The sequence below is a fragment of the Scatophagus argus genome, chromosome 16 (assembly GCF_020382885.2).
Source record: "Scatophagus argus isolate fScaArg1 chromosome 16, fScaArg1.pri, whole genome shotgun sequence".
Classification (NCBI taxonomy): Eukaryota; Metazoa; Chordata; class Actinopteri; family Scatophagidae; genus Scatophagus; species Scatophagus argus.
In genome coordinates, this window is record NC_058508.1 from 778,180 (window position 1) to 922,358 (window position 144,179).

Genomic DNA, 144,179 nt, shown 5'->3' on the forward strand with positions numbered 1-144,179 from the left:
TGGTGGAGTGATGTCCCCGCCCCTCCATTAGCTGGCTGATGTGCCCTTGAGCAAGGCACTTAACCCCCAATATGCTCCCTGGGTGCTTGATGCAGCCCACTGCTCCTGTGTGTTTCACTGCATGTTGCATGTGTGTGTGTTTCAATCAGTGATGGGTCAAATGCAGAGAAGTAATTTCCCAGCTTGGGATTAATAAAGTAACTTAAATTAAAATTCAATGAAATTTATGATAATATCCAGAACGCTGGATTATACTAAAAATAATGATATAGTAATATGTTTTTTCATACTAACAGTTGGCATCAAGCAAGGTTACAGCTGAAGGTCCAACCTTTGGAACCTGTGAGATGTGACAGCACAAACTGTCTGGGGAAGATGCCAAGTTGGTAACTTAATTAATTAATTAAGCATTAATTAATGGGACATGGCCATGCACAGGAAAGGGAGAGGAGGGGTGAGAAGCTCAATGCACTGTATAATGGGAAGCCTCCCAGCAGTCTAAGCCTATAGCAGCATAACAGGGGCTAGCCATTAGCAGTTCTAACTATGAGCTTTATCTTAGGCTCTAGGAACTGCAGGTAAATCTGCATTCTGGAAGTGTAGAGTTCTAGTCAGATAACAGTGTACTATGAGTCACCAGCTGTGCCTCAGGAGGAGGCAGGAGGAGCAGAGTGAGTCGTCCACTAATCAGAAAGTTGGTTGGCATTTCCAGGATGTTCGGAGCCCAGCACAATGACATAAGTTTTGTCTGAGTTTAGGAGCAGAAAATTGCACATGCCTGTTTACCAGGAAACATACAATATTCACTGAATAGTACTGGACCAAGAAAGATGCAGGACCAGACGGGATCAGACTGCCCCAGACTGCTTAGGGACCATGCTGACCAGGTATGTGAGGTGGTCATGTACATCTTCAACCTGAGCCTCAGTCTGAAAAAGGTCCCTGTGCTGTGGAAGACCTCCTGTGTGGTTCCAGTTCCTAAGACTGCACATCCCAAGGAGCCAAACCACTACAGGCCTGCCACCTTGACCTCTCACCTGATGAAGACCATGGAGAGGCTCATCCTCAGTCACCTTTGCTCTGTGGCGAGTACAGTGATGGACATGCTGCAGTTTGCCTACAGGCCAAACATTGGGGTGGATGGACGCTGTCTACCTGCTCCCCCGAGTGCTGACTCACCTGGAGAATGCTGGGAGCGCTGTGAGAATCATGTTTTTTGACTTCTCAAGTACATTCAACACAATTCAACCAGTGCTGTTGAGAGGGAAGCTGGACAGAGCAGAAGTGGATGGACATTTGGCTGCTTGGATCATCGACTACCTCACCAACAGGCCACAGTATGTGAGACTGCGTAACTGTGTGTGTGAGGTGGTGATCTGCAGCATGGGGGCCTCCCAGGGAACAGTACTCTCACCTTTCCTCTTCACCTTCTACACTTCAGACTTCACCTACAACACCAGCAGATGTCACCTTCAGAAGTTCTCTGACGACTCAGGCATTGTTGGCTGTGTGTCTGAGGGGAATGAGACGGAGTACAGGTCAGTCATCGTGGACTTTGTGGACTGCTGTGAGCACAACCACCTGTGCTTAAACAGGTATTTTGCAAAACACACAATGCAGAAGCAGATAGTGGCAGTAAAAGTACTACTCAGCAAGGAAGTGGAAATGCCTGCGTTTCAGACTTGCATAACAAAGCGGGGAGAGAATAAAAATGTAGATTCTCAAGTTAAACACAAGAAATTGACACCCCCTCGCCCCAAACCATATTTACACATGTACAAAGTTGCTCATGAAAATTTTAAATTTTTTAATCATGAAAGTTTTTTAATTTTTTTCCCCCCTCAAATCCCCCAAAAGACTCTTTACTGTGGTGTTTGCCCTCTTTTCTCTTGCCATGGCATTCTTCTTCTCTCCTTCCAGATTTCAGATTTTGTGTGTGTGTATGTGCCAGGAATGCATGTTCAACATGTCTTCACTTGTGTGTGAATAGGTTTATTTGTGAGTGTGTTTAATATGAGTGGCAGCAGATAAGTGAGATTTTAATATGTCCAGGATCATTAAGATGTTTAAAATAGAAATACTCACATCATTAGGCTGAGGTTGTGGGTGTGAGGTTGCAGTTTTTGGGGCCTCTTGAGAGGCTCTTCTGGAGGAAGCCCTGCCCTTTTCCAATTAAAATGAAGAAGAATAATACTAAGTGATATGATTGATAATAGAATATTTACATTTATGAATGCTAATAGTCTTATGATGATACACCTACTCTTTGGAGATGAATTGGGAAGCTGAAGATGGATGGAATAACACCATCTCTGAGTCGGACAATCTGACCTGTCCTATCAAAACACCCCTGTTTAAAATGTTCACTGCAAAGTACGGGTGAATCACTAGCAGTGAATCTTTCCCTCCTCAAAACCACTTCCCACTTGCGAAACCTTCAAAATGAAAACGGGAGAAACATTTTACAAAGGAAGTCAAGCTTATTTTCTACCTTCTTCTTCCTATTCTTCTATATCCTCTCTTACTATTTCCTATTATTCCTATTTACTTCTTCTTCATATTTCCTTCCTTCAAATGTCTTAGAACCTTTCTTCAACAAAACCCCTGTTTTGATGTTGATAATGAACCAAAGCTGCTGAAATTGTGAGTAAGATAATTTGCAAACTATTCTACAATCATTTGTTCTGTTGTCTGATTTTGCTGGTGGACATAAATACAGTACAGTAATGTTCTGTTCACAAAGTACAACCAATAATAATGTTCAATCTTACTTGTGAAAAGTAATCCCCCGAGCCCTGTTTTCAATAGTCAGCAATACGCCGCGCAGTGCTCAGACATCTTGCTGCTTTGGTAGTTTGAATGAATGACCGGTTCAAGATGGCGGCCGCATTTCTCGTGCCCCAGCAGCCAATGCGGCGTCTGCTCTTTATTATGTCTAGGAGGATGTTAGCCAAGCTGACATCCATCATGGACAACACCTCTCACCCTCTGCATCAGACAGTGGAGGCTCTGAGCAGCTCCTTCAGCAGCAGACTGCTACACCCTCAGTGGAGGAAGGAGCTACAGCAGGTCCTTCATTCCCACTGCGGTTAGACTATAAAACTCAACAGTGTAGTTCTGTTTTCCTCCCTTATGCAGACTTGTATATAGCTGTATACTGTACTGTTTACTTGTAAATTGTTAATTTATTATATTTTTTTTGTAACTAATTTTGCACTCTTTTTCTGTTCTTGTGAGCTGCTACGACAAGTGAATTTCCCCACTGCGGGATCAATAAAGTTCATCTTATCGTATAACCTTGTGAAACTCGATGCCTGACTTTTGCGTGTATGGAGGCCCCAATCATTAACAATGAGCAAACTGATAAATCTGATAAAGTAGGACTTAAACCAGCTCCTTTAATGCCAATTAAATGTTCCAGTCTATGTAGTAAGGTTTTCCAAACTAAGATCTTAACCTGTGATGAGGTGAGATGATGTTGGTTCATTTTAAACCACTCATGTTTCTGAAACAGTTTAATGCCCTGTTGAAATTTGAAAAAAGTTCAAGCCCCTCTCCCTAACACCTCTTCCTGAACCATTTGGACCTTTACATCCTGAGTGTTATGAGAATATGAGATAATGCTAGCTGCCTGGAGACTTTCAATCCTCGTGTTAACGTGCTAGTCTGTGCATGGGTATGCATCCAGTTTATCATTAAGTCGATGTAAAAACTTTCAACGTTTTTACAAAAACGTTAAATGAAACACGCACCACTTCTCAGTTTCATGTTTATTTGCCATCCAACAAAATCCATTAAAAGCTTTAAGAATTAACATTTGCACCATCACCAAAAACATAATTTCTTCCACTAAAAATGTAAAACTAGAGGGTCAAGATTGATAAAATGCAAGCATTGGGAATGGGGAGTGAGTATGTATTGATTAAGCAAAAGCTTCTGACAGGCAAGTCAAAAAAGGCAGAAATCTTCTACTACACTTCTATTAAATAAGGATTAAGGACAGTGACAAAGCACAACACAGACTAAAGACACGCCAAAGAAAAGAATGAGACAGAGGTTCTCCTTCTTATAAGTGACTTTATCTTTATGTGTTCAATCTAAGCTCAAAATTAAGCCATCCAAAACTATTTCACATGACAGCACATTTTAGTTTTATTTACAAAAAGCACAAACAACCTTCCTGAGAAAACAACTCCACCGAGTCTTTCAAATCTTGGAAATCTGACATGTCAAAGACGTCTTAATTGCTAATCAAAGTACAATTTGATTATTGTTTTCCCACTTTAATTTCTTTTCATTTCAGGTGGATGTCCATGTATTCTTAGGAATCCCATTGAACCTTCATTCTCACCATCCTGCCCAACCGTAACCCACTGGCCAATTGGAATCACAACACCAGTGAGGAAAAGATTTGACAAAAACAAGTGTGTCCCTGTGCATCCCGGTGAAATCCTACCCACAGCACATCAGCTGCGCTTTAGAGAGAAACTGCTCACTTCCTGTTTCATCCTGACCTGAGGTGAAGTTTGGTTGGCTCAACAGGATGAAGCGATGCTTAAGGGTACAACCTGAAAGGGTGTTAAGCAGGTAAGGGGGGAAATGCATTTCCAAGTCGAGGGTGAGGAGGCCTTTGCCCTCCTTTCCCTCCATCCCATTCGGCACTGCTCTGCCTGGTCAAACACCAGAAAAGAAAGTGGGGCCGCAGGCCCACTAAGAGTTGTGTTAGCCCAATCGCCGAGGGTTGGGGGAGTGTGGTTGCAGAGCTGCAACGAGGCCACTGCCCCAGGTGGGGGGCGGACTAAGCGTCTGCTTCTCATTTCCTCCCCCCAGAGTGGCTGGGTGCTGTTCTTCCGACACCATAGGCCCTCTGGACTCTGGTGTGGATCTACAAGCCTTTGCCGGACCAAAGACATTGAAGGAGCATAGTGTTTCACACCCAGGCAGTCCAGCCCTCATACAGCTGGGCTAGGTTGTCCATGTTGGTGGCCTCCTTGATGACAAAGTCCACCTGCAACAACAAAAAAAACAACAGTTCAGGACACATATTCTACAACGTGTATCTCACTGACCCCATCTCTTTTTGCGAAATACTTTGTTACAGTGGTGACTGATGCTGAATCCAAATATCTGTTCACTCAGAAGCAGACATCTGCTTGAGTTGCAGTTCACCAGACTTCACCGTTACAGTTACCCACAGTTAATTGTAAGACAGATGTGACATTGGGAGTTCTTCCGATTGCTGACTAAAAAAAGAAATATAAGTTATTGTTGAATAATTATTGAGGCAATTGAATCATGTGGGCCAGAAAAAATACTCAAGACATCATGACACAGAAATATGTGTGAAAATATATGTAGAAATATAGGCTATAAGTGTTGTTAAAATTAATTTTATTATTGTAGTCTTTAGGCCTGTCTGTGCCGTGCAGTCTTGCGTCACACTATGCACATCTGAGGTCCATGAGATCTCGGTCCACAAGTCCACAGGGTGGACATTTGGATTCTGACAATGAGTTAGGACAAGGAACAGAAATAGGTAGCAGCATCTCATTTTTCATTGTCACTGGTTAAAATCAAATGAGACAAAGGATCTGTTGCTAGCTAATGTTAATAAAACTAATAAAGAAATTTGTTAATGGGTCAAAGTTAAACTTGGCTAACAGGTTTTTGTGCTCTGTGCAAGCCAGTGTCAATGCTAAGCCAAAGATCTTTTCCAAGTCATTTCAATTCAATTCAATTTAAATTTATTTCTATAGCACCTTATACAATCAAAATTGTCTCTAGGTTCTTTGCAGAAACCCAGAGCCTGAACCCCCGAGCAAGCAGACAGTGGCAAGGAAAAACTCCCTTTTAACAGGAAGAAACCTTGAGCAGGACCCGGCTTGCAAGGGAGAACTATCCTGATAGAAGAACAACATTCAGTGGCTGAGCTGATAAAAGGTAAGCTAAATGCTGGTTGCGCCTTGTACTTGATTATATGTGAAAAAATGGTGGGAGCTGTTTATTCTTGTTGCTCAAATTAGAGAACAAATTAGTGGGATAAGCACAAGAACACACAGGACATACAAGACAGTAAGTGCATTGTCCACAGACTGCTTACTGACACACTTGCACTATTTCATGAAAAAAGTTTAAATGTGTGTCATGGAGAGACATACATTTACAAGCTTTTCAACATCACCTATGGGTGATTTTTCCTACTATACCTTCTATTGATTTCAGTCTGAATTCTGCTACCTGTGAATAACCATATTCCAAATGCCCAGAGCTATCAACCTACACCTGATCACTTTCTGCAATGCTAAAGCATAGGCAAGCTTCACCTGCGGGAAATGTATGACCATTTTGTGTATGTCTTTTATTTCTTGTTTTTGCAAAGATTTATCAATTTTTTTTAGCGCCTCCCCAAATATTGCACCAAAATTAAATTTCAAACTGAAATTGAAGAAAGAAAACTGACTATGCTTGAATTACAGCTGCCACTATCAGTCACTTAATTGATTAGTTTATCAAAAGAAAATTATCTGCCATTTTGAATATAGGTAAATCATTTCAGTCATTTTGTTCAAACAAAAAACATGAAACACTTGCTGGTTGCAGCTTCTTAAATGTAAGATTTTGCTGCTTTCCTTTGTTGTTTATGACAGGAAATGAAGAGTCTTTGGGTCCTGGACTATTGGATTGGACAAAAGAAGCAATCTGAAGATGTCACTTGAGTTTCTGGGAAATTGTGATGAGAATTGTTTTATTCCCAAAATTTCTTGACATTGTTAGAAAAAAAAGATTATTCATAAGATTAATGGGCAGATTAATCAATAATGAAAATAGCTGTTAGTTGCAGTCCCAGTTTGAATTACCACAAAAAAAGTGTGTCTCAAGCCTTACTTGCTCTGTGATGCTCATCCTCCTGTTGGGATCAACGTCTCTGCCTTCCAGCTTGGCTTTCACTCTCTTCCACACACTGACTGCATACGAATTCCTCTCTTGGACAGCTACAAGACAGCCAGCAGGAGGTTCAGAGTAATGAAGTGGGATATTATGCATTCAGTCATTCTGTTCTTTATTCACCCCTCTGAAATCCAGCTTCAAATAAATGTAGCTCACTCAAGTTAAAAGTCTTTGCACCACCCCAACCATCTACAACCTTATTTTTTTTGCTTAGAAGTCTGGGTTTAAGCCACTGACAAATTCTGGTTCATTTTGGTTTTGAGTAATGTTCATTGGTAGAAAATGTCTAAAAATCCAGATGCCTCAGTGGATGTTTTCTTGTTTCAGATGTAATGTTATGGTCATGTGATGTTTATACTTATTTCATGTGGTTGATATGTATGTAAAGCAGGAACAAACAAATTTTTTTCCCTTGGAGGGCCAAAACTGAAACTTGATTGCGGCCCACCAAAAAGCAAGCATGTATTATTCTACTGTATTGTTGCAAATGCAAAATGGTACATGGATCTGAAGTTCCCTTAACTGACTGACTTAATGTGTCATTCTGCTCGCCATGCTCAAATTATGAAAATAACTGTTAATACTTTTATCCTACATTTTTTTCACCTCACATTAAAAATGGCATTAATAATGGTATATATAATTTTTTAATGAATTTTTAATCTTTTTAGTTACCAGAAACATCTAGATGGCCCAGTAAAAAGTTATGGTGGGCCCAAATTTGGCCCAATGGCCTCACTTTGGGCATTCCTGAACTAAACTGTAAACTAAAGGATATCCAAACACAGATCAGCACAGAGAGTGAATACAGTACCTCGTCCTGTTTTCGGGTCTCGTACAGCCCTCTTGGGACTGGGGTTAAGGCCTTTGCTGTTCATCAGCACAGTGCTGGGTGGAGTGTCAGTGGGGGTTTCCAGGTTACGTGGCAGAGCTTTACGCGCATTCTGGGACATTGAGTCTGGCTGGGTCTTCACCCCACTGCATCTAACAGCTGAAGTCAAACCATATATGACATGGTGTATGAGAACATAAGCCAAAGGAAGACACAGTGAGAGAAAAACAGAAATGCTGGGGCAAGTCGATTGTCAGCAGATGACCCCTCGAGGTCATTAGATGACTCCGCCCTCCAGCCCGCACGCACGCATGCACTTCCAGTGTGGCTGTAAAGTTTGTAGTTTTCTGCATAGAACAGTCACAGAGGGCAGTTTGAATTTAGTCTGTATTTTAGAAAATAACCTTGGAACTGAATAGGTACTAAGGGACTAAAAGTCCCTGTGCTTGGACCAATGCAGTATTGGTCAATACTGATATTATTAACAAGCAATTCAGAAATTTTCATTGTTATGAAACCAGATGAAGCCAATCAGTTAACTAACTGGCTGACCTGCAGTTTATAGGCCCCAAACAAACAAAGCTTACAAACACATTTACTCACAAAATAGCTGTTCTGGATGACATTACCTTGGCATACACTTTTCATAAGAAAAACATTTCAAAGACTGCCTTTTTTCACCTCCAACATTGCAAAAATCAGGCGCATCCTGTCTCAAAAAGATGCATGAAAATTAATCTATACTTCTGTTACTTCCAGGCTGGATTATTGCAACTAAGTCTCTAAAGACTCTGTCGATAATCCAGAATGCGGATGCATGTACACTTACAAGAACTAGCGATTACAACTAGAGATTTTTGTTATTATTGCATCTCTGCTTTGTTGTATGGGTGGAATGTTTGGCTGTTTGGAGATTTATGGATAAGGCTTATGGGTTCTTGCAAATTAAAGAACATTATTTCATAATGCCACATTTATTTCATGGCTCTGTTTATTTCCATTTCAGAAACCAATTTCAATTTATTTTTTTCATTTATTTCTATAGAACCTTATACAATCAAAATTGTCTCTAGATGCTTTACAGAGACCCAGAGCCTGAACCCCCGAGCAAGCAGACAGTGGCAAGGAAAAACTCCCTTTTAACAGGAAGAAACCTTGAGCAAGACCCAGCTTGCAAGGGAGAACTATCCTGCTGATAGTCGGCCGGGTGAAGGGGGGGGAGAAGAGGTAGACAGGACAGAGAGGATGAAAGAGAGAGAGAGAGAGAGAGAGAGAGAGAGAGAGAGAGAGAGAGAGAGAGAGAGAAACATACATGCAATAATCATCATAAATTACAAAGAACAAACATGACAGGTTGTTATATTTGGAATTCTGAAGACTGTATTGTATGTATTTGTTATCGTGCGGATAGGATGGAAGATGTTAGTGTGTCAGAGATTGCATGCTGGCCTTAGCTTCTGAAACTGAGCTCAGCACCGCTTCTCTCGAAATGTGTCATATTGCAGTGCAAAAAAGTTTTACCTCGCCACTGTCGCCAAGCGCTTGCTCATGGGGTTTTGTTGGAGTTCTCTGTAGCAAAATTAAATGAAAGAGTTTGGTCTAGATCTGCTCTAATTTGAAAGTGTCATGAGACAAGTTCTTTGGCAACTTCTTCCTTTATCTGCCCAATTATTTCTACAAAATCAACAAACAAGCCATGTTGATCAGTTTCAGCAGCTAAGGTCAGCATGCTATCACTGACACCACAAACATCTTCCATCCTATCTGCACAATGGCTTCTGCAAACTGGTGCATTTGCTTTGGCCTGAAGATAACCACACCCCCTCATTTGCATATCACAAATGGAAATAAATAGAGCCATGAAATAAATGTGGCATTATGAAATAGAAGTCCTGTGAAATAAATTAATGCGGTCTTATGAAAAATGTAATTTTGAAATAAATGTAATTTATTGGGTTTATTTATTTTTTTCATTTTGAATAAAATAGCTCTCCATACTGATGCACATTATTACACATTAAATTGTTCTCAATTTTGAATGTTTTCAAAATTGTTTAAGTATCTGTGAAGTTAGTTGTTAGGAACATTCCTAAATCTGCCCTATTTAGAAAGTGTCATGAGAATTTTTGTTGACATTAGGCACAAATGAACTGAAACCACTGGAAACTGAAAACAGCAGTTGTTCTAACCTGAGAAAGAAGCTACAGTGTTCTGCCACCTTTAAACACCACAAAAATGTAGGGGGATATTGTGTATATTCTTGTGAGTGTGTACCTGCTGCAAAGCTCGTCTGTGCTGCAGAAACAGGACTGGCACATTCACTGTCTCTGTCTGTCACCAGTGGAGAGGCGAAGCCCACTAGGCCATTATACACACTGTAGTGATACACACAGAATATTAACACAGGATTTACAAGGGGAAATGAAATGTGTGTATGAGAGAATGTGTGTATGTGAGAATAATTACCTCTGGCTCTGTGAGTGCAGTTCTTTCAGGGTAGCAGGAACATCCTCCAGCAGTTCAAGCTGCTCCTGGTTACGAGGCTGTCCACTGGCCTGGACTACAGTGAATAAAACCAGCTGGATATTGTCCTGCCATGCTTTGTACTCCAACAGGAAGTGACGCACGCTGCCCTCATATGTCACCTCTTCACCATCAGCCAACGCCGTCTCTTCATCCTGTATTATGGAATTAAGACAAGTGGATGACTACTGGGTCACAGCTGGAGCAGACTCATGGGTCTGCATACTGTAAAAAAGACTGCATGAAAAACCATGTGTGAAGTAGCACAGCCTTGAGAGTACCTTAGCCATGGCTCTCAGCAGATACTTGACATCAGCCAGTAGGCGGTTGTGGTTGGACAGAATGGTCTTAATGGAGTCAACCAAGAGCTGCAGTGTCTCTCCACAGGACTCAAGCTGGTGCTCCCGCTCTTCCTGAGTCCTCCGCTCAACACTCAGCTCCTGCTCCAGCTGCCTCTGGGCACAACTTAGCCAATCAGGAGTACCAATGGGCAGGTCCAGCACGGGACTCTGTCATGATCAAAAAAGAGCTTAGCGCTATGGATGAATGTCTTAAAGAGTGGGCCCTTGTTATGTTTTTCTAGTGCATGGACACAAAGATGGCCCTGTCTACTGTACTGATAGTGCTGCTGGATCCAGAACTCTCTCCATGGCCCTGCCCAGATCCTGCTGCTCTTGCTCTGCACTGTTCTCTCTATCCTCCCTGTCTCTCTTCTCTCCCTCTGCTTTTTCTCTCTGTCTCCCCCTCTCCTTTCTCTCTCCATCTCCCTGTCTCTCCTCTCCCCCCTCTCCCTCCCAGGCGGTCACAACAGAAGGCCGTCTACACTGGTCTGGTTCTGCTCAAGGTTTCTGCCTGTTAAAAAACAGTTTTTCCTCGCCACTGTCGCCATATGCTTACTCAGTGTGGGGTTTTGCCCTGGGACCTGTTTCTCTCTGATTCTCCTCTTTTTGGTTGTTTTTTGTTGTTGTTGTTGTTTACACACCTGTAAAGTGTCTTGAGATAACTGTGTTATGAACTGGCACTTTAAGTAAAATTGAATTGAATTGAAAGACACAAACATTCAGGATACAAGATTCTGCTAATGGCTTCACATTATGTCACTTACATAAAGGTGGTGGTAACATGCCAACATATGCAGCAACAATGTGCCAGAAAGGCAGGGAAAAGAAGACTGCAAGCTAGTAACATGGATGTAAACTATGCAGGATTAAAATGAGAAAATAAATCTGCTTTGCAGAAGTTTTACGGGATAGAAACTGCATTCAGCAGTTTTGTTAAACCTAAAACATAAGCAATACGTTTTAGTGAGAAATACAGTGTAAACATAACTTTTGTTTATAACCATGATTCCAAAAAAGTTGGGATGTTGAGTAAAACAGAAAAAAACAGACTATGGCAATTTGCTAATGGCTCACCTTTGACATATATTCACTTGCAAACATACCAATTTTATATATATGTTAAAATATCTGTTTATTCTAGATTTGACGGCAGAAACATGTTTCAAATAAGTTGGGACTGGGACAACAAAAGACTGGGAAAGTTGTGGAATGTTCGAAAAACAGGTGAACAGGTTCATTGGTAACAGGTGACTGAATCACGACTAGGTATGAAAGGAGTATGCTTGAAAGGTTCATTTCAGGAACACTTTATGTTTACTGACAACAGTTTTACAATGTGTTTGCAAATGACTGAATTCTGTTTTTACTGATAATGTCCCAACTTTTTTAGAATCAAGGTTATACAAGAAAACTCCACAGGCCAACTTTAAAAACAGACCTGATATGGAAACCTGATGTAATATACTAAAGCCTGCAGCTGCAAAGAGGATTTCAAACATGTAAAAATTATTTTAACAGCATTTTTTTTAAATTTTAGGAGCTACAATAAGGAGCATCTTCAGAGGTCATGTACTTTTATTTATAATGAATAATCTGATTAAAGCTAATATTAGAAAAACACAAATGCAGCTAAAAAATAATGCTTTATATTTCTGAGAGCAATATCTACTACAGAGGTCAGAGACCTAACCCACCAGTCTGTGCAATAGTTGCAGCTCCAGTGGAGATACTGTGCTGCTAAACTGGGCGGCATAGGAACAGGTTTGCTGGCAGCGCTTCAGTAGCTCAAACAGAGCTGCATCCAAGTTGAGGGCCTCCGGGGATCGGGTCCGAAGGCCTTCAAAGTTAAGGATGGTTGAACACAGGAAGGTGACCTAGAAAGGAAGCAATGGTCATGTATCAAGTGCTTGCAAGATGGAACAGTTCAGTCTTTTAAGTTCTGATTACGCTACCTGGCTGGTGCGCTGGTTCTCTCTGGCCACCATGGCACGTCTCTCCCTGATGGTCATCTCAAAATCCTGCAGAACAGGGGCGAGCGCTGGATTGGCTCCACCAGCCCACTTCAGACGCTGCTCGATGCTGCCCTCCAATGACACCAACTTCTCCTGAAACCAGCAGTGAAACAATGCAGAATATGTATTTGTTCTATTAATATTTTCTTTTAAGCTTTTCAGTTAAATCATAACTACTCTTAGGCCAACAAAATAAATAAGACTTCGTCAAAACATACTATACGGCTGGGTATCATCAGTGTATAAAAATACTATTTGTTACAGGGTCAGTAGTAGTGACAATAATGTGAAATACTGGATATGAAATTGTTTAAGTATATTTAATTATATCCCCAATATGCTCCCTGGGCGCTTGATGCAGCCCACTGCTCCTGTGTGTTTCACTGCATGTTGCATGTTTGTGTGTTTCAATCAGTGATGGGTGTGTAATACATGCGTATTATTAACATGATATCAATATTTCATTTTTTTTAATATTGCGGTTATTGTTATACTGCCATACCCCGATAAAAATGGAACACCTCTAATCTGCAAGTCAAATCTGCAGCACAGATGTCGCTTTATATTAAGCATGTGAACTAAAATGTATTGTTTGTTAAAATAATGGTATCGCAGCTGTGATGCTAGCATGTTAATGGGCATTTCTACACTGTATTAACATTGAGCTAATGGCCTAATCTGTCATTCAAACATATGTAAAATCAATTAATATTTAAAAATAAATAAATAAATTCAGGCATCCCAATAAAATAATCGAGTGAATTGATTTTCCCCACTCCTAATAATTACAATAATAGCAATGTATAAGTAAATAAAGACTGCATTTATGCTGCGACATAGTAGCATAATAATCACCTCAGTGTGCTGAACAAGTAGCTAAAAAGACTACTGTTCTTACTGAATTCAATTTATTTCTATAGCACCTTATACAATCAAAATTGTCTCGAGGTGCTTTACAGAGACCCAGAGCCTGAACCCCCGAGCAAGCAGACAGTGGCAAGGAAAAACTCCCTTTTAACAGGAAGAAACCTTGAGCAGGACCCGGCTTGCAAGGAAGAGTCACCTGCTGATGGTTGGCAGGGTGTTCTATATTTGATTAAAATGTAGGCCCTATTAGTAATACCAACTATAATAATGATAATAAGCTAATAGCCAAATGATGATAAAAATATGAATCTCCACTAGGCATCTCAACTCAGTAGCAGTTAATCAAAGTGGCTGAATTCAGGAAAACATTGGCAGCAACACTGGAGAGACCAATAGGTCCAACACACTCTCCACCATAAGCATCTCAGCTTTCAACAGATGGATATACAACTGACAGTAAGAGAAAACCTTCCTGCCTTGTTTAAGAGATGTACCTAATGTTCAGTTGTGTGTGGTAGGAGGGGTGGCTGTCAAGAACCCACATGTTGCTTTAGCAGGGATAGTATGGTGAAGGATATGCTCATTCTGCATCACCTGGATCTTAAGCTTACAAGCTTTGTTCTCAATGGCATGACATTATCATGTTGAGCCACATGGAGAAAAGGTAAAATTAGTAGAGGTGGCTTCACATATGGTTATGACAAATACATGAAGGTCCCTCTGCAGACCAGCTAGGACCATAATTATTTTAAACTTTATTTATGGCTTTGAATTTCTGAAAGCATATGTCACTAATCCAGTGTTTCTCACACCTGGTGGACCTCCTGCTCTGCATGTTTTAGATGTTTCGCTGCTCCAACACACTTGATTCAAATGACGAGCTAATCTTTATTTTGTATTTATTTACATCCATGTTTTCCAGCTTGCAGTCTTCCTCTCTCCTACCTTTGCCAAATCTTGGTTTTGATCAGTGGAATAGTGTGAAATATAGTGTGATATTTCAGTATAGTGTCATGTCTCGGTGGGGACATTTAATTGATAAACGCAGATATGTATATTGTGTGATACTGACCTGAATAGCAGCCATGGCTCCCTCATCCTGACTCAGCTTGTACAGCTTTTTCTTCATGTTGCTGAGGATGACAGATCGAGGGGGAATGCTGACACTTAGAGGCTGATTAGTGGGGCCCAGAACATCTTCATGTTGCCACTGTGAATACACACATGTAAAAGTTATACCTGTAATAGCTAGCAATAACAACATTCTTTGTCTTGTCCCAGTCTCAATCCCAGTCTTTGACTAGGATATGAACGCGGCTCAACATAAGCATCTACACACACTTCAGTCTGTACCTGAAACATGGCGATGTGCAGCTGGCTCCTTTGCAGACTGGCTTTGGCTGCCTCCAGGTTGGTGTCCAACCTCCTGAGCAGGTCTACTTTCTTCCAGGCAGTGTCATAGGAGGAGGCCAGCACTGTGGCTCTGTTCAGCAGCAGCTGGGAGACCTGACCTGATGCTAGGCTCTGTTCCATTGCCTTCTTACAAAGCTCATCCAGTGACACCTTGAGAGCCAAGATAGAAAGTGCATGTTGAGACCTTTTTGTGAACACTGAAATAGTAAAATTGTCTATATGTAGTCTTATCCAAAGTATTTTATTGGAAGCTTAGGCTGTATGTAGCCTAACTCTTTTGTTATCTTAAAATTAAGAAAATTCTTGGAGACAATCCCTTGTCCCTTCACCACCTTAACCTCCAGGCAGCGAATTAACATTACCAATAAGATGGATGAATAAGTGATGTCAGTACTGTTATTTTTTAATTTAGATTTTAGATTCCAAGGAGTCATTTTTAAAAATAATATACACTCACTCACAACACTCTATTATTTTTAGTAATAAAAAAGCACTGGTAGAAAGAATAGCAGTATTGATAACCAAAAGATACCACCCCTCTTATTAATAAAGCTCAGAATGCAAAATATTCGAATATTAGCCATGTTTATGACATAAAAGAAGAGTCATTAACACCATTGTACAAGTGCTTGTTTCTGTAGTTCCTCAGAGTGATGAGTTTTCTCTAGCAAAACCATCAGCTGATTGCATCATGTCAATTTCAAGGCTCAGAATCTCCTAGTTAAAACCTCATTCAATGAAATAAGATCAACTTAAGTCCAGAATCTTCAGTATTTCGAGCAAGTAACTTTTGGAAAATAACGTGTGTCACAGTGAGTAGGTTAATGTTATTGTGTAAATACAATTTAATCAAAATCTGATATTCTTTTACTATTTATAAAAAGATGAATTAATTGTATTTTATCTCATTCTTAGGATGAAGCTATGAGTTATCAACATTAATTAGGCTGCCACTCAAAACTGTTTCTGTTTATGACTTATGTTGGTTATTTATTGTTTTAACAATTTTCCAACACTGAACCCTAAACATTAATAGGTTCAATACAATGTTGAAGGATAAAGGAAGCACATTTGATACTGGATTCAGATTGAATAAAGTGCTGAAACCTAAAAAGAATTTGTAGACAGCTTAATTATCGTTTGAAAAATTACAATTGACTGCACAGGACATATCTTAAAGACTAAGACGTACTGAGTGTTGCATTAGTTCCTCTACCTCACTGTTAATATAGTTAGCCTACTGCCTATCGCTGTACACACCATATTGTCCATTGCACTAGTGATTTATAGTTAATTTAACATCTGTAAATATCATTTGTAAATTGCGTTATAGTTTCCGCCTACACTGGATGCACATTTAAGCACATATCCATCTGTATAGTATGTTCATAGTACTTAGAAACCCTGTATATTATGACAACTACCTGTATATCATGTTTATATTATATCTGTAGCATAGACACCTGTACATACCCTATACATACTGTAAATTATTGTATATCTGGCACTTACTGCTTATTGCACTTCTGGTTAGATGCCAAACTGTGTTTCGTTGCATTGTACTTGTACATGTGTAATGACAATAAAGTTGAATCTAATCTAATCTAAAGGTATGATTGAGGTATTATTTACAGTGTAGATAAAAAAAAATCCTTTCTCAGTATGACTAATTACTTAGCAAATCTCTCTCTGTCACACACACACACACACACAGTCCAACCCTTACCTTAACCAAGTCTTCACCCTAAAATTTAATTATTTACATTATGGAGCCGTTTTGTCCCCACATTATAAGCAATACACGAGCACACTCAAACAAAATGTACCTTACTCTCTGCACCAAAGTCTTTCGCCTCCACCTGGGCAACAATATCCAGGCCAAGGAGGGACAGGGTGCTGCAGAGGGCCAGGCCGAGGGCTTGGCTGGGCAGACCCAAAACCAACTGCCGAACAAACTCAGCTGTGAAGACCTTGATGGGGAGAGTCATCTTTTCCTCGCTGATGACTGTCACACTTGAACCTGTCGCAGTGGGAAGCCGGTACAGTGACTTCCCCAAACCAACTGGTCCATTTGTAGGTAACAGGTCGTCAGCTATTGGACAGGTACCTGAGCACATGACATCTGTCACATACTCATCAGACAGCAGGTTGACAAGCTGACCGGTCAACTCGTAATACTGATTGCTATGGACAATGTATATAATAATTGAAATTTCAATATTTACAATTGTGGTCAAAACTTTACATACACTCATCATGCTCATGAATTTCATGTCAATACTGTGATTTTAATAGTTTCTTTGCACTGTTCTTTTTCTAGGCAGTGTGATTGTACAATCTACATCTTTAACAAAAAAACATAAACAAAAACAAGAATGTGGTGCACAGGTTTCATTCTATTTTGTGACTTCTAAGGCTTCTAAGCTGACTTCCTGGTTAACAGGAAGTTAAGAGGCCAGAAGTTAAGCGGCACAGTGGTGCAGTGGTTAGCACTGTCGCCTCATAGCAAGAGGGTTCCAGGTTTGAATCCCGGTCTGAGCCCTTCTGTGCAGAGTTTGCATGTTCTCCCTGTGCCTGCGTGGGTTTTCTCCGGGTACTCCGGCCCACAATACCAAAAACATGCACATTAGGTTAATTGGCTACTCTATATTGCTGTGAGTGTGCTATATAGGTGTGAGTGTGTGCTTGTCTGTCTTTGTGTGTCAGCCCTGTGAATGACTGGCGATCAGAGAGTGCTTATCAAGAGAGTTTTATATCACTATGGATTAATAATGTCGTCCTTGCTCCAAAATCAACATCTTCAGGATCGACTCAAGTTTGCAGCTGACCACACGGACAGAGGAAATGCCTTCTGGAGGAAAGCCTTATGGTCAGATGAGATGAAGATTAAGCTCCAGCTGTTAAAAACGGTGGTGGGAGCATCATGCTATGGGGATGTTTTGCACAAAGTGGATGGACTAATGAAGAAGGAAGACTACCTCAAAATGATTCAGCCCAATCTCAAATGATCAGCTACACAGTTGAAACTTTCATTTTCATTTCAGAAAACACAAAAAAAATTAAAAGTTGGCAAAAAAATTCATTTTTTTTTCTATTAAAGATGTAACTTGAGGGTGGCAAGGTGGTGTGATAGTTAGCACTGTCGTCTCACAGCAAGAGGGTTCTAGGTTCGAATCCGGGGTCCGTCCTGTGCCTGTTCTCTGGGTACTCCGGTTTCCTTCCACAGTCTCAAAAACATGCACATTAGGTTAATCAGCTACTCTACATTGCCCCTAGGTGTGAGTGTGTGATTGTCTGTCTTTGTGTGTTGGCCCTGAGATTGACTGGTGGCCAGTCCAGGGTTTGGCCTGCCTCTCCCCTGTTGTAGGCTGGGATAGGCTCCAGTTACCCTGACGGATAAGCGATATCAAAAATAAATGGATGGATGGATGTACGTTGTACAATCACTCTGCCTCAGAAAAAAAACGTTAAAAAAACCATAAAAAGCTTAATATTGACATGAAATTCATGAGCATGATAAATGTATATAAACCTTTGACCATACATCAATCAAGCCCAGATACAACTGACCAAGAATAATGTTCTCTGCCTGGGAAATATTAATATACACACCTGTACAGTCTGATTTGGTTTAAAAAAAGAGCAGAAATTTAGTGATGAACATTTTACAGAATAAAAAGGATTACAATTAAATTGGTACACATTGTTATAGACATGTTCTGTATGAAGTTCAGGTAAAATATCTTATTTTATAGGCTTAAAGAAACCTCTTACCTGACAGAGTCTGAGCAAAGGAAGCACACAGCCTGAAGAAGTCCCTGATGGTTTGCAGTCTCTTTAGAAAGAATACTTCTTCCATCAACTGCCGCTGATTCAGGCTGTCAAAGAAGTGGAGCTGTGTGGCCCGAGTCTCCCTCAAAACATCCACCTTCCTCCAGGCTGAGGGCACCTCTAGGGAGCTCAGCTGAGAATAATGAGGAGCAGCCGATAATCAGTTGACAGTGAGTGAGAGAGAGAGACAAAGAGAGAGAGAGTGTGTGTTCCTGGAATACTCTATAGTGTAAATAAGTGATTAAGAATTCCGAGTGTGACAAAGACATTGGCTCAGTCTGGAAGACTTAAAATCTCAATATAAAAAGGTACAAGAAATCCCAAAAATGAAAGGGACTGTTGACTGGATGCTTTGCTTTTCTTTGTTTGAACCCCAGAAAATTTAATCACAAATCACACTTTGAATCTGCGATATTACAAAAGGGTCACCAATAAATGAGAACATTGCAATAAATAAATGCATATTAGTTTAGCTGATTTTCAGCATGACAACAACAACTGCTAGTACTAACAGTCAAGCACAATGCTAGCTATATTAGCAAGGCAAGCGGACCTACAAGGAGGCTAGAAGCTGCGACCAGCACTAGACATGGCCCTATAGATGACATTTGCTGAATGGCAGGCTGCACTGTAACGGGTGATGGAGGAAATGGCTGGATGTAGTGGCACATTATTAGCATTCAAGGTCACAGTGACCTCTCCGGCCACAGCAATCACCAGCGTAGAGGCATAAGAAAATCCAAAACATATCAACACACACTTCATGCAGGTGAAAACAAACCGCATGTCATTTACAGCCTAATATTACATTCATTAGATCTGAAAGAAAACATGAATGCTACCTTCTCTGTGAGCTGCCCAAAGGCATTCTCTAGCTGGGTGAACATGCCATCAAAGGCCACCAACAACATTTGACCCGCAGACATCTTTGGTGTGTCCTGATTCGGTCCATCCATGCTTCGAGGCTGGATCAGCTCAGAGTATTGTGCACGCAGCATTCTAAGACCATTAAATGTTTTTCATTTTTAGACATACTAAAAAATGAATCATTTGCAGGTTTGCAATCAGTTAAGCCAGTGTGTCTGATCAAATCCATGAGTGAAACTCCATAGCAGTTGCTTACCTTGTAATGTGGAGACAGCGGTTGCGCCCATCATGGTCCGCACCCGTGGTGGCCTGCAGGCTGTCGGCCAAACCCTGCAGGCCAAGACCGTCAGAACTCTGCTCCACCAACTGCTCCAGCTCTACCAACATGGACTCCAGGGTGGGCTCTCCTTTTACCATGCAGCGCAGAGCCTCTGGAAAGATGATCTGATGGAAGTTGGTGTTCAGTTCCTACAGTAAACAAAGACACATCAGCAGAGGAAATTGGCATTTTTTCCCCCAACAGAAGGTGAACACTCTAACAGCCGCATTTATTTTCCTATAAAACCAAAAGCATTACTTAAAATTCTAAGGAATGTCTAATTTCCATCCAGAGAAAAAGGCAGCTTCTAGTTGTAACAGGTTGATTTTGTCTTATTTTGAGGTTGCACCTACCTGCAAGCAGGTGTACACAGCATTGGCCAGGTAAACAGCCTGGGTGGTGGCTGAGGGTGCAGGCAGCTCCAGGTCATGGTGCAGGAGTGTGCAGCGCTGTAGCAGTGTTACCAGGGCACTGACATTACCAGTCATACTACAGAGCTCCTCCAGGAACCACGCACCATCTCGAGATGTCAGGTCTTTCAGCTGCTCTCCTGCGCTGGCAGCTGCACTCTCCATCACCAGGTTCTGCCTGGAGAATGAAAACACAGCAATATTCTGCTTCATTTTGTCAGTTACACTTTTCAGGAGGCAGTACATTTCTAAACAACACTAGGGTGAAACCTAATATATTGGTGGAGCATGTACGGTCAGTGGTAGCATCTATTAATTATTATTATTATTATTATTATTATTATTATTATTATTATTATTAATTCTGAGGAGGTCAAAGGCCAGTGGACTAACTTTACTTTTGAAGGAAGGAAACTCTTGAATTGTGTGCATTTTGCTTGTGAAGTTACCAGACAGCTCCAGTAACTTCACAAGGTTGTGTTAATTTACCTACGGACTGCATTATCAACAACAGCACAGGCTCAAAGACCGATCTTTAATAGCCGGCTGTGACCTAACTGTAAGTTTAGCCATGGTTTATGTTATTTTAATATTTGGTTTATGAGTTAACCTGTTAGTTTGGCTAACGTGGCTACGACCACCACATTTTGGATTGATGTTGGACTAATGCTGTTAAACTGAGGGACAGTCGGGAGAAACTGTGTGAACATTAAACTTCATTTGAACACAGCAAAATAAGAGCAGTAAGTTGTAAATATGCTCTGACTGATTGGCCACTGATAATTGGCCAATATTCTTTCAAAATAATCTGATTGGTAAGCTCTATGAAGGCTGATGTGGATCCAATCAAATAAATATGCAAGAGAGCTTCTCTGTGTGCCGCTTAAATGCCAAAGTGGACTGTAGGGCTTGAATGGTGTCCCACTGTGTGTGTGTGTGTGTGTGTGTTTGGCAAAAGGAGCTCACAGCTAATGAAGACCAGCTGAATAAAAGATGCTTAAGGAACAGAGTGTCCATCTCAATAACTCAAACAAAAAAAGTGAGACTGAGGTGGGGACCATGTAATAAGTGGGTGTAGAAAAAAAGTCTAGTAGCATTACGGTACATAACTATGTTGATCATTTTGAAAGAGCAACACGTCAGTGAAGAAACTCCAACACTCTTCCCACCAATGGTCTAACTTCCTCACTTTGTAACTCAGTGAGGTAAAGAATTTATGTTCACGAGCCAAGCCAGGCTTTGCTGCAATACAATTGATATACTTGTGGTGTGTGAAGGTTTCGGAAATATAGCTGGTGTAAAAATAGCTTATTTTAGCGATGTAGTCACTTCTGGATGTTGTGTCACTAGCTATATTCCTTCAGTCTGAGCAGAAAACAGCACGCAGCACACCTGCAGAGTGTACAGAGGGCAGAGGTGATGATGCCAGCCAGACTGAGGGAGCCTGGCTCTCCGTTCTCCCGGAGGAACACTGTTATGCAGTGCTCAATCTCCTGCAGCTGCTCCTCGCAGGCTGCTGCATTTGTGCCCTCAGCCTTGAGTCTCTCTGCTTGCTGCATCACACGTTCATTATTGTCAGCTACTTGGTGCTGCAAAGTCAACTCCACACTGGACAGGAACTGGCAGGAGCCTGCAGGAGCCTGAGGAGCAAATAGTACTTCATACCTGCAAAGGGAGAGGGGAAATAAAGACCAACTGTGACCAACAAATACAACCAAATCAACTCATAGTGTGGATGTGGATTATCTTGAGTAACCAGGACATAGATACAAGAAAGTTTTCATTATTATGGTGGAGTAACACCTCTTAACACAGAAAAGAGCCTGTTGCTTTTGAACAGCTACTGTCATGGGAGGGTACAGAGAACACAAAGTAAGAGCAAAGGTATTTTAATGCCTGTTCAAAAGTTTTTTGTAATACTACACTGAGACTGTAGCTGCACAGGAAACAAAATGTTATAAAGGGAATGGTCAGAGCAAAGTGCTGAGGGAACAGAAGACAGAGCAGCTTTACTTTCCAGTGTAGTAACGACTGCCATTGGATGCAAGAGCCCCGCAAGTACATTAATACATAATGTTAAAGAGTTTGTTCATTTAGTGGCAGCTGGTCATCCTCGTTTGAAATGTTTGCTCAAAACTGAATGGAGCACTTCAAGTTTTCCATTAATTTGTTAATTTAACTTATTCTAATGTGTGCCTTGGTGCCTTTGTTATCCCCCTGCCAAACAAAGAAAAAAAATTAAATGCAGCTGTTTTTCTTACTGAATTATTATTTCCACACTGGTAAACTTTCCTCACCACTGTCACCAAGTGCTTGCTCAAAGGGGAATGTTGGGCTCTCTGTATTACAGTTTAATTAAAGAGTTTGGTCTAGTGTCATGAGATAACTTTTGTTGTAAATTGGCGCTATATAAATAAACTGAATTGAATTGAATTTTACAAATTGCACTTTGTAAACAATTAAATGAAATAAAATAGCAATACAGTCAGATTATCAGTCCAGGATTGATTATTCATAAACCTAAATTACACAAAAGGTTTAATTTGCTAGCTAACGTATGTTAAAGGAGGCAATGCACTTTGACAATTAACTTTGTGTTTGAAGTGATAACAACAACAAGCATGTACTGATATTTATCTGCCCCAACCCTCCATCTGGTCCCAAGTCAAAAGTTATATAATCATCAGTCACACCATTTAGTCAATCAAAAATTTGTCAAGGAAATGGTATAAGGGCTCTTAGTAGTTTCTATGATACCATAAAGAAAAGCTTGCTGCAGTTCCTTACTGTCTGCAGATGTGCTGGCAGTGCTCTACTGACATGTCTGTCAGCAGTTCCTCCAACCAGGCTTTCCACTGGTGGACACGGTGGAGCAGCAGGGTTGTCCGTGGGTACAGCAAAGCCACTGTAGCATAGCTGTGGAGCTGCTCCAGGCAGCCACGAAGGGCTCCACGGCGCTGCTGAAGCAAGGAGCTCACCTCCGCTTCCAGACTCTCACACTGGCTGATCAGGTGCGCCTGGCCTGCATTTTGCAGGAAGGCTGTAGCTGGTACATAGCTAGGAGGACCTGGAAGAATTAGACAATGAAGAACAAGACGTAACACAGCTAAACAAAACAAGAAATAAAATAAAATGCTCCATGTGGCATTTTATCAAACCCATTTATAGAGATCTTGCAGGGAATTTGCTGGATTTGCTTTCTGATATTAGACAGGACGTGTTGACTGAGGAAGGAAGTCTGCATCTATGTATCTACATGGCTTAATGTTAACATAATGTGAATAAAAAACTACCTTTACATTTCTGCCTGAATCACATCTGATACATTTTCACTGGCAATGGTGGTTCTTTAACAATTAAGAGAATTACTCCCATGACCCCATGCTACGCACATATTTCGTTTTGAGACCAAAAGTAGCAGAAGTTCCATACTTGTGTTTTTACATTTTTAAATGCAACAAATATATTTTTTAAAATACTTGTAGTGATACTCAAGGTTCCCTTTCAATTTAAATGTGAGTGTAACTCTAATGAAACACCCCATGGTAATTGATTAAGTACATCATATCTAGAACTACTTTCAAGTGCAGCAGTATGTAGTTTTTATTCATTTATTTCGAGCAGGACTAACCAAGATCTATGGGGCTGCTGATGTCTTGGAGCAGGTTGGCCAGCTGGGTGGCCTCCAGGCTGGAAAATGCTGCCTGGTACTGGGATATCCACTGGTCAAGGTCAGCCAGTTTATTCTGAATGGCCTCCTGCACTGTCCGCTGCCGCGACTGGAGCTGGGTGTGTTCAGAGTACCTGTGATGAGGAGGGCTGGGTGAGTCAGCGGTCAAAATGTGGTGCTAACGTAAGGCTGTAAGTGGCCCTCCTCTTCGCTACATACGAAGACAGAAAAATCTGGAACAGGACTGTTAAGCAACTCAAAGTTGTGTGTGGTTTCCAAAAAACTGGGTGAATGAATTTAGCTAAAACTTTCTGAAAATAGTACAAATAAAAACTCTGAGCAACTCTGACCATTTCATAAGGACTCAAATTGAGCTTAATAAATTTGTTGAGGTACATAAAATAATCCTTTGCTTAAAATAACTTAGAGCCAAAGATTCATGTTAACAAGGATTTGGAGTAAATGAGTACTATGCTGTCTCAGACCTTTGCTCCAGGGTGAGAATGAGATGGTCTGGATGGTTCTCTGCTCCCTCCAGGAAGGCCATCTCCTCCTGAAGTTTGGCTTGTAGTTTCTCACCCTGGCAGAGCAGTTCCTGCAGGACCAAGTACTCTTCCACAGCCTCTTCCACCCGTGGAAGCACCGCCAGCATCTCATCACGATTCTTAAACCAGTTAACCTGCACACAGACCACACATTTGACCACTTACACTCAAGATCTTTTGCTTCTCGAACATCTGTGCGTGTTTACTTAACAAATTTTTCATTGCCGGAAGTGTCGTTTTTAAAGGGTTCAATCAAAATCTTTCCCTTAACTGGACCCAGCAGTCTAAACCTTGCTGACTTCATGCCTTGTTATCTTATTCATCAAAGAAGTGGGGATTTCAGTAAGACAAATGAAACATCTAAAATCATCATTTGGAGCGGTAAAACACCAGCTGATGTTCTATGATATAATATAACAGCCGACTGATCCCATGAAGCCCAAGAAGCTGTCAACTGCTGCTAGAAGCTCACCTTGATCTCAGCCACCCTGGAGGAGAAGAGCGAGCGTGTGATGTCCCTCTCCATCTCCCTCTTGCTCTGCTTGCTTTCAGCCTGTTGGCCTCCCCCTCCATACACTGCACCAGCAAAGCCCACCTCACCTCCAGCAGTCCAGTCAACCAGGGGATCATAGACAAAGGCCTCCAACAGGGTCAGTAGTGTCTCTCTTCCACGGCGCATCATTTGAACTGCCTGAAATGACACATCTGACTTCAGCATTTATTCAGCAGCAACTATCTACAAGACACAAGAAATATTTTTATTACAGATTAATAATAGGTCCTGCACACTGTTTGCCTTGAAGTTATACCCTTTAATGGCAGATAATGACTTTAGAAGTTCTGAAATGAAAATACTAGTGTAGTGTCTGTTCAAAAGGTGCCTGTTTCCCTTTTACGTATTTATTTATTTTAAAGATATGACAAGCGCTTTTTAGACCTCTCTCTACTCTGACCTTTCTATAACACATTCTGCAAGTGCACCTCATGATTACTTTTATTTTAATCGATTACTGTAATGATTTTTTATTGGTTAGTTGATTAATCTGATTAATTTACTAATTATTCTTACTTTCTCAACATCACTGTTGTGTTATGATAATAATAATAATTTGTCAGATGCTAGAGTAAACTAAACAGGATGGCATAGTCTTGCTGTTGCAATCTTAATGTTTTTCTGCAATCTTTGGCCTAGAGGTTGGAGAAGTGGTTTGTACCCGGGGGGGTTGCCAGTTCGATTCCCCCTGGACTGGCAGGAAAAATATGGGTGTGGTGGAGTGATTAATAATGCCCCCCCCCCATAAGTCAGCTGATGTGCCTTTGAGAAAGGCATTTAACCCCCAATTTTCTCCCTGGGCGCCTGACAATGGCAGCCCACTGCTCCTGTGTGTTTCACTGCATGTTGCATGTGTGTGTGTTTCAACCAGTGATGGGTTAAATGTAGAGAAGTAATTTCCCAGCTGCGGCAGAAAACTAACACTGCACATCACTCTGAACACACCATCCCCACTGTCAAACATGGTGGCAGCAGCATCATGCTGTGGGGGTGCTGTTCTTCAGCAGGGACAGGGATGCTAGTCAGGGTTGATGGGAAGATGGATGGAGCCAAATACAGGGCAAGAAGAAAACCTGTTGGCGTCTGCAAACTCTGAGACTGGGGTGGAGGTTAATCTTCCAGCAGGACAATCACCCCTGCAACGTGATCCAATTCACCACCAGGTGGTGATAAGTTGACAGCTCTGCTCCTCTCTTCTCCCAGCTGTATGTTCTGTATGTCCAGAACATAGAGCAGCAGATCCGCTGATGCGATGATAATGTCGATCATTGACCTGTGACCTGGGGTGTCCGAGTGCCAGGTGCACTTGTGGACACCCTTATGTTCGAACTGTTATTTGGAATAAGCACAAACAACAGTCATCACCTGTTCCTCAACCCGAAGGTGCAGGGAAGTAACCCTGTCGTTCACTGGGGTAAACCCCAACATACAGGCAGAGAGCCGGGGGGCTGTAAGTAAGCCTACTCCTGCCCTCCGCCTCTCACCCAAGGCAACTCCAGAGAAGAGAAGAGTCCAACCGCTCTCAAAAAGACTGGTTCCAGAGTCCAAGCTGTGCATAGAGTTGAGACCGACTATATCTAGCCGGTATCTCTCAAATTCTGTTTTCAAGATACAGTACTACTTGCTTTTGTCGGTATATAGGAAGGGGTCTGTGACAAATTTTCCATCGACTGTGGTCATGATAACCTGTCCAAGGTGTGTAGCAGTTATATTGCTTCAACATGCCAATCCCAAATTGCAGAGCACCACATAATAAGGTCTAAAATACTCCCACACTTTAGTTGATTGTGGGTGTGATTTTTTATCTGCAGCTTAGCCATGCTCTGACTAGGTGAAACCATCTTTGCTATCCAAATGTACATATTTAATTGGCTGAGTAGCATCACGTGAGATGATATACAATGTATGCCACTGGTCTATCTTTATTGCCTGCTAGAAAAGCTTTGCCCCTTAAACAACAGATCCATCAGAATAATTAATAATTTATTGGTTATAGGTCATGCAAACTACTTAACACTCAAGATATGCCATTTTTGAAACTGACCAATTGATGCAATTCAACAAGCATAATGGTGCTGTAATTGTTAGCCCAGTTTGATTTTTAACATGATTTGAATTGAATAATGCTTATAAAACATGGTTTTGTGTTAACGCTAAAATGAAATGGACTATCATGGAGCAAATCTGTCTGCAGACGCAACTCTCGCATCCTTGGTCAGTCACCTGTTCACAGGACAACCTGAAGATGCCCTCCACCCCAGTGACTCCTAGAGCGGTCTCAATGTTGTGGGTCATCCTGAATGGGACCTTCTCTGGCACCCGCAGGCTCTTCCCTAGGGACAAACAGATCACACACAGTTATTCATACAGTGAAGTGGTGTATTTGATCTGAAACTCTTCTAATCTGGATGGTATGTGTCACATCCACCTAGAAGCAGGGGGCCCAGGTATCCCCCGAAGAAGATTGTGTTGTAAAGAAATGATCCAAGTTACTCACACCCTCCGCCAGTGGATCAAGTGTACACAGTTTGCATCTGATTAAACTGACCCAATGCAGTCAAGTAAACCATTTGAAACTGACCTTTTTCAAAGCAAACATTGTAGTCAATGTGCACCACTTCGCCAGTGGTCATGTCAATCAACACATTGTCAAGATGACGGTCACCAAGGCCGATGACGTAACCAACCATCGACATAACGGCAGAGGATCTGGCGTAGGACTGCAGTATGAAAGAAAGCGTATATCAACCCAACAACATTAATGCCGGATGTTTGTGCAATTTCTTTTCAAAGGCTGATGTGTGACGGGACTAAAACATTTTCTGTAATATCCCTGATCACTCATCAGTTCAGATTCTAAAATGAATGGTTACCTGAGTGACCCTCCACCATTCATTGGGTGTGGTGCAGGAACACCACAGCTCTTTGGCCAGCAGGTTGGAAGGCGTAGCTTCCATTAACTCTTTCAGCACCTCCTTCATGACACTGAGAGGCCAGTCTCGTCGTGTCACATCTAGACTGAGCCCCACTGCCTTCAAAGCTGGCCCAATGCGGCTGTAGTACAGTTCACTAGGGCGGGGTACCGGAGGCATGGGCTGCTGCTGCTGTTGCAAAGAGTCTTGGCCCTGGTTAGGTCAGAGGAACACATCAGTTTTACTCTGATTAAAAACAGTTAAAATGCAATGGCCCAGAACACGATGTTCTAATAGGATAGCTAGTTAGAAAATAGCCTGGTGTCACTTTGGAAAACATACCTGCTGTTCACCTTATCCAATGTATGTCTGTTTATCACTTTACAGTGCAGAATGGTATAGAAGGAAATGTTACCTTCTGAGTCTGCAGCACAGCTTCCCTCTGCTGCCAACGCTTGTAGAGGCCAAACAGTGGTGTGGCTCCATCCACCCACTGGATAAGTCCTGATCGGGTTCCAAGGGGGGTGACAGAGTAGTGGCGGGCATGAAAGCGTGGCTTCTCTTGCTGGTTGATCTTTGTGAACATGGTGTTTACAATTGACAAAAACTGCATGATGCGCTCATCTAAATGCAAATCCTCCAGACCTGAGAGAGACAACACATTAATCACTACTTTATTTTTTGAATCAGGTACAGTGTCCAACAAGAAAGAGGAAGTTCTGAATGAATTATTTCTAATTTAGAACTCCCTTATGTGCAGTAGGAGTAGAAAATGACCCAAGACGCAAAAGTACATATATAAAACTGATCGCCATACCTGCAGCTTTCTGTGTTGCAACTGCATCAGAAAGGTTTTGATTTATCTGCTATGGTGCATTCTAAGTTGAAATGTAAGTTCAGAGCCTAGCTGTCGTATGTACAGAGTAAGCCTTTAACAAAGAAGTATAAATACAACCTAAAGAAATAAAATAATCACCCTTCAAACCTGCAATGAAACTGAGCACAATTTAACTGTCCATACTGAGGACTGAATGCTATTTAACAATAATTTGCCATAACATAAAGTATTTTCTTTCAGTCCTAATATGTGACAGAATTTATTTATTCCCCACCCATATTCTAAGTGGAGAGCTGTTCACCTACCTTTAAAAAGGTATGGGTAGTTGCGTCCATCTGAGCCAAGGAAGAAGAGCTTTTTTGGCTTGGTCTTGGTGGGCAGGATGGTGATCGTATTGCCTACGCTTTGAATGGTGACAGCATCTGATGCTGACACCTCCCCTGGTAAGGCTATCTCTGTTGTGGTCATGGACACTAGGCGGGGACTGATCTCATCCAGACGAAGCAAATAGCTGGCTCGCTTCTGAGCACGCTGCTGCAGACTCATCATGATCTGACCAACAGACACACAGCACTTTGTCAAGCTCGCAAAAACTTTTCATTGTGTACGCTGTGTAATGATTCTATCAATAATGTATAGAATGTATACATGGATATGACTATTAATGTACATACATTCATGCAAATGGATTCATCTGAAATCCATAGTGATCTAAAAGCCCACACAGGAGCATAAAGAAATCCCACACACCTGCTTAAAAGGAAGCCAGCTGCTGGCAGGGTTGGCGGGATTGGCAGGTTCCCTTAACCGCTCCAGGGCAGAAATGATGGCATTACCATAGGTCTGCTGAAACCATGTTTCATGTGGGGTCTCTGCTGGAGCTGCTGTTATGCTACGGACGTGATCCAGGGCGAAAACCACGGGACGCATCAGAGCAGAGTGCTTATCACGCATAATGGCTATCTTTTCATCCCTGCAACACAATATAAGAGTTACTAGTCTTACAACCAAGTATAATAGGTCCACAACACAATTGGGCCCTGGAGGCTCACTGATCCAAGGCAACTACAGGTTTGTTTGTTGGATTCTAAGCCTTGGATCACCAGTACGGTTTAGTCTCTGAACAAAAGAAAAATTCTCACAATAATTTTTTCATCTCATTTAGTGATAGAGTACACTGGCCATTATCTTTATGTTGAGTCAATTAATCTAATCAGTGAAATTCCTTATACTGTTTGTGCACAAATAATTATTATTAATTATTTATCAAGTACAGATTATGAATTATAAAGTAGATTCTGAATTCAGAAGCCCAAAAAGAGAATCTCTTTGAGCTGAAATATAGTTTTTTTTGTATGCCTTGACACCAACACAGATGGCAAAACATGGTGGAGTGAGACAAGTGATATACATACTGAATGTCAAAAAATATTATATGATTACAAGAAAGTTATATCATCAGAAGTGAACATTTAAATGTCTATAAATATCATGATTAGAAAACACCAATGAAGAATAAATATTTACAATAACACTGAGCAGAGGTGTGAATACCCCCACAAATGAAGAGGGAAACTATCTTAGCACAGAGCGTATTTAAAAAAACAATTATCTCCCGAAGATATATTTTTTTGGAAGAAAAAAATACTTCTCGATATAAGAAACAATTGTATATGAAGAGTGTCATGTCAGCATCGACAGCGCAATGTATAATTGTCACATCACAGGACGAGGGATGTCATACAACACAAATGAACTCAAACACATCATGCTACAATAGCTGTTTTACTGCTTGATATATATATATATATATAAAAAACAAACAAACTTGTGGCTCTTATTTTCTGTGACTAATGTTTAGGAGTAGTCTCTCTGATATGATGAGATTGCAACTAGATTGGAACTCAACTGCTTTGGGGTTTACTTCATGCCAATGGTTTATGTATTCAAACAGTCAAAAAGGAGACAAAACCAAAGCTCACACATAACTTCTCCACTTTTATCAAGGACCTTTTAATTGATTAATTTATTGATCATTGACCTATGGGCGAAACGCAGCTGACAGTAAGGCATAAACTAGAGGTTCAGGTGAAAGGAGCTCAGCCTCTAAGGAATGTGTAGGTGAGCCTCACCTGCGCAGTGTGTTATTGTTCTGCACCCTCTTGACCTCGTCCTCCAGCTGCTGGATCCTACGCAAGACATGCATGTGTTGTTGTTGTAACACACCCAGCCACAGTTCATCCCACAGTAAGGTCACTCTGCGCAGCTCACCCACCAGCTGCTGGACCTGGTTAGCACACAGGACAGGTTAGCAGTTTCTCAAGCCTACAGCACAGCTGACTTACAGGCCTTACATGTGTAAACTGACAGGGTGAGGGTGTGAACATACTCTGCTTTATTGAAAGCTCCTTCCTTTCTAGTTTTAGGATTTTAGGGAGGGACAACTTATGTAAATATGTCACCACCTAGTAAAGATCCTTTGAAGAATTTAATGGTTGATTTTCCGCTATATTTAGCCTTGTAATACGCTAGCTCCTTTTCAATTCAATTCAATTCAGTTCATTTTATTTATATAGCGCCAATTCACAACAAAAGTTATCTCATGACACTTTCCAATTAGAGCAGGTCTAGACCAAACTCTTTAATTAAATTGTAATACAGAGAGTCCAACATTCCCCCTTTGAGCAAGCACTTGGCGACAGTGGTGAGGAAAAACTGCCTTTTAGAAGGCAGAAACCTCAGAGCAGACCCCGGCTCAAGATGGGCGGCCATCTGCCTTGACCGGTTGGGTTGAGAGAGAGGGAGAGAGAGAGTGAGAGAGAGAGAGGGAGAGAGAGAGAGAGGGAGAGAGAGAGAGAGAGAGAGAGGGAGGGAGAGAGCAGGAGGGAGAGAGAAAGACAGAGAGAGAGAGAGAGAGAGAGAGAGAGAGAGAGAGAGAGAGAGAGAGAGAGAGAGAGAGCAAGGGAGAGAGGCAGAGGGGGTGGGGTGTGAGAGAAGGAGCACACAAGCAGAGATGCATAGCAGCAGTAATAATACCAGAAGTATCGGAAATGTAGATAATGATAATGACAATGAAGTATACAGAAGGTATTATGGTGATTTTGATCACAATAGTAGTAACAATAATAATGGTAGTAGCTGTACTGAGTCGTAACAGATTTAAATCAGATTATGACTAAACAGTAGTAATCACAGTAACAACTATAATACGTAACATGAGTACATGCATCCCTCAACACCCAGCACCCAAAGGGGTCAACATTCTGATGCCAATGACCACAAAATATCCCCAGAGGTCATGTGTCTCTTCCCCTGACAAGTCAGAGCTGTTTTGGCACAAGGGGGACCTACAAAATATCCAGCAGGTGATTTTAATGTGCAAGCACAATTTTTCATAAGTAGGGGAGCTAACAGGGTTTGTGTCAAAGCCTGTAAGACCAAGAATGTTTTCAGCATGTGAATGATACAAACAATATAAGTCTGTGTGTAGCAATCTACCTGAAGCACCATGGTAGGGTTTGCAAAAGACAGTTTCTCCACGATTTTGCTGTAACAGTCCTGCATCATGGCTTGGTCTTGACTGGAGTAGAAGGCTGCCAGCTCTTCTGGAGCTCCTCCTTGCTCGCTGCTGTCTGGTTGCTCTTCCTCCACTAGGCCCTCTCCCTGCATGCTGCCCAAGAAGGTGGGCAAAGCCGACGGCAATTTACTCCCTGCCAACATATTCCAACATCAAATAACAGATCTGTAGTATCTGCATTTTTGCTGGTAACACTAATCAAATTGTCATTAGTGCCACTTTCTCTGCATCTTTCAGTCAGCACTTGAACACTGTTCAGTCAGAGTGGAGTTTGAAAGAGAGACTGAAGCAACAGATAAAAAAATAACCACTGTAACATTGTCACTGGCTTCCATGTCAGTAATTAGTGACGTAATTTGCACATGCGACCCCCAATGGAGACAGGAAGGAAGTGAGGAAGCTCACTTTTTAGCTAATTCCATTACCTAGACTGTAACAAAACAGTGTAGATAACTGTGGGATGTAGTCTGACAAGGTGTGTCACCCTCTGCTTTCTGCTTTCCGCAGGGAGGCCAACAGGATTTAAGAATACCTGCATTCTGAGCTTCTCCTCCCAGGGATAGTGAGCCCACAATGGCAGGGTAAAGGATAAGATGTGGAGAGTCCTGGGCCACTCGACATAGCAAGTTGCATATGCTCTGTCGGATGTATGCTTCTGGATGGTTGAGACGAGAAAAAAGCTGGGGGATGATACCTGAAAAGGACGAAGAGAATGGTATAAAGAAATGAAGGACATGCTGAAGGATACTTTTAATCATGTGCCCAAAACTGGGAGTGCCCCACCTTCCTGGGGAGAAGCACTGATATCTGATGTTACCCAAAGAGGGTAAAGACAGACCTGACTGCAGTAGTTACCGACCCGTAAGTGTACTAAATAAAGACTATAAGATATTCACACACATCATGTCAAAAAGAACTGGAAAAATCCTCTGATAATAAGTTTAGATAGGAGGCTTCATTACAAAGGCAGACAACATTCATTGCTGCTGCGTGTGAATACATAAACAAACTTCAGGCCCTGATGTCGAAAAAGCTTTTGACAGAGTAAACTGGGAATTTTGATATAGAGTGTTAAAGAAATTCAGCTTTTATCAAACCTTTAAGATTATTCAAGGATTGTACAAAAGGCTCAAGGGCAAGAATAAAAACAAATGAAGCCATATCAAATTCTTTTGCCCAGGAGAGAGGGACTAGACAGGGCTGCCCTCTTAAGGTCCTCATTGTGAGCATTATTCATCAAAACTTTAAGCCAAGGAATAAAATTTCTCTATGTGCACATGATGTTTAATATATCTGTCAAAGCTAGAGAATAGACTGTGGTTCCTCTTAGATACCTTCAGCTCCTTTCAGACTATAAAATAAATGTTTCAAAGACCCATATCCTAATTATGCGCCTAGCCAGAAAATAAGTTCCTGCATTCAGCTTAACTGGGAAGCTAATCCAGATATGATAAGACATGAAATATCTTGGAATAAACATTCCAAATGACTTAAGCAAATTGTATCCTCATTAAATCAGTGTGTTATATTTGTTTCAAATGGTTGCAACTGAAATATCTGATGAGCAGTTTAATGAATGTGGCAAATTACTATCAAGGTACATCTGGCATGGGAGAAAACCAAGTATAAGATTTCAACCTCTTCATTTAACAAAAGATAAGGGAGGACTTGCGCTTCCTTGTCTAAAAGGCTATCAGCTCAATTAAAGAATGTGTATGGTTGTTGCTGCTTATAAAGCAAGATGGAAAGAAACTGAAGTAAATATATCGGGGGCAGTTCCAATTCAGGCACGATTAGGAAATAAAAGGCTAATCAAAAACTTACTGGAATCAGGTAATAGGTGGATTCATTTGTCTTTAAAAACATGGCAAAATACCATTTAAAAGGGTGGCCTTTTGGAAGAAGTAAAGATCTTAAGATGCCTATGATGTAGACTTTACCTCGAGTCAGTTGGACGCAGGCTATAAAAGACGGGCTGCAGATCGTACTGCACCTTTTTTAAACAAAGTGGTATTAAGTAACTTTAACATACTGACAAAACTATATGGCTTAAATAACAGTAATTTCTTTAGATTCCTTCATTATATATATAGCACTCATAGCACTATTTAAACAGTTTAATAAAAGAACGTCAAAAAGCACTTGAAAACAATTTATGAAAAATATTTATAAGTGCCTATGGGCCTGTGAATATTCTCATTCATCCAGGTCATGGTTATCTCAAGGAAAGTGCCTATGGGGCAGATTCTGGACTAAAAATAATATCAAGAGTATACAAAGGCCTGCAAAAGGCTAAAACAGCAAACACCTTCTACATAAAACCTCATTGATCTCATCACTGAGGATTCGTGGATGACATATTGTGAATCTCAGTGGAGAATATCCCGTTCAGTGTCATGGAGAATATTTGGCTGGAAAAGTGTTAGTATTCACTCCTGCTCAGAGCATTCAGACTCTCTAATTGTTGGAGATATTTTGGCTCTCATGAAGCCAATTACCACCAATCATTATGTATATATATATTTCATACAGACTGTGAAATCATATTTGGTACAAAAATTACATTTAATTGGACAGAATTTATATTGGGCTTTAACATGGAAAACTCACTAATACAAATACAAAATACTTATCTGCAAACTTACACTTATCCGGTATACTAAGTATAGCCGCTAGGAAAGCAATCACTGATCACTTAAGAAGTGGCTTAAACCAGACCCTGGAACAAAATAATTAATATATATATATATATATTTTATGGAGAGAATTACTTTCTCCATTTCTCCCGACATCCTTCTTTTGTTTAAACTGTATTATTTACTTTTTGAAAGGGATACTAGCACGGGTTCTATTTTGGAACCACTATTATTTACAATTTTTAAAAATAAATAATGTGTAATTGTTATATTCATCTGTGTGTGTACAATGACACTGCAAAAGATAAATAGTCTAACCAACTTTTTTATCGATTATAGTCCACGGTGATGTGGATGACTTGATGTGTTCCCCTGCTTCCACTCTTACAACTCTTGGCATGATCAGGGCATACACAAAGAAACTCTAATACAGGAAGAACTCCCATTCTCTTAAACTTCCAGTTATGTAGGGGGCACTCACGAGATAGTCCAAACTTAACAGGGCTTATGCAGCTAGAGCCCCAAATGGAACTTTTATGGTGCAAAAAATAATTGTTGTTGTGATCGGAGGTTCATTGGTTCGATTCCCCCACCGGATGGGCAGGAAAAATTTGGGTGTGGTGGAGTGATGAGTGATGTGGTGAGTAATGCGAAAAATGCCCCCCCCCCCCATTAGCCAGCTGATGTGCCCTTGAGCAAGGCACTTAATGTGATGATGTGATGTGATGTCAGGGTTTAAAGGCAGAGGATGTTGTTCTGATGTTATGTAAAGGCTTTTGAGACAAACTACTTGTAGAAATGGGCCATACAAATAAAGTTGTCTTGTCCAAAAAAAAACCCCTTACCCCTCCAAGGTGATGTAGGAGTGGAAGCTAAGCCCAGCTCCAGCTCTTCCCTGAGTTCACCAGCATGCTTCACTAGCAGACGGAGGAGACGCAAGGTAGCCATGACGATCACGTCGTCATTGCTCTGTTTACTGTTGTGACAGGACAGCAGGAGTTTGGGATCATCCTCATCTATAGGGATCTGAAACACAAATCAGAAGATGATGCATGAAGGTCTGAACAGAGACCTGCACTTGCTTCCAGTCATGGTCTTCAACAGTAAGAAATATTCACCTCTCCAGAATTGAGCTTGAGGAAAGTAAAATAGGCTTGGCAAGAAATCCTGTAGAGGCCGAAGATGCGGCCTACCACCCGTCTCCAAACCCGGATGAGACCCTCTGTAACAGGCTGGCCTGCTTCTCCCAGCCAGGGGCAGGAGCCAGTGAGTTGCCGCCAAATCACATCTACCATGTCATCCTCATCGTCTTCCTGTTGCAGAGTCATGTCTTCATCCTACAACATAACATAACAGAATTGTATTATCAGGAGAATCAGGATAATTTAGGGAAAGCAAAGAAACAAACCCATTAAGGTGTGTATGAGATCCTACAATATCTGAGTCAGTAACCTTTTTAAGACTAAGCTATAAAGAGCCACATTTATTGTTTGTCTACACATGTAATGATTCATTTCATTTTCCCAACAAAGACGGACGGGGACGGACGTTACTGGACGGGGTTTGCAGTCATTAGTGTTGCTGAGATAGTCAGCGTTGAGTTTTCTTCATTTGTCTGTGGAAAGATAAAAACGAAACACAAATAAAATAAAAAAAACTTTGAGCTACAAAACTCAGACTCTACCTGTATGCCAGTAGGTCGACACATGGCTTGTCCGAGAATGCTGAATATTGTCTCTTTGTCTTCTTCACTGGTGGTTGCTGGTAGCAGCTCCTCTATCTCCTTCTTCTCCCCAGGAAGAAGAGGCAATCCCTCCCCTTGGCTAAAGAAACAAATGTATATCAGATAAAAAAATACTCCTACTTTGACTCATACATTACCACTAAGTTTAAAAGAAACAACCTTATGACATCAGAACATCACTAGTTTTACAAAGGTAGAGTTAACTGTATAAGACTGTACAGGTGACACTATACATCTGTTCCAGGAGGTCCACTAACCTGGCATTATCCACCACCTTCCGGCCCCAGCGGTAAGCCCAGCTGGCCAGGGCTGCCCAGGACTTTGCCATCTCTGGAGCTAGGCTGGTGGATAGCTGGTAGAGTTGGCCCAACACAAAGTCTGGCTCCCCAACACCCACACTCACTGCACAACCAACCAATCAACACAGTGTTGTAGCAATGGCACAAGAAACTGGCAGCTTGGACATTTATGAATGCATATGGAAGTATCTGGGTGCATTTACATATGATTGCAGATATGAATACTTTAATATATGTTGAGTGTGGACACTTTACCATAAATTAATCTAGATAAGCTGGTACAGTAAAAGTTACCCGAGGTCTCAGTGATGATGTGGGAAATGCCTTGTTCCTCAAGTGGAAGCTCCAGCAGAGCAGAGATATTATGGCCGAGAGGAGACATGCCGCCCACAGCATTAGTTGTCTTTCCTGCTCCTGATTTCTTTACCACCTAGACCAAAACATTACCAGACCTGATATCATTTTTCCCCTTAATAATACCACAACATAGTCCAAAACTGGGGTAAATGAGTACTACCTTAGAACAAACAAAGGAAATTTTTATGTTTGTCAACTAAATAGCTCTGCATTAAGAAAAAAAGCCAGCTGAATATTGTTCTTTACTTAAATAAAACACAGGTACAAAAATGTTTACTAGCATATTAAACCTATACACATTTCAGTAATATGACGACTAACAAAAACATGAGGCTTACATATCGAAACACTGAAATTAAAACCAAAGTGATGGTAGAGTTAAACTCATAGGTGAGCATGCCTGTTTAAGCTGAGGTGTCATATCCTTCCAGTCAGCCAATAGCCATTTGCAGAGCGTCAGCAGTGAGCGGCAGGCAGCGCCTTCATTCTTCCCCACGTGGCAGTAGGACAGAGCGACCCTGCTCAACATCTCCATGGCTGTCATGGACTGACCTTTGGACAGAGACACTGCTTAGAGGAAATTGCAGACCATGTCCCGAGCAACATAATCAATACGCTGTAGTAGCTTTTCTGACAGCTGGCAGCAATCTTTGTCAGACATTTTGTAACCCGTGTGCCTCTTCAAAATGTTTGTCGTCACTGTTTTTAAACATGCACGTATTCTCTGTGACTTTGTGGCTGTATGGCAAAGCTGTTCTGGCCAGATGTGATCAAAATTCCCAGCTTTGTGCTTTCCAAAATCAGCATTCTATTTCTGCAACAGTAGAGAACAGTTTTAGACTCTATCCTATTCCTTACCTGCAGCTCTCAGGACTTTGGCTTTTTCTATCTGCAGCTCTGGTCCCCATTTCTCTCCCAGAGTGCCCTCCAAGCTGAGAAGCTTGAAGGCCTGGCTCAACTCATCTGGCTGCCCCTCGTCTTGCGTCCCTTCACTCCACTGACTGAGCAGGCGGGATGCAAGAACAATGTTGCCTTTTTTTCGGGCAAATTTGGCAGCAGTCAGACAAAGCTCCATTAGGCAGCCATCGATGGAGGAAGAGTAACCTGGACAAGAAGGAGGATATAGAAGTCTTAGATTTTCATGTGGACAAATGCAACATTTTCTGTCGCTGCTGCTTCACACTCAATGCTTTCAGCGGGTGATCCAGCAGGTGTGTGATGTGCAATACAGTTCTTCTATGTAATATGTTGTATGTGTGGTACGTAATAATCGAATATGCGCTGCCAGCAGCCAAATTTTCTCCAGTGGTAAGCGACAATTTATAAAATATTTCAATCATAGCACCTTAGTTACATTTGTACCTCTTGTTCTATTTTAATCTTCTTGACTGACAGAGATGGTATGTAATAGTGTTATGGTTTTAACTATCCAGTTCACCAGTCTCTGTTTAGATAAGGCACAGGCCTGCTGTTCTCTCCATGCAACATGGTAACCCCAGATCCATCAGAATTCAAATGGAAGCAGTTCCTGGAATGGACAGGGCGTGAAGCTCAACAACTATCTTTGCATTTGCAACAATGAGGTGAAAGGTAGTCCCTCCTGGATAGCCATCTGAGGTCAGGGGCTCAAAGTGGGAGACATAAAAATAAGAGGAACAGCAAGTCCTGTGAAGGCACCCATACAACATGTAGGGGACATAACCAGAGAGCACCTTTCAGAAACGGCTCAGCTGAGGATGACTCTTATCGAGCAACATCTGCAAATATTTAAGCAATATAAGCACAGAGCAATGCATGCTGGTCCTACAAACTGGAAAAGAGTTTCCATCTGTTGGTATACATCGCCAACATAGATAGTTGAGAATGTCTGATCACCTGGTATGGTCTGGATCATAGTATGGTGAATATATAACAGTGAAGATGTCTCATAGTCAATATGTTGCAAAACAGCAATTAAAGTTCAGATACTTGGAAAGTGCGTGACAAACTGTGGTTTAACAAAGGACTCTGGAAAGTGCAGAGGGAGACAACAAGAAAGGTTATTGGCAAAAGGGAAAACATGGGAAGGTTAGAGAAGAAGTCTTAGCGCCAAAGAATCTCTGACAATGAGGTATAAATATGCTGTTCTGATATGTTGAGCTTCTTTGCAAATAAACTCATTTGAATTCAGTCCAGCTCCTGTTTCTTCTGTCAAATACTAATGGAGGACAAAACATAAATGGCAGGAGGATAGGATGTAAGCAGGATATGGATGAAGAAAGGCATCTACTAGCTGCACCTTGCACCTGTGTGCAGTCAGTAGTGCATAATTTCTCCAAAAAGGAATCCTAAAGGTAATTGGAATTGTTTTGATATTTAAAGGACTTGTGAATTTGAATTAATCGCATGCATACATTAAAAGCTTTGTTTAAAGTAAGTTAAAAAGAGTATGGGGGAAGAACCCCAAAAATACATGCAATAGGGATTACATAAGTATAGACTTTGGGAGTAGATTTTGGGCACTGAGCAAAAGAGTACAAAAGTTTAAGAGCAGACGTCTTAATTAAAGTACTGCAAAAGCCTTTAACCCAAAAGTCAAGAGAAAGGCTGTGGATGAGACCTTGAACAGGAGTGCCGCAAGCTAGGTTGACACTTTTATGTTCATAAATGTGAATTTGAGCTGAGGGCGTTCACATATGCAACTGTTTCTGTGCCTGCATGCCTGCGTTTTCTCCGGGTACTCCGGTTTCCTCCTACAATTCCAAAAAAACATGCACATTAGGTTGACTGGCTACTCTACATTGACCCTAGGTGTGAACGTGTGTGGTTGTCTGTCTTTGTGTGTCAGCCCTGCGATTGACTGGTGACCAGTCCAGGGTGAACCCCGCCTCTGTAGTCAGCTGGGATAGGCTCCTGCCCCTTGCGACGCGATACAGAAAATGGATCGGGATTAGAGACATTACTGTGTGATTGAACTAATACTATTAGAGACACTACAATCAAAACACTTAAATTTATCAAAAGCCAAAGTAGAGAAAAAAATTGCAAGATAGAGATATCACAAAAAACTGTGCTGATTGGGATCAGTGTTTAAATTTCTATCATTTCTAAAACTACACTAGTAAAATTGGTTAAACATTAAAAGTATAGATTTAAACTGCAGTGCTGTGGGCAAGTGGATTAGTACCAAGTGTGGTGAATGGAGGCCAGCTGATTGTGAGTGTGTGTATGTGTATAAATTTATGTGTGAATAGATGTGTGAAGACTTGAGGGAGGAGAGAGGAAAAGGTGAATAAATAAATTAAAGGCTTGTACAGCGGAGATACATTTGTCACCAGTGGCAGTTGTGGGACTCAAAGCACTCAGCAAATGTAAAAGACATAAAAAAAAAAAATTATCTGAGAAATAAGGAAAAACCCACCAATGGGTGGGATCCATGCTGGCCGAAGGGAGGCATATCTGATGTAAATATGTGTGAGGATATGGAGCTCTGAATAAAAGGCATTTGCTGGGGGTGTGAACAGAGGGGATCCAGTGAATTTGTGGGTGATAAAAGTCATCTATTTGGAGCAGTTTGGAAACAAAGGGGATTTCAGAAAACAGATCAGACCTATCACTGATCTCATACATCTCAGATTGCTCGCCTCAAACGGGTTACGTGTTACACGTGTCATGTGGTATCATGTCTCAACCTCTTGTGCATAATGCATATCCAATGCATATTACATAGAATCTCTGCATATCAGAAGGAATGAAATAGAACATGTATGCAACTGCAACTAGATACTGTCAAAACATAGCTAAAAATGATGCAGCTCAAGTTAATATACAGCCAACAAAAAGTCACTGTAGATTTTAAGGGTGCAAGGTTGTAGAAATGATACCAACAATTGTTAGTTAAGAAACAGTGTGGCAACCACCACCATCTCCTCTCCTTCGACTCTCAAGACTGCTAGTGCACCTAACTCTGCTCTTGAATGATTTACCTTTGACCCTGTGGAGGAGTTGTCTCTGGAACGTGGTGTATCTGAGGGCCTGAAGGAAAGGCTGGACATCCTGTTGCTTACAGGAGTTCAGAGCCTCACTGCATAGAGGAATCACACAGCCCTGCAAAGAACACAAACAGCTTGTCAGAATAATGAAGTTACTTAGTTGCCTTTTTTAGCATCTGAGGAAGGAATTAAATTAATTTACCAGCAGCTCCATAATTCAACAGTACTTGTTAGTATCCTGTTGTTTGGCAAATAATAAGAAGTCTTTCCTCATACTTATTTCAGTGATTTACATTACGTGAATCCCAACCCATAAACATTAAGAATGGAACACAGTAAATACAAACATTTATATTATAAATGAATTCCATTTATATTACATATGTTACAGAGAGTGTGAGTGTACGTACTTCTTGTCCAGTGAGCGTGTTCTCCAAGGTGGCAGTGCAGTGGAGCTGCAGGGTGGGAAGGGTGGGAAGGGCGTCAGAAAGAGTGAGGGTGGACAGGCGAAGAGGACCCAAGCAGATCCGTCCAGTGTGTTTCAGGCAGCGCACCAACGTACTGCAACATTACATCATATGATTTAACAAGTGAGCGCATAACTCTGAAATGTAAACGGAATTAATGTAAGGAGCATTTACATCAGAAATTAGGAAGCAAGTCCGAAATTCGTTTCATTGAGGAATGCTATGCTAGCTGCAGTTTGCATCCATCCAGAGTCTTTGAAGGAATTTAGGTTTTTAAGAGCAGTTCTTGGTGAAGTGGAAGTTAAAACTGGAATATTGACATGTATGATTGGAAAACGTGGATCCTTCACTGACATCGTCACCCTGTACAGCACGCAAGACCTACACCATCAGCACAAGCATACTCTGTTAGAAGCGCACGTCACGTAACACCAGCTCCATCACCAAAAAGGCCCAGCAACGTCTCTACTTCCTGAGAAGGATGAGAGAGACACACATCTTCCGCCCCTCTGTTCTGACTAGGTTTTACAGAGGGACTGTCGAGAGCGTCCTGAGCAGCGGCATCACTGCCTGGTTTGGAATCTGCATCTTCCTGCAGCGAATAATGAGGACAGCTGAGAGGATCACTAGAGTCCCTCTCATTTACAGCACATGGTGCATTAGCAAAACAAACACCGCTCGAAGCTCACACTCAGTCTTCACCCTCTAGTCATCTGCTAGTAGGTACTGGAGAATTCAGTCCACTACCAGAGTCCGAAGTAGTTCCTTCCCCTGAGACATTAGTGGTGGCAAGTTCGACTCTTTTTACTCAATCGAATCATTCACTCTCGAACAGTAAATTGAACAAATCTTTTTTTTGAGTCATTTCGTTCATTTTTACAGCAGGTGGCGCTGTAGCTGGTAGAGGACAAGTGAATGTAAAACTCATTTTGAAAATTAGTGAGACAATAAAAATATAAAGTAACAATAAGTTCCCCAAAATGCTTACATGGTGCATTTACTGTGTCCAAAATGTGACATTATTATTATTGTTATATTTTATTATTTTATGGCAGATTATAACAATCAATATGTGTGTGTGTGGTCCAACCGTTTGTGTAACATGAAGAAACTAGCGTGAACACTCACTCGGAATTGGATGCGGTTCTCGGCTCCTGCTGCCGAGCGGCTTTGGTCATGGCGCTGACAGAGCTGCGAAGGAGCTGCACTTCAATGGCTCTGTGCAGCTCAGTTGGATCTGGACTCATTGAGGGCAGAAGCCTCTTTAGATCTGTCACACAAATACAGAGAGACAGACACACACAAACACATTATTGACACTAAATGGGCAAATCTGAAGAACAACTTAAAATAATTTAACTTCACCGGCTCTTATTCCAATAGCCACTTTATTATGTAGACATATACAAATTATTTCAAGCTTACAATGTTTGACAATAGTTGAAAAGAGCTGTTGCTGCAAGATTAGGATTCTGTTTTGGTGGACAGAATGCTATAAATCCAGCCATTATAACTAAATTATATTTGCTGTGTTCATTAAAATAAAACTTTTTAACAGGACTTCTTTTTCATACGGGAAAATTCTTATCTTTTAAAGGTTTTCCAGAGTCCACCTTAAGCACTTACCCAGCTTGTCCTTACTGCTGGACAACGAGCTGTAGTCCTCTCCGGGCAGCAACTCGAGCTGAGCCCCACACTCTGCCAGATCTCCCTCCTCAAAGCAGCTCAAAGCCTGGATGTAGTTGAAATCCGTCCTCAGGTTGATGCTGACGGGATTGGCGGAGTTCTGTTTGAGGGCATTGATGGTGACCTGCCACTGCTTAACAGATGCCCAATCACAGAGTGCCACATAACACTGACACGCTTTGTTGGCCAGGAAGTTGATCAAATCAGGAGAGCACTCACTGGACTTAAGCAGCACCGTCTTCCTGCTGTCACCTTTTCAGAGGACCAGACCCCCCCACCCCCCACCCCAAACATTTTGAGCAGCAGTACAATGATCTGCAATCCTATCTAAAATGTTGATAATTATTATAATTAAGCATTATTTTGAATATTTATACATATTATTATATATTAATATTTTATAGTTTGTGAAGGTTAAGTAAAAAAAGAAGTGGAGTAAAATGTTCAAATCTGGATATTTAACAGTTACCGTTGCTGGTCTGTTTGGGACTACTCGAGTTGTTGGAGAATTTGAGCAGACAGCATTCGGCGCTTTTGATGCTGCAGTCCATCCCTGTAACTGCAGACAGCTGATCCTGATACTCTAGAGCTGCCTTCTCAAACCTACACACACAAACAAACAAATATGTGCAGGACACACACATGTGGATGATTTAACCGAGCAGTTTTCTTTAAGTTCTGAGGATATCGGTTATGTTGTATTCCATACCGCCCATCAGCCTGCAGGGCAACTGACGACAGCCAGCCCAGACTCCTGCCTGTGGTGAAGAGGCTCCAGGCTGCCAGGCCCTGGATGGCCTCAGGACAATGTAGCTCACACAGAGCCTCCACCAGTAACGTCAGAGGAACCTCCAGCTCTGGATTCTGACAAGCAAACCAAAACATGCTGGTCATCTAACCAGATGATACTATTATCAAATATCTACATACTTTTTATATTAGAAATGCTACTTTTAAACACCACCTCAAGTTATACAACAAGGACGTGCACACATATAAGCGACAATGACTAAAGATTGTTTCCTTTTCCCTCCGAAACAAGGAAAGAACAAAAGAAAATGTTTAAATAAATGTCACCTGAACGTTTCACAAAATGGTGTATTTGCACTAACCTGGGTGTTGCTGTTCTTCATCTCTGTAAGCAGGTCAAAACCATGGCGAACGGTTACTGCTGGCTGACCAGAGAGAAGACCGACTCTCATCAGCGCGAGGCGGATCCTCGTCAGCCAGTCTTGGCATGTCTGTCGGTTGGTGTAGAAGAAGGTCCTGATACCCTGAGACAAACATACAACGGAATGCATCACACTATTTACACAGGGCAGTGACTATCAAGAAAAAAATCTGGTTACCATTCAGTAAGTATACATGATCTTTATGGTCAACCAATGATTTCTGAAAGCAGTATCACCAATCAAAATGTTTCTTTATTTTACTATTAGATATAGCTGTTGGGTTTTAGTGACATAATAAAAAGACCGCTACACTGTCAAGGATATATAATTAAAAAATATTATTATTATTATTTTGCTAAACTCAAACATATGGGCTTCAAAACAAAACAGTTATCTGTAACAGAACTGAGGAAAAAATAAACAGGACACAGAAATTTGTAAGACAGAATTAGTGAAAAATTCAGCGTCTCGGTTGTCTCGGTCTTCTTTGTCTCAGTTTGGTAAAACCTAGTCTGAAGTGTCTGTGACTTATTTACTGTTCCCATATTGCGTTCTCTCTTTAAACTAGATTTCACTGTTTAAGTCTTTATGTTCTTCTCAATAGAAATACTCAGTCCTGCCGTGTGTTTAGCTCCAATGTAAGCTATTAGCTCCCTTAGCCAAACACAGCAGTGCTCACTGGCTGCTAAAAGCTAACTAGCTGTCATCCTGCTGATACACACTTGGTAACCAGCTCAACACAACTAAAGGGTTCAAGTACCAGCTGATAATGATCGATGGCTGACCAATTGGAGCAATCTATCCATCAAGAAGCCTTTTTAATTACTGCTATTCAAACTACGTTCACTGCTCTCGGTACTCCTTCTGGAGTGTCACAATTTTAAAATTCATCAGAAGAGGAATCTGGAGCTTTTCCTTGCACACCTTTGGGGGGGCGGTGAGAGCACTGGCACAGCCCTCATAGGCATTGTACATGAGCTTCTCCAGGTTCTCCAGATACTGAAGCAGCAGAGCAAGGCGGAGCTGATTGGAGTGGTGACTATCCCCATCTCCTCCAGCCCCAACCCACGTTCCAACATCCTGTTCTGGGTTCAGACTGTGAGCAGCCAGGCTTCTGATCATACCTGAAACACAGGGGTACAGAAGAAAAATAAAGGCTTGGGCGCACAAGGAGCCTAGAGGTCAAGTTTCCAAATGATAACTTACATGCCATTCCTCACCTCTCACTCACTTTACTTGGTGTAATCTCTCAACTCCATATCAAAAATATTCAAAGTAATAATCATAATAATTGAAGCTTTTGCAAGTTAGAATTTCAGAGTTTCTTTTTATCTTTAATAAGTGACTGCTGTATACTGACCACAGCTAATGCATTCTTAGGTGTACTCTTACAAAGGGCAATGGACTACATTGCATACCACACCATGTCCATTATTGACTTTATAAAAAACCTGTCATTACAGCCCAATGCGCAAAAAAAGGCTTGAAAACTAATGCAGTATCAGTCATGTAGTCTCTTTACCTTCAATGGTCTGGAAGGTGTCCTGAGCTCGGCCCAGCGGCGTGCGCAGTTTGGACAGTACGGTGAATTGTGCGGCTTCCCACACTGCCCACTGCCACAGCACCACCTCAGTTTTCAACAGTGCCCGCGGCACTACACCCGGCCTGTTGCCATCTGCACCTCCTCGACCATCCTGTTTCTCCAGCCGCTGGCAGCTGTAGTACAGGCGTTCCAGCCAAGGATCCTTGCTGTGGATACAGAACTGTGAAGGTTATAAACTCTCATAGTGACACCTGGCACGCAGTCAACATGAGGTACATATACAGGACAGTGGTGCAAACTGACAGCAATATTCGCCAACAAACAGTTTCACGAGCAGGTCGACCAGCTGGAATATATGACTCTGGCTGAAAAACAGCTGTTGCTCAAAAATATTACAAACATTAAAAACAGCTAGGGAGAAAAGTAATATAAAATACTATAAGATGCATTTACATTCATAATTTCTAATTTCCTTGTTTTCTTTGCAGGGAAAAAACATAGTGCTGTATTTCAAAAATATCACAAATTACCACCACATCATTGTATGCCCCCGCACAACAGAAAAGTTGCAGTTTACATCAGTGTCTTTCCAGACGCATTCACCGATCAGCTACAACATTAAAACCACTGACAGCTGAAGCAACAAAATTAAGCTCATCTTTACAACGCAATGTTCTGCAGCGAAACCTTGGGTTCTGACAATTGTGTGGAAGTGGATACCAACTACCTAAAAACTGCAGAACAAATACAACCCGTCTATGTCAATGGCTCCTTTTGTCAGCAGCAGCCTCCTCCCCCAGCTGGATAATGTGCCTCGTCACATTTTAAAAAGAGCTCAGGAATATCTAAAAGACCACAACAACGGCCTGCAGATTCCCTAGATCCCGACCTGATCAAGAATCTGCGGGATGCACCGGAATAAGACCAATCCAACTGACCTGTCAGGGGAAGGCACAAAGGACATGTGGGGGTATTTTGTGATCACTGGCATTGGAATGTTGGACGCTATGGGTCCTATGCATTGAGGTTGGGGCCTCCAGGTGGGACGCCCCACCTGGTGGGAGGTGTACATGGTGACTGATAGGTGCAATAACAATCAATGGAAGTTCTATGTCATAAAAACCATTGACCTTGTGGTGGACTTCAATGCTTCAAATGTGGATATTACTGCAAAGAAGCCACAAATTCTAAAACATGGATGCTTCATACACATGTTCAACACAGCAGCACAGAAGATCTATACAATCAGCAAAGTTTCAAGGTGGACATCCAAAATTTGTTTCACCACCATCCTTTCTGAGTTATGGTGCTGAACAGCCAAAAAGCTACTTTCTGAAAAAACATGATGTAATCTGTGAGAAATTTTGTCATAATTAGCGTATGAGTCATGGCTAAAAGCGAGTTTTGAGAGGTCACAGTGACGCCCGATCAGTCCATCCTTGGATCCATGTTGATTTTTTTGTGCCAAATTTGAAGAAATACTCTAAAAGCAATATTGAGATATCGCATTCACAAAAAAGGGGAGGGATGGACAGATGAATGCATAACTCAAAAATATAATGTCTCCAGGGACGGTATTGCCAGCGCCAAGGCACGAAAAGCTGTTTGCTGGGGAATTAGAAAGCTTGTTTAAAACATGCGCAGCTGACTGCTCTGCCACTGTGATAGGTACCCTCCACGGTGCAGCACCCCATATAAGATGAAGCTGATGAGGTCATTGAAGTCCTGGGGGTGGAAGGTGCTGCTTGGTCCTCGGTTCATGTGGTGGCGGATGGCCAGTGAGATTTCCCTCATCTCAGGGTTGCTGTGATTACTGTGGACAATGAATTACATTGTGTTAAACCAGCATTATACGATTAACTACCTGAGAGATGAAATGAAAAAAACAAAAAAAAAACAAAACAACCACTAGGAAATTATTTAAAGCATGAGTACTTCCTTCAGTCTGAACTTAAACAATTTAATTGATTTGATTAGTATTCAGTAATGGTTTAGCCAATTGTGAATATTATATGTACAATACTTTATGTCAAACACATTTGACATGAGGACAACAGAACCATTTTACTAGATGCTGTGTAGTGGTACACCAAGTCTTACCTCAAAGCCACATCAAGAGGAACTGTCCGTAGCAGTTTGCCATAGGCCTGTCTGACCCTCACTGCTGAGTGGACCAGCTGTACCCTGCACACATCCACACACCTGCACACACATTCACACCCAGGAGGGGGACTTTAACTTAACAGGACAGTGTCCTCATGTCTGAAGCAAAGTACATAGCAGCAAGTTAACATGACTACTTTATAGATCAAATTGCAAATACTGTCTGAAAGAAGTTTGTGTTATTATAATGTTCACCTCTGCAGTAGCTCAGTAGATAGAGATGAAGAGAGGAGTTGTAAGCTATGGCAGGTCTGAAGGCTGATACTCTGGTCTTCATTCAGACCTATCCAGGGGAAACAAGGACAAAAAACATTCAGTGATAACATTACTGATAAATAACCAAGAGATATGAAAATGAAAATGACATAACCTGCAAAGCATGTAGAAAACACAGGGCTGAAAAACTGTTGTCAAAAAAGCTGGACATGTTGGGCTTACCATTAGCCAGCAGGCCCCTGCAGAACTTGTTGAAGGATGGCAAGGAGAACAGAGGGCTATAGGTGTCTGATGACTTCATCAGTACAGAAATTTCCTGAGCCCAAGTCAGCAGCAGCCTCCTGACATAATAATACAAAAGTATCATATTGTGTCCAGTAATATTTGTGGCCTCATGAAGTATGTAGTTTTGGGTCTTACCAAAGTTATATATCTACTAGCACAAACACTAGTTGCTTCTTGTGTGCTTGTTGGCTGGATGACTATGTTTGGGCTTGATGTGTCCTTAGCAAATGGGCCATACATTCACTTGTCTCGACCCTTTGTTTCATAAATCTGTATGTTCAACAATGCCAGTGTCATGTAAACTAAGTAAATACTTTCATGGACAACAAGTTCATGGACGACCTGACAACCACATAAAACAATTGGTACACAGTGCATATAAAAATGTATTCACCCCTTGGATGTTTTCCCATTTTATTGCTTTTAGAAATGGAATCCTAGTCAATATAATTAGGCTTTTCTGACAAAATTTACAAAAAACTCTAATATCAAAGTGAAAACAGATTTCTGGAAGTATCTGTGTGTCAATTAATTAAAAAAAATATATATATAAACAATGCAAAGTAGGTTATTCCATAAGTATTTATGACTGACCTAATTCAGCAAAAGTTCAGCTAATTGGTGCTAGTACTCTCGCAATTAGTTAAAGGGAAGTCACATGAGTGCAGGGAATGTGTCTCAAGTGATTGCAGTATTAAGACACCTGTGTCTGGAAGGTCCAGTCACTGGTTAATCAGTATTCCTGGCTACAATTACACTGTTAAGACAAGCAACTCCTAGAAAATGTTATTGAAAAATACACAGACAAAAGTAATGAGTCACCTGACCATTACACCAACAAATACTTCAATGACACTGCATTCTAAATATATTGACAGCTGCAGCAGCCTCCACTCTTCTGGGAAGGGTTTCCACAAGATTTTAGAGGGTTTCTGTGGGATTTTCTCCCCATTTGTGCAACAGAGCACTTGTGAGGTCAGGCACTGATGATGGACAAAAAGGCCTGGCTCCTAATCTCCATTCCAGTTCATCCAAAAGATGTTTGATGGGGTTGAGGTCAGGGTTCTGTTTGGGCCAAACTCATCCAATCATGTCTTTATGGATCTTGCTCTGTGCACTGGGGCACAGTCATGCTGCAACAGAAAAGGGCCTTCCCAAAACTGCTGCCACAAAGTCGGAAGTGTTGCATTGTCTAAATTATCCTGGTATGCTGAAGCATTAAGATTTCCCTGAAGCAAAACCCATCGAACCTTGAAACAGATGGGCTACAGTAGCAGAAGACCACAGCAGGTGCCACTACTGTCAGCTAAGAAACCGGAAACGGAGGTTTTAATTTGCACAGGCTCACCAGGATTGGACAATAGAAGAAAAATGTTGTCTGGTCTGATGAGTCTTGATTTGATTCAGTTTGCAAAAGAACTGTGACTTGGGAGAGGATTTATTTTCTAGCAGGACAATGACCTAAAGCATACAGTGAAAGCTACACAGGAATGGTTTAAAAACAACACGGTGAATGCTCTGGAGTGACCGAGTTAAAGCCCAGACCTTAATCCAATAGAGAATTTGTTGCCGGACACAAAAAGGGCTGTTCACACCCACTCCCTGTGCAACCTGATAGAACTTGTGCAGTTTTGCAAAGAATAATGGCATAAAATTGCAGTGTCCATACACGCAAGCCTGATCGAGACCTATCCACACAGACGTGCTGTGATTGTGGCCAAAAGTTCTTCTACAAAATACTGATATGAATTATTTTACATCATAAACTTCTACTTAATTGGCATGACTTTGTAGAAATCTGTTTTTATTTTGACAACTGTTTTTTTTTTAAATTTTTGTCAAAAAAAGCAAAATTATATTGAATATGATTCCACTCATAAAAGCAATAAAAGGTGAAAACATCAAAGAGAGTGTACTGTACAAAGACCAACAAAAGGCATATTAATACCGCATGTGCACACTAACACAGCTGATGTAACTAGCTATATTATTAATGTCTGGGTGTGCATGCATGTGTTAAAGACAGGGAAAAAGAACCTGGTCTCCAGGTAGAGGTGCTCTTTCACCAGCAGACCTCCCAGAAGGCTTAACAGTGTGCTAAAATGCTTCTTTGTCGCTGTTGTCACAGTGCTGATGACGGCGCCATCAAACAAGGAGGGAGAAGATGAGGACAGACTGGATGAGATGAAATGATCATGTCTGGAAAAAACAAAAAAACAAAGAACAAAACAAGCACAAGGTCAGTTAAGAATAGTAATCACATAGCATTAAAACCAACATCACAATGTTATTCAGTGCTTTCACTTAAATATTGACTTTGAATGTGACTACTAAAACCTTGGGGAAAATCTGCCGTAGTATACTGTTAGAGCGAGAGGTATACCTTCGTTGTCATTGTCACTGGTGTCATGTTTTGCCACGACAAGGATTTTACAATACTATCATGACTGTGATCAATATTTTAGCATACTAGAAATAATGTTTTACTGTGCTGCAATTATATGCAGGTAGAAAGCTGCACAAGCACTCGTAGAACTAGAGTTAGATCCAGTGACTACTTCCCTAGACTCCAGTAACTTGACGATGTGGAAGAACTTGGCAAAGCATGTCATTTCTTCATTTATGATGGAAATATCCCCATTAAAACAGAGATCTCTTTTACATGTGCACCAAGTTAACAGTTTCACTTCAGACTGGTAGGTGAGTGTAGTTTATAAGTCGGGACGATACAAAACAAATTTCACTGAAGATGCCCTGGAGTTCAAAAATCATGAGATTTAGCAACAAGGGACAATTTTTTCATAAGCAGAAAAGCATTTGGGAATACAGTGATAGAATTTAAAGCTATAGATCCCAGAAATCATTTATTTATTTTTTCAAAAAAAATGCACGAATGAAATGACCCCCTATTTTAAAGGAAAAATCTCTGGTGTCTAGATGAATTCCTCATGATACATATAAATCTTTTTTTTCCCCTCTTTCCCTCAAAGTGCTATCCTGTACGATTGAGTCTTAGGTGACTGTGGGTGGTCTTTACACTTTTAGTGCCCGAGCACTAAAAGTGTAAGGATCCTTTTGTTATTCACATTTTTTTCTTCGTTATTGTTATGAGGGCCCAAGCACTAAAAGATGCGAGGACCCTGTTGTCATTCATAGGATTTTTTTCGTTATTATTATTAAAGCCTGAGCACTAAAAGTGCAAGATGTACTTGAAGCCCAAGAAGCCTTTCCCATGGATGAAAAACTCACAAAAATTAGCAGACCTGACAGGATCTGCAAAAATTGTGATCTGTTTTGGGTCCAAGACTAGAATGAGTCTAGAAATATTTTTAGAAGGAAAAGCGTTTGCAAGGCCAAACTGTATGACTGACATGCATGATGAAATTTGGTAGGCACACATATCTCCAATAATAATAACTCTGGGTCGCCTCTACAATGCACAGAAATTTGGCTGCAAATTTGGAGCATCACAAGCTCTACTGTACGGAGCATAGCGCGCTCTGTGGATGCTGCCATTATAATCAGATCATCCAAATAAAAACAGCACTCTGATGCCCTTCCTGCATAAGGACTCTAAGGCTGATTTCACACATTCTGAAAAAGAGTGAGAAAAGGCAGATGACCGTCCTGAAAACCGCACCCATTTGAAGGAGAAAGGCACAGGAATTGGGGATGATGAGGACATGAAAGTGCACGCACGCTTACACATGTTAATGGTGAACTAAATGCTAAATGGTCTCTTCATCATGCACTTGATGTAGAGGTCAAGAAATGGAACCTTCTCTGCCACTGTGAAAGACAACTGCATGTCTCTTACAGCCCAAAAAGGTGCACTCAAAGTGGGGCTCAGACCTGTAAGATTAAGAATCTTACACTTGACCAATTTAGCTAGCTGGGCTCATTGGAAAACACTTTTGTGCTAAAGCTGAAAAAGCTTATATTCCAAAAAAGATTCATGCCATGGCAAAAAAAAAAAACTCCACTAACAGGCACTGATGGGTGAAAAGTAGGGAAATCAATAAGAGAGGTGGATAATTTGGACAGGCTGATGTACTTACAACAGACGAAAAAATCTTTTTGCTGTGTGTGTTGGACAGAGGCAGCTGACACATTAAGTTTGTGTGCAATGGGGGAGACATGAGTGAAAAAAAAAAATCACGTGCTTGAACAGGTGCATTACACTCAGTGGTGAGGGAGGTAAACTGGCTGTCAGGAAAAAGGCTCTTTATTAGGAGATGACAGGCTCTGGAAGAAAACAAAAAAGCACACATTCCTCCCATCCCGACATTGCTCGCTGGAAGAGACTGAGCAACAGCAATGGCTGTGGATTGTCCCTGCCTGAGGCGGGAATCCCTTCAGTCACGCAAGGAGCCCTGAGCACGCTGAGGTGTGGTGGTGCCTTTCCTTACCCCGTCAGCTTCCTAAGACAATGCCTGCATGCGGTAGACGGCATCAGGAAGGAGGCACAAGTGGCACAAGTCACAAGGGAAAAAACTCAAGTGGTTCATTATACTGTTTTGTGTTCTCTTCTGAGTGAGGAATAAAGATTAAGACAATTCACTCGTTACATTGATCTTAGGCAGCGGTATAGGATGCATATCCATCTCTCCCCCTCTGTACCACTCTTCCACTCTCTCCCACCGCCTGCCAAATATTACAGCTCATTCCATAAATGTTGCGTCATGTCTGAGTAAAGCTATGGGAAACATTAAAGGCACCAACTTATTTGAATGACACCAAGCCATCACTTTAAAAGCCAAACGAAGCCAGCAAGGTAATTTACAACAGTTCAGTTAAACATGGTCTGTTTCATACCACCCCACCCCCAACCCTCCCAACAGGGGTAATGAGAGCAGTATTTGGGGGGTGCCATAAGGATTATGATTTTTCTTTTGTTTCAAAATTTTAAAACAAAAATTACCGCTTCGTTTCCAACTACCAATCAAGTTCCAGTCGAGGTCTGTGTTTTTCCAATGTCATCAAACCCAATGAGCCTGAGTTGGGCTATAGTTTAATTTAAATCAACTTGAAATTAAAAATACAACAGCATGAAAGAATCTTAAGAGTTTTTGAAGTAACTGCATTACTCAAACAGCTACTTCTGCTCACCAATTTGAGTGACAGCTCAAGTAAACAAGGAAGAAAGTGCAAATGGGTGAAAGGATTGAGGTCACTTAAGACTAATAGGTATATAAAATTCAGAAAACTGGCAGTGTTTACAGTACAGGTGTGTGTATTACCTTGTGCAGTGGGAGTACAGGGTGTAGAGCACAGTATACTGGATGGCAGGATAGTAGACTGCCAACTCAGAGTGGACCAGCATCAGATTGTGACTGAGCAGAGCAAACACCGTAGGAGACAACGCCCACATCTAAACACATAAAACAGATTACAATATGAAACCAAAACAATTCATCTGTTAGCAGTCCAAACATTTAAACATCCTGACACTGTTTAACAACATTCACCACCTAATGACTGAGAAGCAGAGGTAGCTTCCATAAGCCTAGTAATTATCTGATGACCTGCACCGTTACACAGGTTGTAATTTGTTGATTTTTGATCGGTTGATGTTTTCAAGAGAGCCACTATCACGTTACACAAGATACAGATGAATGTACATAGCACTAAAATGCAAAGCTGTTTCAGTGGCTGTGTATCAGAAAGTGTGACTGTTAAGAACTGGATCAAAGGCCTTTCGTCCAGCATCAGTTCCTGACCTCCCAAATGCAAATATCCCCACAGAAATACTCCAAAAACTTGTGGTAAGCCTTCCCAGAAGAATGGCAGCTGTTATAGCTGCAAAGCCGTCAATGCATTTAGAACGCAATGTCATTGAATCATTGAAGACACTTTTGTCTGTATAGCGTAAATAGACTGGCTGAAGCAAGAAAAAGATTCTGGGGGTTATGACTATGATCAATACTATAGTGTATTATACACAGACAAGGCTATGAAATACAGAGCCAAGATGCTGAGCAGGGTCTTACTAGGGAAAGCATCAATTTAGACTAAAAGCAAAAAAGTTACTAAAATTAAAAACTTTTCTGCTATTTTTCTGTTGGGATGCAACCCATCCTACTATCCCATTCCAAAAGGAACCAAAATGACTAATAAAATCAAGTACAGTGGTAGCAGTGAAAGTTCACATCCAAAGGTTCAGACTAAAAAGACAAGTTCCGAGTTCTTGGTCATAGTGGGAGAAAGACTGGACAGTATAAACGCCTTTCCCAGGCTTTCAATAGTGGATTTGAGAGACTCCAGTTCATAATAAAGTTTGATAGACTGTATAGAAATGTGGTCAGTGGTGCCAGTGTGTAAAATGATAGTGTGGACAGAATGATGACTGTCAAGGAGAGCAGGAATTAGTTCAATAAAATCAAATGTCTTGAGTCCTGGTAAAAAGTATGTAAATGCACTTGACCAATCTAATAACAGAGTCACCAACAATGAAAACGAAAGGTCAATCAGTATCACGGTTGTAAAGTTTTGATTTGAGCTTATGGTTGACTGTTGACTGACAAGCTGATTTACTACAAGTGAGCTGAAGTGACTTGGGGGTGTGGGGGGCATAGAAGTGGGAGAGGGAGGTGAAAGAGATGCAGTCAGTCTTTAGAGCCGGCAGAGCAGGTATATATATCTACAGTCAGCTGGTAAAGTCACATGTTCCGTAGGAATAAAACAATCATCACAATCATTTTACCAGTGCCGCCTCTCAAACAAGTGTATTATTCAGAATGCTAGGTCGTGATTAGCAGTATGGAAAAGCACAAAGGCACTCACCCCAATGAGAGAGTTTTTGGTGTTGCCAATAGTGGTAAGGGTGCTGAGGTTGAAGATGACGGTGAACTGGGCCTTCTCCTGGGGTAAGGTGAGGGATGCAAAAGCAGGGTGCTGGATGTTGGGGCAGGGGCCAACAGGTGCTGGTACCCCACCACTGGGTTCCATGGTTGCCATCAGGCTAGACAGGGCACATGCCATCTCGCCCAATACCATTTTATAAGCTGCTTCCAGTGTTGGAATGTTTTTCAGGCTTAAAAGTGCTTGGTACACACCATGAACAGCTGACATCACCTGTGGAATTCACAATGAATGGAAATATCAGTGTTACCTTACATAGTACTGTGCAAAAGTTTTAGGCAGGTGTCAAAAAAATGCTGTAAACAAAGAATGCCGTCAAAATTATAAATAATAATTGTTTATTTTTATCAATTCGAGGCCCGGTCCCGCTGCTGGATCCTGAGCCCTCTATGACCCTGCCTATTGTACTGATAGAGGTGCTGGATCCAGAACCCTGTCCATGGCCCTGCCTGAATCCTGCTGCTCCTGCTCTGCACTGTTCTCTCTATCCTCCCTGTCTCTCCTCTCTCCCTCTGCTTTTTCTCTCTATCTCCATCTCCCTGTCTCTCCTCTCCCCCTTCTCCCTCCCAGACGGTCACAGCAGAAGGCCGTCTACACTGAGTCTGGTTCTGCTCGAGGTTTCTGCCTGTTAAAAGGAAATTTTTCCTCACCACTGTCGCCAAATGCTTACTCAGTGTGGGGTTTTGCCTGGGACCTGTTTTTCCTCTGTTTCTCTTCTTTTGTTTTTTGAATGTGTTGTTTACACAACTGTAAAGTGTCTTGAGACAACAGTGTTATCAACTGGCACTTTAAATACAATTGAATTGAATTTACAAAATGCAAAGTGAGCAAACTAAAGAAAAAAATCTAAATCAAATCAATATTTGGTGTTGCACCCTTTGCCTTCCAACCAGCATCAATTCGTATAGGTACAAATGCACAAAGTCAGGGATTTTGTAGGATTACAGTCAGGTGTATGATCAAACAGTTATACCAAAAAGGTACTAATGACCATCAATTTCACAAGTAGGTTGAAACACAGTCATTAACTGAAAGCAAAACAGCTTTCACACCTTCCTAAAACTTTTGCACAGTACTGTACAATTTTACACAAAAGTGTGCTTCCAGCTTTGTAGCAGCAGTTCATGTTTGGCTCTTTCCATAGAAGCCATAAAGAAATGGTTTACACTGTTTGGTGCGGAAGAACTTAGCTGGTCTGCGTATAGCTCTGACCTAAAATCCGTCAACATTTCTGGATAAACTTGAACAACAACTACAAGCAACACCTTACTGGCCAACTGCAGTGACTGACCCAACCAGTGTTGTTGTGGCTGTTTGTGGCTGCAGCCCCGTCCCAAGAATAGAGGATTTTATAACAGCATGAATTTGCTCGTTGTTTTAGAGACATGTCTTCAACTATAATATATGGCTGGAATATTTGTGTAACGACATACTTTTGGTATGTCGATTGTACTTACTGTACTGAAAAACATTAACCAAAGAATTGTTAAACTTTCACACAAACAGTTTTTTTCATAAAGGAACACACACTGACACACCTCTTTCTCTCTATGGAAGCGCAGCTTCAGCAGCTGGGAGTCAGGTGCCAACAATTTCTCAACAAAGGTTGCCGGCAGCTTTGTGTTTATCTGGTCCACTATCTGAAAGCAAATGAGGTGTCGATGACTTCAAAACAGAGAACAGAAGTTTAACAGAACAGTAAGGCTCTGGCAGTTACATGTCTGCTTTTCTATCGGAAAGCCTACTCTGAAAATTCAATGGCGATGGCAGGAATCCACTTACACAAATAACAGTAAGGTACATTTATCAACATGATTGAAGTTATGAATCAGGTTTTAACTCTCATAACACAAATATGTGTTAAAGTATGGAAGAAGGAGTATAATCTCAGAAAGAACAAATATAAATAGTCCGAGCATTTGTGGGTTTATAATTCTAGTTTGATATAGGTGACAGTACCAGAGTGAGGAGGCTGAGCACTGCCAGATTGTAGTCTGAGCCACAGGTCTGGCAGCAGTCCAGCTGGTCCAGACCATAGGCTAGGACAGCTTCCATTAGATGACCACAGGGTTCCACGCTGGCCAGCAACACACCAACACATTCATTTCCTGCTGTGAGAACGGCCTCTGAGAACTGGACCTGTTTCGCTGTAGTCACACAGGTAAGGACCCGGTTCAGAACCTGAGGCAAAACAAAAACAACCACAATAAAACAATACTCCGATACCATAAAAACCTTTGTATGGCATTTACAATCACGGCTTGAGGAGGATGTCGCAAAAAAGTTAAACACATCCCATACTGCTAGCGTCAGACTGTGCCTCCGTTGTCATGACTGATTTCAAATTTGCGAAAGACAAAAACCATACACACATACATTCCACATTATGCTGTCTGTGATTGCACAATACAAAAGTATTTAAATTTTGCAGCAGACCAGAAACACTTCTTGGGAGTACAGTTATGGCTTTGGCAAAGAAACCGTTTTTTAACCTGTTTATCCATGCTTTTATTGTCCTGTACCATTTGCCCGAGGGTCCAAAGCAGTTCACAGTGTCCTGGGTGGGATGGGTCCTTGAGGATGCTATGGGCTTTTTTTTCAGGCAGTGGGAGTTGTACAGATCTTCCAGAGAGGGTTGAGGGCAGCCGATGATTTTCTGGGCAGTGGTGACAAGGGAATATTTCCTCTCTACTACCATGCCGCTGGCGAACAACAGCGTCAGAACGCTCTCTGTGGAGCAGTGGTAGAAAGACACAAGTGGTTTCTGTGCAAGGTGGTTGTTTCTGAGGATCCTAAGGAGGTCTCTGCTGTGGATTCTTAACCAACACTGTGTGAGCCCTCAGGTCAGGTCCTCCTCTATCTGCACCCCCCGACACCAGAAGTCAGAGACCCTTGGCACACAGTCCCCGCCGACGTACACGAGCTGAATGTCTGTTTTTTTTTTTCCTTGTATAGTCGATAACCATCTCCTTGGTCTTGGTGGTTTGTAAGGCCAGGGCACCACACTGACGGCCACTCTGCCTCATCCCCTGCAGAGATGATCCCCATAACTATTGTATCATCAGGAAACTGTTGATGATGCTGTTGCTGGAGGGGGTGGAGGAGGAGTCAGGGGTGTAGAGCATATAGAGAAGGGGGCTCTGTAGACAAACAGGTGTGGATGGGGGTTGGAGATAATGTGGCTCCGGACAGGTTTCTCAAAGCATTTCATGACAACAGATGTACGTGCAACTGGAAAGCAGGCGTTCAGGCTACTGATGGTGGGCTTTTTTTTGGCAATGTGATTATTCTGTTATACAAGATGCAGGCAAGATGGCAGGGTTGACTGGAACAAGATCTTGGCGAAGACCTCAGCCAGTGCGCACAGTCCTTGAGCATTCGTCCAGAGAAGCCATCAGGCAGGTGATGTAAACAGGAAAACAAATATATATTTTCAGATCAAGTTTATTGATACAACATCAATAGTGTGTTCACCATCCAAAGAATAAAGAACATACAGTACTTATTCTAATCAGAACCTGTTTCATTGCCACGTATGTTACACAAAAAACCAGAAGAAAATTGTCTTGGCATAAGGTGCAAATATGCAATATAAATATAATACTAGAATTGGAAAGAACTTACAATAAGAAAACCAAAGTATGACAAAAGCATTAAAAAGAATGCACAGTGACATGACTGGAATTTTTTAAACATGAGAGCTGTACAGTCAGTGCATAAATATGATCCTGCAGTATTCACAGTATTGAAAGAAAAAAAAACAGGATGACCAGGAACGAGCGCTAATGTAACTCATAAACAGATCATAGAATACACAACGTAACATGTAATGAAATGCCTTTACAGCAAGGTTAGTTTGTGTGTGAGGTGCCGTGTGTGGCTATGTGTTGTTCACGAGGCTGGTTGCAGAGGGGAACAAACTGTTCTTGTGGCATCAGGTTTTGGTCTTGATGGACCACAGCCTCCTGCCAGAAGGGAGTGGCTCAAAGAGTCCATGTCCAGGGTGAGAGGGGTCTTCATCTTCCTGAGGTCTATTACTATCTCCACTGTCTTAACCACATTCAGTTCCAGGTTGTTGTGGCTGCACCACGCCACTAGATGGTCAATCTTTCACCTGTAGGCCGACTCATCCTCTTCAGAGAGGAGCTTGATGAGGGTGGTGTCGTCTGCAAACTTCAGGAGATTGACAGACTGGTGACTGGAGATACAGATTCCAGAGAAATGCGAGAAGAGTATGGGAGAAAGAACACAGTCTTGAGGGGAACCAGTGCTGATGGTCCAAGTGCTACCCTCATATGCTGCTTCCTTTCAGACAGGAAGTCTGTGATTCACCTGCAGGTGGCAGAGTCTGGCACATTCAGCTGGGAAAGTCCTTTAACAGCGATGATGATGATGATGGTGTTGATGGAGCTGAAGTCCACAAACAGGATCCCGGCATAGGTTCAAAAGACTCAAAAGACTTCATGACCACAGAGGTCAGGGCGACAGGATGCAGTCATTAAGCCCTGTGGCTCTTGGTTTCCAGTTACGTATTTAAATTGTCTGTGAACACTGGACAGGCGAACCGCAGAGTAGACTAGAGTCCAGAGCAGGTGCTTTGCAGGGGTTCTGTCTCGCAAAACGTCTGTTGACGTCTCTCTCCAGGATGGTGAGAGACTGTGTGGTGGAGAGGGAGGGGGTCTCTGGAGTGAGTGGCTGTGGAGAGTCACTGGTGGGGGAGGTGAAGGTGGGGGGCTAGAGTTATTGTTGGAAGGTGCTGTGCGAGAAAAGTGCAGGACTGTCCCATTGTCTTTCAAATCTGCAGTAGAACTCATTCAGGCTGTTGGTGAGGCAGAGGTCGTTGGTGGAGTGGGGGTCTTGAGGATTGTAGTTTGTTATTTATATGAACCCTTTCCAGACAGAGGTAGAGTCATTGGTTGAGAACCTGTACCTTGACTCTATGAACCTGTCTCTGTCCTCACTCCTAAATGCTTCCTCCTTCTCCTGCCATTGCATAGTTTGGCAGCGCACCAGGGTTTATAGTTGTTGTAACTCAGCCAGGTGCATGACGGTACACAGCAGTCCTCGCAGATGCTGATGTATGACACCACAGTCTTTGTGTACTCATCCAGACTGTTGGTAGCAGTCTTGAACACATCCTAGTCAGTAGAGTCCAAACACGCCTGAAGTTTCGCCACAACTGTGCTAGCTCAGTGTTTTGATGTCCTCAACAGGTTTAGAAAGCTTTCTTTTCTGACTGTATGCAGGAATCAGGTGAAAAAAGGCATGGACCAAGTGTCCAAGCACAGCACGGGGTACAGCATGACAGGATTTTGTTAACTTTAGTGTGATCCAGTGATCCAGGATGTTCTCCTCTCTGCTCAGACATTTAATGAGCTGTCTGTGTTTTAGGACTCTGTGTGCGAGGTTACCTTTGATAAAGTCACTGAGGACAATAGCAAAGCAGTTCGGGTAAGTCGGCTCCACACACAGAGTCTGGTCTGTGAGTATACGCCTATAAATTCCAATCGGCAGCTCTATAGTAAGAAAGGTGACGAAAGGTTAGCGACAACAGCGACCACAGTCAAATGCATTCCTGGGGCCAGAGCAACAAGGACAACATGGAATCGTATTTTAAACTGCTGGCCAAGGATAAGCATTAATACAGTAAGACTGTAATATATGTCGGCAGTAATGACACACGGCTGCGCCAGTCAGAGGCCACTAAAATGAAGGTTGAGTCAGTATGTACTCTTGCAAAGGCTATGTTGGATTCCGCAGTTTGCTCTGGACCCCTACCCCATCTGACTGGCTGTCCAGGTGGTGTCCAGCAAACGAGCTTTGAAGATAATTGGCAGACCTTTTAGGAAAAGCTAGTCTCATCAGGAGAGACGGCATCCATCCCACTTTGGATGGAGCAGCTCTCATATCTAGAAATCTGACCGAGTTTCTTATTAAACCAAAACCATGACAACCCAGAGTTGAGACCAGGAGGCAGAGCTGCAGTCCTACACGCCTCTCTGCGCTTCCATTACAGTTACCCACCCAATATCCCATGGAGACTGTGTCTGTCCCCCGACCACTTAAAGTAATTAAATCAAAGCCTAAATGAATCCACTCCCCACAGTCATATTAACACTGGCCGAGGAGGAGTTGCAGCTATTTTTGACCCAAACCTATCATTCAATCCAAAGCCTAAACTCAACTATCATTCATTCAGAAGCTTTGTTCTTAGTCTTTCATACCCAACCTGGAAAACAGTACAACCAATTTGTATTGTTGTAGTCTACCGCACTCCTGGCCCATATTCTGAATTTCTACTGGAATTTTCAGTTTCTATTGAGTCTACTCCTTACAAATAAACAATGAATAAAGGAATTATTATGGGTGATTTAAATATCCATGTGGACAATGATAACAGCCTTTGCACAGTATTCATCTCTTTGTACGATTCAATCAGCTTCTGTCAGTGGCAACATAAACCCACTCACTATTTTTAATCACACTCTTGACCTTGGTTTGACATACTGCATTGAAATTCAGAATTTAAAAGTCATTGAACAAAATCCTCTTTTAGCTGAGCATTGTTTAGTAACCTCTGAATTTGTATTACTTGACTACATACCACCAAGAAAAAACTGCCATACTAGATACCTGTCTGATAGTGCTGTGGCTAAATTTAAGGAAGCAATGCCACTGTCATTTATTTCAGCATCATGTCTCAGTACCGCAGAACATTCCAATACTAAAGAAAAGTCTTCCAACAATTGTAGTCCCTCTGAAATCAATCACTTTTGTGATAGCACTGCACACTCACGAAGGATAACACTTGATTCTACTGCCCCGCCAAAAAAGAAACACAAAGCAAGAGTCTAGCGCCATGGTATAATACTGAGGTTCACACACTAAAGCAAAATGCAGAAAAAATTGAAACGAAATGACGTTCCTCTAAACTCAAAGAATCTCGCTCAACCTGGCAAGTCAGCCTTAAATCATATAGGACGACCCTATGGACTGCCAGAGCAGCCTATTACTCCAAAAAGTGCTTGTTCAAGGGGGAACATTGGGTTCTCTATATTAAAATTTAATTAAAGAGTTTGGTCTAGACCTGCTCTAATTGGAAAGTGTCATGAGATAACTTTTGTTGTGAATTGGCGCTATATAAATAAACTGAATTGAAAACTGAATTGAAAATTAATTGAGGAAAACAAGAACCCCAGGTTTCTGTTCAGCACTGTATCCAGGCTGACAGAGAGCCACAGTGCTATCGAGCCTTGTATCCCTGTGACCCTCAGCAGCAATGACTTTATAATCTGTTTTAATGACAAGATTTTAAACATTAGAGACAAAATCCAACACCTGCTGACCTCAGTTGGTACTGATCTACCTTGTAACACTGGAACCTTAGAAACAGCAGAACAACCAGATAATCCATTAAACCATTAAACAAAACTTAGTTCCGCTTGATGAAGATGCATGGAGAGACACATGGAAACCATGTAAGGAAAGAATAAACAAGGAAAGTTGTTACCGTCTGAAGCAAACTTCATTTCTGATGACAGCACATCGAGAAAACGTTAATGGCTTTAGAGGCTGCTGATGTCTGAACACATACCCTTTGCCAATATTAAAAGGTACACAGTATACTATGCTTTACCTGTTTAACAAACACCTGCACATGAATAAGAGGTTGCATTCTGTGTTTATACCGTGAACTGAGTCCGCTCAGAGGCACAGCATTCATTTCTATTGGAACAATGTGTTATTTATTAATTATTTGCACTTGAATTTATCGATATTCCCATTATCAATTAATTATTTAATAACTAAAATTGACTGTGGTGTCTTTAGCTGACTGGAAATGATATAAATGGTTAAAGGTTTCAAGGAAAATTGAAATAACAACAAGCCGGCGGCTCAGGAATCATCAAATTCACATGACTAAATGGAACTGATACTACTCTGTCTTAACATTTTTCTCAGAAATGAAGAAAGTCATTTGTGGTCCTTTTGTTTCGAACTTCAGTTTATGCTATAATCTGTCCTCTTTCCAGCACGAAATTTTAGCGATGTTGTTTATTTATCAAATCAGTCTGATCAGCTGAAGTGTGCAGTCGGTAACTGATATAACTCGCAGAAGTAGGAACTTTCGGACAGCATGCGGACCATAACGACTTCCATGTCAAGCTAAGATGGGGAGTGAGAAACCGTTAAATAAGGGAATTGAGATGTACATATTGTATCTTTAATAAGATAAGAACACAGCCCTCAGTCAGGTTCTCCTAGATGTGGCTCTTACATCTGTGACGTAGACCTCAGTAATAGGTGGTCCTCTGAAGGGGCTGAATCGCTCTCCGATGCTGCGGACTACTGTACTGAAAACCCTCAGTAGAGCTGCTAGTTTTGGCAGTGACACCGATGGAGGGGGGATGTCTTCATCCAGGGCCTCACCTGACACCACATGGTTCAGATCCTAAACACAGAACAGACTCAGTCAAGTCTTGGACAAAAACATTCAATAATGAAACAATGAAAACTCCATAACTCCTTGCTTCTTCTTACCTCAAATTTTATAGAAAAAAAATAGAACTAATTCCTAATTTTAACACTAATTGGACTAATATTCATATCAGACATCGGCCCAATAAGATATGATTATCCTTTACTGATTCCCAAAAGGAAAATTGGAGATACTGACTCAACGTTTGGATGAGGTATTGTTGACAATGGTGCTGATATTGGGAATTTTATGTTTGCATCTACTTGCTTATTTACACAAAATATTTATGAAGAATTTTGATAACAAAGAATAATAATCCCCGACTCTTCCACACAGTGAGGCACACTTATTACTTACTAACACTTGTATTGGATCACTACTCTATATCAATAAATATCCGAATAAATATCCTAGCCTATTGTCTGTCTATTTCTCTCTCTCTCTCAACCGAAACGGTCAAGGCAGATGGCCGCCCATCTTGAGTCAGGGTCTGCTCTGAGGTTTCTGCCTTCTAAAAGGCAGTTTTTCCTCGCCACTGTCGCCAAGTGCTTGCTCAAGGGGGAATGTTGGGCTCTCTGTATTACAGTTTAATTAAAGAGTTTGGTCTAGAAATGCTCAAATTGGAGAAGTGTCATGAGATAACTTTTGTTGTGAATTGGCGCTATATAAATAAACTGAACTGAATTGAAAATAAACAGAATAAATTTTGGTATCAGAATCAAATCTGAAGAACAGAGGATGCCTACTAAGTGGCTTTAGAGCTTTGCTATAGAGAAGCTCAGTGTGGTCTCAGCAGCATGCTTTAAGAATCTGGATTAACCTCACCTCTGCATATGCCTCCATATCCTCCAAGAACTGTCCCAGCAATGTGGTGGAGAAGGTCAGGTCTGCCACCCAGAACTGCTCCAGACTTTGCAGCCAGCCTAAACACAGATAGGGAGAGCTGAGTGTTAGATAGACTGGGATGTCATTAGACAACTACTAGTCCTAGAGTAGTATGTCGACAGAGCAGCAGCAGCACAATGTGATTACAATTACGCTACACAATAACCAATATAGGCTACCTCTATGTTGTCTGATTTAGGAAGAACACATGCTGCATGAAATAATATTTGGGCCATACTGCAAATTCAGCAAATGTTACAGAATCAGTTATTTCTTTCTTTGTGCTAAAAAAACGTAAGCCTATATCACTGGGACAAGAGACAAGTTTATTCGCATATTTACTGGTAAAGTGACATTCAATCACAAGTGGTCACTCAAGCTATAATGCCAGATATGCCTGCTCAGCTGCTCCCATGCACTTCTGTCACTTTGAGTTTGTTGTCATCTTTGTGAGAGTCACATTGTAAGTGACGCAAAAGACACTCCAATTTGAGTGGCCACAGCATCTGGAGTGAGATATATCTGTAGACAAATTTCATGTGGTATTTAGCTATCTCGCCTTTTGGCAGTCTGAACAAGGCCACAGGTGTAAGTCATTTCCTGTGTTGACACATGGGTTGATCAATATAGGAGCATTTCTGAATCATCAGGCAGGCATGAGATAGACAACTGAAAAACATGGCTGAAACTCCCTCTGTGTAGACAAGCGGTTGCATGTAACTGTTGAATTAATTTAACTTATAACACAGAAATATACAAAACGTTTTCCAAATTCCATGTCCAATCATTAAATGTTAACCCGACTTTATTACCAGCAGAAAGTGACAAAAAAGTTCGCAATCTACACATCAGAAACCATGCTAAAAATCCTCGAGTGCTAGTAAGAAATCAAACTGACCTGAAACTTGTTGAGTCACTGACTGCTTCTGTGTGTGGTCAATGTGCCAACCAACCAAGATGTCTACTGTGTCCTGTGGGAAAACAGCAAACATTAAGAAGGGCATGAAATTAGCATCAGTCACCCTGTGCAATACCGCTCACTGTTGGAGCCAAACAGTAATGAAGAGGTCAGTGGGTCAGCTGGGATCTATCCTGGGTATAGCTAATGGACCAATTACTGCTGAAACACTCACTCTGAAGTTGGTGCTGAAGACATGCGGGTAGCAGCGAGCCACCTGAAGAATACACTTCACACTTTGGCAAAGCAGCTCTGGTGTGTCAACATTCTCCAAGATGGACTGTAGGTTGCTCATCACCAGCTGAAACACATAAAACAGGTGACTGTCCACATCCCAGGTATCATCCCAGTACACTTTTCCACATCTGTATTGGCATGATGTAATGTATCTGAACCATATTACTATGGTTCAAATACAAGACATTCATTGGCTTTGGAGCATTACATGACAATTTACTAACCTGGAAGAAGATCATAAATGCTAGATTTTGGACACATAACTTCATAAATTTCATTAGTTTGGACTTGTAACATAAAAAAAACAAAAACAAAAAACATTTGCAACTTGATGTGGATTTTAACACCAATAACTCTTGACATCACTTGGACTCAAGCCTTGCCTTGTCTTGAATACCTACCTTAGAAAAATCACACTTCCATTCAACACTATTTCATAAGTAAATCTCCGAAGGCTAAGCAGGTTTGTACCAATAGTCAGTAAAAACAAAAACAACAATGCTGAGAGTCGCTACTGCATTTTTTTCACTTACAATTCCACTACTTCTGTCAAACTCAGAGGGACAGGAACTATATGGTGTATTCAGGTGAAAGACGTACTTTAAATACAGTTTTTTAAAAAACATTTCATGAACAGCGCATTAAAATATAACATCACTCTATGCCTAAGCCTTGCTCCATATGAAGCTGGCCACTGAGTGATTTGGGAACAAAGCACAGTCAAGGGTCGTACAGAAGCCTACTGAAAATTTCTGTGTGGGGTTACCTGCATGACTTGAGAAAAGGCCTTCCTCTCACCAGCAGCCTCCAAAGCACGCTGTGCTGCAACCAGGTACAAGAGCTTAACCTCGTCACGACTGCTTGAAGTTAACTTGAGAAAAAGCCACTTGAAGATACGCTCAGCCTCGTAGCTGAGCACAGTGCAGAGGAGACCCAGGCAGGCTGCTGCATCCTGACGCAACTCCCACAACAGTTTACTGCTGCACACCAACAGGGAGACCACGTTAGAAAACATACAGAATTTGGGACTGGCAGAGAGTGATCACTGTTGCTATGACAGGGTGTCTTTTAGAGTCATGTCTCATTTATGACACATTCAGGACGGTACTGTTTGTCTCCAGACCTTATTGTCATGTTTTGGAGAGATGAAACATCAGAGCACTTACTTCTTTCACTCACTGGAATATCTACATCCATGTGGCAATCGTTAGGTTCTTGATATTCATGCGTAGTTAGACTGAGATGACTAAAAATTATCCAAAATTAAAGCACTACATGCTGTTTTATGTAAATGGGTGCTGAATCCTCAGAAACAAAAGTCAAAAATCATGAACAGGACAGCATTTTACTTAAAGTAACTGAATGGATTTTTCCATGCAGACAAGCTTCTCAAAACAAGTTTGCAACGTAAAAAAACTGCTCACAGTTACAAATATCACAGGATTATCTTTGGTTTGTTTTGATGTTACAAGTTCCCTCCTCCTAGTTGTTGTCTGGAATGCAGTATTACCTATTGCTACACTGTTACATTATACAGCTCATCTATTTTCAATAATTGTTGCCTGACCCAACCGGTCAAGGCAGATGGCCGCCCATCTTGAGCCGGGGTCTGCTCTGAGGTTTCTGCCTTCTAAAAGGCAGTTTTTCCTCGCCACTGTCGCCAAGTGCTTGCTCAAGGGGGAATGTTGGGCTCTCTATATTTTACAATTTAACTACAGAGTTTGGTCTAGACCTGCTCAAATTGGAAAGTGTCATGAGATAACTTTTGTTGTGAATTGGCGCTATATAAATAAACTGAATTGGACTGAATTGTTACCTGAGTAGCAACAGGCACTGACCTACCTATGTATTTTTCCAACTTTTCTGGAAAAAAAATATCTAACACAGCAGCAAATCCAAACAGATCAAAAGCTTTTACAGGCTATCTATATATATATCTCGGTTCCCCACTTTGGCACAATCTAGTTCTGACAGAAAAATGATAGAAACTTGCCTCCAAAGGTGCAAGGCAGGTAGGTATTTATATTTTTTGAGTCCTTTTTTTCCATTTAAAATGTACATTGTTTAGAAAATCTTATTTTTAATGTCATTGGTTTTTCTGACCCAGCTAGGCTGACAACATCTTCTAGCATGTCCAGAATGTAGCCCAAGTCCCGAATCCGATAAACCTAGATAAACCTGAATAAACGTAAACACACAGCTTCCTCTTACCTCTCATTCAAAATATCATTCAAGATGTTGAGGATGGTGTCCAGCTGTTTGACCAGGGTCTGTGTGAGAGAAAACACAATGACGCTATGATCAGTATGTGCTTCAACTTAGCACGAGGAATAATGAACCTACTTTTATGTTGCGTGAACTGACACAAATCATTCTTGCTTTGAGTCAAGGTATCTAATTAAACTACTTTCTATGTGTAGCTGTACTTACACACTGCTAACTGACTGAAGAGAGATAAAATCTAACATTTTGATTATGTTTAGTATTTAAATTTTTAACTTTAGAATGCATAAAGTCACATGCTGCATGAATATGTAAATTGTTGTGTAAAGGTTTTTCCTTCAACATGTTTCACTAGCATTGAGCCCTGTCTCCAATGATCAAATCAGAATCAGAATCAGAATTCCTTTATTTATCCCCGAAGGGAAATTCTTTTAAGAGTGAAGAACTGTCTGGGGTCTTGTCTCTGAGCAAGTCCAATATCCAGTTGCAAAGTGTGGTACTCAAGCCCAGATTTTTACTTAATATGGATAGCTCTTAACAGCCTATCACACAGCAAAAATAAACATGACAACAGTCAGTCGACTGCCTCTGCTCACTGCATTTGTGCCTGTTGCTTGCCTTGCATGGGGGAGGGGCTATGCTCACACACAGACAGTGGACAGCAGGTTAACTTCTGAGCAGAGCCCACAGTGGACACAATCAACTCTAATTATAAATTTTACTGCCATCAATGATGACAATGCTCATTACCTATTAAGGACAACAAAAGGAAGGAAGTATGATCAGCTTACCAAATGCCCGTTGAATAAGGAGAAAGCAAACTGACAGAAATACAGTAACTTTGCTCTCTTGATCCACATTTGTTTTACACAGCCACACTTGTGCTAAGGCGTTTCGAGTGAACTAGCGTTATCCTCGAAAGCTGAGAAAAATGTTACTTAAAAGATAACACAGGGTCAATTGTATGGAAGAGCGCTGGATATCGCAAAAGCAATAAAGCACAGAAACAGGTGGTCTATAAAGCCACAGTCAGTAACTGCCAGCAACAACGCTGTTATTTTAATAAGTTACATAGCAAGCTAGCCTATCAATTTGTTTTTTAAAGCAGATAAAGCTTGTTTGCAAAATTAAATGTTACATTCAAGTCAAGTTTTTTTTTTGTCACTTCAGACTTTTTAGGTACAAGGATGTGGCCAAGTTAAAGCAGCGTGAATATTTATAATTGTGCGCTGTAACTGCCACGATTCCCCTGATTTCTGAATTAACAAAAGCCAATGCCATTCATCTTCATGCATCATATGTCTTAAATCAGTGACATTTAAATGCAGAGACATAATGAAGAGGGTTCACGAACCACTTTGCTCTCGCCATGGCTGATGAATTCCTTCAACTGTTTAAGGGTGGCCAGCCTGCGGTCGCGATCATCTTCCCTGGAGACTCGGCGCAGGAGGTTGGCCAGCCGAGACTCCTCTGAGTGAGCCATCCCTCTGTCTGCAGAAACACCACACAAACAATCTCACTACAGCAATTCACATGCTGCATGTTTAGCATCACATATGCACTGACATCAGGAAATATACTGAAGCATAAAAATTAACAATAAATGAACTACAGCCAGTTCTGCTTATTTTATTTTTTATGTTAAGAGGAGACACTAGTGACTGTGAAATTGGATTTTTCATTATCTTTGACTGCAGAAGACTATTTTGCACTTTTACTTTATTAAACAGATGCGCAGTAGTAGACGGGGCAACTAGATCAGACGTTGCAAGAAAACTCCTGCAACCATTGGGAGGTTTTGGTACCAGACCTTGATCAGGTAAATGATTTGGAGGGTCTACACGTCCACCACCATCATCACATTCCCTACATGTAACTGAAAGGTACAAATACCCAACACTAGTGTCCTACATGACAATCAATATCTCCCAGTAACAAGCATAAAAGCACCACAAGATGGACTAATGCTACGTGGACTGTTTGTGGCACGATGTCCATTGTTTCTTCATATTCCACCTTGTGTTGCATTTATTAGGAATTTGAATTAATATATGGAAGCAGCTTTTTCCACTTTATCCCTACAGGTTCATATACAAATGTAACCTATTATATTCAGGGATATATCCTTTAGGCTGCCAATGTTCATTTTACAGCAATCTAATTTAGTAATATAATTTAAAATAGGAAATGTGATTGCGGCAGATACTAGATGTTTGTCAGAGCTTACCCTGCGATTTCTTCATGTCCTTTGAAGCTAAAGCACGGTTTCCATGCTGAAAAGGAGTCAAATCTGTTGTCAAGTCATTGGGCCTCAACTCTTGCCCCACCGACTTCCAACCAACCGTATTATCACAGACGCCTTGACCAGCTTCATATTCACCTATGAGATACACAACACGTCGGATTCATATAATCAATTTGTTACAGAGAAAAGCATAGACGAATCAAATGAGCAACTTTTAATTCATGCATGTTGAAATTTTAACTTGAGTTACAAACTACAACATATTTTTGTTGAACAGCTTCCTTATGGGAGAGAATGATACTTATTTTACACTATTAGCCCAAATTTGTTTCCTTTATAGTACTGTGATGGTAATTGTACTTGTGTGGTCATGTGTCGGAAAAGGCTCAAGTCATTCTAATGCATATGCATGTCACAGCAGCCATCGTTCTACACTGGGCCTGTAATATATAATTATAAACATTCAGTGATGTTTTTTTTGCCGGAGTGGATTTCAAAAAATGTAATTGTGTAATTCTTGGCCAGCATTTATTTTTTATTTTAATATTTTCACACAATGTTCACACATACACACACACACACACACACAAACACTGGAGATCAAAATTAGAGAACAACCTACAATTTCCTAAATGTCAAGGTCACTGCATAGCCCTATTTGAAATTATCCAAACAGGAGTACAAGAGCAGTATTTTAAAGCAGTATTTTAAGTGTTTTTCATGAGTTACATATATTCTGAAGCACAGTATAAAAAGTTTAAATGAGATATCTGAAAAACAACACTGATCAAATTTAGAGAACACTTTCAGATACCTCCCAGCTACTGGTGTTAATCTGGCACCTGGTGTAATTTCCTTAATTATCTGACAAACCCTATTTAACTGTCAGCCTAATTATCCAGGTTTGACTGACTTTGCAAAATGGTGAGACGTTCTAGGAGGTTGTCCACATGAAGGCCAAAGGGATGACCCTATCAGTCATAGCAGCAGAAATTGGTCATTCCAAATCTGTGATTTCTAGAATATTGCATCTTTACAACGTCACAAACTCATTCAGGTCCCCCAAGAAGGGCTGGTCGTCCACAAAAGACAAAGGCAAGAGAGGACAGGATAATGCGGAGAATCTCAATGGGCAATCGGTTCAACACTGCAGCTGGAACTGCTCGTCAGTTCAGCGCTGAACAGGGTGAGGATCTGTCTCGTCATACAGCATCGCAAAGGCTAGACTAACCTTTGCAGAGAAGCATGTTGTGTGGACAGAGGAGAACTGGTCAAGCTCATGACCATGACAAGTTCGGTCCGATGGGAAACATTATGTCCGTCGTCAAACTGGGGAAAGACTGAACCCAAAGTGTGTATAGAAGTCGATGAAAGGTGGAGGAGGAAGTGTCATGGTTTGGGGAATGTTTTCTGCAGCAGGAGTTGGGCCTCTTATACAGCTACATGGCAGAGTGAATGCAAATGTTCATCAGAACCTTCTTCGACAACATGTGGTTCCTTCCCTGTGTTCATCACCCAAATCAGCCAGCAATTATCACACGGGACAACGCCCCCTGTCACACGGCAAAACGGGTAAAGCAGTTCCTCGAAACTGAAACCACTGAAATAATGAAATGGCCAGCCTAGGGTCCTGATCTAAACCCAGTAGAAAATCCTTGGCAACAAAGTTATGGCCTAGAAACCCACTACAGTCACCGAACTGTGGAGGAGACCGGAAGAAGAGTGGACCAAAAATCACACTGGAGCAGTTTGAGACTAGTGATGTGCTCAAGTCATTCAAAGCAACAGCCTGTACACTTCCTACTAATTGTAACCTTCAGATATTTTAGCTGTAATCTTTCTCCATGCTACAGTCATTGCTGTTCTGTAACTTTGATCAGGTGTTTTTCTGCAAAATAAAGGTTTTTTTTGTTGAAGTGCCTTGGTTATTTTGTAAAACACTGTTCTAGCAGCATGGTATAGCCGCAACAAAAATTCCTTCAAATGTTGAGCAATGAAGATTACATTATTTCAGGAAAAAAAAAACAAAAAAACAAGTGTTCTTAAATTGTTGTTTAGTTTTGATCTCCAGTGTGTATCAAACACCTCTATACATCAAACTGGGGGTACAGTTAACCAGTGTTCTGCTATATACCTGCTACCAGCCAGCATGGCCAACCACATGTAATAGACAATGGAGTCTTCCACTTTCATGACAGCTAAGAATTTGGCTGGACCAAACTCTCCATGTAAACAGACTGAAGCTGATTTTGAGCACAAAATGCTGTGCAAAACACAATATGTGTTTTGTTGGGGGGGGACCAACCTGTATCATCATCGCAAACCAACAAGGACCTGTTACGTTTACGATAAAAACAATTTGGCGTGTAGTTCCCCTTTAATACTTTGACACCTACAGATACACTGTAATAACACTGTAGCACAGGTCTCACCCTCTTCCTGGTGTGTATCTGCAGCAGCATAGGCATTGCTGGGCACCACTGGATGGTCAGGGCAGCTGGAGGGCAACACGTTGTACAATGCTGCTGAACCAAGCTCTCTGGACTTTACTCCGTCCTGGCTGGATAACACACTGTCAACTCTAAATACATGGAGACAAACACGGACAGACACACACACAAATCGAGTGTCGGTGAAGTCAATTTAAAGTTAACTTTACAGTAACAATTATTATTTATGTTGGGGTTTTCTTTTTTCTTGAAATGAAAGCAGCTTATTAAGATCATCTCAAATTGATCACAGACCCCTAAACTGAGTTAAAATTGTATTGTGGCAGATTGTATCATTGCCAAACTCAAACTGTTACTACTTTTAAGCTTGAAGAAACCTGAAGAAAAACTCTAAGCTCCATCTCTACTACCACATCCCTGTTTGTTTGTTTCACTAATCTCTGCTGAGCTCATGGCTACATCCCCTCAACTAACATGTGGCCCCTGGTGACGGAGATCTAATTTCAGACAACACTGCAACTATTTTCAGGTTAACGCAGCGCTGTGAGTTGGCAGTGGAAAAGATCAGACAGGAATCAGAAAGCGGTCAAACTTCACAAGAGCCTGGGAAGAAAAAAAAAAGCTTCTGATATATGAAAGTTGAAAGTAGTTGCAGTTCAATTACCCACATTGAATGGGGTCTGGATGGGGTCAGACCCAGGGTCTGCTCCGAGGTTTCTGCCTTCTAAAAGGCAGTTTTTCCTCGCCACTGTCGCCAAGTGCTTGCTCAAGGGGGAATGTTGGGCTCTCTGTATTACAATTTAATTAAAGAGTTTGGTCTAGACCTGCTTTAATTGGAAAGTGTCATGAGATAACTTTTGTTGTGAATTGGCGCTATATAAATAAACTGAATTGAATTGAATCTGAATGTAGTCTGCATTTCCTGCAATGCTGTCATGTTCCCTTGGGATACATCAGAAACTCACAGTATCACAAATCCTTCAGTGTCCGTTACAGTTATGGAAGAATCCAGTTCAAGTCATAAAAGATCCCCCCCAAAAAAATATCATATTGTGTTCTCTTTAACTGTCAGCAGTCCAGGCAGTCTTTGGTGACATCAGGCAATTTAACAGACTGATGTCTTTGACTTGAGTCTTTACTTCCTCCAGTTGACACACGACTTCATACAGCACTGCCCCACACAGGCAGGTACACAGGACTTCCCCTCACTAGCAGGTGAACATATGAACGCTTGTTGACATTCACAACACTGAGCTGGCTGAACGTAGCAAGTGCTGCTGCTGCCCCACCACTTATAGTCAAAAAAGCAAAAAAAGCATTAGTACTGTTTGGAAGTATTTTGCATACGAAGCAAACAACCGGGGAAAAGTCTAAGGAAGTCGATAAATCTATATACAAACAATGCTACAAAGTGGCGGCGACGAAGTCAAGTATCACAACAAACGTGGCGAAGCATCTTCATGAGGAATTTTGAGAGGCCAGTAAAACCCCCCATTTCAACAACACTGAAGTACTACACTTATCAGAAATGTTAAGATTTTTTTATCCTGTTTATAAATCTGTTAGTTCTCTTATTGGCATCTGACACGTGTTTACAAGATACCCAGGAAACACCGTCTGGTTTGTCTCTCCAAAAACTTCCCACTGCTGGTTTTTCTCAGCTTCATTAAATTTTTTTTATTTTATGACCTTCACTTGTTTGGCCTGTGTCTAACCCCTGCAACGTAACGTCATATTGTTTTAATTTGTCTCTCTTTGTTTAAGTGTCTTGTTTAAGAGTGAAACAAGCAGACTGGCGCCCGAGCTGTGTAACTTGCAAAAATGGCTCTGTTACACTACTTTTATTTACTCACCACTGGGGGGTAGGTTGAACAAATTCACCTGCCACTGCACAAAAACATCCAGCCCATGTGACTACTGGCTGCTACTATGTCATTTCTTGGAAATTCTCAGTCTAACTGATGTACAGGTGTTCATTAAACAGGTCAGAGAGACAGTTTGGTATGAGATCCATGTCATCACAATACTATCAGTTAGCACTACATGTTTGAAACATTCCTGCTAGATTTGAAAAGTATGGGGGCTCTTTCTGTATTGATTGCACTTTTACACTGACTTTGCCCACAACCTTTATGTCTTATTAAGTATTCACCATACCAAACAAGACACTGCATTTGACATACAGTGTCCTTCTCCTACATAGTAGCCAGTCAAAACACAACTAGGCAACACGGGGGTCGACGTGATGTCTGAGGAAAACAAACTTTTGTTGTTATTGTATTTGAATTACACCTTTAACTGCTCGCTCTGTCTCTGTGTGACTGGACTTATAAGGTTTATTTACCTGTCGAAAACAATCCTCCTGTGAGGGACAAAATGAGCTACGGTGCACCACCATGCTTTCCCATGTGGTCATGTGTGTCGCTGGGCCTCCAGATTTGACAAGTATGCCTTAACAACCAGCATTTCAATTCATGTTGCGTCTCAGCGGTTAAAACAAACGAACAATTAATCAAATTCCACCAAACTAATAGCCATACAGTGTACCAGTGGCCTTTAGGGGTCCTGAGAGCCTGTGGCCCTGGGACAGTTGCCCCCACTAACCGTACTTTAACCTACAGTTTATGTTACAAATCAAGACTCGTGCTTCAGCAGCACATAGCTGTGTCGAAGTTTGCAGCTGTTTTTCAATCACCTAAAAAATAAAAAAAAATAAAAAAATCAATATCGACAGTGCCATACATTTTTATGTAAACGTTTTAAAATTATGTCCGGAAGTTTTTCGGGAAGTTGATAACGTTACAGCAAGGGTGGCGTCTCTCCTATGCTAGTGGCTACCGTTAGCCAGCGCTAATAGTATCGTGACAATGGTAACCAGTTAAAATAACACCGCTCATTGAGAATCTCTGACACCTTGGTTAACGCCAATCCAAAAATCACTCACTTGATTCACCGTTGCGTCTCAAATGACGACATTATCGTTTTTGATAACGTGCATTATAACGTTATCGTCTGCTGTGAAGGTGAAGGCTGGCATCATTAAGCTTATCCATGCTCTCTAAACATGCTAAGCTAACGTTAGCTCCAGGCTCACCACTCTACGAGGCGACAATGTGAATAAGTGGATAAAACCCTTTCGTGTGGTGCGTATACGTGACAAGCTATGCCAAGATTACGTTTTTTAAGAGAACGCGTTTAACGATTCTGAACATTTACTGCTGAGGTAAAGAGTCACAAAGTACTCCCTCCAATGTGGCCCACAGGCCCAGTGAACCACCAATTTATTTCAACCAGCCTGCTTTGAAGCAGAACACCAACCTGGGCTGCCAGTCATTCCAGTGAGGCTGCAGTTTATGGGCGCCGCTGAGCCGAGACCCCGAGGCTTTACGGCTCATTACCTTTTAGAGAGCCGCATGATCCGCTGACAGCGGTAACCGTTTGTCGTTTTTAGGATTACTTTACACTATTATGTTTTGTCAGGTCTCATAAATCGGTTAGCAACTCCTCGTTCTAGCTAGCTCACGGTTGTGTTTCCGCTTCTTCTTTGAGGTTTCGCGGTAGTTGGACATCAATGACGTTGCATTACTGCCATCTTCTGGACCTAGTTAACTCCGCGCCCAGGTTGTCAGATATTCTCTTCAGTTATTTCCTCCCTGTCCACCTCCACCATACTCCATTATATCCAAAAACTGATCTGAACCAATATGAGGGTTGCACTAACAAAAAAAGTTTTTCAATACAAAGATTTCAACATTTCTTTTTTCAGTTGAAAAGGGATTTTCAATGCCAAAATTTAAAGTCACTATTCTAGCCCCATAAGACTGATTGGATGGATGACCATTAAGATAACTATGTCCTATTTTTAACTAGAATCAGAATCTGGCTTATTACCATGTAGGGTTTTACATACAAAGAATTTGCCATTGTGTTTTGGTGCATAGCAATAAATGCAGATAGTAAGTGCACAAAATCTAAAAGCTTAAAAGCAAATGCTGCAAGTCAAGAAGCATAAATAGATACATGAAAGACACAGATACATGAAAAATCCTTTGAATCCTGAGTCTTCAATTTATTTGTGAAATTGTTTTGCCTCTGTTTGAATCGGTTGTTATCTGTTTGTTTATTGTGCAGTTGTTTGTGAATACCATAAATTATGCACACACACATTCACGTATCTGGTGGAATGAAGCATTGTTTTGCTCTACCTATCAAACATCACTGAAGGTGACCCCCCTTCTTGGGACTTCAACAACTTTTTACACCAAATCACCTGTCTTTGTTGTTCATTCACATGGCCTTTCTTCCCTTCTGGTGATTGCACACCCTTGATTAGACCAAGCTGCTCTTCCCTCCATGGAAGTCATCAGCATTCCATTATCCCCATTACTTTTAAGAACGTTTGTTATCCCCATTGCAGATTGCAAGGAACCATAGTGTGACAGCTTTTAAATTAATCTTTCCCAACATCAGGAGGATGCATACATTCCTCCCCTAGGACACCACACCGGTCCAGGTCTGGCTAGTTGTCATATTCTGCCAAGACTGCTACAATATGTTCCTTACTGGTGTTCCTGCTTTTGTATGTACCCTGCATTGGCTACTGGTGGCTGCTCAAATCCAACAGATACCTTCCATACTGCTAATGATTCAGGATCAACTTGCATCTGGGACTTGGTCATACCACATATCCCAGCCTGTCAATGCACTCTGGTACCACCATGAATGTGATACTCCCTCACTATGAATATGAACCCAGCAATCACTCAACAAAATCACAATTGTTTGTGGTCCTGGCTCCACAGGGTTGAGATGAGCTTCCCACTGGAATCTTCTGTCACAGATGGAAAACCGATCTGTTCGGCCTGCAACTTTACCCATTAAAAAACAAAACAAAACTTTATCTTCTTTATCTTTTATTGCTTCTAAATATTGCACTCAGCACATTTGATGAAAATGGTGTACTTGCGTGACTCTGGACCGTGGAGAGAATTTGACAATTCAAATTGTATCCTCATCAATGAATGCACTTAGTGTTTTGGATCAAAGTGCCAGCTAAGTAAATGTAATGTGAAGCCAAAGAAATGGTCATCATGTGAATGTGCTTTAAAGACTTAATATGCAGCAATTGCTGTTTGTAAGCACGTCATTAAGCAATTTTGGAGAGAGTCAGTTAATTGTGGGTCCGATGCATTGTGGATCGGGCGGCAGACAAAGGTGGGGACCTTGTTGGTCTGATCGCTAGTAAGTGAAGCTAGCTGTTGGGACGTACTATCCCTGACCCTTTTCAAAGGGAGACCAGAGGGTGTGTTCCAATTATAGAGGGATCACACTCCTTAGCCCCCCTGGGAAAGTCTACGCCCAGGTGCTGGAAAGGAGAGTCCATCTATTAGTTGAAACTCAGATCCAAGAGGAGCTGGTCTTGGAACACTGGACCAGCTCTACAGCCTTGCAAGGGTGCTGGAGGGGTAGTAGGAGTTTGCTCAACCAAACCACATGTGTTTTGTGGACTTGGAAAAGGCTTACGACCGAGTCCCTTGGGGCATCCTGCGTGGGGTTCTCTAGGGATATGGTGTGGTTGGTCCATTGTTATAGGCCATCCAGTGTCCGTAATCCCCGGATTAAGAGCTTGGTTTACATTGCCAGCAACAAGTCAAGTTTGTTTCCAGTTAGGGTTGGACTCCGTCAGGGTTGCCCTTTGTCACTGCTTCTGTTCATAATCTTGATGGCCAGACTTTCTAGGCACAGCCAATTGGGGGAGGGTGTCAGGATGGAGACCATAGGATTTCGTCTCTGCTTTTTTGGGATGATGGGGTGACCTTCATTTTAGACTGGGATGGTTTGCTGTCGAGTGTGAAGCAGCTGTGATAAAAAACAGTACCTCTAAACGTGAGGTCATGAAATGGGTGGATTGCCCTCTCTGGGAGTTGCTGCCCCAAGTGGAGGAGTTAAAGTATCTTGGGGTGTTGTTCATGAGTGAGGGTAAAATGGTGCAAGAGATTGATAGGTGGATTGGAGCAGCGTCTGCTGTGATGCTGATACCATACCGGTCTGCCGTAGAAAAGAGAGAGCTGAGCTGAAAGGCTCAATTTACCAGTCAAGCTGCATTCCAACCCTCACTTATGGTCACAAGTTGTGGGTAGCGACCGAAAGAACAAGATTGCAGATACAATCGAGACAACCTGGCAATGAGACAATGAGACAATAAATTATTTCACCTCAGATTCGCTGATGCCCATATACATCCCAAACATAGCAAAATCCTAAGAAAATAAGAAAATACAGGTAGAGGGCAGGGTCTCTACAGATATGGAAACTGCCACACACTTCTGGTGAGTTACACGTGATGATTGAGAAAGATTAGATTTGTATGAGTCCATACATTTTTTTAAGGAAATTCATGTATATTATGCCTTTAAGCTGAAGTGAAAGTCTGTTACAACCAGAGAGAATCCAACTTCAGTTGACCATGTTTACTACAGACTACACTGTTTGTTTCACAGATGTGGATGTGCTCCCCACAGCACATTCACATCTGTGAAACAAACACTGAATTGATGAAAGGCAAATTCTGGACATTTTGGTCCCCTATATAAGATGTCCACCGAGAACAATGAGTTTTTCATTATAATATATTCCAAAGAATTATCCAATATTTATTTTATTTTAATTTTATGATTTGCTTTTCTTTATCATTTAAACTTGTGTGCTTACTAAATTAGTAAAGAAATAACTGAATAGCTCTCAATTCTGTTATCATAATGTTGGTGTAATAATGTCTTGATCTATATCATCTATACTTTCTCTCAGCTGCTATGTTCTGTATGTGTTAGTATTAGTATGCATGTATTTTCATACTTGGGAATATATTTTCTTTTAATGTAAAGCTGCATTTAGTTGCATTTGGTTTGTGAAATGTGCTATAACAAAGTCCCCCAGAACATGTTTTTATCTTTTGAGAATATCTTTTAAATATTTTCAAAAACATAAATATAAATATTTTTAAAATTTTGTATTTGTGTATGATGCAAAAGTCAGTTTTGGTTGTAATGCCTGACCCAAAAAAAGTCTGATCTCATTTAATGTCTGAAACTGATTTCAATATAATCCTACCTTGATGGAAGAAGTAAAGTAAATGGACTAAATTGACCTTGAGGTGATTTTATGAATGAATGCATTGTAATTAAATGTTTCATGGATGACTTTGAAACTTGATGTTTTGCCAAATGCTTATTTTAAGGTCAAGAATGCTTCATTTCATTCACAATGATCATGTTATTTGATTACAACCTCCAGAACAGATACTGAATGGACCTTGAGTTATGAGTGTTTTGTAAATGTGCTATTAATATCACGATCTGGGTCTATGTCTAAAAATCAGTATTAGTAATTTATATTCATAATCTGTTGCATTTTTGGCTATCTAAAATGGTAACCTTTACTGTCCCTGATAAATAACCAAACTAGATCAACAAATCACCTCAATCCTCTACCCTGATGTTCTGCCTTAAATTTGAACAATTATTATCCCGTGAGTCTTGGAGAGTGAACAGTGAAAGCGTGTTATTCTAATGTTCATTCAAAAGCATAGCCTTCCCCACAGTTGGTTCATTTCCATCACCCCCCTTCATCTCCCCTCCTTCCATTCTTTGTGTGCATCTCTCCCTCTCTCTGTGGGCTAATAATACCACCGTTCAGGTCTGAGCATACAAGCCTTTGATGGAGTCAGCTACTCCAGGCTGCCATGCGTCAGCCATGACGTCAATGCATCCAGACACACAGGGCTCTGTGAGGAGGAAAAGCCTGCTGTGGGTGGGTTAGCTGGGTATATTAGTTTCTGCATCTATGTCTGTAGCTTTGCTTGGTAGCTTAGAATAGTGAATGGTATAGAAATAACAAAACAGAAAAATGCATGAACGGAGCATGCTGTGCAGGTAAGGGAAAGGAAGGATGTGGAGCAGTAATGAGGAAACACAAGGGAATGGGAGGTTGTTAGAGTTTGTCTGCCATTTTCATACTGCATAAATATAATACGGTCTGTTACTCTGATATACAGCTGCTGATTAATGTTGTCTTAATGGTCAGACTTAAGACATTTTCTTTTCCATTTGAAGTTTCAGCTGGGAGTTGATGACATCAATCATCAGTATTTACATTATACAGTCGACCCTTTGAAGAAAAGTAGGATGGTTATTCGTGTGAAACCGGTGAGATATTTGATCGTGTTTGGGATTTTTTGTCTTTAGGTCACTAGTTTTTCATGATATAATAGCAGTAAGCTGAAATTTAACAAAGTGCATTTCAACAAAGAGGTGGATTTCTGAAGCAGTCTTGAGAATGATCTAAAAATGTGCAGTAGAATTCCCAAATTTAGAATATTATTTCACTATATTTTCCCTTTTGACTTCATAACAAATCACTTTTTGATTATTATTCTGTTCATACAATATATTAATACCCCCCAAAATGAGCCGGCATAAATAAAATAAGTTACCAACAGAAGAAATATTTACACTATCTACAAAGTCAATTTGAGAAGAAGACAATACAAAAAGTCTCTCGGTAACAAATCCACTGCTGAATCCTGACAACAGGTCAGGCCACATAGTCACAAATGTCAAATGTACAGATCGGAGAATCCAAACGATGAGTTAATTATTGGGCAGGTAGTAAAAATTAGACTGGACAGGCTAAAGCGAGGAAATGAACCTGAACACAATAGACAAAAGTTAATTCAAGAACCATAAAACAAGCAAGATAAAGAGCAGAGAGCAGAGCTGGTATGCCATACCACAAAGCTGACAGTACAGTCTGGAAAAAGTGGAATGAGAAAGTCAGTCTTTAAAAAGCCAGAGGGAGTACGAGGAGGAGAAGGTGGAGTGGATTGGCTGTGATGCAGTAAAGGTGTGCAGGAGAGAGGTGGTTCACTCCCACCCAGCTCCACTCCAGACTGATTCAGGGTAAGACAAGCATCAAGAACAAACACGAACAAGTGGGGGAAAGAGAGGAGCACAGGGAAAAGCAATAGGAAAAATACATGATCCTAACAAATACAACATAGCTTATCATGATACAAATATGCATACTGCTATGTATATATGTATAGACGTGAATGCCTGTGTGTATGTACACATGTGCACAGATACATGTCTTCCAGCTCAGTTTCCAGTCAGTTTTCAGAAAAAAATTAAATAAAGACACAATGTGTATTCTCATCTTCAGGACCCGTTTTTTTTTTTTTTTCTTTTTTTTTTTTTTTCAAAAGTGATCCGCTCAGATTTTTGGTAACGGATTGGATCAAATCTTGAAAATGGGTTTTTCAAAGGAAAAAACGGATCACGTAATCCAATCTAATCAAATTGGTTTTGATCCAGATCAAACCTTTGGATTATGCAGTATAGCCTACAAGATATCCTATTTATTCATAAGGTTTTAGTTTGATTTGTTCATTCATCAGGCTACAGTGATTAGGTAGGCTGTAACGTATTCAGCCTTTCCTATCCTATTTGAGTGCTGGTTATCCAGATTTGATGATCCTGAAAAGTTTCTATCTGGATCAGATTGATCCAATCCGATGTTGCTTTGAAAAACCGACTCAAAAGTAAAATGGATTATGTGTAAAAAAAAAAAAAAAGGATTACCAAATCCGGATCAATTGTATCTGGATGAAACCATTTGAAAAATCGGGCCCTGGTTACATGTTAAATAAGTGTTACTGTAACAATTTCAATTTATTTATATAGCACCTTATACAATCAAAATTGTCTCTAGATGCCTGAACCCCCGAGCGAGCAGACAGTGGCAAGGAAAAACTCCCTTTTAACAGGAAGAAACCTTGAGCAGGACCCGGCTTGCAAGAGAGAACTATCCTGCTGATAGTCGGCCGGGTGAGCTGTACAATAACAAACCCAAGTAAATCAGTACGCAGTTCCTTAACTTCTTATGTGTTGTCATTTAGTTTTCAGCTAGTCTATACTAACTACAGCAACATAACAGAGATCCTGCAGTTGTCTGGATCTCTATTTTCAGCAGTCCTATCTGGCCACCCCTGTGAAAAATTTCTGAGGATGCCACTGGAAACAGGCAGAAGCTCAGATGACACATGGCTTGCATGAAGAGGGGATAAGCCCAAGGTGGAGTCTGTTAGAGAGTGCAGGATATACAAGACAGAACACCATCGGTTAAAATGCACTCTTTTATTTGCCCTTCTTCTCATGACGGATCTAATGAGTGGTGGAGTGTGCACAGGTATCAATATGCAAGTTTCAAGTATCATCCATTTGTGGTTAATTGTGGAACTGTGTAATGAAGGTTGTGCACCTATTTCTATCTGTGAAAAGAGTGCATTTGCATATTTTTGTCAGTTTTCTGTCAGTGTTAATGACAGTTTTAGTTTAATGCATCTTGGCCAAGATTGCTATCTTGCTATGGTATTTTTCTTTTCAATGTAATTACAACGTAAACATTACTTGCCTAATCCTAACCCTTACCTTACCCTAACCTCAACCCAACCAAGTCTTCACCATAATATTTAATGATTTACATGGTGGGGACTTGTGTGGTCCTCATAAGTAAGGTGGTTCCTCAGAATGTGTGTAAACAGATTTTTGTCCCCACAACTACAGGAATATGCGTCCATACACACACCCCCTCCATACCTAGGCTCCTTCCTTAGCAACCGCACAGTTTCTAAGAGACTGATGGCAAAGAGGCAGTGTTTCCATGGCAAAAGCGCTAGTGGCTGAGTCATCTTCACTGCAGTGCATACTCTTATATGAGCGCACATGTGTTTGCCTGTTTGTGGATTAGTGTTCATTAATTCGTTTTCACATTGCTTGGAATATCCATCCATTTTCTATACCGCTTTATCTGTCAGAGTCTCAGGGGGGGCTGGAGCCTATCCCAGCTGACTACAGGCGAGAGGCGGGGTACACCCAGAAAATCCACACAGGCACATGCAAACTCTGCACAGAAGGGACCCAGACAGGGATCCGAACCTGGAACCCCCTCTTGCTGTGAGTGCTAACCACTGCACCACCATGCTCCCAGCTTTGAATATAATGATGATAATTTTTAAAACCCAAAGATGAAGATTGTCAGTTATCCAGGTCATGGCTATCCACATAGAATTGAGTAAAGTCAGCTGGACTTGGTCATAGATTTTTTTAAGATGTTTCACTTATCATCCAAAAGACTTCTTCAATTTAGAACTTAAGAATGTGGTTAAAACCCAAACAATGACATTTTCAAAATGGCTGCGGACCTTTTGTCTCAAGTGAAACCAGAACCACCTCACTTCTGATGGGACAGAAGCTACTGACTGATGTTCTAAGCTTCCTTAGGTGTAAAGCAGTGCATCACTTTATCCAAATCCACTGTTGTGTCTTGCCTGTTATGTCTTGTCTAAGTAATAGAGTACCACAGAGCTCCTTCTACTAAAGGTCTTGTGGATCCCATTGTCTTAAAGAAACACTAACCCCCCTCAAAAATATACATACTTATACTTATATATTGAAATACTGTCTGACACAATAGTGTCATAATGTGAAAAGTACAGAGTCCCCGAATGGACGTTTTGCCACATATTTCTACATTGAGCTATGTTAATGCTGAGTTCTGATTAGTATTTGTATCATAGTATATATATATTTTTTATTTTCGTTTCTACTTATCTGTCTGTGTACAACAGTACCAACCCCAGCAACAGCCTGTTTACCCTGCTGCCATCTGGCAAGACATACAGAGGTGTCTACTGCAAACCAGACTACAGAGCAGCTTTTTCCTTGGGCTGTGAGACTCCTCAATTCATCTTCCATCATAAAAAATTGTTTTTATTTTTAAGATTTATTTTTTAGTCGTTTATGGTGACTTTAACCTCATTGTTTAACTCTTTGGCAGCCTTTTGCAGCCAAAAGTGAGTGAATAGGGGACGTGTATTCAACAGATGTGCACAAACATGACTCCCAAGTGAATGATAATGTTGCTGTGTAATGGCAGGATGTGTAAATAAGTAAATGTTTGCTGACAATCAACAATAATATCAACTTAAAAAATACAACATACCATAATACGAGAATAAACACATTTCACTCCTCTGTAAAGTAATGGTTTGTCTGGAAGTCGATCTGTGATGACGTTCATGACATCAGTAGCATAGATTGGTGGCATCTCATGATTTTTAGGTAGTGCCACCTTTTCAGCGTTGTTAATGCCAGCTTTGCACACCATAAAACATTGCCATGAGTAAACAGAAATGATATGTGTTTACAGGAAACTTAAAATGCTGACATGACAAACAAAATCGGGTACTTGTAGCTACAACAAGGTGTAGTTTTCAATGATAATGTTAATGGATGAGATAGATGATGATGATGATTGTTATTATTATTACACACAGCGAGACACACACACACATTAAAATGGCAATTGTAATGGTCGTTGTACAGAGGCCCCCTCCCCCTCTATATACAAGCAGTGTTCCTCTTTCTCTGCTAAGAATCCCTGCATTATTAATGCTATAGTATGTGCACTATGATGTGTGGTTCTGGGTTTTTATTATGCTTTGCTTTTCACTGGAAATTTTTATGCCTGCATTAGTTCATGTGTACATACTGTGTTTCTGTATTTACAGTGGATATGCATGAATTCATTTTGTGTGTGTATATGTGCTTTGTAATTTATCATGCAACAGCCCGTGTGTTGTGCTTGCATGCATGTTGGCCATGGATGCTTTGTGAGTCTATTGGTCTAAGTCTTTGTGCCGAAAGGGGGTGGGAGGCAGTCATGTAGGATCCTATAAATAGAAAGCTCTCCAGCTCCTGGCCTCTTTGAAGAGAGAGAGAGAGAGAGAGAGAGAGAGAGAGAGAGACAAAAAGAAGAAGATATGGAGAGAGTCAGAGGAGAAGGAGAGGCAGTGAGCCATGGCGTCACTTCCTGACACAAGTCATGCCTGTAACAGGACAAACCCCCAGAAGGAGATCTATGGCAGTGATTCCCAAACTGATTCATTTTTGACACCTTAAAATTAAACGACTTCTATGTTTGACATCGTATGGCAATTGTAGCATTAGCGTGGGCGTGAGTCGTAATTCAAGTCGAGAAAAACTTTTTTATAACTCACTCAGGTTAAAGAGTAAAATTTTTACAATATAATGACAAAAATAGAGAATATTCTTTTAAAATGATCATACTTTTGCTCTGGCAACATATATGTATTTTTTTCTTTCTTATCTCTTTAACCTTCTTATGCCCAATTTGTGCCCCATTTTGGTCCCAAACCCAGGTAGGCAACCATCAGCTCATGGTTTTCAGACAATTCGTCTATTATTAGTCTTTTGTCTATCATTAGACTTTTTTTTTTTTTCTTTTTTTTTAACCACAACCACTGAACAACCTATGGTGCTTCTGATGACATCATCTAGTAATTTGCAGACAAACATACATAAGGAGTAATAAAGTCAAAGCTACAAGTCTCCTCCGCTAACAAACAGCACTTCTTCAAACACCTTTGGTCTTTGAAATGCAGGTACAGGTGTATTTTTATTCACACATCTCCTTTGTTGCAGCAGACCACTGTTAGTCTTGCTGGTAGGCTCAGGGTGAAGAGGAGCTTGAAGTTAGATACGGCTAATTTTTGAAAAAGATTCACTGGTTCGGAGGTGAGTGAACTGGTAAATAACAATAAGACAATAAGAAGGCAGACATGTTTATTGAGCCTCCAGATGGTCAGAGTGGTGAGAGGGCAGTGGGGATGGGTAAGGGTCTGGTCTACTTTTATGAATAATAAATTAAACATGAAAAGACACAAGGAAGACTGAGTCTGTAGTTTATTTGTCACTAAGCTCAGTATCTGTTAACAGACCAGATGCCTGTACTATGAAGCAAGTTCTACATACCCAGGAAATTGTTTTGTTATCTGCTTCACTAAGCCTGATGACTAAACAAAGCAGTAACACAACTATGGTGTCCTGCATACACTGAGCTCTACAAATGGTTACTATATGGATATTAATAGAATACTAATAAGTTTAATTGATGATGGGATATTTATTGCCAACTGTGATTTTCTTGAAAGTAACACTTGTAAAAACTCATAACCATTGTCCATTAATCTTCATACAGCCAAACATCACTATAAGAACAATGCAGCATTTGCCTAATGTAGCAGTCAAACAGTTGTCATGCCCCTCCATCCAGCACCACCTGTCTCCTCCTTGTAATTGACACAAAGCACAAAGGCGACACCTACTGGACCAGTGTGGTATCATACATACACTTAAATCTAGTGGTTCCTACATACACATTAATAAAACACTAATACGTTTAATTTAACTAATAAGTATTTCTGCTGCCCTCTAGCGAGGGTACCAACGTTTAACTGACTAGTCATCAACTTCCTTCCTGTGAGTGTTCGACATGTGTATGAGACATTATCAACCAACAAACTCAAACCAGCCAATCACATGAATGCTCTTAAAAGAGGCCCTTTGTGCATTTAACCCCTGCCCTTAAGAGAGCACGCCTCTGGCCAGCCAGGTTACACAGACACATGTACACACGCACATACACACAGGTAAAGCTGCCTGTGCTTCAATTAGGGTACGTGTGTGTGTGTGTGTCTGGGTTGCAGAACAATCAGATGCTGTTGCTGTTACATAAGAAGTAGACAGAGTGGCTCTGGGCACAGCGCTGCTCCAGCTGCCCTATCCTATCGCTTTAAATGAGGCAGAGCTGCACGCTCTGCGTGTATGCCTGTGTGTGTGTGTGTGTGTGTGTGTGTGGAGGAGAAATTACGAGACAGAGAGGGCCACTCTGTTGTGGAGCAGGACTGGACGATCGAAAACACAACAGAGCTTTATTTTGCATAAATCTGAACGGCTTTGCAGCGGACACTGCGTATCGGTTCTCCGCCACGTTTGACTGGTTCTGGTTTTGGCCTGATATTTGACCTTGTATCTATGGGCTTGGCAGGCGCATCTGTCGCCTCTTGATAGGACATAACGGGTAGGGCTGCCTCCTAATAATTATTTATTTATCCTTCTCTGCGCCGCAACGTTGGGAGAAACGTGATCGGGAGGCAGTGAACAGCTCGCTGATCATGGATTAATGCTCGAATGAATTTTCATCTGAGAGGTAAGGGATGCTGCGAGATATAGGCCTGAGAAGGAGAATGTGTCCACGGACGCGGAATGCATAGCGTGTCTGTGCCTGTGATAGATGATGGGATGGTGGGGTATGGCAGCAGCAGCTACACTGCGGCTCCGCTGCTCAGACGAGGCGGGGGAGACTGCAGAAAGATCGGGGTGATGTGGGTGAATGGCGCTGGCTCTTTCAGCTCTTTGTGTGCATGGTGAGGCCTTTGGGAGACGAAGCTGATCAGCCGCATCGAGCTGCGTATTATTAACAAACACGATGACGTCAGCATCTGTCAGTGACGTAACTACTTTCGCTCTCATTTGTGGAGCGTTTTTGTTTCATTTCGTTGTAGTCGTTTGTTTTTTTAACCAGGTATTTTATGAGTGTTACTCTGTTTGTTGTGTTTCCACCCTTAATATGCTGTGGTACTGTTGGCTCATTTTCAGTCTCTGTGGGCTCCATGACATACTTTAATGTAAAATATGATAGAATTGATAATGTTGACTTAAAACTTTAACATGCAGTTCACTCTAATTCTCCTCAACGTTGGAAAAAGTATCTCAGTACATTTCAAAACTTGAATTTGAAGCGTGCAATGGGTTAGACTCATGACTGCAAAGAATGGGTTAGTTTGACACAGTGATGGTGCTGGTGGGATGTGTGAAGGCTACACTTCCCATAATGCAACTTGATAGTGTCTATTATTAGATTAGATTGTGCTCTGTAAATGCCCGCATTTTTTGAACTTCACAACCTCAAAGTTTGTAACATATTGCAAGATCATTAGGACTGACAAATCTCTTTAAGACTGCTAAAAAACGTTAAGGTTAAGAAGCTGTGTAAAAGGTAAATAACAACAGAATGCTATCTTCTGTAAGCAAGGTGTGTTTACTAACAACATTTTTGTATACCTGAACCGTTCTAGTAACAACCTTTATACGATCATGTGTTTCACAAAGTGGTAAACCTTGCTCCATCCTTGCTTGTGTATGATTAAGCCCTTAAAGGATGCCTCCATCATACCCAGTCATCATGGTATCACCTGTTACCAATGAACCTGTTTACCTGTCGAATGTTCCAAGCAGGTGTTTTGTGACTATTCATCAACTTTCCTAGTGTTTTGTTGCCCCTGTTAGAACCTGTTAGAAACAGGCCGCATGACATCAAATTCAGAATGAGCATATATTGCAAAAATCAATAAACCTGATGAGGCAAAACATTAAATATAGTTTTGCTCTGTTTTCCATTGAGTGTCAAAAATTAAATTGCCACATTCTGCTTTATTTATGTTTTTTTATGATTACTACTGTGTTCATGCTTTGCGATAAACAAGTGAACAAAATCACAAACTATTACGACTTTAACAGACTCTAGCTAGAAGAGATTTGGACTCACATGATTTAAATCTGAGTCAGATTTGAGCCACAAATTTGATGCCTTTCCACTTGACTTGAGAAAATCAAAAAAACATTTGTAACTCGGCTTGGACTTTAACACCAGTAACTTGTGATTTCAACTGAAAATTTTATAGGCCTTTTTACTTGAAATTATGTGATACTGTTCCTCAAGCTCAGAGTTTAAAAAGTATGCCACAAATCGGTTCTGTTCTGGGGTCTGCATTTAACATCTGCAGGTAAATTTTCTGCAACATTTTTCATTACATTTTTATTTATGGACACTCTGTTTCTGTCATCTCTTCTTTCTGTATGTGAGTTTTGCACACACACCGGAACAGGCACTTCATGGTATGTTCAACTGCACCTTGTAAACTCTGAAATTGACATCTCTTTGTACAGCAGAGAGTGTGGGCACTAACAAGGACTTCATGGTGCACCCTGTAAATTAAAAAATCTGTATCTGAATGGCCATGAGGGTTGTTTAAAATGGCACTGGTAAAGGACAAAAATGTGACTGCTGACAAGTTGGAGGGGTTATATCTTTGCTGAAGCCATCCACTGATATGGCCACTGTTAGCGCTTGCACTGGTAACTTAGAGGCTGGTAGTGGGGAGTGAGAACCTGATGATGGGAAATTACAAGCTGATTATCTTTTTTTAAGGTTAGTAGTCATTTGAAGGATACATTCAGACTCGTAACCCACAACATAAAAAAATGCAACTTGACAGCTGGGCTTGACTGGGTAAACTAACTGTTGAAGGTTGACGGTTGAAATGTAGGCTAATCGGTGATTACTGTAACAATAGGTTTAAATGTTAGAATTAGAGTCAGAAATACTTTATTTAACAGTTGAATAGTAGGCTATGCAGATGAATAATCAATAATTACACAACAATTGAAAAATTGCAAAATAAAGTTTATAATTGCACAATATGATGGCCAATTATATATACATATATAATATTTTTATATTATATATATATTATATCTATTTTTATATATATAATATATATATCACCTCTGGGATGGTCCTCAAGCTCAGGTTCTCCACCAGAGGCCTGGGAATTTTGAGGGTTCTAGCTAGTGTTTTAGCTGTTCCTAGGACTGTGCTCTTCTATTCAGTTCAATTCAATTTTATTTAAAGTGCCAATTCATAACAGAGTTATCTCAAGACACTTTACAGGTGTGTAAACAACACATTTAAAACAAAAGAAGAGAATCAGAGAGAAACAGGTCCCAGGGCAAAACCCCACACTGAGTAAGCATTTGGCGAAAGTGGTGAGGAAAAACTGTTTTTTAACAGGCAGAAACCTCAAGCAGAACCAGACTCAGTGTAGACGGCCTTCTGCTGCGACCGGTTGGGAGGAAGAGGGGGAGAGGAGAGACAGAGAGATGGAGAGAGAAAGGAGAGGGAGAGAGGACAGACAGAGAGGATAGAGAGAACAGTGCAGAGCAGGAGCAACAGGATCCAGGCAGGACTATGGAGAGGGTTCTGGATCCATATACAGGGCCATAGAGGGCTCAGTATCCAGCAGCGGTACCAGACCTCAGGAGGGTGGGGTAGGAGATTCAGGATCCAGCAACATGCTCCGGAAGTGCTGAGAAAAGATGGAGCACAAGAACTCCGGGGGAGAGGGCGAGTTATTGCTGTACCGGTGATGGGACGTGATGAGAGAGTCCCTTTGCTCAGAAAGCTCCGTGTCTAAGGATCTCCCCCAGCAATCTAAACCTATAGTAGCATAACTAGAGGATGGTCCAGGCAGCGCCTGAACAGTCCTAACTATCGGCTTTGTCATAAAGGAGGGTTTTAAGACTACTCTTACATAGAGAGGGTGTCTGCTGCCCGAACTGAAGCTGGTAATTGGTTCCATAGCAGAGAAGCTTGATAACTGAAGGCCCTGGCTCCATTTCTACATTTGGAGATTTGCGGTATTACCAGTAAGTTTGAATCTAAGAAACGCAGCATCCTAAAGGGCTGATATGGTTCAATGAGATCAGTGATATATGATGGTGCCAGACCATGCATGGCTTTGTAGTTTAGGAGGAGGATCTTAATTTCTACTCTGAATTTTACTGGAAACCAATGTAGAGAGGCCAGCACAGGAGAAATGTGGTCACGCCTCTTAGTCTTAGTCAGAACATGAGCTGTGGAGTTCTGAATGAGCTGCAAAGTTCTGAGGGACCTGATAAAAGAGAGTTAAAGTAATCCAGCCTGGAGGTAACAAAAGCATGGATGAGCTTCTCAGCAGCATCTAAGGAAAGGACATGCCTGATTTTTGCAACGTTATGAAGGTGGAAGTACGCAGTCCTCGAGATTTGTTTTATGTGTGTGTTGAAAGAAAAGTCCTGATCAAAACTAACACCCAGGTTATTTACAATGGTGCTAGAGGCAGGAGCTAGTCTGTTGTGAAAGCTATATCATTAGTTAAAGATTGTCTAAGATGTTTTGAACCAGCTAGTAAAACTTCAGTTTTGTCTGAGTTCAACAGAAGAAAGCTGTGGGTCATCCAGGACTTGATATCTGCAACACAGGATTGCAGTTGTGTTAGCAGATTGCTTTAATCTGGCTTCACTGATAAATACAATTGGGTGTGGTCAGCATAACAGTGAAATTTATAGAGTGCTTTTTGATCACATTGCCTAGTGGGAACATACAGATTGTGAATAGGATCGGGCCAAGCACAGAACCTTGTGGAACACCATGGCTAATCTTAGTGTGCATGGATGAGTTGTGATTTGCTACAAAGTGATGTCTGTCTGATAGATAGGCTTGACTTGAACCAGCTTAAAGCAGTCCCATATACCAATTTGATTTTCCAGTCTCTGTAAATAGATAGATAGATAGATAGACAGATATACTTTATTGATCCAAGCTAAACAAAATGTTAAAAATAGCAAAACAAAAAGTGGCATATATAAAATATATATACAAGGCAATTTAAAAAGTATATATACAACAGTAAACAGTGTAATCTAGTGCAAAATAAAGTAGAGGTAGAGTGTAAGGTGCCAGTAGAATGTAAAGCGCTCAGTGAGAGCTCAGTGAATTGTTGGAGATTCCCCAGCAGTCTAAGCCTATAGCAGCATACAGCATAACTATAAGCTTTATCAAAAAGGAAAATTTACTCTTAAATGCAGAGAAGGTGTCCGCCTCCTGGACAGAAACCCGAAGATGGTTCCACAGTAGAGGAGCTTGATAACTAAAGTCTCTGGTTCCCAGTCTATTTTTGAAGACTCTAGGAACCATGAGTAACCCTGTGTCTTGGGAACGTAAAGCTCTGGTGGGATAATACGGAACTATCAACTCTTTAAGATAGGATGGTGCCTGGCCGTTCAGGGCTTCATATGTGAGGAGAAGAATTTTAAATTCTATTCTGGATTTTACAGGCAGCCAATGTAGAGAAGCCAGTGCAGGAGAGATATGATCACTCATGCAGGTTCTTGTGAGTAATTGTGCAGCAGCGTTCTGGATTTCCTGGAGAGTCTTTAAAGACTTATTGGGGCAACCTGATAAGAGGGAGTTACAATAATCCAGTCTGGGTGTAATAAATGCATGGACTAATTTTTCTGCATCTTTCTGACTGTCGAATTTTTTGCAATATTGCAGAGGTAAAAGAATGCAGTCTTGGAAGTATATGTTATGTGTGAGTTAAAGGACATGTCCTGATCAAAAATAAATCCTGTTGCTACATCATTGGATAATTTGTTTCTAAGGTGTTTAGGGTCCAGAACCATAACTTCAGTTTTGTCTGAATTTTGAAGTAGAAAATGGCAAGTCATCCAGATTTTAATGTCTTAAGACATGCCTGAAGTTTGGCTAGCTGATTTGTTTCATCTGGTTTCATTGACAAGTACAATTGTGTGTCATCTGCCTAACAATGAAAATACATGGAGTGTTTCCTAATGATATCACTGATGAGGAGCATATAAATTGTCAATTTTCAATACAGTTTTATTTATATAACACCTTTTACAATCAAAATTGTCTCTAGGTACTTTACAGAAACCCAGAGCCTGAACTCTACAGTAATGTGTCATATAAAGGGTGAATAGTATTGGCCCGAGCACAGAACCTTGGGGAACTTCGTGGCTAACTTTTGTGAGCATGGACAATGCATTAATATGAACAAATTGATATTGATCTGAAACCAGCTTAATGCAGTTCCTTTAATGTGTTCCAATCTGTGTAATAAAATAGAATGGCCAGTGTCAAATGCAGCACTACAGTCTAACAGTACAAAAACAGAGATTCCTTTTATGATGCCAATATCATGTCATTTGTGACTTTGACCAATGCCGTCTCTGTGCTATGATAAGCTCTTAAGCCAGATTGAAAATCCTCAAATAAACTATTACTATGTAGAAAGTCATGTAGTTGATTGGCGACTGTTCTCTCAAGGATCTTGGAGAGAAATGGAAGATTAGATATTGGTCTATAGTTGCTTGAAACCTCTAGGTCAAGTGTGTGCTTTTTAAGGAGAGGTTTGACGACAGCTACTTTAACGGACTGTTATTAGGGACAGGCATGTATAAGAGGCATGTTGTTGGTTTAGATGAAAATATGAATGAATTAAACTGATGGAAGTCAATGGGAGAAAAGCAGTCAAGATAATTATCTGGTTCTACTGCTGTTTCTAATTTTCCACTGTTTGAAGGTAGATCAGTACCAGCTGAGATCAGTAGGTGTTGAATTTTGTCTGTGTTTGTGTATGTTTAAAATCTTGTCATGAAAAAGGTCACAAAGTCATTGTTGCTGAGGGTCACAGGGATGCAAGGCTCGATAGCACTATGGCTCTCTGTCAGCCTGGCTACAGTGCTGAACAGAAACCTGAGATTATGCTTGTTATTCTCAATTAATTTTGAGTAATAGGCTGTTCTGGCTGACACAGTGGTGCAGTGGTTAGCACTGTTACCTCATAGCAAGAGGGCTCCAGGTTCCAATCCCTGTCTGGGCCCTTCTGTGTGGGGTTTGCATGTTTTGCCTGTGCCTGCGTGGGTTTTCTTCGGGTACTCCGTCTTCCTCCCACAATACCAATTAATTGGCTACTCTATATTGCCCCTAGTGTGTGCGTGACTGGTTGTCTGTCTTTGTGTGTTGGCCCTGTGATTGACTGGCAACCAGTCCAGCCTCTCGCCCGTAGTTGGCTGGGATAGGCTCCAGCCCCCCTGCGACCCTGATGGATAAGCGATATAAAAAATGGATGGATGGATGACTGTTCTGGCAGTCCTTAGGGCCTTTCTATATAATCTAAGGCTTTCTTGCCAGATGCCTTTAATCTGCAAACCTCAGTATTATGCTTTATGTGTTTCTTTTTTAGCAGAGCAATAGTCAATTGTTGTCCTTAGTGAACTTGCAGCAATGCCCACAAAATGGTCGATTTTAGAGGGACTACTACAACTGAGAGGGACTTTTCTTGAGTATTGTTATGTTCTGTGGTACCAGGACATGATACTGAAGTAAATGACAATAGAATCACTTCCTTGAAGTTAGCCACAGCAGGTTAGACATCAGATGGGTATCTAGGGTAGAAGTTCTTTCTTGCCTTTACCCATCATGAGATGTTTCTTGTGTAGCACCTTGGTAATGACAGACCTTTTTATAGGCCATCAGTTGGGCCTGAACCAGCTGATATTAGTTTGCATCGACAAGAGGCAGAATTGCTTTCTAATAACTGATGGATTTCAGCTGGTTTCTTGGCTTTCCGTGCCTTTTTGCACCTCCCTTTCTTCATGCATTCAATACTTTTTCCCTGTGTTATTTCACATTATTACACATAATCTAATTTATGGACATCTATGGTTTGATTTCTTTGCATGTGTAGATTGCATGGATTGTTACCAACATCTGGTGACAATCTCAATAGCACCTTTAGAAATATATTTACTGAGGAAGGAGGTGATGTGTTCAGTACTTATTTTACCCACTGTGTATCTTCTCTTAATCATCTAGTGCTCTTCCTTTCTCTCACCCCCCCCATCAACTGCAGCCATAAAAACAATTAAATCCATCTGCCATCTTGCACAGGTGTTCTGACCCTGTTCAAGCAGTACTTTTAGATGTTCTAATAGATGAAATGACTCAATTTAAATTAAGCAGAATTTCACGGGTTACTTGACTTTATTTTACTGTCAACAATTTCTTTAATATTTTTAATAGTTTGATGTATCACGATAACATACTCTTATCATAAGATAAGGCTAAGTGACTGTCCTGATACTAAATTAACTTATCGGACAAATGAAAAAAGGTGAATACCTTGATATAAATTTATTTAGCAGTGAGGTCAAAACTTTAGTGTTTGTTTTAATTATTATTCTTACTGTATTATTTGCAGTTTCCATAAGAAAACAGAATATACTTCAGAACTAATTACAGTTAAGTTAATCTCCAATATTATATTATTGAAATATTCCTCTTATTATCTATCTAAGATAAAGTAAAGTTTGTCGACGATGAGGAATTCATTTTTGTGTCATGTATAAATAAGATAATTTAAATAATAATAATAAGATTATTCTAAAGCAGAACTGAGTGAGAGAGAAAAAACTAGACAATGGTCAAGAGGAACATTTCAGTGGTCCCAAGAGTTGAGTTGTTGTTGTTGCAAATGGGCAAGTGATGACATTTTATACCATGGTTTTCTTGCTACCTTGGACCCAAGTAAATCCTCACCTAACATGGACATACACACACAAGCACACTGCTAACAGTAGCTAGTCATTGGCATCCAGATGACTGGTACCTTTAATTATCTGATCTGTGGCAAATCACTTCAACTGAATGAAATTAAATGGTACCAAACAACAATCAAATGGTACCTATAGTCTTTTTCATGCTAGTGTAGCTAGATTAAGTATGAAATCACCAGAATATAGGAAATGACATCTGAGTTAAAATTCTTTTGGTGTGGACCCCCAGAATCAAATTGCAGTGGCTGACTTATATTTTCAGTGCTTCCCATGCAAGAATTCTAAACTTAACTTAAGTAACAATTTGTCTGTATTATCAGGACCATGTATTTCAAGTATCTATCAAGTAAAAGCGGTCACTTCTCTGTTAGCATTTTACTATTATATCTGACATTTCTGAACTAATATTACAGCTGTATTAAAGCATTAATGTTACGTTTTATTCCTGTTGATATTGTGTTAATTTTAACTACTTTATATACTGTTGGTTAGTTTAATCAACAACAGTATCTACATGGCCATAGATTCTTGCATGATGTTTCATCTCTCATTCTTCAGAACTGAAGAAGTCTCTTAGTTGAGAGATGAAGCACCTTCAAGAATATAAGCCCAGTTGCTCTTACTCAACTCCTTGCGGATAACTGAGAATCTTCAAAGTCATCAATCTGCAGCAATGTGCCATATTCTGTATGTATTTGCAAGTTTGTTTGGTTAGACAGCATGGTTTAATGCTAATTATTTGCTCTGTAGGTTTTGGCAGCCTTGTGTAGCAAAATTTTACTTAACTTAAAAATACTTTTTCATTATTACATTAAACATCAAAATTACTACATCATCAGTTTTGAAAAACAAACGACCTACCTAAAAATGTCATTGCAACATCAATCTGACAATGTATTACATTATTTTTTAGTAAATTATTGGATTTCTTCATATTTTCAATCAGCTGCAAGAGCAAGTTTTACTACATTTTTAGGCATTATTAGATTTTCAGAATATCATTACATACTATTACATACCATATTACAAGGCTGCACAGTTCTAAAATATTTTGTTTCTGAATGTGTACAGTTGACCAGCAGCTCCTTAGCATTTTAAAAGAGTTTTTTTCCCCATGTGAACGCACAATGACAACTGCTAGTCAATGTTTGATTCAGTGGAGTGACTGGGGTGGCTTTCTGTGTGGATTATTAGTGTAGCTAATATCATTGCTCATCTCCCTTCAATAATATGCATAGTTTGCTTTTACACATTTTACATTTCACTAACATGTACCTGTATGGCCTCGCACTGAAAGCTAAGTCAACATTGTATTCATTGACACTAATGAAGGCCAGACAGCCACAGCTGCAGAATAAAATTGTTACCTCATGTCATTATGAATACAAAGAAGGATCACACATTAGACTGACTGAAACCTGGTCCTATTTTTCTTTTAACAAGAGAGATTCCAGTATCAGTTGCATGGTATCAAATAGAAGAGCTTTCACTTTTTTCATGGGCTCAATATTTAGTTTTTCTCAGACATGAACCAGTAATAAATCTCTATCTGACATACAGTGTGTGTGTGTGTGTGTGTGTGTGTGTGTGTGTAACAGAAAGCATAGATTTTGACATCATCATGACACATTATGTATTGAAACTGATTCACCTGTAGGCAAGGTTGGCTACCAACCAGGCAAAACGGACAAATTTTAAATTTGCACACATACAGTCTGTGCCATCAGTGTGTACAAGTGTGAGTATGAATATCATAGACGTACTGCCCGAGGACTCCCTCCTGATGAGGAGTTCAGAATTCTTCTGCTCTCCTGTCTCTCCTGGTGATTACATATCATATGAGATGCTTAGTTTTTCAGAGAAAATATCGCATTGTTTGCTGTTATGTTTTATAAATCTCGTCACAAATCTCGTTATGAATAATGACTAACAGGTAGAGACAGGAGAAACATGACGCATCTTTTGCAATAATGATTCAGAACTTACTGCACAATCACTTCTCACACACGACAGACAAATTAGGGTGCAGGCACTGCAGTATTATATATATATATATGTATATATCTTACCACGATTTGCCTAAATATGTGCATGGCTTACACGGATTGATTATAAGATCACCTCCTCAACAGACCTCACAATCAGCTAATGGATTCATTAATAGTTAAGCTTTTGAAATCATGTTAAAACATATCTGTAAATGAAACCACAGAATGTTATGATAGCAGATATGTGCTTTTAGCAGCAATAAAGCACTGATAAATCCAACTACTGATCATGAAATCTGTTCAGGAAGCTACCTTTTTATTGATCTGCAAGCCATGTATACTGTGTGCATAGGTATTTTCCCAGACTAATAGGTCAAAAACCGTCGACACAACCGTGGCACTGTCCGTTCATTAAGTCTATTGTGTGTGTGATGGTGATCACACAGTATTAAGCCTTGTATCGTTACTGTACTAAGATGCCTCCCTTTCATCCTGCATCTATGTGTTAGTCATGAAAACCGTGTGATCATCTAATGTGATCAATTTGCAGCGTAATAATAATGATGATGCTTATAATCGGTTATTTCTTCGCGAGCTCTTTGTGACACCAAAGAACATAAACATGCACTTGAGAAGCATTAATGTGCTGCATAAGCTTCTGTCGGTCAGCATCATTTGATTTTGATGATGTGCTCGTGATACATGATGGTAATCACCAAAGCTGTACAATGAATGACTTAACTGTCAGTCTCTTTAACTTCATGTTTGCTCTTTGTAATTATTTTCATAATTAAGATCAGAGATATCAGAGCTAATTTTGTTAAACTAGTTTAGGCTGATCCAGACAACTATAGGCCTGTCTTTAAATCACTATTTAATTCATTCAAAGTTGGTACAGAAGTTCACTTGTAATCAATGATAGACATTCTTTTTTGGTGGTCACAGAACAAATTTAATAACTGATGACATTTTATATCCAAAGGCGAAAGATCAACTTCACTGTGATAGTCATGATTATGACTGAACTCCATAACACTGTAGGGGAGATTGTGACCACATTTCACGTTCAGTCAGATACTGAAATGGTGAGACTAATCTTGGGTATTCACCTTGAAACTGTACTGATTACATTGATCGTCTCTGGTGGAGGGTTTAAGAAGTGTGCAAAGCATTCATATTTTAGAATTTGTAGCTTTTTTTGCAGCAATTATTTAAAGCACTGTAGTTCACCACAAGCTGAGCTTCCAGTGCTCTTTGTTGTACCATGTGATGAAGCTCACCACAGATATTATATGAGTTTGGACAGACATAGATACAAATTACAACTTGTCTGATGCACGGAGGCATACAACCATGAGGCAGTTATTGCATTTTTTTCAGCATTTTACTGTGTTTACATAAGAACATAAGGAGAAAATAAAAGACTTAATGTAGATATTATAGTAACATTTTTTCCATCTAATCAGGTGTATCATTAATGTGGACATGATGTAGTCACTTGTAGCATGTCCTGTGACTGCTGCTTCTCGTGGATCACACGCAGCAGAGCCTTCAAATGCTTCAGCCATCCCTGTCTGAGACATCACAGCCGCATGACATAACAGATGGGGGAATGATAAATATAGGTCATGCTGCAGCTATGCATTCATTACCTTTCAGTGAACCTGCAGGATTTTATTTTATCGCCGAATGTGATATGTGAATGAATGTTTTCTTCAAACGTTGCCTGATGGGTTAGCCTGATATTTCCTTGTCACTAGTCTAGCTGACAGCATTTTTGAATTATGTAATGGATGAACCTTGGTGATGCTACAGCGGAGGCAGAGCCAGTATCCATCTGCTGAGGGACCAGCAACAAATACTTTAAAGTGATAAAACATGAAATTCTGCCACTCATATTGAAAGCGCTCTTGATGACATCGACACTATGTACATGTGCTCATATAAGTTAATGTATATGTAAAAGGGTGTAGCATGTGTTAACAGCAAAACTGGATGGGTCAGTAAATAGGGAAAGAGGGAGATGCTATTTTGTGTGAAGCCCTATAGTCAGCACGTTACATAACTGAGCCTGTGAGCTGTCCTCCTGCTGCTGATACATTGAAATCACAGAGAACAGGGTAGATGAGGCTCTGAGGCTATGACATGTTTTCACTTGGATACAACACTCAGCTCTGTTGAATGCAAACAACAAAAGAGACGCAGCCTATTCAAATAGCATGCTGATGCTAGTTCCAACAGTTTGACTTCAGTGACTAAAAACTGGTAAAAGAAACTAAATGCGTTCATGATCGTGTATAAAGTGGATAAATTAGATGATTTGCTGTTTTTTATCTGTTTTACATCATTACTAGTGCACTTCCTGTTAAAAACATGCCTATTCAGAAGAGATTCCCTGGCCTATTGAATTGCTGCTTGTAGTTTTCCAGACAACAACTGGTCTAACTTTCAATTCAGTTCAATTCAGTTTATTTATATAGTCCCAATTCACAACAAACGTTATCTCATGATACTTTCCAATTAGAGCAGGTCTAGACCAAACTCTTTAATTAAATTGTAATACAGAGAGCCCAACATGCCCCCTTGAGCAAGCACTTGGCGACAGTGGCGAGGAAAAACTGCCTTTTAGAAGGTAGAAACCTTGGAAACATCAAACTTTTCAAACTTCAAATATTTCCTGCTGGTCTGGGGTGCAATTGAACCCTTTGGTCACAAGCCGTTTCACAAAACTAGCTGTGGCCTCGAGGTTGGAGAAGCGGCTTGTGAGTGGAAGGTCGCTGGTTCGATTCCCCCACTGGACGGGCAGAAAAAATTTGAGTGTGGTGGAGTGATAATGTCCCCACCCCCCATTAGCTGGCTGATGTGCCCTTGAGCAAGGCACTTAACCCCCAATATGCTCCCTGCTTGCTTGATGCAGCTCACTGCTCCTGTGTGTTTCATTGCATGTTGTGTGTGTGTGTGTGTGTTTCAATCAGTGATGGGTTAAATGCAGAGAAGTAATTTCCCAGCTTGGGATTAATAAAGTAATTAAAAATTAAAATTAAGCCATGGCTGCCCCCAAACTACCCCATATAGACAAAAGTATCCAGACAGACTTTGGGCTAGGCAGCTTTATAGTTTAAATTGAGGCATTATTCTCTAAGGACGAGAGAATTTAGGGAGTAAAATGTGTGAAACTGAAAACCAAGATGCAGTGCGTGCCTTCTCTTTACGTTTCTCTTCAAGGCAGATTTTTGGCTGTATACAGAGCTCTTTTGTCAGTCATAGCAGATAACCTACTTCAGGTGGCATCTCAGTAATTACTCATTTGATTTCAATGAAACACAGATGGATTGTTTATTTACTTACTTCCCAGTTGTTTAGCTGCATTGGAATCAAACTGATTGGAATAAAAATATTTGCTTGTGTAATTCATGTAATCATTGCAAGGCAGTTTGCATGAGACACATCCTGGTCCTTTATAAATTAGTCTTTCCACACAGATTTTCTTTGTTTAACTGTACATTGTGTATCTTTTCTCTTTCACCAGATTCCCAATGCTGAACATGTCCACCCCCAGTGAGCTGAAGTCTCCTTGTGTGACTCGGAACGGTATGGTTAAGCTGCCTCCCACGCAGCCCAACGGCCTGGGCAGTGCGAGTATCACCAAAGGGACACCTGCTGCCAAGAATCGCTTGTGCCAGTCCTCCTCAGTACCCTCCATCCTGCCCCCTCCACCGTCGTCCCTTCCCTACCACCACCATCACCACCTGGATGGCCCTGGCATGCAAAACTCAGCAGGCTCTCTTTTAGGCTCTGACCTGGAGCCTGGAATGCCTCTGGGGGGCTTGAAACCATCCCTTCGTCAGCTTCCCCCTCTCACCCTGCCCAAACCCATACTGCTGGAGCGCCAGCTTGTCCTGGATGAGAAACTACTCAACAGATTGCTCTGGTACTTCACTACTGCTGAAAAATGTGTCTTGGCGCAGGTATGCAAGACATGGCGCAAGGTGCTATACCAACCTAAGTTCTGGGAGGGTGTGACACCCATCTTGCATGCCAAGGAATTGTATACCCTGCTTCCTAATGGGGAGAAGGAGTTTGTCAGTCTGCAAGCCTTTGCGCTACGGGGATTCCAGTCTTTCTGCTTAGTGGGTGTGTCAGACCTGGACATTTGTGAGTTCATCGACAACTACCCACTGTCCAAGAAAGGTGTTCGTTCGGTCAGCCTCAAGAGGTCCACTATTACAGATGCCGGTTTGGAGGTGAGTCAGGATATATTTGGAAAAGGGGTAATGTATCGAATGAGAATTTTCCCTGATGATAGAGATTATGTTGCATGGGGCATATAATGGTTATTTGTGGAAAAAGACACCAAATATCATTATTTTCCCTATTCTATAGTATTTTTGATCTTATTTCTTCCTTTCTGATCTTTTTGGTTTAATTTTGCTGTGCACTGCAGAGTCTTGTTATAATTAACACTCTGCTGTTTCTCTGAGACAACATATCTGTGGAGATTTTCAGTCATCCAGGTCATATTCACTCGAAGAGTTAAGGCTTCTGGACTTGGTACTTCTTCACTCAGTCATCATTTCATTTCAGTTCCTTTCCAGTTTACTTTTTTAACTTTCACTCTTATGGCACTCTCACTGGAACTCAGCACTTCCTGCACACAGAGGAAGTGATGATCACTGCAGCATGAAAACAGCGTTAGGGTTAAAAAGAGAAAGTGTGGGCAGCAGAGCGAAGAGTATGACATGACTGGTGTACTGAATTGTGCTGTGAAAAATCAGTCATTAGCATACAGGTAATTTTATCCCTCCTCAATATTGTTTTAATAGCAATTTAACACTCATTATTTATTTCATTTAGAATAAAATAAAGTCAGTCTTTATTTCAGTAGCATAGTTCATAGCACTCTGGTTGGTGCCCTTAGTCGTGAAGACATCAGTGTAGGTTCTCAATCATCCAGGTCATGGTAGAAGAAGTGCTAGAAGCGAAGGCGAGCAGAATCTTTTAGGTTGTTGAAGACGTTTCACCAGTCATCCAAAAGGCTTCCAGGTATTTAACCTCTAGTGGGGGTTGTCACCTTGGGGTGGTCCTGAGGGTTGTTGACACTGGCCATCATTATTGTCACATGAGCCAAGGTGTGACTCATTAGTGAGTCATTGTCCCACTCCATCATGTGAGATGTTAGGGTCATATGGGGGATGATGCAAATGGGGGTTCAACTGTCAGGGGAGGGATTTCGGGGCTTCACTATAGGTGGCTGAAAGTTGGTGTCGTAAGGCACCACCTCCGTTCAAGGAGAGTTCTGTACAACATCCATTGCACGTCTGCCCGTCCTGGGTGAGGGATCCCTCCTCTGTTGCTCACCCTGAGGTTTCTTCCATTTTTTCCTGGGAGTTTTTCCTTAGTCGATGTGAGGGTTGAAGGGCAGAGGACGTTGCTATGTTGTTATGCATAGACCTTTGAGACAAACTGCTTGCAAAAATGGGCTATACAAATAAAGTTGACTTGTCTTGTCTTTTACATACTTAAATGATTTAGAATAACAGCACTCCAAGGCTGTTACAATTTCATTGTACTCCTTGTACAATGACATTAAAGACTTCTGATTCTGATGATTCTGGTCTGGACATAGATGGCCTCTTTCACACCTCTCTTAAACCATGTGTGTTCTTTGTCCAGAATGTGAATATTTGAGACCTCAAAGGTGTGTCCCTTACCCTTGAGATGCAGCTATACAGCCGAGTCTTGTCCTGACGAGCTGGCTTTCTTGTGCTGTACCATGTCTCTATGGAGTAGTTGTTTGGTTTCCCCTGTGTAAAGGTCTGAGCTCTCCTCACTGCACTTTACAGCATATGCCACATTGCTTAGATCACCAGCAGGTGTTTTGTGTAGACAAAAAAAAAAAAAAAAATAAGAAAAACACACACCGGGAGAGTCAGCTTGTTAGGACAAGACTCGGCTGTATATTTGCATCCTAAGGCTCAAAAGCTCATGTGACCATAACGACTCACATGATGGCAGGTGTCACTGACCCTCAGGACCCCCCAAGGTGACAACCCACTAGAGGTTAAATACCTTGAACTCCCCATCAATCTTAGAATTGAAGAAGCCTTCTGGACGTCTTCAACAACCTAAAAGATATCCGGTTGACTTCTCTTCTAGCACTCCTACCACTAGTGAAGACATTTTTTGGGGGTACAGAGGAGAGATGTTGTAAAGAACTATATTTAACACCTGTTATCTTTTAGTCTGGTTTTGATTATGAGACTTCATCAGGCAGCATAGCTACAAACATAGCTGTTCGTGTTACAGTAACGCACGGTTACGGTCTGAATTAGTGAAACTCGGTTGTATGATAAATGACAGAATAGAAACAGATTAAAATCATATCTCTTCCTAACATTTAATAAGCTTTAATTTGCATATACATATTCTCCTCATCATCTTTTTCACAGTTAGATGCTTTTATTTCTCTTGTTATTGATGGTTCTTACCTGATGTACTGTAAATTCTTAAACAAAAGCCAGTATTCAAATAATCTGCAAAAATAGCCAGGTTACTAAAAGCTGAGGGACACTTTGCTTTCTTTACTTATGTCCCCCTATTCAGAAGTTATAAGCAATATACAAACACTAGATGGTTTGCAATACACTTTAATATACTTTTAATGTAACTATGCAAGTTATGTGGGCATTTTGAAAATTAAATAATGTATATTCTTTTTCAGCGATTAGAACATCTTCTACTGTGCTTCACTATGTTCTGATTCATTATTTGTTTTTATTGCAGTTCCCACATATAAGTCACCATAGAAATGTTACAAATATTATTAATTATTATCACAACATTGATTTTTATTAATTATTAATTATTTTAATTATTATTATCAAATAATATTTATTACATTTCTTCTATTCAGTGATGGGGGCACATGAGTGTAAAATGTAATTTAAATGTAAATTATAAAGCTTTCTGCCTTCTAAAAGGAAGTTTTTTCCTCTCAACTGTCGCCAAATGCTTGCTCATGGATGTTTTGTTGGGTCTCTCTGTACCAAAATTCAAATGAAAGAGTTTGGTCTAAACCTGCTCTAATTGGAAAGTGTCAATAGACAGCTTTTGTTGTGATATATTAACTACGTATTAGCATCTGTGTATTTAGAATGCAATGTCATTAAAGTGCCTGTTGGTGTCATGGTCAGGTGTCACAATACTTTTGTCCATATATTGCATGTTGCACATGTTTATTAGAGCATTGTATCACTATGGTTACTATGCTATTTATAGCATTTAAAGTTATAACTTTAAACTGAGTCCCATTTTTATAGTCCTCAACTCCACAATTCTGCTGCTTTTCTAGCTGTCAGGTACTGTTTGTCTACTCCTTATTGCTATGTAACCACATTTCACAAGATACATCAGTGAGTCAGACTGGTGGCCTTTCTGTTTCAGGTCATGTTGGAGCAAATGCAAGGCCTGATGCACCTTGAACTATCAGGCTGCAATGACTTCACAGAAGCCGGCCTGTGGTCCAGTCTGAATGCCCGACTAACTTCTCTCAGCGTCAGTGATTGCATCAATGTGGCGGATGATGCCATTGCTGCCATATCACAGCTCCTACCCAACCTATCCGAGTTGAGCCTGCAAGCATACCACGTCACTGACACAGCCATGGCCTATTTCACAGCTAAACAGGTAGGATGTGAAAACAGCATAAACCATCTTGGTACTTCACTGTATATACATTCACAAATCTTAATTCTTATTGTGGATTTCAAATATTGTTTTCAAGTTGACACACATTATATTGTTTTTACTGTTTTACTATTAGTAAACATAAGATGGCCACCCATCTTGAGCCGGGGTCTGCTCCGAGGTTTCTGCCTTCTAGGTTTCAGTTTTTCCTCACCACTGTCGCCAAGTGCTTGCTGAAGGAGGAATGTTGGGCTCTCTCTATTTACAATTTAATTAAAGAGTTTGGTCTAGACCTGCTCTAATTGGAAAGTGTCATGAGATAAATATAAATAAACTGAACTGAATTGAATTGAAGATTAGAGATTATACCATACAGTATTTTGGCATACATTCATATAGCTTTTGTAAGCGGTTAGATTGCGAACACTGCCATATGTGCATGTACCTTCCATCTGCAGGGCTACACCACTCACACTCTGCGGCTTCACTCCTGCTGGGAGATTACCAATCACGGTGTAGTCAACATGGTGCACAGCCTTCCCAACCTGACTGCCCTCAGCCTTTCTGGCTGCTCCAAGATCACTGATGACGGCGTTGAGCTGGTTGCTGAGAACCTGCGCAAGCTCCGCAGCCTGGACTTGTCCTGGTGCCCTCGGATTACTGACATGGCCCTTGAGTACATAGCCTGTGACCTGCATAAACTGGAAGAATTGGTGCTGGACAGGTAAGTGTCCTTGTGAAAATTAGATAGTGATAATGTGTATGGGGCTAGAAAACACAAAGAGTGGGTGCACATCTATATTCAAGTCAAAGCAAGCAGGTGTAAAAGTAGTTGGCGTTGCATATCTATCTGATGGGCCAAGTAAGATGTAATTTACTCTGCAAATTCTACACTAACATTCACATTACATTGAAGTCTTCATCAACAGTGGAGCTGTACCTTAATATTTTGTCCAATTAGCCCAATTAGTTAACATGAGTGCAACTGTCAAGGAATTCACTTCTGTGTTCCTCAGGCATTAGGGTACAAATGGAATTTAATACAGCTCTTCTACAATGCAGTCTACTTATAATGTTCAGGCTGGTTCAGGCTTCAGTAGCTGTGTTTCTTATTGTCACCTGCTTTTCCATCAGCTAGCTTAGTGTGAATAAACTAGGCTGTTATATATATATATATGTGTACGCACAGGCTATTGTTAGAAGTTGGCGGCATGGGCTGTGTTAGGCATGGCTTCAATAGTGATCATGAACTGAAACAAGACCAGTTGTTTGCCAGCTAAAAGGAAACACGGAAATCAATCTGGAAATGGAAATGTTGCGGGAATATACGTCAAGATGCTGATCATTAAAACAGCTCCTTCTTCTTGATTAGTCATGTGAGTTTAATTAATGAAGTAAGTTATTAATTAAATTAATTTTTTTTTTTTTTGTCATTTGCACCAACATTTTGGTATGGACTGCAGTATATTAATATATTGGGATGTATTCCAAAAATTCTGACCCCCTCACGTAAGACACCTCTCAGTAAAATGTAGTCCAGTACACTACCTTTACCTATGATCATGTATTTGAATTTCCACATCTCTGATTTATGTAATGCATACCTCTATATATTGGTATATGTGAGTTAAAACAAACAAACAAACAAAAAAAACAGAATTAATTAAGGCTTGCTTAATTAATTGGGGGGGATTGAGACAATCAAATGACCCTGCTAATCAAATGGAGGAGGAGCATTTATCAAAGAACCCCAAGTTCTGACGTCTGTCTGTTTTCATGGCCCCCATTATAGACTTGAAGGTTGATGTGATGGTTGCCACTTACTGCACAGTATGCCATTTAAAGGGGCACGTGTGAAAATATTTCCCACACTATGACAACAAAACACAGGATGAATCTGTGAAGTTATGTTTTTTGCACCACGTTCTGCTTCTGTGAATATTTCTCCGGTCAAGGCAGATGACCGCCCATCTTGAGCCGGGGTCTGCTCCGAGGTTTCTGCCTTCTAAAAGGCAGTTTTTCCTCGTCACTGTCGCCAAGTGCTTGCTCAAGGGGGAATGTTGGGTTCTCTGTATTACAATTTAATTAAAGAGTTTGATCCAGACCTGCTCAAATTGGAAAGTGTCATGAAATAACGTTTGTTGTGAATTGGCGCTATATAAATAAACTGAATTGAACTGAATTCTCTGTTTTTCACGAGATGGCTTGCAGTGGGTGTTGGCAGCCGTGGCCTAGAGGTTGGAGAAGGGGCTTGTGATCGGAAGCAATCGGAAGGTTGCTGGTTCGATTCCCCCACTGGACGAGCAGGAAAAAATTTGAGTGTGGTGGAGTGATAATGTCCCCACCGGCTGATGTGCCCTTGAGCAAGGCACTTAACCCCCAATTTGCTCGCTGGTCGCTTGATGCAGCCCACTGCTCCTGTGTGTTTCACTGCATGTTGCATGTGTGTGTGTTTCAGTCAGTGATGGGTTAAATGCAGAGAAGTAATTTCCCAGCTTGGGATTAATAAAGTAACTTAACTTCAATTAAAATTAGACACCTCATGTTACCAGTATCACAGATGCACAGTAGTGATAATCTGAATGCTTTTAAATCACCTGGTGAGGGCCTTCCTGTCCTGAGCTATGCGCAAACCATGCTAGTTTGGTGTTTTTTTTTGTGTGTGTCCAAAGTCCAATGTTTATTTGCAGACGGTGGTAATTAAGCCCAGATTTTTCAGTTTTCCAGGCGTTTTTTGGGGTAGATTGTACTGAGGCTGATCTGAAATCAACAAACAGCATTCTGATGAAGGAGAAAGTCAGCAATAACATCAGCCAGCTGACCGGTCCATGTCATAGTACATGGCCAGGGATGATATCAGGGCCAGTGGCTTTATTCATATTTAATCACATCTGCTGTGGAGTAGGAGTAGAGCAGGAGAGGTGGAGTAGACTGACTCTTTGTGTCTTTGAGGAGGTCAAAGCATGAAATGTGTAAAGATTAAAATGCTTCATTTTCTATTTTAAATTGTTAAAATGTATCAAGTTCACCTGCCAACTTGTTTGTGTATCTGCATATGCAGCATGAATGTACACTGATACTGACATTTAACTACAGAATGTTAACAACTATGCAAAAGGTAGCAGTACATTAACAATACATAACTGGCCAAATTATTTCACCAGTGTTTCTCACTGCACGAGTCAATAAGAAATGGATTACTCAGGTGTGCTGTGTCTACTTTTAGGTGCGTCCGGATCACAGACACTGGCTTGGGCTACTTGTCCACCATGTCGTCATTAAGGAGCCTCTATCTGCGGTGGTGCTGTCAGGTAACACAAAACACACATACATACACACACACACACATACACACACACACACATACACACACACACATACTCAAAAAAAAAAAAAAAAAAAAAAAAAAACGGGAAGAGTTTACCATTTGCAAATTACACATTTTCTTGATGCATTATAGATGAGGAAACTAAGTAACCTAACTTGGAACCTTATCAATTGATATACTACTTCACGTGGTCGTAGATGACGACATGAATTTGATATTTCATAATTCTCCTACACACTTGGCAAAGGGAGGGGTATTCAGTTAGTTGCAGTCTGCAACCTCACCGCTAAATGCCATTGCATCTCCCTACACACTGGACCTTAATGCAGACTTTATATTCACTATAAGAGACTCTATAGAGACTCTACAAGTACTCCATTTTACAACCAAGCAAACTACAGGCATCTGTTTATTTGGACAACTAAAAAAGTGATGTGATGTGTTTGTGTGTGATTGCAGGTACAAGATTTTGGACTGCAGCATTTGTTTAGAATGAGGAGTCTGCGTCTCTTGTCTCTTGCAGGTATGATTTATTGCTCCATATTTCCTCACAGAAAGTCCTCTGACCAGTCTGATGTCTATCCACACTAAGATGCATAATGTTTTAAATAAAATGACTTTAATTAACCTTAAAAAACAAAACCATATATGTGTGTGTGTGTGTTGTGTATCTGTATGTTAAAGGGAATCTAACATACAGATTGTATATACAACTATATTTAATTTTGTGTTTCAGAAACTGATTTGAGATCCATCCATCCATCCATTTTCTATATGCTTATCTGTCAGGGTCATGGGGGAGGAGGGGCTGGAGCCTATCTCAGCTGACACACAAAGACAGACAACCACACACACACACACCCACACACACACACACCAAGGGGTAATATAGAGTAACCAATTAACCTAATGTGCATGTTTTTGGTATTGTGGGAGGAAGCTGGAGTACCTGGAGAAAACCCACGCAGGCACAGGGAGAACATGCAAACATAGAACACATAGAAGGGTCCAGACCGGGATTTGAATATAGTTGTCCTTCTTGGTGTGAGGCAACAGCGCTAACCAGCTGATTTGAGATTTGAATTAAAATTCATCTACTGTACTCATCATAGTCCTGAAATGTATTCAAACCACTAACCCACCCACCTAACCTAACCCAAAATATTTCAAGTCTTTACTGAAGGAAGAAGGTTTTTCTTTGGAACAATATGTTAAGTTGGAATAAGGCAAACAAGTCCAGGCAGGCAGGCGAGATACAGCAAAAAGCAGAAATCCAGAAACCAAAAAGAGAATTCAGTCAAAAGCCATAGGAACAAACACTAGGAAGAATGCTGGAAAGTGATGAACAAAGATCATCGGCAGGGAACAGAGATTATATATACAAGTTCGACCAATAGCAAGACCAGGGACAGGTGAGTAATTGGGTGGAGGTATGGATAATCAAGGAGGTAGGAGAGACACAATGGTGGGCACTGAAAGAACAGAAGATGTCAGACTTTCAGAATATAACAGGAACTACAATATGCGCAGTTTAATGAGATGCTACACAGGGTCATATGGGGTGACGGCTGCCACCCCGAAAAAATGCATTGTCACATGAGCTGCAGTCCCAGTTTTGGAAAGTCTAACGCACAGATGTATGAAAAGTTTAGCTATTGGGACATTTAAGAGTGATGCCTGATTGCAAGTGACTTCCAATAGGGATGACACTGCCCTGTAGATTCAAGTTTCTACTACTTCCTCAACAGGAGGTCTTAGTTCAAAAACAGAAAAAACAGTTTTGCCACAGTGTGGTGCCAGTAGGTGCAAAAAGACACAGATTTGATGACAGAATTCACCCAGCTCCCACTAGCTGTCCTTGCAGCAGACAGTACCTCCATATTCATTATGATTTAGAGCTAAAGAGGACTCCAAATAAATGAACGAATGAAGACTGGAAAAAAATTAAACAAGGTCTTTACTAATTTTCCTCAAAAACACAAACAATACTCTTTCAGAGTCCAACAAAAAAACAACCTGAGTCCAGGCAAAAATGCAAAAAATTGACAACCAAAAGATCCAATGCCAGGGATGAAGCAGGCAGGTGAACCTGAACACAGAGAACAGACATTAATTCCAGAGAACATACAGTATAAATACAAGGGAAGGTTGCAGAGAGCCTGATTGAGTACCACTTCATGAGACAGTATAATGAGGTGAAGGTAGAGTGGGAGAGGCTGATGATGAGAAACAGGTGTGTGGATAATCTGCCTGCTTCACCCTGCTTCACTCTGGTTGGACAGGCACCTGAAAACACAGACAAGCCACCGGGAGACCGAGCAGGAAAAAAGAAAAAAGAAATACAAGATAAGGAACAAGATAGCAATCCTAACAATATTCTCCAAAGCCTGGCAGCTTTCTGTGCAGCCTCTTCTGGTCCAAGCATCACACAACTTCTGATGGCTTTTTTTCCCCGCTAAATGTCTGTGTAGTGCCGGCAAGTTCCACTAGTAGAAACACTGAACCACTGCAGATGGTGCAGATTATGTTGCTTTATGATGCTATTTTGTGCATGGATGGTTTACCATGCAAGATAATGGGAGAATGCTGACTTGTGTTTAAAATGCTTTGAATTGTTGGTCAAAGGGTGGCATGGTGGTGTGGTGGTTAGCACTGTTACCTCGTAGCAAAAGGGTTTTGGTTTTAGTCCGGCCCTGGGCCCTCCTTCTGTGTGGAGTTTGCATGTTCTCCGGGTAATTGGGCTTCCTCCCACAGTCCCAGGAACATGCACGTGGTTAACTGGCCATTCTACATCAGCCTCAGGAGTGAGCGTGTGTGATTGTCTGTCTTTGTGTGTCGGCCCTGTGATTGACTGGGTGTGACGTCGTGTGACGTGACGTGCAGATGAGATGTGTGAGTATCATGGCTCCGCCCAGCTCTGCTCTGGATTGGCGCAGATAAGCGCACACACACACAGGGGGCAGGGTAAAATAAGTGGTACAGATAATGATGGATGGATGAATGGTCAGTTATACCAGAGAAAGCACTACATACAGTGCATCCAGAAAGAATTCACACCGTTTCACTTTTTGCACATTTTGTTATGTTACAGTCCAAAATGGATTAAATTCATTTTTTCCCCTCAAAATTCTACACAAAATACTCCATAATGATAAAGTGAAACAAGTTTGCTTGACTTTTTTTTGCAAATTTATTAAAAATAAAAAAGGCAAAACAAAAATATAACATGTACATAAGTGTTGTTGAATCTCCTTTGGCAGCAATTACAGCCTCAAGTCTTTTTGAGGATGATCCTATAAGCTTGGCACACTTATTTTTGGGCAGTTTCTCCCACTCTTCAATGCAGAACCTCTCAAGCTCCATCAGGTTGGATGGGGAGTGTCAGTGCAAAGCCATTTTCAGATCTCTCCAGAGATGCTCAGTAGGGTTCAAGTCTGGGCTCTGGCTGGGCCACTCAAGGACATTCAGAGCTGTCCTGAAGCCACTCCTTTGTGATGTTGGCTGGATGATCGTTGGGTCAGGGTCTTCAGGGCCGTTGTCCTGTTGGAATATAAACCTTCACCCCAGTCTGAGGTCCAGTGCACTCTGGTGCAGGTTGTCAGCAAGGATGTCTCTCTACATTGCTGCAGTCATCTTTCTCTTGACCCTTACTAGTCTCCCAGTTCCTGCTGCCACAAAACATCCCCACAGCATGATGCTACCACCACCATGCTTCACAGTAGGAATGGTATTGGCCAGGTGATGAGCAGTACCTGGTTTTCTCCAGACATGACGCTTGTCATTCATGCAAGCATGAATGAGTTCAATATTTGTTTCATCAGACCAGAGAAGTTTGTTTCTTGTGGTCTGAGTCCTTCAGGTGCCTTTTGGCAAACTCCAGGTGGGCTTTCATATGCATTTTACTGAGGAGTGGCTTCCGTCTGGCCACTCTACCATACAGGCCTGATTGGTGGAGTGCTGCAGAAAATGGTTGTCCTTCTTGAAGGTTCTCCCCTCTCCACAGAGCAACACTGGAGCTCTCTCAGAGTGACCATTGAGTTCTTGGTCACCTCCCTGACTAAGGCCCTTCTACCCCGATCACTCAGTTTAGTGGGGCAGCCAGCTTTAGGAGGAGTCCTGGTGGTTCTAAACTTCTTCCACTTATGGATTATGGAGGCCACTGAGCTCTTTGGGACCTTTAATGCAGCAGAAATCTTTTCTGTACCCTTCCCCAGGTCTGTACCTTGACACAATCCTGTCTCGGAGGTCTACAGACAATTCCTTTGACTTCATGGCTTGGTTTGTGCTCTGACATGCACTGTCAACTGTGAGGGTTTATATAGACAGGTGTCTGCATTTACAATTCATGCCCAATCAACTGAATTTTCTACAGGTGGACTCAACTCAAATTTTAGAAACTTCTGAAGGATGATCAGTAGAAACAGGATGCACCTGAGCTCAATACTGAGTGTCATAGCAAAGGGTGTCAATACTTCTGTACATGCTACATATTTTGAGGGAGAAATTTAATTTAATCCATTTTGAAATGAGACTGCAACATAACGAAATGTGGAAAAAGCGAAGCGGGGTGAATACTTTCGGCACTGTATACAAGTTACCATTTTAGTCCTGTCAAAATGTTCTTTTGTACTGTTGACATGTACTGACTGGGGCATTTTTGATGGAGATCCGAACAATAGGGTTTTGTCATTATGGACTACATCAATTTCTGCATAAACAGCACCATTCCAGTTAGTCCTGAAAAAAATATGCCAACTCCAAACCTTGAATCACTCACCAAAACAATGTCTGAAGGAAATTCATAAAGCTTTCAGGATCAAAGACTGGGTGAGCAAAATGGCAGATTTTAGAATGAAATGTGCAATGTTCAAGGCAAAATTTAGATTCAAGCATAAATTAGAATCTGTCAACATGAATGCCAAGAAGACTTTTCAGAAGGTGAAAAAGTGAATGACTGATGAATAAATGAATTATGACTCTAAAACCAACCTGTATGCCATATCTGCTAATTTCTGTCAACAGTTTCTTCATGTAATAGCATATCAGTACTGAAAGTTATGTGCCATAGAGGCAAAGAGGAATGGAAACTGGAGCATAGCACTGGGTACCTTGATCTGAATAAACATTACCTGAAAAGGCTGATTTTGAGATACTTGTACTTTTTCATTTTTAATGTAATTGTGTGTGGGTTCCAAATAGCAGTTAGTGGTCTTCTTGATTAGTAATAGTTAGTTTGATGCTTAGTATTGCCTGATCACTATATCTATTAATCAGACAGAGAAGAGAGCAGACCAAAATAAACAAGGGAAGATGGTGAGATAGTGATTATTGGAGTCTTACAAACTGTAATTTGAAAGATCAAATGTAGTGGTTCCCAAACTTTTTCTTATCACAGAAGCTTAAACAGAAACAAATTAGACTAATGTAGTCTAATTGAAGTTGTTGAAGTTGTTGAAGTGGATCAGGAAAGGATCACCACTTCCTGTGCCAACTTTCAAAATGAATCAGGATGAACTTTGTTTTGTGACAGATTATGTATGTAGGTAACCATATGCACAATTAATCACCTACTCACACATTTAGAACAAAATTTATTTTTTCCAAAATGGACCACACATAACACCCCAGTTCTAAAATCTCGACACTGGCTTCAAGTAAGTCACAATTTTAAAGTTTTTGTACTTATTTGTAAATATCCTAAATATATAACTTAGGTCTGATATTCTTGTGCAGTATAACTGTGTAAGACAATGAGATTACTAGCTTTTAGTCATCATATAGCACAGCACCAGAACCAACTCCTTGGTGCACCAGCAAATGCAGCAGTTTAATTCAGACTGAAAACCTTATTGTTTAAGCGCTTTTAATTAAATATCTTAAAAAGACTTTTTATCATTGTAGTTTCATTATTATTTTATATACGTCTTTTTCTTCATTTTATTCTTTTACTTTTTTCCTTTTATTTCTTTCTTTGAATTGTCTTGCCAAACCCATGGGAAGAGATATTTATTTGCAGATTTCACATTTAGTTTTTAGTCATCACGTTAACATCAATATATTTCATACACTTAACTTCTTTGTTTGCCGTACTTGATCTACTTCGATTTATAATCTACAGTATGCAATGATTTGTTGGCTTGCTCAGTACAAACAACTTCTCACTGACTTTAAAAACTCACACTTGAAAACACATATTTTGACATTGTGACATCTGCAATAAATATATATGCCATCCTCTAAAATTTCCAAGTCATATTCTTGCCACCCCTTCTTGTAGCATTGTAGCTGGTCTATGCATTTTCTCTTCATACAATTTAATCAGCTGAACAGTGTTACACTGCACTTAGGTGGATGTAAATCATCGGGATGTTCCATTCTGGAGCCCGACGAGCCATCTAGCACCCATGCCACTGGTTTAGAAATACACGGCTTAGATGACCAAAATCTTGACTTAAAACTTTGTACAGATATCTCATGATGTCACATCAAGAATTTAATGGAATTTGATGTTAATTATTCCATGGCCTTTCCTCTACCAGTACACTCACGACAAACTTTATATTTTTAAAACTATGAACAAGAACAGGAAATATTATCTTCCACTGTCTCATAGACAGTGAATACTCTTTGCAAATTGATCAATTAATTAACAAATTAACAAAAATATAATCTGCAACTATTTTGGAAATCCTTTAATTATTATTATTATTATTATTATTATTGTCATTAAGTCATTTTCAATGTAAAACAGCAAAAGTTCTGTAATTTCAGCTTCTATATTGTGAATGTACTGCTTTGGTTTGTCTTTGGTGATAATAAACTAATCAGCAGGATAGTTCTCCCTTGCAAGCTGGGTCCTGCTCAAGGTTTCTTCCTGTTAAAAGGGAGTTTTTCCTTGCCACTGTCTGCTTGCTCGGGGGTTCAGGCTCTGGGTCTCTGTAAAGCATCTAGAGACAATTTTGATTGTATAAGGTGATATAGAAATAAATTGAAACTGAAATTGAAGTGAAATTGTTTTGGACAGCTATGTGACAAAGACAACACATTTGAAGATGTCACATTGGGCTTTAGAAAATTGTGATGGGTATTTTTCACAATTTGCTTGTATTTTATGCACCAAAGGATAATTGATTAAATGAAATGTTTATTGTAAACCCTTCTTTCTTGTTACACAGCCCACAGCTGAATGTTGTCCCCTACCTGTTGTATTTCTCAGGCTGCCCCCTGCTGACCACTAACGGTCTGTCAGGCCTCATCCAGCTGCAGGACCTAGAGGAACTGGAGCTGACCAACTGCCCTGGAGCCACCGCTGAGCTCTTCAAATACTACTCTCAACACCTGCCCCACTGCATGGTCATCGAGTAAGACCACGGAATCATCCCACCGATCTACCAACCAACCAGTTGCCATACTTCTACCTTCCTCCACCTTACTCTTCTTCACTGTATTCTCAAATGCTAACCAGGAGACTGAATTGCTCTTATTGTACCACAGCATTCTTCATTACCTGTCCCCTAACTCACCCGTCACCCCACTGAGCAGACTGGCCTACAGGCAGACAGAGAGGCAGGAAGGCAGATGATGGTAGATTCCCAACCCAGAAGATGATGGGATGGGGTTTGAGCTTAATGTAAGAAGATTCTGGAGTGAAGAGCTTGGTGTGACGTCTCATCTGACAGCAAGTTTCTTTATCAGAATGAAGAAAAGGATTTTGTTTACAGAGGATAGCTTTTCTAAAGACTGATGGTTTTTCTTTTTTAGCTGAATGGATACTGAAGGGATTGACCAACAGATCCAAGTGCAGCGCTGAGGAATTACGAAAATGGAAATGAAGACTTTTGTGTTTGAGCCGATACGGTGGAACTCACACATGTGCTCATACACGCTCACACACATACTGTAAACATATATAATATAAGTTCTCAAGACCATGAGTACTGACATTTCTATCTTCATCACTCTGTGTACCAACCATCTGCAGTTATTCTTTTATGCCAGCTGGAGACATGGGAATCAGAGAGTTCTAAAGATATAATTCAGAAAGTGAACGACAGGGATGAATCTTCTCTCTTGCTCTTTTTCTTCACTCCTCCATGTGTGAAGTGTGTGTCATAGACTCACAGGTCCCCATCTTTTTGGGATACCACCACCTTTTTCCATTTCTGTGTCTTAAAAAAACAGTTCACAGGGTTGGAGTTCATTAGTTTTACATTTTCCCCATCTCTTTGTCATTTTTGATTATTAAATTTACAGGTGTGAAGGATAAGATGTTATAAACTGAATGTTGTGTTTTTAAAAGGGAAATGAGTCATTGAGGCAGTGCAACATGGACAAAGCAAATCTTATCTGGAAAGTTGAGTGTGCAGAAAGCATTTGACTTAAGTTTCTGCTGAGGATAAAAAGTGTTTTTCTCAAATAAGGAAGAATCGTGAATAGAAAGTGAGGGAAACTGACACTGGTGACTTGATATTTCTGGATTTAACTCGTAAATAAGAGGGAGCTTTGCAAACAATGTTTTTGCTCGTGAGGTGCTTTTTTTTCTATCTGGGGGAATATTTGGTTTTGGAATTAAACTTTCCTCCTTCTTTTTTCCATCTTTTAAATGCCACTAGAAAAGGGAAAATGGATTTCAGTACTTAATATTAAACAGTTTTTGAAGTGTCCACTAAAGGTCAGGGTCAGAAATGGCAGTTCAAAAATAAGTTAGATTGTGGAAATTTGACAAATATTCCCACTAATCCAGAGTCAGAAACCATATTAATGGACTTTTATACTTATGTTTAAAATCATGTTTAACTTCTCAAATGATTGATATGACGTCATGTAACAGCTCTTCTTAGTCCTCAGCCCTGCAATCAATCAACTGACTTTTTACAATTTCTACTCACCTATTAATGATATCACTGGAAGCTGACAAGTATGTCTGTATACTTAAAAGCATAAATTGGCATTTAAAGACAAACCAGAGTTTGGAAGTACATAAAACATGAGCCAAAACATAAAATAAGCTAAAGTGGCAGGCAACATACACTATATAACCAAAAGTATTCGCTCATCTGCCTTTAGACGCATATGAACTTAAGTGACATCCCATTCTTAATCCATAGGGTTTAATATGATGTTGGCCCACCCTTTGCAGCTATAACAGATTCAACTCTTCTGGGAAGGCTTTCCACAAGGTTTAGGACTGTGTTTATGGGAATTTTTGATCATTCTTCCAGAAGCACATTTGTGAGGTCAGGCATTTATGGTGGACGTGAAGGCCTGGCTCACAGTCTTTGCTCTGATTCATCCCAAAGGTGTCAGGACTCTGTGTGGACCAGTCAAGTTCTTCCACATCAAACTCATTCATCCATGTCTTTATGGAAGTTGCTTCGTGCACAGGTGTGCAGTCATGTTGGAACAGGAAGGGTCCATCCCCAAACTGTTCCCACAAAGTTGAGAGCATGGAATTGTCCAAAATCCCTTGGTATGCTGAAGCATTCAGAGTTCCTTTCACTGGAACTAAGGGGTCAAGTCCAGCTCCTGAAAAACAACCCCACACCATAATCCCCCCTCCACCAAACTTCACACCTGGCACAATGCAGTTAGACAAGTACTGTTCTCCTGGCAACCACCAAACCCAGACTCACCCATCAGATTGCCAGATGGAGAAACGTAATTCGTCACTCCAGAGAACGTGTCTCCACTGCTCTAGAGTCCAGTGGTGGCGTGCTTTACACCACTGCATCTGACACTTTGCATTGCACTTGGTGTATGGCTTGGATTCAGCTGCTCAGCCATGGAAACCCATTCCATGGAGCTCTCTACACAATGTTCTTGAGCTAATCTGAGGGCCACATAAAGTTTGGAGGTCTGTAGTGATTGACTCTGCAGAAAGTTGGCGACGTCTGTGCGCTATGCGCCTCAGCATCCACTGACCCCACTCTGTCATTTTACATGGCCTACCACTTCGTTATAATACCACTGACAGTTGACTGTGGAATATTTAGTGGCAAGGAAATTTCACCACTGGACTTGTACAGGTTGTTGTACAGGTGGCATCCTATCACAAGATTGGAATTCACTGAGGTCCCGAGAGCGGCCCATTCTTTCACAAATGTTTGTAGAAGCAGTGTACGTGCCTAGGTGCTTGATTTTATACACCTGTGGCCATGGAAATGATTGAATCACCTGAATATATTGGCCTGTATAATTTGGGTGGGTGAGTGAATACTTTTGGCAATGTAGTGTATATGACCTCTAACCTTAAACTAAATGAGCATTTCCATAGATGGAGTCTGTACTGAGGTGCACACAATCAAGGAAGAACTTGTGCCTGAGAGGTTCAACTCAGTTAAAGGATAATTCAGGTTTATTTCAACTTGGGTCTTGTTTCTGCAGCCCTGGCCATTGGATCTATTGATAACACTATGAGCAATACATTGTAACCACAAATATGCTATGTCAAATCATAAGGAACGGCAAGCAAACCAACACTGCAGAAACTAATTTGACTTAACCTGTTTTTGTATTACACCTTAGATTCCTATATGCACAGTGCCTATTAAAATGATCTCCCCCAGATGTTTTCCCCTATTATTGTTTTTATAAATGGAATCATGGAATCAAGGTAATTGTAGTCCTAAATCATAATATAATTTGGATCTTTTTGATAAAAACAAAAAACAAAAAAAGCCTTTTAAATGTCAAAGTCAACAGATTTCTACAAGTTGATATCAGTTAATCAAAAATATATAATGTAAAATAAGTAACTGCATAAACATTAATTCCTTTCAAGTCAGCATTTAGTAGATGCACCTTTGGCCACAATTACAGCACTGTGTCTTTGTGGATTGTCTCAGTCAGTCTTGCCCATCTGGACTTTACAATTTACTCCATTCTTCTATGCAGAACTGCTCAAGCTCAGAGTTGCACGGGTATCGGGCATGAATAGCCCCTTTCACCCCCAGTCACAAATTCTCAATTGGATTGAGGTCAGGGCTTTGACTCTGCCACTCCAGAACATTCACCTTGTTGTCTTTCACTGTGTGCTTTGGGTCAATGTCCTGCTGGAAAATAAATCCTCTCTCAAGTTCTTGTTCCCTTGCAGACAGATTCAGGTTGTCCTCCAGGATTTCCCTATATCTTGCTGACTTGGAAATTTTTTTGTATCCATCCCCTGACTTATACATTTCAATGACCTTTTCTCAGAGTTTCTTGGAGGGTTCTTTTGTTGTAGACAAGCTATTTGTAGCCAGGAATACTGATTAACCAGTGACTGGAGTCTTCAAACACAGGTGTCTTTATATTACAATCACTTGAGACACATTCACCTCTTTTGAATTAGGTCATTCACTTTAAAGGGGATGAGTATTTATACAATCACTTATTTTACATTCTATATTTTTAATTAATTGACATTACTTAATAAAATAGAACTTTACATGAAAGTTCTTTGGTACATTTGTGTCAAAAATTATATCAATTATATTGATAGTTATTCAATTTATAAAAGCAATAAAAAGGGGAAAAACATCTAAAGGGGTGAATATGGCACTGTGTCCATAAGATAACCGAGGCTAAGCTTTGCATTCAACATGCATTTTTACTTCTAATCTGATTCATGAAGGCATCTGAAACTATGTCTAACTATGGGTAAAGAGGAACATTGATAAAGTCTCCCATAAGCTAAAGTGTTTATCTAAAACGGAAATAAGTTGTTGATGTGTCAAAGAAAAACAAATAATTTTAAAGCTAATAGTTGTGGTTCTGACTGCAATCAACTGACATTAAAAGGAAACGAATGAGCCCAACAGTCGGACACTATGCTGCTTTTGGCCTCTTGTGTGTGCTCAGAAGTTCTGACTACCAGTTGAAGGGATCGGATCAGTGTCAGCCAGTAATGGATTGTGCCAAATGCATTTGCAGCAGTGCATAAAATATGGCTGTTGCCTCTAGCTGATTACTGACTACTGTGAAAGGGACAGGGTGTGTACTGTGTGGACATAGCAGACCATGCATGTTTTTAGTTGGTCTGTATTTTTGTTTCAAGAAAGCTCATTTTAGAGGTTGTTCTGAATCTCTTCTTTGTACATAGTTATATTTATTTATTTATTTAATTTATTTGTGTTTTATTTTGTGATTTATTTATTGAAGAAATGTTTTTCAAAGGATTGTGTTTAATGGAAATTGCTTCAAATTTGGGCCTGAATTACCTTATGCATTGATCTCTCTCTCTCTCTCTCTTTCTTTTTTGACATTTGAGACACCTAAGTAAAATAATCTACCTGTTACATGTTTAACATACACTCTTTTAGACACCAGTGACCATTAACATCATTTGGATTGACTTAAAGTTTTTAAATCTTCATAGTGCGCAAGAGTGTATTTCCCTCTGTGCAAATGTATGTCAACTTTGTATTGCTGTTGGGTCTTTGATTTAAGAACAGCGGGATAAACAATGGTGACAAGTTATATTTACTGTCATTGTCTTGAATGTGGAAATACAGAGTATGATATACATAAAAGAAGTTTGATGTCTGAGATTGACCTCTGTCATGGCTAGGCAATGTTTAAGCTACACTGTCACCTAAAATGACATGGGCAAAAAAAAAAGGGCAAGATCCCTGATTTGATTATGCAGAAGATGATAATTCTCTGGAAGACTATTACAGGCAATTTTATCACAATCTGATGATCCACCAAGCTAGCTTTAGCACTAGCAGTGCAGTCACCGGCTTTGGTTGGGGTAAGACTAAATACTACCCATTCAATGAAGGTCAAAACTTGCAAGGCAGTTTAACAACATATAAATAATATATACGATGATGATTACAATTATTCATTTAAATTATTGCTTTGTTTTAGTAACTGACAAATAAAGAAGGAAACCGTTTTTTTTTTCTTTACTTTATCCTCTGATAAATTTGGTGTCAGATCAGCATGCAACAATTTTTATTTTCAGTTTAAATATCAGTACTGCCCAGTTGTGAATAATGAAATGATAAAAGTTGATAACTGGTCCCAGAGCCTATCACCATAAAAACATTTGAAAATGTTTTCTGCACAAACAGATCTTTTTCTGCACTCTCAAATCCTGACTTTGACTACTGATAAACACACATATGTTTTCTGCCATTTCTTGATTTTTGCTTGTAATAAGCATCTAAAGGATTCTAAGGATTCTAATGTAAGTTAACATATCATGAACTCTGACATGCACAGTCATGCATATCTCAACTACAAATAACTAACAACAAACCTTCCTAAGGTACATTCCCTAAGGTGAACAATTCCTGTCACTTCTTTTACTCTTCACAGTCTTTAATCATGTGTCACTATTTTGTTACAGCCCTTACACAGCACAACTTTGAGCGAACAGTAAATAAACACTGATAAGTTACTCATAAAGTCACATTTGGCAGAATTTGTCTGCTCTTTCAGTTTCAGTTTGTTTCGCCAACCTGTGCCTGTACTGATCTGAACTAGAGGCTATGACCAGCGGCTTTTGTGCTTTGGTACCCACAGATGTTCTAAACGATTTGATGAATAACACTGATTCAATAACTTTATCACACCTGCATGTCTTTTTACAACAAATGCTAGATGCTGGATGCTAGATGTTGCTACCATTTCTCAAAACTAGCTGTGGCCTAGAAGTTGGAGAATCGGCTTGTGATCGGAAGGCCGTCGGTTCGATTCCCCCACTGGATAGGCAGGAAAAAATTTGAGTGTGGTGAAGTGACAATGTCCCCGCCCCTCCATTAGCCAGCTGATGTGCCCTTGAGCAAGGCACCTAACCCCCAATTTGCTCCCTGGGTGCTTGATGCAGCCCACTGCTCCTGTGTGTTTTGTTGCATGTGTAAGTTCAATCAGTGATGGGTTAAATGCAGAGAAGTAATTTCCCAGCTTGGGATTAATAAAGTAAATTAAATAATAATAATAAAAAAAATTCAGTTCTGGTAGCAAATATAAATCAATTTATTGTGAGGAAAGCTGTGCTGTTCAAAGACGCATTTGTCAATAGGCGTTATTAGTTGTTATTATGAGTTTTGCAAGTTGGATTATATAACACAGTTACATATCTATGGACAATATCTATCTTTTGATCCAGACATTCTTCTAGGTCCTAGGTCCATACCTAGGTCCATACCTAGGTCCATACCTAGGTCCATACCTAGGTCATGTTATGATTGGTATCCACTTACTGGGCAAATCTTTTCTGAAGCTCTCAACCTTATTGGTTTGCACAGTTTTCATCACATGAACTAGGTATGGAACAAGACTTGTTCACAGTGAACAGGAAGAGGATGTTAGCTGTGTTCTGAAATATGTGTTCATGTTCATATGAAGGCTGGGGTGCAGTAGCTACAAGAAGTACTCAAGGCCAAAAGGCACAAGGACTGGACGATGAAAATCCTAATTTAAGACCAGATCAACCACTATTAATTCAACAAGGAGTATGAGAAACTCTCTAGTTGCACTCCTTTGTATGGCTTGACTGGTATAGCTGTCAGAACACCTAGCCAGAGTCTTCAAGTCACAAGGAATCAGCACTTACCATAAATCTTTACATTACATTACATTACACTTCATTTGGCAGATGCTTTTATCCAAAGCGACTTGCAGAATCACAATCACAACAACACTTTAAAATATCCCCATCTCTGGTACACCCTAAAGACGGTAACATCCTAAGAGGAAAACTTGAATAGTGTGTGACACTGAACGCTATCACTAGAAAAGAATGATGTCAAAGGAGAATTCCACAGAACTGAAGAACATCTTCACTGACATCGTTTCCTTTTACATTCTTGAATTTCCCTCGGGTTCAATAAAGTATCTATCTATTTATCTATCTATCATTCATTGCCAAGAAATTTGGAGTTGTTGTTTTCGTCACACTATATCAGAGAAAGAACAAGGTCTCTGGACAAGAAACTGAAGGAACACAGAAAAAAAGACCAAAATCTCTTACATCATCAACTGGAAACAGGACAAAGGTCACCAACCAGGTAAATGTGGCAGTGGACTGCCAGAGAAAGAAGCCCTTTACTTAGATCCCATGATGAGTACTCATCATGCAAAATGCCACATTTCATATAATATATAATATTTCACGTATTAATGGATTATAATTATTGGTCCTTTAACTTATTCAACACTTTAATGTTGAGGCTGGTCAAGATGGTTTAATGGTTTAATTACTAATTTGTCACGCCATGTGGGTTTTAGTCATGTCTTGTCTTTTGGGTTTTAGTCCACGTCATGTTTTTCTTGTCTTTACTATCATGTCACATAAAGTGTGTTAATTGTGCACTTTTCACGTCAAGTTAAATCACTCATGTCTAGTCTTGTCATTCACTTCCTGTTTTATTTTGTACTCACCTTTTCCCTTTCGTTTCAGGCACTTGACTTCCTCCCTTTGTGTGATTTTTTTTTCCCCTCCACTGTGATTGTCTCTCCGGCCCTGATTGGTCTCACCTGTGCTCCCCTTCCTCTTGTATAAATAGTCCTTGTCTCCCTTTGTCTTGTGTCAGGTTGTTGCTTGCTTTTGCTTCATGCCAGGAATTGGGTTTTTTTTGTCATAGATTTTCTAGATCCTGTTGCCACAGTAAGTATGTGCTTCTTTTTTTGGAGTTTTGTTAATATTAAAAAGACTATAATTTTGGACTGCTACCTGCCTGCCTCTCCGTTTGACTCTGCATTAGGGTTCAGCCCTCTGCAACAGCATCATCTCCCCGACAGAAAACAATTCCTGGCATGAAGAATAAGCGAGCCATGCCATGTTATAAAAATTACCCATCATTATAACATTTGGGATAAAGTATCTATTCCAAAAAAAGCCAATATTTTGTACATGTCGACATTTAGAATTGTTAGCTTGTCCTGCCAGGCGCCATTGCTAGTTAATACTTTGCTGCGTTCACAGTTGCATATGGAAGTGGGAAATGTCAAACACTTCAGTGTGGCTGTTGAACTGCACAGTCTGGCATAATTTATACTTATTTATACTACGATTGGTGCTAAGGTTGGTTTAAAATGGCTTGCTAAACCGAACCTTATCAATGGTGTCAGTTTATTCCACTGCCATTAATATGAATATGGTGTATGGAAAATGTGGAGTCTTACTTCTAACAGTACCTGCATTTCCTGAAGGCAGTGTGATTGAGGAAGTCCACATCCTTCCTTGTTATGCTGTCAGTCATGATTCCACACCCCTCTCAGCTGATACTGCTCCCCCCCATGCCACATCAGGGCCAAAAATTTGAAACCTAAAACCTGAACGTGAAAAAAAGATCCGATACCAAAATAAGATTTGAAACTGTCTAAAAAAAAAAAAAAAAAAAAATAGATGAGATTTTGGGGTTTTGGCTTGTCTGTGTTCTGGTGTTTTTCCATTTCTCTTTCTCTTTCTGATTGCGTGAGTGGGTGTGTTGAGTCTCTGTCAGGGATCCAACCAGGAGCTGAGCTGGGCATTCTTGTTCTCCCTCACCTGCCTGTCCATGCACCGGGTTCGAATTCTCCAATCAACCACCTTCAATCAGCTGCCTTTTTAAAGACCTGTTTCTCCTCTCCACCTTCGCCAGATTGTCCTGCTGCCTTAGTAGTATTGAGATCAGCCTCTCTTTGTGTTGTAAGATTTCCCAGAGAAAATAGGCTTTGGACTAATTTTGTTCTGTGTTTTTTTTGTTGTTGTTTTTTTTTTTTTTGTAGCTCTGCTTAGGTTCACCTGCCCATGCTATGCCCCTGTGTTTCTCTCTGCCTGCTTGTATGTGAACGTATCCTGGCTCAGCAGCTGAGGATTCCTGCTAAAGTAAACCGAGACCACTTGCACTCACCCGCCATCCCCCTGAATCAACTTAGTCAGAATGCCTTGTTAGTTAGAGTGAATTCTTATCTTCTGTGTGAAGACCTCTTTAACTTTTAGTAGAGCTTTGTGTTTAATCTCATTCCTGGTTTCTGTATGCCCTATTTTTGGGGTCCCCCTTTTGAAAAAACTTAACATGAGATGTGAATCTGAAAACACAAAATCAACTGCATGCAACTGAAAAAAACAAGACCTCAAATATTGAAATATATATGAAAGTGAAAGGAGAGAACAGATAATTTATTCTGAAGAATTTCTGACCTGAATAAATATTATATTTAAACTGGAAAAAGCTTTTCCTACACTTATTTTTACTTTGAGTACAATGTTGTATTTTTATAAAGCTCAAAATCTAATTTTAAACTGTCAACTCAAATCTTGTTTTCTAGATTAATGAAACTTTTGGCCCCGATTTGGCTCCATAAATTATCACCTTTCAAGATATTATTAATTGCAAGCATAAGAATTGGATGAACCTCTGGCCAAAATTTCTCATAAAATGTGAACCCATCTGGACCTGCGCGTTTCTCATTAGGCAGTTCAGACTACCTCAGGTATGCAATCTGCATTTGGAAAGGAACAGTCCTCTTCCATGTTGCGGTAGGGAGCAATGCCAGTAATGTATGTATCTTAATGTATCATTGATAATTAAAGGATCAGAAGAAACTTCACTGTAGGGTGTTTTTAATCTTAATAATTGAAAGGTCATTAAATGGTGGGTGAGAAGGCAACCAAACGTATTACCATATTCTTGGTACTTCTGTTTGGTAATAAGCAGCAACTTCTGTTTGTGTATATACGCTACCCGGGAAACCTCTTTTTAAAGAAATTTCCTATTGTTCTCCAAGACTTTTTTCTGATATGAAGTATAGGAAATGAGATGCCCACATATGGTAGCCTTAGCTGCATCCCAAATCACAGCAGGGGGGACTGCAGAGTTTTTATTATCAACCCAAAAGAGCGACAGATTGTTTTGCACAAAAGTTCAAAAGAGGTTGTTATTTAGGAACAATGTGCTGAAACTCCAAGCTGGAGTCCTAGAAATGTTAAAGCGCAGTCAATCTGTAAGTGTACTGATGCATGATCTGAAAGAACAGAGTCATGAGAGTCATGTTGTGAGTATAAGTTGTGATGGAGTGAATAAAAAGTATATTTCCTCACTTTGGAATTTAGCTGCTGCCATATATCTAGCAATCCAGAATCCACACACAAATTGCTAAGGATTTTGGATGATTGTAGATTGGATAAATTAGTGGATTATGATTTAACCAAAGGGATTCGTGACACCGTTTTTCCTTTTAATCACATGGCCAACCCCCTGGACAGTCCTGGTAGTAGGTTTAAGTGAACCAGGCATATGAATTGTAAAATTTAGATATCAATGCTTTGGATTAATCAAATAGAGAAGGAGATAAAGTAAATAATAAAAAGACCCAGGAATTTGGAGAGCCAAGGCCCCATGAGGTTGGCACATCAAGAAAAGGGGTAAGATATACAAGTGAAAGGGGGGGAGAAAACCTTTTCTGTAGCACTTACCCACAACATCCTGTTCCCAAATGACAGGAATAGATAGACCCTGATACATATACATATATAAAAATTGTATATTTCGTTTTACTTGAGAATCCCCTCTTTGGATCAGTAAAGAATTATTTAATCTTATCTTATATATCATAATAAGTATACTGAATTTAGCAGTATTCAAACAGACATGCCTTATTAACAAGAAAAAAACTGCTGAGCATGATATAACGGGACTCACTGTGGGTGAAATCTGCCTCTCTTTCCCTCATCAGTAGTCCAGATGAGCACCAAATGATTCATCCATATAGTTAGCACAAGAAGCCACAGATTTAACCTCTGTTACAATCTGCTCCATAATCACTAAACTAGTTAGCTCTGTACTGCTGTAGCTACTGGGGCATGTGGCCGAATTTTGACCTTTTTCTTACCAGAGCGCAGATGATGAAAAGATGAGATAATTCTGAGTCAGTCAGTAGTTGAGAAGAATATTCCTATTAAGGTTCAAAGGTTCAAGGTTTAGGTTCAAACGAAATGGACCCCAAAAAGCAGGACACTCAAGACCATTAAGAAAAATTCTTTACTGAAGAACTGCAATTACTTACATGAAACTGAGTTGGTCAAGTTATATTAACAATGCTTGACCGAACCTTCGGTAGAGATTAGCAAACAAAAGAAAACGGTGCAGCTTGTTTCTGGTCTGGGATCTAGGCCAATTGGCTGCAGCTTGCGTCTTGGTAGGATCAATTTGAACTTTCCCACCTGAGATAATGTAGCTCGGAAAGCTAACTGATGAGGAATGAAACTGAAATGAATGAAATCATCAATCAATGCTACAGTCATAGGGTCTATGTTGTGGTACACTGTGGGCTTTACTCTTACTAAATGACACCTTAAGATCAATTGTATCCTAGGAGCTGGGATGACTTTAAAAGAAATAGATTCCCTATGGTTACCGGAGATAGTCTAATCTAGAGGGGCAGTGCAATGAGTTTCGTTGGTCAGAAGATGGCTGTCGAGGCTAAGAAATGTCCTTTGAGACCACAGTACAGACACTCAAACCACCCAACAGCACTCACATTTTTTGTTCTTCCTAGTTGCATGGGCTCTTCTTGTGACAAGGTGGTAAGTGGAGCAGGGTCAGGTTCCGAACAGCAGGTAACACCAGGAAGCTGGGGAATGGCAGCGGGGAGACAAAGGTCGGGGCTAGGTGACTGGAGGAGGGTGACCGCTCCCGTCTCCGAGCACAATATCTAATCAGTTGTCTAAATGAATAGTCAAAGAAACAAGTTCATTTAAATATTTGGTTCATCTGTTCTATCCTTGTCAAGAATTGAGAGGCGTTGCTGGCGCAAAAAAAGCTGAACCCCGATGCACAGTCAGAAATGGGCAGGCAGGCGAGGTGGAGGTCCAAGCAATAGTCTTTATTTAATAAGCTAACTCAAAAAAACTCACACTGTTGCATGGGAACAACAGAAAACTGTGGCAAAAAACCCCTGGCAAAAACATGGCATGGCTAGACAAGACAAGGCATGGCAAAGATAACCTGGCAAGACAAGAAAAAGTAATGCTAACGCTCAGACCAAGGTGGCTGGGAAGACCAGGACTAAATAGACATGACAACAAGACACAGGTGACACACATTAGGAGGGAGAAAGCAATCAGGAAAACCAAAAGCAAAGCTCCCTAAAAACAGGACACAGAGGGGAAGTGACGCTTTTTCAAAATAAAACAGGACATGACAAAAACCTTGAACATAATACATGGAAACACATGACAAGACAAACATGGCACATGGACTGAAATCAAAAGACAAAGCATAACAAAAAACACCAGGCATAACATATCCTATACTCCGGGACCCTCGCTTTCGAGGCAAAAGCTGATTAGAAGCAGCTTCCAAATAGTCAGGGTGATCAAAACCAGACTTAAGGGTGTTATAAAAATTCTCGTAACGAGAGGATAAGTCAGGTTCACTTGAAAAAACTTCCTCTGCCCAATCCAAAGCTCTGCCTCTTAACAAGCCCAAAATGTAATTGACTTTGGATTGGTCTGAAAGGTGAGTGGTGTCTGCTTGAACGCTATGGAACACTCTAACAAAAATCTGTAGCAGCGGTCGAGCTCTCCAGAAAATGGTGGTGGGGTTTGCAGCACCAGACTGTCTGAATTGAGTGCATTGTTAGTTGAACGGTAGAGGTTCAGGATGCTGCAGGTGGAGCGGCTTGTACTGTGGAATTAGTCAAATGAGAGAGTGAGATCAGGTCTTCACCAAAATGTATCTACAAAGCCCACAGTTTGCTGGACACCACCTCGACAGCCAGCGATTGAATGATGACATGCGACTAAACATGTCATCACTGGTCAGATTGGGTAGGGGTCCAGAGAAAACTACAGAGTCTGACATAGTTTTCGCAAATGTACACACTGATTTAACTTAATTTTAGTGACCTCCGGCGCAGTTGAGTGTCATTACCGCCGACATGTATTACTGTTTTACTGAATTTAAGCTTATCCTTAGCCAACAATTTTAGATATGATTCAGCGTCGCCCGTCATGGCCCCAGGAATGCATTTGACTGTGGTCGCTGGTGTCGCTAACTTCACGTTTCTGACTACAGAGCTGCCAATTACCAGAGCTGGTTTCTCAGCGGGTTTGTCGCTGAGTGGGGAGATGTGGAAATGTGAACAGGTTGAGGGTGAACTGTGGACTTGTGCTTAGGACTATGCTTCCTCCGTACAGTCACCCAGTCTTCCTGGTTTCCCGGCTGCTCGGGAACTACCAGGGACAGGCTAGGAGCTACACTAGAACGGTCTGCACCGGCTAATGGCGGCTGGCTAACTACAGCTAAAGACTTGTTTCCTTGGTGCGTATTTGCGTTTTCAATTCACAAAGCTTCGCCTCCAGCGCTACAAGTAAACTACATTTATTACATTTACCATTTTCACTAAAGGAGGCAGAGGAATAGCTGAACATGTGACACACCAAGCAGGAGAGAGCAGGAGAGCGAGAGGGAGACAGAGAAGCCATTGCTAATGAACATTGCTAATGCATGTTATCTCAAGGAAGTTCAATCGAATGCAACTGGACTTTGTCTTTGAAGATGTTTCACCTCTCATCCAAGAGGCTTCATCAGTTCATGCTCGCTTGACTTGTCTTCAAAGTCCAAAGTAACAATGTGAAATTACTAGCTGTAGTGAATAGTAGAACAACTTAAGTGATACTAAATTAAAGAGCAGACGGAGCTGATTGTAACACCACTATCACAAAACAACAACAGGAAATGACGTAGGACGCTTACCGCAGCAGCCTGCACAGGACTCCAGATGCAGGCTGGGCAAAGATCACCCCTGAGGCAATTCAGCACATAACAGCAGGGTGTAAGATGCAGGCAAGATCAGTATACATGTAATGGCATAACCAAGTGGTTGGCATACTATACAGAAACATCTGTCCTAAGTATGGGCTGGAAGTCCCAAGGTTAGAACCAAGCTGATACCTGTGGGACTTCTAGATCCAGACTGACAAAGAAGCAAACTGACTATCTCATTCTTTTCTTATTTCAGTCACAACCTGTCACGTTTCCTGTGATCAACTTCCTGCCTGAAGCCTAGCAAAAGTTCATAACCTGAAATAAAGCAAGTATGCAGGCCATAGAAAGTTATATTAGAAGAACAATTATCACATAATCTAATTTTTTCTGATTCACTGTCCATAGAATTAACACAACCCTCCAGCATGATTTCAACAAGCAGAACATGTTTGTGTTAGTAGCAGTAGCTGTTCTGTATTTTCGGTTCACACTAATGACCATGTAATAAAAAATTTAAGCAAGTTTTTACATATAAGACAATTTTTGCCATATTTATGCTAAAAATTGCTGCAGATTATGTGTTTGAAAGCCTTTTAAAATGTTGTAGAGCATATAACTGTCAACACCATATTGAAGTTTGATTGTTAAACTGTCTTGCCTTGCTATAGCCTACAGTCATAACAGAATTAGAAATAAAAAATATAAAATCAAAAAATAAAAATCTTGATACTAGATTTTGACACAGTACCTCTCTACAAGTCAAGGCCATGGGATTATGTAATAATATGGATGCATTCATAGTGACATTGTTGAATTTAATGGTGAAAATTCTCCAACAAATTTGCAATTAATCAAAATTTCAAACCTTCGATGAGGTTAAACTCCAGAAACACTTTACATGTAAAGAACAACTTTATTATGAATACACAGATTACACACAGTGAACCAGGTTTCTTTTGTGGTCCCTGTTTGTGAGGGGACCCATCATAGTTAGGCGTACTGGTAGTGTAGGAAAGATCACAGAGTCTAAAACGATACCATGACTTTACACTGGAATGAGAAGGTGACAAATATTTAATTGTAAATCGTCAGTGATAATGTGCATTGTGAGGTTGACATGTAGCTTCAGGAGCAAGGCTGGGAGGTAAGCGGACAACTGAATGTCTGACATACTGCACTTCAGAATCAAAGTGAAATGTGATTGTGAAGGGTCTGTGGAGGATAGGTTGCTTCAAAGGGACATTTTGAATACCAGATAAATGAGCCATTGCTTTGATAATACGGAGGATTTATTTACTGTTCTTTCGCTACACAGTAAAAATGCAGTGACATAATCAGGTGAGACCAACACAAGATTGATTATACTCATTATTACTCATTACTCATGCCAGCGTATTAACATGGAACTTACTCTCACTCAAGATTATGTGTACTTATGGAAAGAACTGTAGTCATATTGAACTTCTCTACAAATATAGTTTAATCTTCATTTATGCATGGAAAGACGGTTGAACATACTTTGCCATCTTAACATTTCAACATCATCAATGAAATTAGTAACAATTGTGCTTTTCCTACTATGAGAAGTGAAAATGTCTAATTAGTCAGATTGGTGGAATGATGCTACATAAGGATGGCCACATAAAACTGAAAAACACTCTTACATCTGGCTTCACTTCAAAACAAATTTTCTCAATTAAGAAGGTTTTTATATTGACAACGTTGTTGCAAATGCTGTTGGTAGAGCTAGCGTGTTGCAACAATAACTGGAAAATGCCACCAGTAACTGCACTCACACTAACGCTGATAAATCTGAAAATGCACCTTTTAATCCATTTGGCCCTATCTTAAACATTTAACCAACCACTTTGACCATTTATCATTTTGTTATTTAAACAGAACTACAACCAGTCTGAAAATCCTGCTTGTGCTGCCAGCTAGTGGTTCCTGTCTGCTCTGGCCACAAGATGTACACTACAGCACTTTACAGTCCATTGCTACATACAGCTTGTATACACCAACCTAACCAACCTCAGAAATGCAACGTACATTAACCTGAAAACCAAGTAAGGTCAGTGCAATATTGGTTCTCCTGCAAAACAAGATTGAGTGTGGAGTAGCTATTTAATACTGGTTAAGTCAACAGAAACAGAATATTAATAATAGCACCCAGAGTGTGTGATTGTGTGATGAGAGTAAATAAGTGGTCCTCAGATACTCAAATGTCATTAAGGAGCAAACTAAGTTATTGGCTGGGAGCTACTCAGAGCTGCACAAAGGCATTAACTACGTTGCTTAGAAATACAACAATGTAATAAGAAAATAAGAAAATACAGGCAGAAGGCAGGATCTCTGATGACAACACACACACTTCTAATGGGTCTTTAGAGAAATTAATCTTGTGTATACACTTTGCGTTATTATAGCATACTACTGAAAATCTTGATTATACGGATGTACAGTGACTTAAAAGAAGTATTTCATCGCTGGGAATATGGTCCTATGTAAAACTGGGCTGTCTATGCTGTGGAAAGATGCAAATACTTGTGAAATTGGAGGTACATGACCAGAGAAATGGGGGGAAATGGGCTATGGTGTACCCTTTTGCTCAATAGGTAAAAAAAGAACAAGATAGCCAGAATGCACTGCATTGCACTGTGAGAAAACAGTGTGGAGTAAAAATCACCTCAGTAGTGAAGTTTTAGCCATGAGAAGTAGAGTTGTCGATGGTGGAACTTCAAACCCAGGGTCCTGAGTTCCTTTTTAGCATTATTATTAGTATTACTGTGGCATTACTTACTACCTAATACTTACTAATGAACTCCCAAAAAAAGGAGAACAAAAAAGAAAGGCCCATAACTGAAAGAATGATATGGAAAACACCTACAAAAACAACAACAACACAAAGGGGACCTACAAAATATTAACAAGAAGGTATTCATGTTGTGGCTGTTCAGTGTAACTTGTGTGACAAATATTTGGCCTTGTAGTTATTCTTGTTGACACAAGTATCTATGCCTTCTTCCTGTTTTCTCCACTGGGTGGAGCCCTCTGCAATGTTTTAAAATAAATACACCAATGCATTACAGTATGTGCTCAGATCACATACTAATGAGTTTTATTTCATTTTTTGGGTGTACTTTACTTCTTAAAAGAGCTAGACAAATTAAACATTTTTTTCTGTTGTTTTGGCACTTAAATGTGGACTGCACAGTTTGAAAAATGTAGCACTTGTGCGTGCCAAATACCGTTCCACACATAAATAGCATCTTCAGTTTTCAATCAATGCAAATGTGGACATGCTGATCTGGAAAACGAGGCTAGCAAATGTTTAAACTTAGCAGAGTGAAATCTAATCTAATCATTTAATTTATATTTCCTACAGTCAGATATATCTGATGGTAATTAAGTATAAAAGGCACCCATTTTTTATAAAAAGCAACTGAAACAAATCTAAGCATTATCCACATATGAGCGACTTGTTAATTCACAACCTTTCCTCAAGCAAAAACATTCACGTTCAACATCCTTGTGATCACATTTATACACATCTGACCTGTAGACAAAAATGATGCGCTGCAATGCCCATTACCTGTAAAAAGTATGAGTACATCCCTAACATTCCATACATATGAGATGAATGAATGTGCACTGCTGACACCATGGGCGTAAATCTGCTGCTGTAACAGCTTTCATTACCACTATTCAGCTACAAGAGGTTTAGAAAAGTCCAACAATAATGTTGGGTGATAAGGCCTGGACTGTCCACAGAGTTTTGGGGTATGTATCATATTGCTTATACCAAGACATTTGATGCTATTTGGAGAATAACATTGATGCTTCCTTTCATTGCACCCTATTGTGGTGTCAATATACAGTATATGAGCTCACATTTAAAAAATATACCCATATTTTATACATTTTTATGCATCATATTTTATCCATAGTTATGCACTTCTTATGTTATTAACATATGTTTATTAATGTAAGAAGATTTTTTTTTTTCATTTAAAAAGAATCCACTACTTTGTCCCATAATGGAAAAAAGGAAAAACAATAAAAAATAATTTCTCCATCTAATTTTTATGCGGAACAAAACAGCTTTGTTTTGCCTTGTCTTTCATTGGGATTGACAAAGCAACATCAGCATTCCTAAGTGGGTACAGAAGAAGCAGGCTGATAAGAGTTTAGAGGTGACTCTCTGATTCACATTTGTCCGCACTTCCATTCTCCAGTGGCCATTTGGACAGACCCAGTTCAATGAAGTTCATGTTGCTCTCATTGAGTCGTTGTACTCGATAGGTCTCATAGTGGATATTATGCGTCACGTCTTTCAGGTCCTGGAGATGAGACCTTTGCAAAAACACAAACAGACAAATTCACATAACCAACCTTTACATTTGTGAAAGCCTGCAGCTCTCTACAGTCCTTGCAGTAAGGGATGTTACCAAACATTGATTCAATATAATTTTTTAAAACACAGACTTCTTTGTCGATGTTTTGCCAGAAAGGGTGATAAGGCCTTGACCAAGGCCTGTCCAAGTTTGTGAACAGTGCAGACATGACAAAAAAAGATTTAGATTTACATTATTTATCAATCCTTGATGAGGGAGAGTTGTTTCCAGTTGTCTGCACGTTTGATATATTCCTGTTTTAATCAATGGCTAGGTGTCTATACAGGTTACAGAACAGTTCGTATTTCATGTGTACTGTACACACTTAAACAGGATGTGAAATACAATTTTATGCTTCAATGCATGTTTTTATGCTTTTATGCTATGTTGGATGGCCTGCCTTAGCATTGTGCTTAAATACATGTTGTGTATTCATGGACAGAGGCCTAAAGCTCCAGCTACATCTCCTGCATAGGTGAGCAGAACCACATAATCCACACAAAAACATCCCTATCCAGCACTCTTTTCACACCTTGACTGTCAATGAAAATTGTAAACCAGCCCATGGCTGCAGGGAATATTCCTGAGAAAATATGACACAGTTCTCTATCTGGGAATACAGGCCACATGCTCCTCCAGTGCATCCCCAACAAGAGCATGCTCATTTCAAAGGTCTTTCTACCTAATCCAAATGGACACACTCCAAGTGGTAAAAAGGAATAAAAAGCCTTTCAGTGGGGACAGACACAGTATTGTTTAAATCTGAGGAATCTGCTTTGCATTCAGTTGTAGAAAAATGACAAAAATACTTATCTCAAAAAAAGAGCCTGCTCTGACATGATCTTTGACATGTGTGGGGGGAAGAGATTTCCAAAGCAATTTGACCATCAGACAAGATATTCTGACAAAGCATACTGCCCCCCACCTCCCAGCTGGTCAACCTGGTTTGACAGTAAGGACAGGATCTGCTTTGGTTCTCCTGAATCTGAGATTTATTTGCTAATTTAAGGCCTCTTTCATGATGAATCAAGTGTAACAGCACAATCAAACTCACCTAATGAGCAGGTCTCTCAGGTTGGCAAACTCACAATGCGCCACATTTTCAACTGTGTAAAGAAAAGGAGATTCATTTTTCACTCGACTTTCAGAAACAGCAAGAAATTTACTTCTCCTTAGATAGAGGTAAAAAGATTAAAGTAATCAGTAAATTGTTCAACAACAATTTAACTAATGGTGTTTTAAGTTCAGCTGTTTACCAAAACTTCCCATGTGGTATGATGATGACTAAACTCAACTCATCATAATTAAAATTATATTTTAAAATATATTCCAGGTGTAAACCTAAGGTAGATTCCCATTATGATTCTTCAGATAATTATTATTAAAATTAGTCTCAGTCTGCATAATGTAGATGTAGTAGTAGTAGTAGTAGTAACTGCACACACATACTGGAAGAAAAACCATCACAGCATATTGTAGCTGTGGTTAGAGGCATTGCCTCGGGTAGAAATGCTTGTTTTTTTGGTTTGGAAACATCATCCTAGCTGCTGCTAGCATAATGATCATTTTTATCCCTGTGGCTATGGAGAACCTGGATGTCTGATTCCAGTCAGAAGTGATGGTGTTGCCTTTCTAGAAATGGTAGTTCAAGAAATAGTCCAATACATGATAATATGCACTTCAGAGTCATAAAAGGGACCCTCCTGTGTAAAAGTCATCTGTTTTGTTTGCACAGTTTTTACAGAGTGGGAACTTAAACAAGTAAGTTATATTACCAAGTATGACTTAAGGCCACACTAATATTAAACCGATGCCTCACCTTCAATGATTCCCCACTTTGTTTTACGGCCAAGCACGTTGTTTCCGTTCACCTGGTGCTCCTTATCTGTTCCCACAACAGCAAAGGGAATGTTTTCCTGGACAAACAATATGAGCATGTGTCAGTCAGGCTCATTTCAAAGTTCATTCGTTCATTATAACATATGAGATTCACAGCATCTGCACACTATGAAAAATGATTGCAAATAACCTTTGTACATTAAATTTGATTATCTTATATTATATTGCATTGCATAACAAACCATTACATCATATGAGATTGTAATTTAATCACAATGAAGTGTATTATAAGTATTTCCTCTTTTACAGTATTTGATTATGATTTGATAAAGTTTTTTTGTTTTAAGTTTTCTATTCTGACTTTGGGCAATACCTTAAGTCAGGAAAATTGATTTTAGAAATGTTCATTATTATTTTTCCTTTTTCGAGTGTTCTAGATCAGAAAATACCCATCTATACATTGTCCTTGATGCCCACCTCTTGCTGTGTGCATTGTGTACATATCGTGTTGCTTTCAAGTTCCTGTCAATGACACACTGTCAGTCTATACTGTCAAAAAGGATTTGCAAATCATTGCATTCTGATTTGTGTTTACACAGTGCCTCACAGTTAATTGGGGTAGTCGAAGACAATGTTTGCTGTTGCTGTGACTAAATGACAGGAGTGGAGATGTTACCCTGATCCTGTCGTTCAAGATGCGTTCTTCTGGATCGTCATCATACTCTTTGTGGGGGTAAACACAAATCCCATTGGCTTCTAAGTCTTGCTTTATCTGTTACAGGGTCAAAGGTTAAACAAGGGTCAAAGGGTTAAGATGAACAGATTTACATTGAAAGCTACGCTACCATACCAACATTGTACATTAATGCTGAAGACATCCAAACTATGAAAGAACATGTACGGGATTATGTTGTAAACAAAAAAGTGTTAAGCCATGCAGAATATGTTTTATATTGTCCAAAGTAGCCACATTTAGCTTTGATGACAGCTTTGCACACTCTTGGAATTCTCCCATCAGATTCACAAGGTAGTCTTCTGGAATGGTTTTCAGTTCACAGGTGCACCTTGTCAAGAGTTAATTTGTGCGATTTCTTGCCTTCTTAATGTGCTTTAGATCATCAGTTGTCTTGTGAAGAGGAAGGGTGGGTACAGGGTCAAGAGTCCTATTAATAATACTACAACTACAGTACAAATAGATATAGATAGATAAATATATATTTTATTGTCTCCCTGGGGGGAAATTTTGGATTTCCATGTTATGACAAGAAACACTCAGTTAAGTAAAGAGAAAAGACAGTCCATCATTACTTTAAGAAATGAAGGCCAATCATTACGAAATATCTCAAGTACTTTGAATGTATCCCCACATGCAGTTGCCAAAACAATCAAATGCTATGATGAAACTGACTCTCATGATGACCATCCCAGGAAAGGAAGACCAAGCGCTCCCTCTGCCGCAGAGGATAAGATTATTAGAGTTACCAGCCTCAGAAACCGTCAATTTACAGCACTTCAGATTAGAGCTCACATAAAGAGATTTTTGGTTCTAGCCACCGTGTATTGGTTAGATGTAGAGAGGGTGAACGGACGGTTCCTGCATGCGTGGTTTCGACTGGAAGGAGGAGGGGTGACGGTGTGGGGGTACTTTGCTGGTAACGATGTTGGTGATACTTAACCAAAATGGCGCAGCAACGTTGCAGCAACATGCCATCCCATTTGGTTTGCGCTTAGAGCATCACTTGTTTTCCAACAGGATAATGACCCCAAACGCACAGGTTATGTAAGGGCTATCTAAATTCATTTGAGATGGTTTGGGATGAGTTGGACTGGAAAGTGAAGGAAAACCAGTCAATAAGTACTCAACACCTCTGGGAACAAGATTGTTGGAAACTATTCCAGGTGACTACACAAGGCTGATGGAAAGAATGTCAACATAGCTGTCATTGAAGCAAAAGATGGCTACTTTGAAGAATCAAAAATATAAAACGTATTCTGGGTTATTTAACACATTTTTGTTGACTACATAATTCCATATTTGTTCTGTCATAATTTCAGTGTCTTCAGTATTAAAATGCAATGTTGAAAACAATAAACAATAAAGAAAAACCTTTGAATAAGAAGGTATCTCCAAACTTTTGACTGGTATTGTATATGTACACAGTATGAGGACCGAACAGATACATGCTACCATGCAGTATAGTGAAGATAAATATAGTGAACTCAAATAAGAAATTAGACTATTCATGTTGCACAATCTGAACATTATCTAGAGGAAAAGAAAGTGATCTAAAGAAAACAAGTGTGTAGGTGTTTTCCATCACCCTCTCTTTGAACTCTTGTCTTTCCTCAATGGTGAGTGTGTCGGCTTTGGCAATGACGGGTACAACGCTCACTATTTTCCCCAACCTCTTCATGAATTCAACATCGATGGGGCGTAACCTGGAAACAAAGCCCTATCTCTGATCAGTTTGGATAACAGTGGAGGTCTGGCACAGAAATACAACATTGTAAAAGGCTGTGGATATATGTTTAGGTGTTACTTGTTAGTTTGATACATTCATTGACTGGTTTTGCTCTTTTCATGGTATGGACAATTTTGGAGGACTGGTAAAGGAGAACACAAAGTAGTTCCTAACACTTTCCCTCACTGTTGTTTCTTCACAGCCACTGTGCATGCCTGTGATTTAGTCTTTGGTAAGTTTGGTCAGCTGTCCAGCCACGTGCACTGAGTGAACACCATCATAGGGAAAAGCTAAAACCAAAACAAAACTAAATCAGTATTTTTTTGCGATGCTAGATTCTACATGAACAGTTTCAGTAGCGCAGGCCTATTCCGTTGACAATCTGTTTTATCTGCAAGAAATTCATCCATCCATCCATTTTCTATACCGCTTTATCCATCTGGAGCCTATCCAAGCTAACTATGGGTGAGAGGCAGGGTACACCCTGGACTGGTCGCCAGTCAATCACAACGCTGACACACAAAGAGAAACAACCACACACTCACACCTAGACACAATGCAGAGTAGCCAATTAACCTAATGTGCATGTTTTTGAGATTGTGAGAGGAAGCCAGAGTACCCAGTGAAAACCCACACAGGGAGAACATGCAAACTCTGTACAGAAGTGCCTAGACTGGGATTTGAACCTAGCTGTCCCTCTTGCTGTAAGTCAACAGTGCGAACCACTGCACCATGTACCGCCCTGCAATTCAATTTGATTTATTTATAATGCAACAACAAAACATGGGTAAGCACATGGGTAAGCAACAGTAGAGGAAAAACTTTCTTGCCCCTCCATATTGAATTGTTTCATTAGACAATTTAATGTGAAATGACATTTCCAGATTGATCTAACTCTGAAACAGACGTTTTTAAAATTCCTTTTTAACACATTAAAACACACAACCCATCTTTTAACACATTTAATTCCCTAGCTTTAAATGTCCCCCAAAATATAAACGTCTGGCTCTTATATGGAACTTCTACAAAAGGAAATTAACAGGCCTGCAGTAATGAAAAAATGAGTACAAACCCATGTCCAGTGGCAGGGAGGAAGTAGATGCAGCAATGGACTCTGCTGTCGGGTATTCTCCTCTTACGGTTGACACACAGCTCCTCTCTCAGGTATTGCTCATACTGTTCGTCAATGTACTTCACTATGGGCTCCCAGCTGGATAGAAAAAAGGTTTGTGAGTGACTGGAAAATATAGGTAATTTTTTTTACATATATAGTGTTTTTGCCTTAAATATTGTCTAGTCTTATGTTCAAACCCAGAGAAATCTGTAATTTTATTGAAGGTAATGATGTGTTTCCTTTTTGTCACCTGTCACTTATAACTTAGGGGAGAGAGTCAGAGGGAGGACGTGAATAACACTAAAACATACCGTGAATGAAACTTTCAAATATCATCCTGTCTGTGAACATTTCAGCCAGAGTCACGTGGTTGTTTCACAATAAACAGAACAACTCTCATGATCCCTTCTCCACTATGTCATCAAGCTGTGTCTTTTGTTTTCCTTGTTTTGGTTGAGAGTCAGAAATTACATACTGGGTGTTAAAACGATGAGGTGGCATCATTCTATATTCTACTTATTGTAAGCAAATTCCTAACAAGACCAAAAGTATCAGCATCAGTAACACATTTCATAAGTTGGGGGAAAAAAGTGCATCTAAATGCAGATTATCAGTAGAGGATATGTGACAGCTGAACCTATCTACATATTATAATAATAATTTAGCTGAACTGAATTACTCATTCAAGCTCTGCTATACAAATGTTCTGTAATTTATATAGAAATATGCAACAAACAACTAACTATTCAATTGATCTTTGATCTTTGATCTTATGGTTTTTAATTGAATCCAACATTATATAAATACAAATGCTCAACAGCGTATAGACAGATGTTCACAAATGTTCATGGTTATTAGTTGAAATTTAACAATTCAGCTCCTTCACTTTGTCTGTAGAACAGATTATCTAGATATCTATGCCTATCTATGTGATAATTCATGATGTGATGGCCTCTTGCCCAGGCTGGTGTCCGTGTTTTGAGTAGGTCTTGGTGGGTGGAGTTGGTATTAGTGCACCTGAATGCACCTGGCAAGCTTATCTCGAATGCATTTAGGATCAGCTGTTCCATTCATTCTCTTTTCTCACTCCATTGCTTGTGCTCCCTCTTTTATTTAGGTGGTTTATTTGTACTGCTCTTTACACCATACACCATATTTTACACCACACAACACTATACTTTCATACATCCATTCACTAATGCTACTGATCTACTGACTGACCATGCATTTAGTTTATGTATTCTGTTTCCATTTATGCAAATAAATTGTTGTTCACAGTACGACAAAACAATCATACTGAACACATGTTATACTACTTCAGACCAGACTACAGGGAAAAAACCTCCAAAATAAAGTACTCATTATGGGTCAGTGATTTCAGACAGTCTATATGAGTTTCTGGAAAATCTAAACTTTAAGAGGTCTTTCAAGAGCAATATTCTATAATGCCTTTTTCAATTTTGCCTATTATAACGTTATGACAATATGAAATTGCAATAGCATGTGTGGGACAAGGTTATGTTGGTTCTTTAGGGATGGTATCGAGAACCTGTACTAAATTGGTACAGGTTCCTTACTGGACTGTACTGAAATATTTATCAGCTACCCATAGACAGTATCAGTCAACCAGCAGTCACAGCTTCGTCAGTGGATACATTAGAGGAAAGGAGACTCCCAAGTCAAACTCATACTTGACGAAACTATAATGTAAAAAACAGCTGAAAATCACAGGGCTGTTGCCAAGTTTATTGAGCAGGATTTACAGTCCTTATACAGCTGAGTACAGTTGCTTGGTAGCCCTAACTAGTATCACATAAGTTGCTAAATTCTATGTATCTTAAGCTGTAACTTAGAGTAAGCTGCCCTGACAACCACTGATAACTAATTTTGTCTTGCTTATAGATAATATTTTCAACTGTAGGGAGGTGGCCACATCCCTTAAAACCCCTTAACTGCTCAATCTTTTCACATCACTGATTGTACAGTCATCTTTCATGGTATCATGCTTCATGCTGGTAAGCGCTATCTTTTTATCCCTACCTTTTGACCCTGCAACTAATTTATAACTCCTTGTGCCATAGGATCAGTCCAGTCTCTTCACCACGTCCAGCTCATTGTGTGTTCTGCCTGGATCAACTGTCTCTCTGGATTCACTTCACTGCTAGATCTACTGCTCTGCTCTCCTGACCCAAATCACTCCTTGCCACACCAACCTCCACAGATCCCAGATTGTCCCTCTACTACCATTCCTTTGGAATTGTTTGAAAGGTTCATCTTCAACTATGGACACTTACAACTTGCAACACCACTGTTGAGAAAAGACTGTTACTTCTTTTACCACCTGCCTCAGTGTGTGCTGTGCATTATGGGTCCAAAAAACTTTAGTCCTTAGATGTGACAGAATGATCTGGCCAAGCAGCACGGACCCCGCAGACACGACGCCTGAGGCTGTTCAGCTTCATCAAGCTCTTTCCAGTCATGGAGCCATGCTTGGTCAACACAACCAATTGATTTCACCAGGTCTCACCAGCAGCCTCGGTACCACCACCACTCCCTCCAGAACCTCAAGACCAGATATCAATTCAGTCCTTTCCTCGAGAATTGTAAGTTTTGCGTATATGTGTCTGGAGCTTGGCGTAGCCATCTGGTTAATTCCCACCAACTCACCTGCGCAGCTGTACCTGATCACCTCATCAACTCCAGCTCTTGCCTGCAGTATATAGGAACGGGTTCATTCATCCACTCTCCAAAAAACCAAACCGTCACTTTTTGTGGTATTAAATTTCAGGCCGGTAACATCTACATACACTCTTTTACCACCTGTCGAATCTATTATTAATTTATGCCTCCAGTTATGGTCCAGTTTCTTTCTAGTTTGCTATGCCCAGCTCATCATGTGTTCTGCCTAGACCACCTGCTTCTCTGGATTCACTTCACTGCCAGATCTTCTCCTCTCCAAACTCAAATCTGTCACACCATCCTCAGCAGATCCCAGGTCACCTCTCCATTGCAATTCTTTCCAGATTGTTTGGAAGGCTCACATTCATCTAAAAAATCGTAGTTGTTGTCCACCCTTCAATAAAGACTGTTAGTTCTTTTACCATGTGCCTCAGCATTGCGTGTGTTCTGCA

The 144,179-nt window shown here is 40.4% G+C and overlaps 3 protein-coding genes and 1 long non-coding RNA gene across 11 annotated transcripts in view; 2 read left to right on the top strand and 2 right to left on the bottom strand.

Moving 5' to 3' along the window:
* Nucleotides 1–3,755: 3,755 nt before the first annotated feature.
* Nucleotides 3,756–76,909, bottom strand: smg1 (SMG1 nonsense mediated mRNA decay associated PI3K related kinase). 3 transcript variants are annotated; one of them, XM_046414819.1, is made up of 64 exons: nt 76,654–76,909; nt 73,318–73,466; nt 70,868–71,020; nt 69,995–70,131; nt 68,629–68,687; nt 67,184–67,394; nt 66,356–66,481; nt 66,121–66,193; nt 65,163–65,260; nt 64,137–64,310; nt 57,818–58,039; nt 57,397–57,498; nt 55,781–56,071; nt 54,238–54,368; nt 51,035–51,196; nt 48,935–49,053; nt 48,692–48,779; nt 48,434–48,535; nt 48,006–48,146; nt 46,313–46,539; nt 45,715–45,914; nt 44,731–44,892; nt 44,328–44,482; nt 44,088–44,221; nt 43,559–43,870; nt 43,061–43,202; nt 41,876–42,026; nt 41,460–41,580; nt 38,353–38,598; nt 37,895–38,046; nt 37,432–37,567; nt 37,096–37,240; nt 36,779–36,917; nt 36,213–36,431; nt 35,940–36,120; nt 32,991–33,152; nt 32,380–32,591; nt 31,014–31,168; nt 29,632–29,854; nt 29,187–29,433; nt 28,459–28,688; nt 28,005–28,256; nt 27,713–27,851; nt 27,355–27,464; nt 25,051–25,269; nt 24,519–24,712; nt 23,995–24,167; nt 23,151–23,430; nt 21,756–22,028; nt 20,307–20,541; nt 19,891–20,102; nt 19,610–19,766; nt 18,711–18,900; nt 16,763–17,043; nt 14,877–15,086; nt 14,596–14,733; nt 12,597–12,749; nt 12,339–12,518; nt 10,585–10,812; nt 10,247–10,458; nt 10,055–10,155; nt 7,763–7,939; nt 6,886–6,992; nt 3,756–5,008 (listed from the first exon to the last, which is right to left on the bottom strand). In XM_046414819.1, exons 1-64 carry the CDS (start codon nt 76,728–76,730, stop codon nt 4,931–4,933), a joined length of 10,965 nt encoding a protein of 3,654 aa, XP_046270775.1. In that variant the 5' UTR covers nt 76,731–76,909; the 3' UTR covers nt 3,756–4,930. The 3 variants fall into 3 exon arrangements, with proteins under 3 accessions (XP_046270775.1, XP_046270776.1, XP_046270774.1); XM_046414820.1 differs by having other exon boundaries at nt 16,763–16,956; nt 67,184–67,397; XM_046414818.1 differs by having other exon boundaries at nt 67,184–67,397.
* An 11,035-nt stretch (nt 76,910–87,944) lies between these two features.
* On the top strand, nt 87,945–118,701 carry fbxl16 (F-box and leucine-rich repeat protein 16). Of its 2 annotated transcripts, XM_046416123.1 has the most exons (7): nt 87,945–88,464; nt 102,072–102,786; nt 105,986–106,228; nt 106,687–106,952; nt 109,455–109,539; nt 110,016–110,079; nt 116,773–118,701. In XM_046416123.1, the coding sequence occupies exons 2-7, from the start codon at nt 102,079–102,081 to the stop codon at nt 116,919–116,921; spliced, it is 1,515 nt and encodes a 504-aa protein (XP_046272079.1). In that variant the 5' UTR covers nt 87,945–88,464; nt 102,072–102,078; the 3' UTR covers nt 116,922–118,701. The 2 variants fall into 2 exon arrangements, with proteins under 2 accessions (XP_046272079.1, XP_046272080.1); XM_046416124.1 differs by lacking the exons at nt 109,455–109,539; nt 110,016–110,079; nt 116,773–118,701 and adding an exon at nt 108,440–108,492.
* Nucleotides 118,702–125,027: 6,326 nt separating this feature from the next.
* Nucleotides 125,028–127,066, top strand: LOC124074020. 2 transcript variants are annotated; one of them, XR_006845757.1, is made up of 3 exons: nt 125,028–125,151; nt 125,967–126,147; nt 126,255–127,062. It is a non-coding gene; the product is annotated as an uncharacterized LOC124074020 (long non-coding RNA). The 2 variants fall into 2 exon arrangements; XR_006845758.1 differs by having other exon boundaries at nt 125,050–125,151; nt 125,980–126,147; nt 126,255–127,066.
* Nucleotides 127,067–132,695: 5,629 nt separating this feature from the next.
* Nucleotides 132,696–144,179, bottom strand: part of sept12 (septin 12) — a 62,972-nt gene continuing 51,488 nt past the window's right edge. For all 4 annotated transcript variants that reach the window (XM_046414571.1, XM_046414574.1, XM_046414572.1 and 1 more), the window contains 6 exons: nt 141,007–141,144; nt 139,794–139,911; nt 138,149–138,244; nt 137,453–137,549; nt 136,688–136,739; nt 132,696–135,592 (listed from right to left, as the gene is read on the bottom strand). In XM_046414571.1, coding sequence (XP_046270527.1) covers nt 135,427–135,592; nt 136,688–136,739; nt 137,453–137,549; nt 138,149–138,244; nt 139,794–139,911; nt 141,007–141,144 — 667 coding nt within the window. In that variant the 3' untranslated portion in view covers nt 132,696–135,426. The remainder of the gene's footprint in view (nt 135,593–136,687; nt 136,740–137,452; nt 137,550–138,148; nt 138,245–139,793; nt 139,912–141,006; nt 141,145–144,179) is intronic.

What these genes read in the sequence shown, in the direction of transcription:
- smg1 (XM_046414818.1), bottom strand. Translation starts at nt 76,730, where the DNA reads ATGAGCCGTAAAGCCTCGGGGTCTCGGCTCAGCGGCGCCCATAAACTG. An exon ending in CGCTGTCTCCACATTACAAG is followed by an intron (nt 19,767 to 19,890) that starts GTAAGCAACTGC and finishes TAATGGTCTTAG; the next exon opens with AATGCTGCGTGCACAATACT. An exon ending in GGATGAGCATCACAGAGCAA is followed by an intron (nt 5,009 to 6,885) that starts GTAAGGCTTGAG and finishes TTGTTGTTGCAG; the next exon opens with GTGGACTTTGTCATCAAGGA.
- fbxl16 (XM_046416123.1), top strand. Translation starts at nt 102,079, where the DNA reads ATGCTGAACATGTCCACCCCCAGTGAGCTGAAGTCTCCTTGTGTGACT. An exon ending in GAAGAATTGGTGCTGGACAG is followed by an intron (nt 106,953 to 109,454) that starts GTAAGTGTCCTT and finishes GTCTACTTTTAG; the next exon opens with GTGCGTCCGGATCACAGACA. An exon ending in GCGTCTCTTGTCTCTTGCAG is followed by an intron (nt 110,080 to 116,772) that starts GTATGATTTATT and finishes TGTATTTCTCAG; the next exon opens with GCTGCCCCCTGCTGACCACT.